Below are 143,686 nucleotides of genomic sequence, written 5' to 3' on the forward strand. Positions count from 1 at the left end.
TCCTTACGCCCCGACGTACATCATCGTTGTCTGGCTGGAATGCTACACTTGTAATCGTTCTCTGGATCCAGGTAACCCTCCTGCATCAGTCACAGCGCCAGGCTGGCTTAACGGGGCCCAGGTCACTGGACGAGGCGGCTCGCCTGAGGCTCTCTGTCCAGGGACGTCGGAGGAAGCAGGGACCTTAGTGCCGAGATGAGGGGCCTTCAGGCGGGAGCTGACGCCCACATGTGCCGTTCCAGCTCCCCAACATGCAGCAAGATTGGCCGGGCCTTTCCTCACACGAAGAAGGACAGGCTGGAGGCAGGTCTGTCCGCTCAGACCTCCAGTCTGTCCCTGACCAGCTTCCTGCTTCTGTGTCCTTCGCCCCCAGGGCTGGGGACCAGCTGGTGTCTTGCTAGGGCCCCGGGGCACCCACGTGGCCAGCCCTCCCCAGGCACACCCCTTGCTGCTGCCCCACCCCTGTGTCTCCCGGGCATCTGACCAAACAGCCTGCTCTCTGCGGTTGGAGGTTTATCCTAAGTGTATTCCTCAACTATCATTTCAGGGGAAACCAAAAAGAAAAGAAGATAAATACCCATGTTCATCTGGCCGTCTTAAACCAAAGCCACACCGTTCATTTCTCTAAACTGTATTATCGGTATAAAAATAATTATCTTGGGGCGCCTGGGTGGCTCAGTCGGTTGGGCGGCCGACTTCAGCTCAGATCATGATCTTGCAGTCAGTGAGTTCGAACCCCGCATCGGGCTCTGTGCTGACAGCTCGGAGCCTGGAGCCTGCTTCAGATTCTGTGTCTCTTCCTCTCTCTGCTCCTCCCCTGCTTGCTCTCTGTCTCTCTGTCTCTCTCTCTCTCAAAAATAATAAACATTAAAGAAAATTAAAAAAAATAATTCTCTCTTCTCATATTCTCTCGTTCTCTCGAGATAGATAGAGACAGAGATGTAGATATGTAGATCATTCTGTCTGTCCAGCAGGGAAGAGTGCATATAATTGAATTCACTGTTGATAAGAAAGCTATCTTATCCCCTTTCATATCATTTTCAGTTTACATGAGAAGCAACTGGCACACTTATTTGAAAAATACAGAGTTCTGGGCTGCACACAGACCCTGACTCAGCGGTTCTGGGAAGGCCTGAAAATCTGCATTTTAAACCTCTGCCAATTCATCTGACACTAACGTTTCACAGGGCACATTTTGCAAAATAAGCTCCAATGTTTTGCGCAGAAGATAATAAATACAGGTTAACTGTTTCACATTTAAAAATACCATTCTTTGTTCCTATTTACAAACAAGAGAATAGAATGTAATTAGTTGAAGCAGAAAAGTAGCTCTTCGAAAGGTGTAAGATTGTAGAAATATCTCCCAGACAGCCAGGGTCAGACGCTAAGCTGCGCATCAAGCCGTCTTGAGGCTCTTGAAAAGGTTGCACTGCCTGCAGCCACTTGGCATCCGGGAGGCTGGGCCTGGGTGCCACCCCCGGTGGGTCATGTGGGGTCTCACTGACACACAGGAGACAGAGGGAGGCGTTGTAAGATGCCTCACAACTGCAAGCAGTGAATGTCTGCCACAGGATCTAAAATTACCCCAGTGACGTTTTCCTCACTTTGCAGAGATCATGAGGCACTTCACGCTATTGACACGTGTTCAAAATGGTTATCGCAATCGCTGCTTTCTTACAAGGCACCTGGTTCTCCGGTAGATTCCATCCATATTCACAGCCAGAATGTATCATCAAACAGCCGGCCACTGGCCATAATATTACATGTGTACTGGGAAATCTAAGGAAAAAAAATCACCCCAGTAAATTATAGTAACTATTTGTTGCTGAGGTATGGCAAGAGGTATCTGTTTCCCAGCAAGACTGGCCATCCCTTCAGTGGGACTGAAGGAAATAAAGCTGAACACTTTGGGGGCGCCTGGGTGGCTCAGTCAGTTAAGCATCCAACTTGGGCTCAGGTCATGATCTCACGGTCTGTGGGTTCGAGCCCCGTGTGGGGCTCTGTGGTGACAGCTCAGAGCCTGGAGCCTGCTTCGAAATCTGTGTCTCCCTCTCTCTCTGCCCCTCCCCTGCCCGTGCTCGTGCACTCTCTCTCTCTCAAAAATAAGTAAACATTAAAAAGAATTTAAAGCTGAACACTTTGGGGTGGTTAGAACTTTAATAAAAACGTAAAGAATTTTTAAAAATATCTTTTTAGAGGGGATGTCTGGGTGGCTCAGTTGGTTAAGCATCTGACTCTTGATCTCAGCTCAGGGCATGATATCAGGGTCATGAGTTCAAGCCCTGGGTTAGGCTTGGTGCTGGGCGTGAAGCCTACTTAAAAAAAATTAAAATATCTTTTTAGAGGCATATTTACTTTCATGTTTGCAATAATATTAGGTCTTTAATAACTATGAGCATTGGATTAAAAGTATCATGGGGTGACTGGTGGCCTCTGGTTGGTTATGCCTCTGACTGTTGATTTCAACTCAGGTCATGATCTCATGGTCATGAGATCAAGCCCCTCGTCAGGCCCTGTGCTGAGTGTGGAGCCTGCTTGGGATTCTCTCTCTCCCTCTCTCTCTGCCCCTTCCCTGATTTCTCTCTCTCTCAAGAAAAATAATATATGATAAAAACAGAGAGGTAGACCATAAGAGGCTCTTTTTTTAATTTATTTTTTTAATGTTTATTCTTTTCTGAGAGAGAGAGAGAGCGCACAAGCAAGGGAAGAGCAGAGACAGAGAAAGAGAGGGAGACACAGAATCCGAGGCAGGCTCCAGGTCCTGAGCTGTCAGCACAGAGCCCATTGCAGGGCTCAAACTCACAAACCGCAAGATAGTGACCTGAGCTGAAGTTGGATGCTTGACCGATTAAGCCACTCAGGCGCCCCCATAAGAGACTCTTAAATACAGAAAACAAACTGAGGGCTGCTGGAGGGGAGGAGGCTGGGGGATGGGCTGGATGGGTGATGGGCATTAGGAGGGCACTTGTTGGGATGAGCACTGGGTGTTATATGTAAGTGATGGATCACTACATTCTACTCCCGAAACCAATACTACACTATATGTTAACTAACTAGAATTTAAATAAATTTTAAAAAGGAATACACACACACATAAAAAGTACACAAGCCATAGCACAGAGACTACCCCCGTCAGTGTGGCCACACAGTGCTGTGGACTCAGGAAGGCAGAGATCTAGTTTAAATACGTGGTACTTAGATACAGTAATGCAACCCGTTCTCTAGATAGAGATGTTACATCACAGGCTCAAGGTTTCCATAGTTGAACTGATATGGATACTGCTGATGTGTACCTAGCAAGTCAAGTCTGAAGACTAACACTGGCAGGTTCTAATCCACTTTAAGGAAAACATTCTCTTCTTTCATCATTTGGGGGAAGAAGGCTGACGTTTCTGTTGAGACCAAACTGCTTTCTGTAACTATTGACTGTCTGAAATAAATTGAGATGTGAAGCAAAGCCTACTAGACCCTTGAACATCATCGTGTTTTTCAAAGGAATCAATTCACTTCGTCAAACCCATGGAATTATATCAAATCAACTATTAGTATAAAGTAATTAATTTAATGCACGTTTCATTTTATTATTTTGAAACTGTTATGGAATTATTTAAAGAGATGTTTTAGCCTCTAGTAGAGGAAAATCTTGTACCTCGAAGACATATTCTTCAATTAAATGGCCAATCTCATTCAACATGGATTTCAATCAGACTCTGAGTGACCGCCTGCCAAGGAAATATACTGATCTCTGGATAAGCAAGAAATTTTCAGGAGAAACCCTTAGGCAAAATAAAGGAGCTGTGTTTTATTTAAAAATGTATAAAGATTCAAGAATCTATACTAGAGACAGCAGCAGAGAGAGCCAGGGACAGAGAGCAAGAGAGCTGTGTCTGCCTCTCAGTTTATATGAAGTGTGTCAAAACAATCGGGGGCTCTCCAAACTATTTCGGAGGCCAAGTGGAACAGGGAGGGGCTCCTGATTTATTCTATATAAACACAAACTGTGTTTTTTTCACAGTGAAGAGCAAAAACAGATACTATATCATACTGTACTTTTAGATGGATATTAGTGGATGTTAGCCATTCATACTGTAAAATAAATGTTTATCTTGAAAAAAAAAAAAGAATCAGGAGGAAAAATGCTAAACAGAGGAATGCCTGGTGATAAAAGCCCAGACTGAAGCCTCCTGGCCAGCAGAAAGACTGAAACTGAATGCTAATTAAAGCTCCATTTAAAGGGAGGATAAATTAACAGAGTGGTTACCATAGCAACGGAGGGAATCTAAGGATCAGTGTACCCGCATAAAAACAGGTAACATTGTGGTTGGTACACTTGGTGAGTGAATTTATCTTGACAGTTCACTGGACAGACTCTCACCTGATCACATATCACTCTGTCTGGGTAAGACCGGGCCACACAGGACCAATGCATTTTTCGCCAATTACATTAAGAAATAAACTAAAATAAAATGGTCAATACGTGTAAGACAGATTAATTTTGTTGGCCACCAATGGGCACTGAGATTTCCCAGGCAACCTCAGCCCAAAGATTCATTCACTTCACTGAACATCAGTGACACCAGTAGGCCCTGGGGACTTGGGTGACCTTGCTCCTGACCAGCCTCCTTCACTTCCCAGACGCTGGGTCTCGGACGGCCCTGCTCAGGCCCCAGCAGTGGCTCAACCAGGGTGGCTTCAGCTATTACCTTTGCCTTAGTGGTCCTGTGGGTGGCACAGCCCCTCCTCTGTCTTTACCCAGGTGGTTCCCCAGGAATGCTGTTAACCACTCAGATACCCAACTCTTGTTTTTGTTTTTGTTTTTGTTTTTTTATAAAATAAGTCTATTTATGTGGTTACCTTTAAAAATTAGCATAAGAAACTATGGAGCCTAGTGGAAGAGGCTCTGGACTACACATCAGAAGCCTGAATCTTGGCTTGATTCTGCTACTTGATAAGCTGTGTGATCTTAAGAGACTTAACCTGTCTAAAGAAACCCTACAAAGGGGACAGCATGAGAAGAGATCAGTAATTTTCAACTTTTATTAAGCAGTGAAACTTCTACATTTTTTTGCTAAATGTAAAATCAGGCAGAAGCCCAATTTGAAAATGAAAGCAGGGTTGTTCTAACTTAAGCGAGGGGGATTGGGGCCCTAATACCAGAAGATGCAGACTTCCCTGGAAATCATGTGGTTCCTTGGGGCACTCGAGACACGGGCACCAGCTGCATGCAGTGCCCTATGATGATCAGTTAACTCAAAACCACGAGTGATAAATGGAGGTTTTCACACAAAGACACGTCAAGCACAAAAACCCTGGTTTCTGTAAAACGGAGGTGCCTCAGTTCTTGATGAAAGACGTAAAAAGACAAGAGTAAGCTGTGATCTGTGTGCGGAATAACCTAGATTCACATCCACAGTAGCAGCCCCCAATCACCCCAATTGATTGGCTGGTAGGTTGGTTCACTGATGCATTAAAGTAATCTCTGGTAAGGCCAAGTTTGAATGAAGGGACCAGGAAGGCCAGTGGAGAGGTGGGGAAGTATTTTTGCGTACACAGGCTGGCCACGGCTGTGCCACCACTCAGACGGCAAGCCCACACCACCACCAAGGTCCTGCTACTTCTCTGCTTCACACATTCCAGGTTTCACTTTTGCCTTAATGGCTTTGCTTGGAGCATAAGAAACATGTGTGTAGCTGATCCACAAGGCCCCACCTCCCTCACGTCTCAGTGTCATTTACTGAAGATGCACAGGAGATGTGTCCTGCGGGTAGAAAACAGCTTCTCTTTGGCCTTCTGATAGGCTCTGCATACTTTCCCCATGTCTGCTCCAGTGGACTGAACATAATCCACCTTATGGTCCCTTCCTTCCAGCCTCTGGTGCCATCCAGCCATCGGGAAGCCCAGTAAGACATCAGACGGAGGAGGAAAATTCGGGTAGGTTACTGTCCCCCTGCTCCCTCCCCTTGAAGTCCCCTCGGGCTGATTTGCCTCTGACCTAAGTTCATACCCTTCTCATTGTTGTCACCCTCAGCCTTTGGGGTGTAGGGGTGGGAGAAGGCCCCGGGTACTGCAACCACCCTGTGATTTCCCTATAGCCTGTCCATAACTTGGTAAATAATCATGTCATCAAACTCTCCCCTCCTTATTCTTTTTTTTAATACTTAAAAAAAAATGTTTATTTGTTTGTTTTTGAGAGAAAGAAAGAGCATGTGCACGTGTGGGAGGAGGGGCAGAGAGAGAGGGAGACACAGAATCCGAAGCAGGCTCCAGGATCCGAGCTGTCAGCACAGAGCTGATACAGGGCTCGAACCCATGAACCCTGAGATCATGACCTGAGCCAAAGTCTGAGCCACCCAGGTACCCCTCCCCTCCTATTCTAATGGTAAATAAGAGAGTAAGTAAATAGCCATCTCTAGCATAGTGCCCCCTAGTGACTGACCAACTGGCCCTCATGAGCATTGCTCTCCAAAACCTTTACCAAATTCTCACCTGCATGTTGCTTTCAGTTCAAAGTCCTCCTGAAGACCGTGGGGCTCCACCAAGCCACTAACCTTTTAGCTTAAAGGGCAAAACTGCCCTGGAAACGTATCCAATACGCACTGGGGGCAGGGGCAGGAAGTGCGAAAGCACACAGTGAGCTCCCAGTCTACAGAGGGAGCTGGCCACATGCTACAGACACTCACCAGTACCCCATATCAGATCTCGCTTGAGACGATTCTCTACCTGAGAACGGGGAGAAAACAAGAAAACACCGTCAGTCTGAGGCAGCCAGCTTGTGGCCATGATGAAATGCCCAAGGGAATGACACCCTTGAGCCACTGACTAAGGCCAGAAGCTGCTAACCTAACATCTGTGGGTGTGGAAGTGGGTGTGTCTGTAATCGTATGTAAACATAGGTGTGGAAGTGTATGCATGTGTGTATATGTGTTTCACATATGTACTTTCACACTGCTTTTGAGTTTTCTATAACTTACTACAAAAATCATTGCTAAATCGTTCACTGTCAACTTTTGGGTCAGCTCGAGCCAGACACGATAGACTCATTGGTGGTTTGATCAGAACGTATGAGTTGCCAACTTTGAAAGTAAAAAGTGGAGGCCTGGACGCCGAAGTGGGGAGGAGAGGGACAGGGTGGAAGGTCGGGTGTGATCTGTACCGAATGTAAGATCAAGGCGCACGTGTTGTGGAATTTCCAGTGGCACCAACGGAAGAGAAAAGACAAAGAAACACTACGTTTGCCTTGAACAGAAGGGAGGAGAGTTGGTGAGGATCTCTTGCACACCTAGAAATCAACAGACAATGTTTAACATGGTCTAATGTCCTGAAAACAAGGTAAATTGGTGCTTCTAACCTTTCATGTGAATGAGATGTTACTAAAACACAGACTCAGACTCTCTAGGTGGGTGGGGTTGGGAGGTTTCCCAGAGGATGCCAAGCTGGTCCAGGACTGTGAGGAAGCAAGGTCCCGACTGGCGTCAGCAGCAGCCGCAGGAGAGGGGTCTCAAGAACTGAACAGCCTCTAAGTCACATGCGGAACGTAAACTGAATCAGGGTATGTGTGTGTTGGCTTAGGTCTCTTTGAGTCTCGTTGATTTGACCTGACTGATACAAGTCAACAGTTTTTGCAAAGGACAGCGTATACATAGACAATGTGTGCATAATGTGGACGGGGTCTCTCCTCCAGAGAGGATGTTACAGAAAATGATGGTGATGATGATGATGGTACGGGTGCATGATTCTCGAGCAACAGAAAGGAGGTACAGTAGACGTTTACATATTTTTCCCAAACCCCTTACCCTCACTGTCCTAGTCAAGTCTAGCTAGAGTCTGCTTGTGGTGAGGAGGCTCGAAAATGCAGAATTCCACAGCAGTGAACACAACATCCTTGTTCATCTGCAAATATCACAATGTTCTTATACAGCTTATTATAGCTTAAATACTAGCTTTTAAATAACTACTACTGAAATGTCAAGACATTATCAAAATAATTCTAAAGCGTCCACAAGTGTTTTAAAAATCCATTTCTACAGTGACATAAATTTAAATTTACCAAAAAAAATGAACAGTGATTTTCCTTATGAAGTGTTTATTTGCTTTAAAAATTAACCACAGATTCTTTAAATGACAAACATCCTCAGCATAGTTAAGATTCAAGTCAACTTAAATTTCACCCATATTCTCAGGAATATACATTAGCAATTACAAGCATATTCTCAGGGTCAGCCCCACAAAAACACTTTATAAAAAATTGAACCAGACATTCAGATGGAATTTCTGCAGATGCCAAACATTTGGAAGCATCTGAGTGATTGACTCCATTTTTCACTTTTCATCTAAATGTTTTTGCCTTTTGCAGAGTAGATATTACCATAGCATATATCAGTTTCTCAAAATTAAATGCATTTTAAAAGATGGAGGGAATTATAATCGCCAAAACCTACATGTGGGACTGTTCTTTGACAAAGCTGCTAACGTAAAGGTTCAAATAAAAGTCAAAACTGTAAAGAGCTCTTTTACTTCTTGTACATGCAGATTATACTAGAAAACAGCGGGACCCAGGCAAGGCTTTGGGATTGGCTTATTTTGTACCCACTGTATTCCATCAGTCTGATTTCAGTGTGCTGACAATGAAACAGCGGTAACAGCAGTCATGAGGTCTGAGACCTGCCCACTACTTCAGCATCTATTTGCTAGTTTTAGCAAAAGAGATCCCTTGAAACTGTGTACTGCTAACACTCCAACTAGAAATGCCTTTCAAATGACAGCAATCGAGCCCAGGAGTGGCTGTGTCAACCTAGATCTTCATTGGATCGGCTATATCTTCAGGAACATTATGGTTATTGATAACATTTGATAACATTTGGTGAGGGCCCCATCTGAAGAAAGTCAGATATCAAAGATTCTAAATAATGACAATTACATTTACTTTCTGCTATATATACATTCAGCTTTTATTTTATAATATAAATGAGATATAATATCAATTATTAAAATGTGCAAGGTTTTGATCTTAGTAAAGTCATAGCAATTTGAAGACCCGAAAATAAAGTGCCCTTTTTAAAGATGGGATCTCTTGTCAAACTCAAATGTTCCCACTCTGTGGGGAGAAAATAATCACCCAATGCCATCTGCCAAAATCCTGTTGTACAAGATAGTGTTTACATTTTTCCTAGAACACTATTAGAATAGGCCCTTCTTACCCTACTCTGTTTAATGGGCGCTTTTATAAACAGGTACTAACAGTGACGTGTGAAATGACAACAGTATAATACATTGCGTTGCATACATAGCAGCAAGAGTCATTATCACAGCATTCGGCTTCTCAGTAAAACTTACCAAGAAAGTCAGGACGCCAGTGAAAGCGCATTACGCCCAACTCATGAACCAGGCGTCCACTAAGGATGGGGGTGGGAAACCTGTTGGCCTTTCGACCCTTTGGATCTTAAAGCCTTCGAAAAGGATCCATCACAGGCACTGTAAGTACCATCTGACTGAGGTCGTTTGTTCATACAGAGGAGAACAGGGTCTTTTCTGAACACCCGAACGCGAGCTGAGTGGGGCCACAGCACACCAGTTACCAAGATTTTGGATCCACGTGATGGCAGAAGTTCCAAGAACTTAGGAAGACCTCTCTGTCTTCACTCCCCTCTGACACCCGGGTGTTGGAAATGTGCCACGTATGCCTGCCGGTCCCCTTCCCATCCGCACTGCCCTCCGCCCTGGGCTCACCGAGAGGCAGCAGCACCCACACGTTTGTCACCCCGATGACATGGAGTCTTAGAAGACATGGATTCTCCCTCTACAGCCTGCACATCTAGGAATGCAAACCAGCGGCAGCTGAATGTGTGAGCGAATCGAGGGTTCTCAGCACCCTCCTTGGCGGAGAATAGAGCTGCTTCTGTTTGACGTCCATTGAAACTCGGAGTTCTGTCAGAAACAGAGCTTCCCCTGTGTCTGAGGGCTGCTGAGTGTCCTGAATCCACTTTGCCTACTGGATCGCACGGCGACAGTGGCAAAAACAGTCAAATGTTTCCGTGATCGTCAGAGGTTCTTACGAGTTCACATCCCTAACCAGCCATACATATATCACTTCACCCAGAAGCAGGTTGTGTTCTGCCTCACATTCCAGCAGTAACCCCCCCCCCCACTGGTGTGAGCCCTCACATGCTGCTCGGAGCCCTCACACTGGTGTAACCCCCTTCACTGGTGGGAGCCCTCACACTGGTGAGAATCCACACTCACTGGTGTGAATCCTTACCAGTGCTATGAGATCTCACTACTCTGATCGCCAGGTCTGTGGAAAAGCATATTTTTCTTACTCACACCGATTCCAACCTACCTGTTGTGATAGAACGTGCTTGCTGAGGGGCACTTGGCTGGATGCTGACCAGGGGAGCACAGGTCTGGGTGACACGGGCCATCCCCAGCCTTGGCCTCCAGGCCTTAAATAATTTTAATTTAATTTAATTTAATCTAATCTAATTTAATTTAATTTAAATAACCTTCCCCCCAGGCCAGCTGCAGAGGACCCATGGGGACCTCCAGGCTCTTAGAAAGGGCAGAGCCTGAGCGACAGCACAAATAGACCCCTCCCCACCACTAACTTAAGGGAAATTAAGTTTTATTTCATGAAGCCAGTAAAATGTATGAATTGGTTGATAGAGTAGTTTTCTCACCCCCAAACAACTACGACTTGCTTTGAGAATACCTTTGGAATACAGCTCTTTTATGGCACTTTGAGAGTGCCTACATGACAGCAGTCATTACATATGTCACTTTTGATCAGGATATTAGGTGCACAGAGAAAAAATACATGGAATGTGGGTACATTGGTGTGTTCCTCGGCATATATGACTCCATTTTGGTCATATATTCCCAGAGGCCATTTGGTCATGAATTTGAGATGGGCTGTTACCAAATAGGATGCTCTGTTTTCCCATGCTGGTGTAGGGTGTGGACATTTAAATGCACTCCTGTCGTTGCCACCAGAAGGTGTGATATTGGAGCCTCAAATGGCAGGTAAGTGTCACTAAGCTTTAACACCTCTTCTCTAGCTGGCTTTCGTGACTAAACCAGCTCCAGGAACAGTCAAGGCCGTGCTCCCTTAAAGCCTCCCCACTAATAGTCTCTTCCTCTTGGCCATGGGACAAGAAAACTGAGCAAGAGTAAGCCAGTCAAGTTATAGAGCACCCCAAGCCTTCATACAAGACCTTTGGCTCATCTCTTGTGGACTTGTACTGCAGTGTGGCTTTGCAGACGCAAAAACGTGCATCGGAAAATGAAAGGGGGGGGGTGTGCTTCCTCTAGGTACGAGGGAAAGAATTTAGTAGAGGGCTGAATTGCATTCACCCAGAATAAATTGCTAGAGAGCACGCACACACCATAACTGACTAGAGATGACACTGGTTACACTTGCACCAGGAGGATAGGTCCTGTTAGAGATCTTGTCTTCCGAAATGCTTCATATGCTTTCTAGCACATTCCTAGCACACTAATAATGTATTCTATAGCAGCAATAATAGAACACATGACAGTTAAGCATTAAGTTACATTTCTTTATAGCACATAACGTTAGCCTTTATTAAAGATAATTGTTTTTCTATCTAATAAGATCTTAGATTGTTAAATGATCAACATAATAGTTCAATTCATGTAATAGTTCATTTAAAAACATGTGGTTAATATATATCTATTTTATCAGTTTTGAAGGCAGTTAACAGTCATCTCAAATAAATTTTATACCTTTTCAGGAAGAGAGAAAAGTCATTGTGTTGAAACATTGGAGCTTTTTACTGTTTATAAACTGAAAATGTAACTTGCCCCTCTCACAACATAGATCTACAATAAAAGTAGGTTAAACACAACTCTTCCCTCTCTTGTTAGTTTTCTTTCTACGATACAACATACTTTTGTCAAAAAGGAAACAAAACTAAATCAAACGTAGCAAGAGTTACTTTGCCAATGATGCTTAGAATACAGCGTTGCTGTCTTGTCTTTTGGCTCCTTCATGATGGAAAGTTGTTCACCTGCTGAAGTAGGGAATTAAATTATTTAATATGAATATATCACCTATTCTTGCACAGAAGCAAATGATAAAACTCATAGTGAATATTTCAGTGAATTGTCTTTAACTCTTTGTAGGAACACTGAATTTTTTGTTTTCAGACTATTTTTGGTAACAGTCATAGAATTTTACAGCTTCAGACTTCAGAGACCATCCAGTCCAACCACTTCATTTTACAGGAAAGAAGTAGAGAGACTAAGCCGTTTTTCAAATACAACTTCATATTTTCTTCTTTTTTTTTTTTGTAATTTTGATGTTTTTATTTTATTGTTGAGAGAGGAAGTGGATGTGCACAAGTGAGGGAGGGGCAGAGGTGGGGTACAGAGGATCTGAAGCAGGTTCTGTGCTGACCTCAGAGAGCCCGAAGTGGGGCTCAAACTCAGGAACCAGGAGATCATAACCTGAGCTCAACCAACTGAGCCACCCAGGAACCTCACAGCTTAGCATTTTCGTGTAAATCAGTTTACATGTATTTTGCCTTAAACAGCACAATTAATTTAGCCAATCGGAATGTGTTAACAATGGCTATAATACCCATAATTCTGGTGAGTGAACTCCAAGGAGTTCTTACTGACAATACCAATAAAATTGAACAGTTCAGTAGACCTTATAAATCAGTGCACTTTTTTATTAAGTTGAGAAAGTCTGTAGAAGTGATTTATACAAAATCAGTGGTTCCTGGAGTCATTTCAGCACAGAGCTTTGCAGAAATGAATGAATTAAAACATGATTGTCTGATTCTTAATTGCCAGATCTCATGAAACTAAACACCAGCCAGGCACCAGTTCTCCTGCTGTGGTTTATGCACGTAAGTATCTACTGAGATGGGCTGAAGTGTTGGTGCATACGGTTGGGCAGTAGAATTGAGTCATTCAGGAAATCCATTTGTCCCATTGCAAACCACAAAGAAAAAAGGATAATATTAATTGCTAGCAAGGCCTCCTTGGTTGGATGGTCGGTTGGGGAGGGGGAAATAATCCCAACAGGAATTATTGAGAAAAATATTAATTTTAAAAATTAATTTTAAAATTATTTTTTATTTCTAGAAGTGTAGTCGACATATAATATTAGTTTCAGGTGATTTAACAATGATTTAACAATCATTTAAATTTAAACAGTGATTTAACAATGACATACATTAGAAAATGTTCACCTTGATAAGTGTAGCCACCATCACAATATAAAATCATTACAATATGATTGGCGGCATTTCCTGTGCTGTACCCTTTCATCCCCAGGACTTATTTATTTTATAACAGGAACTTGTACCTTTTAATTCTCTTCATTGATTTCACCTGATTTTGTAAAATAGTATTTAGAAGGAAAGAAGCTGTATAAATTTAAAATAATATGTGACTGAGCTAATTTCTTGGTTTTTTTACCACAGCAATTTTTTTTTTTTTTCCAAAAGCAGTTTTACACCAAATTATTTTACAACAGAGGCTTCACGCGCTCCTGCTGTTAGGCGGGTCTGGGCTCCTGCACCCCGGGCCAGTGCTGAGTGCCCACAGAGGGAATTTTTGTCACTAGGCGGCGCTCCTGCAAGAGTCACCCCCACTCCAAGGGAAAGGCAACAGGGAAACAAAATCCCATTTCATCTGCCTAAGAACTGTTTGGTATGAGTTCTCTCTCTCTCTCTCTCCTCTCTCTCTCTCTCTCTCTCTCGTATATCTTAAAAGAAACGTTCACATTTTAGTCACAGTGCTTGCCAAAAAAACAACACCCTATTTCCTTTTAAAGAGAGAATATAAACACATCCCCCCAAGAGATGCGGGGGGGGGGGTGGGGGTGGGGTTTAAATGATCACATTTTAGTATCTTCTGCGTCTATTCTATTTACCCGGGGCTCACTTGTGTTCCGGAGGAAACAGAACTAGTGAAGGGAGACAGAGACAGAGACAGAGACAGACGGAGAGACAGAGACAGAGACACACGGAGACAGAGACAGGGAGATAGTGACACAGAGACACACAGAGTGACAGAGACAGACAGAGAGCCAGAGAGAGCAGAGACACGGAGAGACATGGACACAGAGACAGAGAGACGTGCCCGGAGACCCGGACGCAGGCAGAGTTTTGGGGGGCCCGCCCCGCGACCCCCCAGGCCGGCCAGGGGTCCGCCCCCGGTGCCCCTCCGCCCCCCCTCCCCCCGCCCCGCGGCATCTGTGCGCAGCGTCCCAGGGCGCGGCCCCGCGGGTGGTGGGGGCCCTTAATCCCTGTGCGCCCTGCCTTCGGGTTCGTGCAGAGAACACCTTCCCGGTCGCATCGCCGACTTGGAGGGCGTCCAGCTCTTGCCCAGAAAGCGCCAATAAAATGGGAAAGCGCGCAATTGATTGATAATACATTTTACAAGAAAAATATTACATTGTTGAAGCCTCCCCAAAGCGCCTGCCTGTCCCCAAAGAACCCGAACTTTCGGAAGGACCTGGCCTGGGTGGGGGGGACGGTGCCCCGGGGGCTCCTGCGGGCGTACGCGAGGGAGGGGGCGCGCGGCGCGGTCCCCCGAGGGAGGGTCCCGGCAGGTGCGAGGCGGGGAGGGGGCCCCGCGCGTCCCGCCAGGTGCACCCCGAGGTTCCTTGCCCCCGGGGCTGCCCCGCCTGGGACGGCGCAGGCCTGCGGGGTCCCGAGAGTGGAGCCCCCAAAGAGGGCAGACGCTAATCGACTTATTAAATGTGAGGCGATCAGGCAGCTCGTGTTTTAAGCCCAAGATCCACATTTAGACAAAAACAGAGCCGAGTTCCTGGTAAAGGCGTTTCTTCTCATCCTGTGACAAGTGACAGGAACGGAGGGGAACAGACTGGGGAGGGAGGGGGGCCGAGGGGCGGAGGAGGGGCGAGGGAGGGGCGGGGGAGAGGGGAGAGGCGGGGAGGGAGTGCAGGGTGGAGGGAGAGGGGAGGAGAGGGGCCTGGGGGGGGGCCCGGACGGGGTGGGGAGACAGGAGGGGGCGGCAGGGAGGAGGGGGGGCGGGAGGGAGGGGGGTATCTGACGAAGATCCGCACGGGGGTTCGAACACTCGAGCAGCTTCTAATTAAAGACCCTCGCGGAGCCCTCGGGGACCCGCCTGACGTCGGCGCGGGGATAAGAGGCGGCGGGTCCAGCTCCCGGGGCGGCCGAGCCACCGCGTCTGCGCCCCGCGCGTCTGTGCGCTCCGCCCGCCAGGTCTGCGCGGGGCATGGAGTAGCGGGGCGCGGGGACACGCGCGGGGACAGACGCGGGGACAGGCGCGGGGACAGACGCCGGGACAGTCGCGGGGACAGACGCGGGGACAGGTAATCCGGCCGTGCTCCGACGCGCAGGTGGACTCCCGGGCGGCGCCGGCAGGTGTGGGCCGGGGGTTTCCCGAACCCGACCCTGCGGGCGGCTGGAGTGGGGGTCCCTGGACGGGGACTCCTCGTCGGGGTTCGGGGACGTCCGGCCGGGAGGAGGGGGCGACGCCACACAAAGGCGCCGCTGGGAACTCGGGCGCGGCCCCCACTCGCCGGAGGGCGCGGCGCTGCCCCAGCGGGAGGACCCCAGTCCACGGGCCGAGTCCTCCCAGGATCACCCCTCACTCCCTGCGGGCCGGGGTCCTCCCGGGGTCCTCCGGTCTCCCGTGGGCCGGGCCCTCCCGGGGTCCCCCCGTCTCCCGTGGGCCGAACCCTCCCGGGGTCCCCCTCGATCCCCTCGGGCCAGGCCCTCCTGGGGTCCCCCCGTCTCCCGTGGGCCGAACCCTCCCGAGGTCCCACTCGCTCCCCGCGAGCCGGGCCTTGCCGGGGTCCCTTCGTCTCCTCGTGGGCCGAGCCCTCCCGGGGTCCCCCTTGCTCCCTGCGGGCCGAGCCCTCCCGGGTCTATCCTCTCCCCCCCCGCCGCCCCCCCCCCGGTCTCCCCACGGTCTCAGAGGTTAAGAAAGTTGGCCAATGTCTCCCGCAGCCAAGTGCGAGCGGAGGTGCTATTTCTCCCGAAAGTTGGGACGGCGGGGGCAGGACCCGGGGCGGGGGCGGCGCCCCGAGTCTCAGCTCCCGGCATCTCCGCGCCGGGGCCTCCGCGGGTCCCGGGGACATCGCGTCCCAGCCGCCGCCGCGGGCTCCCATCCGCTCGGGGTCCCGGGGGGGGCCGCAGCCTCGGGCTCTGCCTGCCCCCCCAAACCCCCGCCGACTTTCTTTCCCGCCCCCGCCCCCCACGCCCTGCCCCTGCAGCGCGCGGATCTCCCTGTGGCCGAGCGAGCGAGCGCACGATGCGCGGGCCGGGACGCCCCCTGCTCCTGGGGCTGCTGCTGGTGCTGGGGGCGGCGGGGCCCGGGGTCGCTGCGCCCCGGGAGGCGGCCGACGGACAGACCCTGCTGCGGCTCATCGCGGAGATCCTGCAGGAGCTCCGGAAGGGCCAGGCGAGCGAGGCCAAGAGGCTGCAGCTCGCGGGCCGCAGGGAGGCCTCGGACTCCGCGCTGGACCCTGAGGAGCAGCGAGTGGGTGAGTGCGCTCCCGGGGTGTGCGCGGGGCCCGGAGGGCCCGGGGGTCCGGGGCGGGGCCCGGGGGGATCCGGGGCGGGGTCTGGGGGGGTCCCGGGAGCCCCGGGTGGGGGTGGGGACCTTCCGCACGTGTGCGGGTCCACCGCGTCTCCGGAGACACTGAGTCGTGTTTGCTGGGAAATACGGTCCTGGAGAAAACGTGTATTTTAACAGGATAAACCCATTTCTGTTGTTTGGGGGAAAACAACTAGACAATGTGTTTTCGTAAAGAGAAGCAAACGGGACTTGGGTGACCGACAGCCCTGCTCCGCTCCAGGCGCGGGACCTGTTGCCCAGGTCGGAGCTTGGCACAGAACTGTCATGTGTCACTTCGCAAATGGAAATACTTTCAGCAGAGCGCTTTCAACTGAGGCAGAAGTGCTGCGGAGCGGCCCCCCCGCACCCCCGCCAGAGGCACAGCCTTCCCAGAGTGCCTGCCCCCTGGGAAATTTCCAAAGAAAGCTTGCGAGCTTTTAATGCTTTCATGACACAATTAGGTCAAGTGTGATAAGGTCAGTTTGATAGAGGCTGACGTTCAGACCAAGTGGGCAGGGTCCGCAGGGAACGTTTCCCCCGACCAGGAGTATCTGTGAGAAAACAAAGTGCAACCACACGCCCTCCTAGCAAAAGTTACCACCCAGAGCGGACGAGTGAAAAAGCAGAAACCAAGCCTGGAATCAGAAAGAGTGTCAATGGGGCACTGCCTGTTCCCCGGGTGAAAACTGACAGCTGTCTTTCCCCCGGAACTTTACCTTTTATCTTATAAACGGAGTAAATGGCTATTTCCATGCATGTACATCAGCCTTGGCAACAGGTGGTTTTGAAAGCATTTAGTCCTTTTCCTAACTAGATACCTAGAAAAAGAGAAGTTTCATGACATTGTTTTTGGTTGCTGTTTGAAGGACTGGGTTTTCGTTTTAGAACTTTGAGAGCTCATGGGATTTGATTCCCAAGCTCTCCAGAATGAGAATGTCTAAAGCGATTTGCTGCGGGAAACTAACCGCCACCCACACACATTTCTTCACCCTGTAACTTTGCGGTCACTGTCTTTTCCATCAGGGCAGAGATCAGACAAATAATATTGAAGCTTTGTGAACAGTTAATAGTTTATCTGGAGAAAAAACATGTCCCTGATTACAAGTCTTCACACAGCAATCAAGGGGGCTCTGATCAGCTTTATCTAGTGCAGGGTAACCTGCACTTTCCAGCAACTTTCCTCAACTTTCGCTTAGGTCACGTGACAAAAATGCTTCTCTCAAGCGATGCAATAATTACCTCCTTTCCCTTCAAACAGAAATCGTCCCTCGAGATCTGAGAATGAAGGACAAGTTCCTAAAACATCTCACAGGTAAGTGTCCTCACCCCTCCCCTGTGCCCCATCCCTGGCGCCCTGCGAGCCTCATGACATGCTTCTCCTTCCATGTTCCAGGTCCTCTTTATTTCAGTCCAAAGTGCAGCAAACACTTTCACAGACTGTACCACAACACCAGAGACTGCACCGTCCCTGCATGTAAGTGACAGCATCCGGACGGCTTTGGGAAAACCAGCACATGTAGATACGATTCTCATGTCCTTCTGTCTATACAGTCCCCTCCTTCTAAATCTCCTGTGTGCGAATATATTTCCCCCTCTTAACTGTGGAGTTAGGGCGAGCAGACCATAGAAGAAGGTAACTGCGTTCTGTAGCAGCTAGTGCCAAATGGAAAATTATTTACATTCGCTGGAATTAATCACCTCTTGGAACCGGCTGAGCTCTTCCATTCACATTCTTGTTTTGTATATGAACTCTGGCATGATGTCTGTGTTTGTGTCTACTCAGTATGACAAACGAGCTCTAAGAACGAGTTGCTCAGATGACTAGGGTGTAGTTCTGTGCCCTGGGGCATGAAGAATCTGTGTGGGGCCCCCTACCCTGACCAGAGACTTCCTTGTTTCCGTTAGGGATTATAACCTCATTATCTAAGGAAGGACTTCATCGCTGTTTCAAACTTCTGCTCTTCTGGCCGGCCTCTCGCTAACCCACAAATGCAGAGTTCGCGCCTCAATCTAGTGCTCAGCCATAGCTTTCTGATCATTCGTCTGTAACAAAATGTATTCTATTTCTCCAAAAGTGGCTGCTAGTGCTCCTCACAAAACATAGAGTGATGACAAGTGACTTAGGAGCTAGTGACATCTTCGTTTGTAGGGACTGCACCTTGATTTCATGTAAGGCTCACAGGAGGGAAGTGTGCACACCAGGTGTCTTACTGGCTGCTTTCGGAGACTGTCCGACCAGACTTTCCTGCCCTGCCTTCAAAAGACAAAATGTAAACACATAAGCCACTTTACAGGCAGTGGAAGTTTTTTTCTGCTTAGGCAGCGAAGTTTGCCCCAACAACAGAGCTGCCAGTGTGGAGGTCCCCGTCTAGGCACGCGTGACGCGGCCAGTAAGGCCAGGAGCATCACCTGATGCGGGAGGCTCCCTGTTGAGGCGGCGGGTGACGCCGTGGGCCTCACGGGCTCAGCCGAGGCAAGCAGCACGCGGGCACGCAGCTCTGACTTACCTTTCCAGCCCTGTCTCAGCCCACCCATCGTCCAGGCCATTTGCAGCTGGCACGTGTTCTTTTCCCAGTTCTTTCCTCTGAAACGGCATCACCTTCTGTTTGAGAGTAGTTTAGTATTCCAGGGACCAGAAAACCTTCTCGTTTTTATTGTTTAAATGTGTGTATATTTTTATATTAAATCCCATCTTAAAATCACAGGGTCACAGGTTCTAAATTTGCAGATGGCCTCTGGGGCGGTCACTCCTGATCTTTCTTTCATTTATGGACGCACAAGCAGACGACCTGCTTCAGTTGCTTGCGCCCTGACACAGAGACGCCACCGCTTGACCTGAGGACACAGTGTGTGTCCACACCCACTGCCTCCTTTGGCTCAGAGCAACTCATCCGTTCTGCGAGGTGGCCGTCAGGGTTCGTCACAGCTCCTCTGGGAGGCGGGGGCGGGAGGCACGAAGCCCACAGACGCGTGCACTGGGCGAGCGGCTGCTTGTGCCGATGTGACTTGCACCTCTCTCTGCCCACACAGAGCTGGAGAAATGAATCCTGGGAGGTCAGGACTGAAAGGAACCAGAGCCGTCTTACTCAAAGTGTGGTCCCGGGAGGGGGGGGGCTCTTTGGAAGAGCAGAACATGAAGTTTCTCCAGACTGCACCCTCATAGGACCCCCAGATTATTTTAGGGTTGGAGAACATGTGGGTTGGTGGGAGGCGGGGGTGGTGGTCAACCTCATGGCCTCTAGATGTGCTGCAAACGGGAGCCCTTACCTTGAGCGCACACAACACTGCGTGCACGTGTGCTGTATTTGGGAGCACTGCATCGGAGACGACTTGGTGTGCGGGGGAAGAGGAAAAAAATGCCAGGAACCCAGATGCCCCAGCCTCCAGCTGTTAGACCTTTCTTTTTTTCCCCCTTTGAGCACAAACTATCGTGTCCTCTAAATATTTAAGAGCCGTATTTTTAGGGGTAGGTTAACCGCTTGTCCAACACGTTGTGTAAATTCATTGTTGTCAATTTACTTGTTTATCAGAATTTCAGTTAAGAGTATGAATTCCTCCATTTCTAAGTAGGATTTTGAGACTCTTGAGAATTTATAAACTGCTGTAGCTTTTCCACAGAACTTCAAGCTGAGGAAAGCCCTTTACGGCCATGGTCACTAAACCTCACTTGGTCCTTCTGAGGTAGCACCTATGGAATAATTTAATAGGAAATTAAGTGAGATATTATGGAAAATAAGCCTGTACTCAGAAATTAGCTCACTGCTTCCTTCTGTTATCCAGCCCAGGTCTTTCTGCTTTGTTACTTGAGTTTTGACCCACTGTCTTTAAGTAAGAGGGTTTTGTGTATGATGAACCCAGGTGGGGACCCAGCCTGCACATGCCCTGGAAGGAAGCTGCACAAAACCAAAGCCATTTTGAGGAGCTTGGGAGCCACCGCAGGAAGAAAATGGGCAGAAGACTCTGCATCTGGCCTCCCACACGGCTTCCCGTTCCATTCATCTCCTGCCCTGTGATGCTAAAGCCCCTGAAATACCATAAAAGATGAAATCAATGACTTAGAGCCCATGATTTCACATGACAGTCTCCGTATCACTTCCAGGGAATTCAAAATATTTAAAGAAATGGCTTTAGCAGCTGATATTCTTGTTAAAAAAAATGCTCTAAGGGTTGCTGACGTAACTGACAAGGGTCTGTGATTTATTTTCACTACAGACTATAAAAGATGTGCCAGGCTTCTTACCCGGCTGGCTGTCAGTCCTATGTGCTTGGAGGGATAAGGTAAGCCGACCACAGAGTCACTGGCACACACACCAAGGACCGGAGTCCGGTTTGCGATGTGAGAAATTCATGGGTGTTTAGAAACACCCCCCCTTTGGCCTAAGTAGCCTTACTTTGAGTCCAGTGACACTCAGAATATCTCCAAATAATGGCCATCAGTGTAAGGTACCCCGGCCACCTGCACACAGTACCCCAGGCAGCTGTTGCAAATTTTTCCCGTGAGGGCTCAGTTGGCAGAGTGTTAACTGGAAACAAAACCCATTAGTGGACTAGTTTCAGCACGTTAGTGCATAAAACAGGAGGCACATCTAAAATCATGCCTGTTCACTTTTCGGCTTTCACTCATTCACTTACACTCATAAATGAGTGTATGACTAACCATATCCATGCAACTTTTATAGACATTATCTGGCAAATGTTTGAGTTGGAGTCTATCATCATGCCAGTTAGCTTATAAGGAATAGCCAAGAATAACTATTCTCTTCATATGTTTCTTTCATAGGCTCCAACGGTAAAAATATAAATGCACATCAAGACCTTATGAACTAAATTTTTTACCTTGGCCTCTTGAGGGCTGATGTGCGACCTGTAGCACCAGCGGTCAGCCACACAGATGGCTGAAAGGGCTTATTTTCCTGATGCAAATATCGTGGGTTTCAGTCGCAGAATCTTACATTCACCGTGTGTCTTGTGGGTGCTGGGCATTTCAGAAGCCAAGTCTACCCGCACCAGACATGCTTCTGGTCCTCACATGGCTGTTCCCAGACAATTTATCTGCTGTCCAGAAGCATTAATAAAAAGGGGGTAGGATACTGTGTTTGTCCAGGGTTACCCTCATTTGTCTTGTGTGAGGGGAGAGAAGTCCTGATGCTCGCTGTGGAAAAGCCGGTGGTGATAAGTTAACGTCCAGACAGTGCGGAGTGGCTGAGCCAAACCTGGGAGCCGGGACTGGCCAGGCAGGCACAGTCAGCCCTGTCCCCAGCACCACGTTGTCCCTGCCAAACACCCACGGTAATGAGAGGAGCAACATGGGGGTTGGGTGGAGCATGGGGTTGATCGGGGGATTACGAGGCCACGTTTTGTGCTGGTTCACTGACACTTGTGTGGCACTTTGCACTTGGGGAGAAGGAAAAGCATGGTTTTGAATGCCAGAGCTGAGAAATGTCATGCCCTAACTTGACCTCAGCTTCACTTCCGTCTGAGTCCTATCTGGTTTCTTCCACTGCCCACAAGGCACACAGAAAAGGCTTCTTTTTAAAGCAGTGGATGGACTCTCCTGTCTCTGCAGGTGATATGCTCGGGAAGAGGATGTTGTTGTTCGTATTAGGCCTTGCTTCATAGTGAGACCACCAGTGTTTGCAGAGATGAGCCAGGCACGTCCTTGGAAAACAACTTCCATTCACTTAGGGGTAGGGAGACCAAATGCCCTGTGGCCGTCTAATCAGAAACATGCTCCCGGTCTCTACACCCATTAACTGTGCCCCCCCACAGTTGGTTGCTCCTAGAGGGGCAGCAGGGTGTCCTTACTAGAGCAAGAATGACTGTCGCGACCTAGGGAATGACGTGGGTGTGGAACTAGAACCGAGCGTGGTTCGACCCCTGCATCAGTCCCGGGATGGGCATGTCAGGGCTTTGGATACTCATGGCAACACCGAAAAGGGAGGGAGTCCTGGCGGGAGGAGATGTGGTCTCGGGAAAGGTGCTGATAGTTGATGCACTTCCCCACCCTGACCCACCGAGTCAGGGTCTGGCTGGATGGTGGGACAAGGGAGACGAGGATGGTGTGTGCCCACAGGTGTGATGCCCAAAGGCCACTGCGCCCACTGTCACACTTGTCACGGCTGTAACTGTGTTCATTTTGGTCAAGAAATGGGTAAAGTTGGAAAAACACAGACATTTCTGCTAACTATAATTTCCTAATATTTTTTAAAGATTAATTTCTGATAAATTCCAGAAGTTTTAAACTGCAAGAACAACGTTGGTCACAACAACGTAGACAGGCAGGGCCCTGCGGGTTGGGCGAGGACATCAGTGAGACACAGGAGGGCACTCACAGGACACACACTCCTGGTCAACACAGCTGCTCTGGTGTGGAGGAAGCGGGGCTCAAACACCTGTCTTCTGCTGCTGGCAGCTGCACGGGATGGACACGGCTGCAGAACAGGGTTCCTCGTCCGGCTCCAGACCGAAGCCTTGTCTTCTCCAAGGCTGAGCCTGGAAGTAGCCAGTGTGTACGGGGTCCGAGCACAGGGACTCTTCACGTTTGTGAGCTGAGCACAAACCCCCTTGCCTCCTTCTTTCTGAAGCTCATTAACTAACTGATCCCCTCCAGCCAAAGGGAAACCACACGCTCCCAGCCACTCTCCCTCATAGTCAGAGACCCACTCGAGACCCTCCCACACACACTTCATCACCTGGTGCTGCAGCTCAGGGAAGCTAGAACCCTGAGCTCTGGAGTGTTTCCAAAGAAATGTAGTTCTGAGCAACAAGGACCTAGTTCAGTCTACAAAATGCAGCCTACTTTCAGTAACCCTGAAGCTTACCATTATTTTTTAAATTAACGAATGATACACCAGTGGTTCGGGTATACTGCATGGAGTGCTAGAATAAAGAGTTTATTCTTGGTTATCGGTTTTGCAAATGCTCATGAAGATGGAAGCGTGAAGGCCAATCGACCATGTCTCAGGACTGCCACCAACTGTCAATCGGTGTGGTGGCCCCAGTTACCGAGCACTTGACAACACACACATCAGGAGTAAGGACTGTCTTCAGACTTTAACAAGCGTTTGGTCGTATTTAGGGAGGTTTTCACCCCTTAGCACAGTAAGCATGTAACAACTGTAGGACCCGGTTATTTTCCACAATAAATGGACTATGCTTTTTGGAACAGCGAAATATACATACATGCAGCCCTTGATCCCTTGTGTTTATAAACACATTATGTTACATAATTCAACATCTAGGTCTTCTAGAAGCGCTAAATGTGGATGGTTATATATGAAACCAAATGTTTTTCAGCCGTGAGCAGAGGGCAGAGGGACGGCAGCCCATGAACCATGAGAAGTGCCTTGGGAACCAACAGGGGACAGAACCTACTACCTTCACGAACACATCCCCTTGTGAACAAGAGATTTATTTTTGCAGACAGACTCTTCCATAATTCCTTTAACTTGAGTTGTGTATGTCGACACTGTTGGCAGATACGTATTCAGCAAATCAGCGTACCTGACGTTAATACTGGCCACTTGTGATTCTGGAGAAAAAGAAGGAAGGATCCACGTTTGATGAGCAGGGCTACAAAGTGACAGAAAAAGCAATTTCCTTTTCCTAATTAGGTGAAATCTCAAAGAATATTTCTTTAGAAACATAAACAGAATCCGAAACTATATTTTCATACAGCATATGGTATGATTTAATATTTTTATTACTTTTACAATTAAATTCCCAGAGTATTATTTGGAATTGCATGAAAACCCACAAAAAAACGTGTCACGTTTTGGAGACAGTGGAGTGTAAATCTGTGAACATACCAGGCTCATTTCATTTGTCCTTTGTACAATAAATGTAAGATAGTATCCAGATATTGTGCAATATGTAAATACTGTAAATGCTGAACCAAGTAATAAACAGTGTTTATTATAATGAAGTCTTAAAAGTGACTCTTCACCTCTGACGAGTTCACTGGTGGGAATTCATGATTTACAGACCTATGAAGAGATTGCAACACTGGCAAGAATGTCATGGAATACAAAAGCCATGAATACATGAAGTGGGAAGGCTATGGATTCTTGGAAGGGACAATTAAATTGACTTTTTTTTAAGGAGATGCTACTATGGAACCGTGGCACGTCTTAAGATAGAGCCTGATATGGTGATGAGTATTTAATAAATATTTAAATAAGAATGCATTTCCCGCGTGACATGGTAATCATGAAAACACTAAGAGGTAAGACTTCCAAGTGGCTCTAGATTTTTACAGGTGATCTATTTTGAACGAATGATTGCATCCAATTTAACACAACTGAAATCAGCAGGAGTTTCTCTGTTCACATGACTTCTCGCCTGGATACAGCCATAAGGACAAAGTAGACGTGAGTTGTGGGATGTGTCTGAGGTTCATATTTAAGATACGTATTCAAACGGTAAAGAAACAAACTATACGGATTCATTCATGATCACGAAGGCACAGAGTATGAAATTACTTTGAGATTATTCAGCAACTACTGACTGATGAGGGCAGAGTATAACCCTGAAGTGCTCTTTCTTATTCCTATTTTCTAATGGTGGTGAATTACTTGATCTTTCCATCTCAGTTCTTTACTTTTTAGGGTATCATCACCAATTTCTCAATACATTTAACCTTGAGAGGTTCCTACTTGTCTGAGGAAGTTTTCAGGTAGGACTCTCTTCGGGTGACTCCACAGGGAGGCGGACACACGTCCTGCCAGGGTGGTGGGAGAGGCGGCTTGCACATCCTCCAGGTGGGAGGAGACTCCAGGACTAAATGCCCCCCGCTCCGCCCCCGGCCCCTCAGGGCACCCTGATGGGGCACCTGTTCCTCTACACTCATTCTACTGCTGAGCAGTGATCCACTCAGACTTTGGGTGAAGACCGATTGGTGAGTGGTGTTTCTCCCAGGACTCCGGACCACCAGCTATGAGTCAGGGTGGAGGCCGGCCGTAGAGCAAGCTGTCATCCATCTAGCCATGCCACCCAGGAGGGCTCCAAGGAGCAGACGGTCTCACTCCGCAGGTGGTGGGGTCAGGCAAGGACATTTATGGCTGCAGGGGCCTCCTATTTCTTTCACAAACACTTTATCATAGGTGGAAGCAATATACTTATTTTTGTCATTTTACTTCCTAACACTGAAGATAAACACGCATAGATAGCATCACAGACCATCTGAAAGGGACAATAAAAGCACTGTTTTCTAATTCTTCACTTATCAATAAAAAAGCAGGCAGACTTCTATCTTAGTTGTATTTTTATAATCTCCCCAGTTTATTTTGAAAACAATCTTTTCTGCCACAAATCCATATGAATTTTAGATTAGTTACCTCAAAGTGCACAGAAGTTACCTGTATTTGTCTATAAATCAAACAACAAAGAAAGAATACTTAATGTATCAATATTTAAGCATTCCAACATAAAAGAACTTTTCCCAACTTTTTAATAATTTTTTCCCCACCTAAGCTCATCTACATTTGACATTTGGGTCACATAGCATTTAAAAGCAAAACCAGCACACAGTGTCTTTCCTTCTGGATGGAATTAAATTTCCAGAGGTAAAATGGTTCAAATGGAAAGAAGCTGACTTCCCTGTGAAATAAACCGGACAGACAGACAGACAAAAACTAGCAAGCATTAAAGGTTCTAGAGATGGACACCTAACTCTCTTTCCCACTTTCTACATCAACGGCGTGCACTGTGAGCTGGGGTGAGCTCCCACGGAAGGCCCGCTGGGCTGGTTGGGGGCCCTGGCGAGAAGGGGTCACGAGACAGCGGAGGGCATCGTCCCCGTCGGTGGTCCACAAACTCAGGGAGGAAGAGGCGGAGCTCGTGTGCCCACACGGCCCGAAGGCGATGCTGGAGGTCTCTGTGCTCTGGGGGTCATGTCCCACGATTTTTGTAACCGGGGCAAAGTGGGAGTTCAACTCGTCAGGAACGCTTCGTGTACCCCACAAACTGGATGAAACATTTCTATTTATTTGCCAAATACAGTAACTGATTTCCATCTACGAGCATTTAAGAAACAGGGTCAACCGAAGAAGCAGCTGCGGCCTCACTGTGGCTCCTGTGGGGCTCGCCGGGGGCCGGGGGCACGGGTGCGACATCAGCAGGCCTTCTCCAGGAAAGCTCTGCAGCACCTCACACACTGCTGGTAGACGGTCTCAAAGTCGGACTCGTTCCCCTGGAAGCACAGGGGGAAGAAGAAGTGAAAGCCGCATGACAAAACGCCCTTAGGAGAGTCTCATCTGGTGCGGCACACGGCCGGGCAGGGCAGGGTGTGCACAGGGGCTCATCTGTGTGCCACCGCCACACAGCAGCGTCACAACGGAAGGAGAGGTGTACTTACATAATAGGGGTCTTCAATAATAAGCTGTTTCTGTGGATCATAGCTCCCAAGGAGTTCAATTTTAGCTCTGCAGTTTTTAATTTGATTACTCTTTCTATTCAAGTCTCTGTAAAATTGAAACATGAACTTAGTTTTCTGATCTACGGTTTCAAGTTAAACAGGGACATCTGCTAGGGTTTTATGAAACGTCCGTATCAAACCCCAGCAAGAGTGACCTGATTTAGAAAGGAAACCAAACCCTCGGTCGACCCGAGTGACCCTCCGTATGCCAGGGTTTCTGACTCAGGCGAGAGGGTTTGCAACAGCAGCACATTCTCACGAACACTTTGACGCACGATGTGCGCTGCGAGCCGGGCAATACCCTGTGAAACACATGTTGGAACGATTAAATCAAAAAGCTCCTACTTCAGAGGCTAAACAAGGGTGGCAGAACGGACCTCAAAGAGCCACGTGAACCAAGTGCCCAAGGGCCGCAGATCCCACCTCAGGTGTCCCGACACATGCACCGGGTCTCCCTGTCTAGCCCCTGCTCCTGCGTTTACCCCTCCAGCCTCTGCCCAAGCTGCAGACACAGCTCTCCTGCCACCGCCTCCTCCGCTCCCACCGCGGCAAGAACAGCGGCGACTTTCCAGGCTGCATCTTGATCGTTCCTCCGTTTAGTCAGCAACCCCCACTGAGCACCTAGGATGAGTCAGACCCCGTGCTAGCGAGGGGGAGGCAGACCCCTACAGCAAGCGAGCGAGCTGGCCTGAAGCGTGGGCTCCGCCAGCTCCGCCCCTGCACTGGGTGCCCACCGACCCCCGGGACTGTGCCAGGAGACAGACCGCAGGAAGTTTCGGCCGGACGCCGCTGATACGGTCAGTACTGTGTCAGGTGAGAAAAATGAGAACAAATCGCCGAAAAACAAAAATAGAAACCATGTATCTCAGTGATGTTCCTGATTCATGGAGACAACAGTAAGGCTGTGAATCCTATCTGTCCGCCACATGTGGCATACCTGTGAATTCGCACGGACTTAAGGCAGCAGGTCCCCGAGGCCACACTGAGGCCACGTCCCAGCCCTCCCCTGTGCTGGCGAGTGCTGACGGCAGCAGGCGGGCTGCAGTCTTGGCTCTCAGCGTTATTAACACCTAGTCAGTAAAGCTGGCTGTGTGACGAGGGACGCAGTGCCCTGGGCTTACAACTGGGAGTTCTTCATACTCTCTTGGCTCATCTAACCTGCAGTGGCTTCAAATTTCTAATGTGCATTGTATTCACTTATTTTGGGCATGACCACATTGTATCATGTTGTTTGTTAGGTGTAATTCTGTGTTAGCACACGCAGCCCACACTAGGCCCTGCGTCCCGGGGGCAGGCGGCATGAACGTTTTCTCCTCAGCGTTCCCCAGCACCTGGCACTGTGCCAGGCGCACACATCTCAAGAAACACCGAATTCCTTGCTGCCCAAATGCATGCATGTCCCCTGGGGTTCAACAGACACGTAAGGAGATGGGGCACCGTGGAGACTGCGGCTCACGTGAGACCCACAACAGGCTCTGCTGAGCGAAGCTGAGCTCAAACCCCCCCAGCTCGGCCTGCGCCAGCTGTGAACCCGGGACCCACCCTCTCGGTGCCTCTCCGATTCGGCACGGAACGACGATGTGCAGGGCCCACAACGCACCACATCAGTTGGCCACTGTTACCTAATACCCCAGCCTGTCTGCTTCTGCTTTTCAATCAGTTAAGGCAATCAACAATTTAAACAGAGTGAAAAGTTTCCTCGTTGCTGAGTTTCCTCAGTCTTCCTTGCTGCAGGATGGGGGACAGCAGGTATGGGGAGGTTAAGAGGAGAAACACAGTGAAACACCCGTGGCCCAGGAATCACTACAGCGGTGACAGCTTTAGCTTTACCCCACCCTCTGGCAAAACCAGCAATGCCTGATGCGGACCAGGCTGTCCCTTATCTGAGGGCGCGTCTCTTGGTAAACACTCCGGGGAGACAATTCTCAGTTACCTTCTGGTCTCTTACTATTGTAAACAGGTAATTGTATATATTGTGACCATCACTTCTATGAAAACTTTACTAAAAAAGTCACTTTAGACAAATTATCTGACCTATTATTAAATCGACAGTTGAACAAAAATACCCTTAAAACATGAGATTACCTTAGATTGCTTTCATCCATACAAAGTATATAATCAAACGTGGCAAAGTCTTCCTTGGTAACCTAAAATTAAACAAGAAGTCAAAAAACAGTGTTTATAACAATCAAGTCTAGAGGATCCAAAGCAATACAAAAAAATTTTGCTGTGTTTGAATTTGGTACCCAATTAAGTTAAATAATTTAGGGTACTTTAAAGTTAGAGTTAACCTATTTTGTAATATTGTATCGCAAAGAAATTTTATACTATTAAGTTCCCTGGAATAATAGTAACATAGTATAATATGTAAACAAAGTTTATACTTCATCTGCGATTTCTTAGTGACAAAGTATAATTCACTTCGCATATTAAAATGTCCTACGTCCAACCCCCCTCAGTGTTTTACTCTATTTTTCCTTGTGCAGGAACGTAATATCCTAGGCCCCAGTGACAAACACCAAACTACAGAGATGGATGGCTGTCCCTGTGGGGCCCTGTGCAGGGCAGGTAACACGCCAGAGGAGATATAAACCAGGCCAGGCCAGGCAGAGAGTTCTGGGGGAGGGAGGAAGATATACGTTAAGTAACGTGTTCAGAGAAGAGTCCCTAAGAAGGAAATCTGTGAGTAACAGTATGTAGGACTCGGCTCTCCCGTGAGAACCCATGATCTGAGCGAGACACAAGAAAGGATGCCACTCGGTACTTTTACTGATACCTGAAAACTTACAAGTTTTCCAACATCACACTCTATCAACGGAAGCCCACTGCGATGTAAATGGGAAAATTATTTTAAGATTTTTAACTATTATAAATAATGATGCAATAAGAAAGAAAGGAACATAAACAGGTCACAAAATGAAGGTGAGAATAATTTCTAAGAATGTAATTTCTCAATAATAATCTTCCTCTCTAAAAAAATCCTCTAAAATACAGGAGTACCAGGAAACTCAAAAAGAAGACATCAAAACCCTGGTTAAACAGAGCAATGATGCTATTTAACAGCCAGTGTAGCGAACGAATAATAAATATGCTCCTTATTCTGTTAAAAATGTAACTTTTGGCTGTTAGTATGCACTTGATTAGTTTCTGATACAGTGTGTTACTCAAGTGCTGAGGACTACAAGTTGTAAACATTCCCAAGGTACTATGTTATTTCAAGTTCTATTAGAACAAATACTACACGCTATTTTCACAAAACAGTTTTATGAGAAATTTAATTTAGGATCAAATATTAACATTATTTTTAATTTTAGAATTATTCCAAGTGTAGATAAGACAGTCTTAGAACTGACATCTACCTATAAAATGCATACATGTTTAGATATTAAAATACTTGAGAAAGAATAAGAATAGCTATAATTAATATCTTATAAAAAGCCATTTGGGGCGCCTGGGTGGCTTGATCGGTTGAGCGTCCGACTTCGGCTCAGGTCATGGTCTCTCGGTCCGTGAGTTCGAGCCCCGCGTCGGGCTTTGTGCTGACAGCTCAGAGCCTGGAGCCTGTTTCAGATTCTGTGTCTCCTTCTCTCTCTGCCCTCCCCTGTTCATGCTCTGTCTCTGTCTCAAAAATAAATAAACGTTAAAAAAAAAATTAAAAAAAAAAAAGCCATTTGTGTGCTCCCGTGACGAGGTTTTGAGAGGCCAGAACCCCAAAAGGAGTCCCCGCCATGGGTTATGCGTGGCAATATTTACCACTGAATATTAAATATTTAATACCACTATTAAAAAATGAAAATGGTGAAGAGTGGCCCTATTCTGTATTTCTGCAAATCTCTGTAATGTCTGCTTCCTGGAGGACAGACAGGTTCTCCTCTGCGTGTCTGTTACCTGATGTGCAACGTGCTAAGTGCGAGTGCACAGTGACCCCAGCCTCACACAACATAAAGGGAGTATTTTCACGGCCACTATAGATAACTGTGGATGCTCTGTGATACTAAAACTCAGTAGTGATAGTTTCTTAAAGGTTACTTGCAATATAGAACATGGAAACATATCAGCAAATTTTTATTACTTTGTTCAAATCTACTGGTCAGTCTGACACCTTGAATGGACTCCTTAGCATGTCCATTTTTTTTTAAGTTTACTTATTTATTTTGAGAGAGACAGAGCACGAGTAGGGGAGGGGAAGAGAGAGAGGGGGACAGAGAATCTGAAGCAGGCTCCGCACTGTCAATGTGGAGCCCGATATGGGGCTCGAACTCACAAACCGTGAGATGGTGACCGGAACAGAAATCAAGAGACAGACACTTAAGCGCCTCAGCCACCCAGGCGCCCCTACGCATGTACCATTTTGACCTCATGGACACTTTGAGAATTTGAGGGCAGGGATTCTCAAAGAGGGGGGCAGATGGCAATGTCTGTGGACATCCTGATTGTTATGATGGAGAGGAAAGGGGTGCTCCAGTATCTAGTGGGCAGAGACCAAGGACGCTGCTGAACATCCCAGACCACAGCCGTCAGTACCGCCAAGGTGGAGAGCACACTCTAGATGCGGAGAAGCCTGGGCAAAGGGCCACTGCTGGAAAAGAGAAGCTCCAAGGACCAGGGAGCAGAGAAAAACTGGACAGAAGGGCCGACGACACAAAGACCCCAGAGAGCAGCGAACCTGACGCTCAGAAGCTTTCTTCTCAAACCATTTGCCACATTCTTAAACGACTCATGGCAAAAAGCTAAGAAGCCCCAGGGGGAGGCTGCAGCTACTCAGGGAGGTGGCAGCTGCCAAAGAGGGGCCCTCGGTGTACTCCTGGAAGGTTCCACAGAGGAGGGGACCAGTCCCTCACAGCCCAGGCCTCACAGGGGGGACCAGTCTACCACAGTCCAGGCCTCACAGTCCAGGCCTCACAGGGGGACCGGTCCGTCACAGCACAAACCTCACAGAGCCACGACCAGCCTGTGAGAAGGGTAGAAAACGGAGAAGATGACCTAAGAAACTTATGTTCAAAATACACGTAAGCTGAATCTCTGAAGAGAAAGCCGAGAAGAAAATGTAAAAAGAAAGTAACGAGAATTTTCCAAAACTAACAGAAACCACCACGAGGCAAATTCAAGAAGCATACTTTGGCTTACCATGGTAAAAGTGCTGGAAACAAAGAATCCATAAGGAAAAACCTAAAGACAGCAGAGGAAAATAGAGCAATTTCAAAAAACAGACACAACTGATTCGACGAATCCAGCCAAACCATTAAAGCAGAAACACTATCAATATTTGACCAACTTAGGAGAGCAGAGAAGGAAGGCACACCGCCTGGCCCGTCTCAGGAGGCTACACAACCGGGACGTGTGTGCTGCTGGGTGTGCCCCCACCCAGGCCTTCCCCAGCAGAACCCTGTAGGTGCTCACCGTGGCATCGCCGACCTAGAAACGCCGCGAGCGCCCGTCCGCGGTGGGACGGACACGACCGCGGCACGACTGCGAACGGCCCCGAAGCGAGAGCAGGGGACGACCGGAGAACCTCCCAGAGAGGAAGGTCCCCAGAAAGGGCACACGCTACAGGTCCCACGGCCACAGGCATAAAAGGTGGCAAGAATCTGAGCGGTGACCTCTGCAGTGGGGGGAGCGGCCCAGGCCCCGAGGACCACGGACGGCCACGCGCGGTCAGGGCTCTGCTGAGAAAAATGTCTAACAAACCAAACGTTTGTCTAAGAAACCAGACTAACCAGATGTGCGTTCACACACTCAAAAACAAACGAAGCACCCTAAATACATTTATTAAACCCAGGTGGAAAATATTGGGAAAACTAAAATTTTAAGCAATGTGACAGAATAGTTCTCACACAGATAGTGACAACCGCTAAAAGAAAGCCTGTAAACAATCACAAGATGCTAAAAGGTAACAAAGACCTGAGGGGATGCTAATTTGCAAAGCAAATCTTACCGGTGTTACCAACCAGAAAAAAAAAAATCCTTGAGAAAACTTTCTTAAAAGCACCAGGGAAAAATAAAAAAGCAAAACAAACAAACAAACAACAGATGATGTGTGAATATTATGCCTAAAACCAGCAATTACAATTCTCCTTTCAAAATTTAAAGTTTCTAGCTTTGTTTTTTAAGACATGTGTATTTAAATTCTTCATTTGTACCCCAAATTACATACTCGTATACAAAAAATAATCCAGTCTTAAAAAAAGAAAACATGAAAGTGTGACGGCCCATAATTATGAAGGACTTCGAAATCAGCAGGTTCTGTCAACCCTGGAGATTAGAAGGACATGTGGTACAAAAAATGTTTTCCTGGGGCGCCTGGGTGGTTCAGTCGGTTGAGCATCCAACTTCGGCTCAGGTCACGATCTCGCAGTTGACGAGTTTGAGCCCCAGGTAGGGCTCTGTGCTGATGGCTGGGAGCCTGCTTCAGATTCTGTGTCTCCCTCTCTCTCTCTGCCCCTCCCCTGTCATGCTCTCTCTCTGTCTCAAAAATAAATGAAAAACATTAAAAAAAAATGTTTCCTGTCCAATGAAAATTCCATTTAAGAAAACGTCAGGCCCTTAAGGAAGTTAACAACTTAAATAGTAAACTGTTAAATACACAGTCAGCTAAAAGCCAGAAATGAGCAGTTCACAGATTCCAGAGTAAACTTATCTAAGCCAAAATAACGTGCATACCCCTGGCTTCTGAGACATCACTAATGCACCAGAAGTGTTTCTACGGCACTTTTGCGAATTTTCTGGCTCACACCTCTGTATGTTTTTATTAAAACAGACAAATAAGCCAATGATCAAATTCCTGTTCTACCACTTTGAAGCTGGGTGACCTTTGATAAGTATTTTCTCTCCAGAACTCAGTTTCTTTATCTGCAAAATGGGTTTACCAAAGACTCCCTTCCCTAACAAGGTAATGGAGAGGACAAAAATTGAGATGATGAAAATTAAAAATACAATGCTGTATGGCAAAGCAATTTGAAAAGCTTTAAGTAAAGACGTGATTTAGTATAACAATGATTAAAGAGTCTTTGTCCTGTCTTATACAAGGTTCTCCTTCAAACGCGAAGACTAAATTATGGCTCTCACACTGCCAGCCATACTTCTAAATACATATGTTTGACAAGTGATTTTCAAAACATTCAGTGGCTTCTCATTTTAAAGGCTGTGGACACAGCCTGTACATTTTGTTAGGTTGGACACAAAAAGAAGTTAGAAGATTTAGTCAGATGTTTTAAAAATCCAATGAATTCTCCATAAAATAATCATAGTGATAAAGTAGCTTCTCCACGTAACAATGTATGAAGCATTTTGTACCAGAAATGAAGCAGATCTCTTTAGCAACTAGTCCTTGTGGTTGTGGAAGGTTCCAGAGCACACACCTGCAGCAGCCTGCTAGCGAGGGAGCACCACGAGCCTGCCCTGAGCCCTGACGGCTCACTGATGCTGTGGCATGGAACCCTCACAGTCTCCCCTGTGGTTATGCAAGAGTTCAGAACTGTGCAGCTCAGCTAGCCGCTTACCAGTTCCAGGGGACTACCCAAATAAGTTAACACGTAAACTCCACTTCCTCTGTCACACTGGCCGTATTTCAAATGTACCCACAGCCTTTACTGGCTTCCACACCGTCTGAACGGACACAGGAGGGTTTACTGCCCAGCACTCCAGACTCTGAACCCAGGAGTCCAACCGCTGGGATCAGCACCACCCCACATTTCTAAGACACTTCACAGTAGAAAATACATTGTTGTATATGTTCTAGTACTTTATTCTAGCAACAAACTTGGAATGTAACCAGACTAGTCACCAGGAAGATCTCAGAAAATAAAAAGGAGATTCTAACTCCAGCCCTTAGGGAGGGCTCTCTCCAGTATCAATTGCGTGATGATACGTGTATTTTACTAAGTAAATTCCAAGATCACGCACATCTTTCAGAACTGTGGAGTCAGCAGCGAAACAAGAAGGACACACTGTGGCTACTTAAACGGGCCTCAAATAACTGCTCATTCACACGCCAGTGTGGTTAAGCCTCTCACAACTTCGCAAGTCACGGGACACCAGTAATAGAAATTAAATGAGAGCTCTGCTACCTGTCGTGCTTTATGGGCTGTGCTAATGCCATGATTTCTGAGGCAGCTCACAGCTCTTGGATCTGGTGACCGGCCCACGTTCCAGTCAGAAACAGCGCCGCTGTCAATGACCCACTGCAACACAGAACACACATGTGCACTTTCAAGTTCCGATACGGTACCTGCCGGGCAACGTGAGTCATGGGAATACCATGCTTCCTCATGCAGTTCTGCCCTCGATAGTCAGGAGGGTTCCCTATTTCATATGTGGATGTCGCTGCACTGTCTATCCTCCACTGCAGGAGAAAAAAAGAATTTTTTTCACAATTTTCTGCCCCAAAGGCATTCGGGTTGGCCTCTTTAAGACAGAGAATGGTACTTACGTTATCTGAAAGATTTTGCTCAGTTACAAGCTTTCTGAAAACTGCTTCTGCAATGGGTGATCGGCAGATGTTACCTTGAAAAGAGGGAGCGCAGAAAGTGGGCATCAGGTCTGATGCAAGGGCAGATGCTGGATCCCCGCAAGCACTTCACCCCGACACCCAGCAACGGCACCGCCCCCAGGAGAGACTGCTGAATGGCAGGACCTCTGGGGAACAGCCGGTCACTGTCCATCTGTCCAGGTGCTCAAAGTACAAATAGCCAAGATGTCAGAAAAACAATTACTGCCCAAATCATCGTTTTCCAGGTTGCTATCAGTAGCCCAGAGGTGAGTCGTGAAACCAATGAAGTGGGTTGCAAGGAGCCGACTTTAAAATGAAATACAGTAGCGTTAAAGGTACGGATATCCAAGTATATCGCACATAAGGAGGGATCCTGTTTCATAAGATACACAAACAAATGGATTCAGCCATAACGGTAGTTCAGCACAAGACTTCACTGCGCGGCCTGTGGCAGGGCCTGCCCCAGGGCCACGGAGCCGGCCGGCTGAAGCAAGGCCGCTGCCCTCCGGGCCAGCAAGTCTGCTCGGAACTTCCGACATCGGCTGCAAGCTCAGGGACCCCCAGGGCCACCCTCGCTTCAGAGCAGCCAGCTACAGACTCAGGGTCCCCACAAGTGCAATAATTCTCTAGAAGAACACGAAAAACTCAGGAAAATGCTAGACTTGGGATTATAGGTTTAGAACAAAAAGATTCAAGGCAGAACCAGCCAGAGTTAGAAAGCAGAAGGCAGATTCTGGAGGAGTTTCACACGTGAAGCTTTCTGGTCCTCGGGCACGTGTCACTTTCTCGTCATCCGTGTGGGACAATACCCAGGGCACTAGGGTTTACTCACCAGAGCTCCAGTGCCAAGGGCTCACTGAGTGTCATTAAGTAGTCGTGACTGATGAAACTATGGGCCTGAAGCTGAACTCATTCTCTGGCCGCCCCCCACAAGTGCTCACACCCCCAATCAGACTCCCCCTCTCAGTATAAACTGCACAGGGACCTCCTGGAGTAGCAAAACACTATTACCGTAGGGAATTCCAAGAGGTTGTACATTACCACCCAGGACCCGGGACAAAGGCCAGGGAGGGCCTAATTCCTTACTACACTGGGGGAAAAGATAAAAGACATAAAATCTACTCTCAAAATACTTGTACATGTGCCAAGCAATGTGTTACAGAAAACTCAGAGTTAGCTATAGCAAAAACAAGAAAACAAATGTGGACAGACAAGCAGTATACCACAGAAGCACAGGAAATTAAACATTCTAAAAGCATAAACAAGATAGTAAGAAATTTCTTACCAGGAAAAAAAAAAAAAAAAAAAAGGAAGATTGGAAGGGAGGAGAAAGACCTTTCTGGGCATTTAAGTTAAGGGTTGTATGAATAAGAGAGCAGTGAATGTGTGCTGGAGGGCCTGGTTACAAGGACCTTAACTGGGCCCGGGAGGTGGGCCCAGCAGGTCCAGTGGGAAGGAATGTCCAACAAACATACTCTGCACGTGTCCCACACAGGAGCCCAGTGCTGTGCAGGGCCTAAGGACAAAGGCTCTTCTCACAGTCAGGCAGACACTCAGCCCACAGAGGCCAGCACGAAAACACTAGGACTAGACAGGAACTGAGTTAACGAAACACACACCACTTGACGCATATTAGAATCTTGCGGTTTGTGTTAAGCATGTAGAATTGGATCTTGTAGAGTGTTGTGAAACACAACTAATTCCCCATTACATGAAACCGACACTGACTTTACTACAATCTTCTTCAGTTTCCACATTAGTCTTCAATCTAGTAACGTACTTATATTTTTCCCCATAAAGATTGTGGTTTCCACAGCAGTGAAAAAAATCTGTCAACCACTCAACCATGAAGGGGAAGACAGGAATTGATCCCCAATGTCCTCTGTAAGCTAGTTTGTACTGTGAAGTTTTTCCTTTACACATTCTGAATTTTGTATAGTTTTTAAAACAAGTATCATCCCCACTACGTTAATTATTGTAAGGCTCTGATAGATGTGTAATTGTTTTACCTGTCCCCATGTACCCTGGGAATACTTCTAAAGAGCAACCACTCAATTCAATTTAAGACAACCCTTGTTATTTTGAAACTCTAGAACAGATGCTTACAATCTCACATCTAAAGACATAATTAAGACTAGTCTCACCCCTTTACAAATAATTATTAAACAGCTTAGTTTCCCCACAGGACAAAACCTAGGGTTATTTACTGCCTTAAAGTTAAGGCATATTCACCCAAAATTACTTTTTTTCCCCAGAGAGTTCTATTTACAGCAAGGTATGAATAAGTATAGATGGGCAAAAATTACTACTACAAAAATTAGAAGTCATACTACTTATAAAATCAGCAGAATCCTGCTTCCTTGTAACTTGCTCTCTTTATTTCAAAAGTTGATACCACCAATTATTTAAAAACAGAGCTCATGAGTAAAACACAGTAATGCAGGTTTCATCTATGGAAAAGTTCTAAAAACTTAAAATGTCACCTTCAGATTTCTTTGGAAAAAAGATCTGTGAAGTCTCAAGTTTTGTTGGTTTTTTTTTTTTTTCCAAATTAGGCAGATAATTCATACTTGTACTGCACACCTTTATTTCAAGGACTGAGACTCACAAAAGAAAAAAATGAAATTCTCCAAGGGTAGGGGCTGTGTCTCTTACCTTGAGCCACACCCCCCACAGTGTACAGCACAAATGAAGTATCAATAAATGTCAATTAATTGTTTGAAAGAGGTAATCTGGCACCACTAATGTTATCATTTGCAACCACACTGGCTGTGGCACAAACACCAGTGCCTTCGACAGTAAGGCACCATCTCTACCGCACAAAACACGGAACGTTCAACCATCTTTCCAAACTAAGCGCTGCAGTTCTTTCTTGCCATTAGCTTTACCAGTGAAAACATCTGACAGTTCTCTCTACACTTCAGTGTGAAAAGAGCCTTACAATTAAATGCTTTGAAGGAATACATTTTTTACATTTCAAAAACACACCATTCTTATTGCTCTAAGTACAGGCCATCATGGGAAAAGGCCTTCATCAGGCCCTCAAGTCTGCCCAGAACTTGACCCCTCCCCCGCCCCCACCCGTGAGGCCCTCTCTGGTCCAGCACACGCCCCTCTGCACCCCTGGCCTCACCCCTCTCCAGTGTAATCTCAACACAGCAGCTGAACACTTCTTTCCAAGTGTCCCTCTGCTCAATGGCTTAATCCTCCAGTGGCCTGTGTCCTTCAGAGTAAGCCCACGTCCTCACAGGCCTCACCAGATCTGTCCTGTGTAGGCCCTAAAACAGCATCTAAAAACTAGGATTCATTGCTCATCACCTTTATTATGTATGGCTCCCGGAGCCAAGAATAATTTTTACCTTTTTAAACAGTTAAAAAAACTCAAAAGTAGAATACCTTGTGACATGAGAAAATTACATGGAATTCAAATTGCAGTGTCCATAAAGTTATACTGGAACACAGCCAAATGTTATTGCTTATGTATTTTCTAGGTCTGCTTGTCAAAAGTACCAAATATTTACTTTCTGGCTCTTCACATAAGGGGTTCACAGACTCCTGCCCCCGAGCACTCATTTTATGTAAGGAATTCGCTTTCCTATGCATCCAGAATGGTTCTAGTTATGTATTCATGGAGGCATTCAAATTACCTTCAAGAGCCTTCAGGTACAGAGGAAGGTCTGGCTGAAAAGGCTCCTGGGTCTCCAGGCCAGTGTTTCCCTGCCAATATGAACGGGACCAGCACTCTCACCGCAAAACTGTCCACCCACTTTCTCCTGGGCCCAGGACACTTTTCCAAAGATCCAAGGCTTGTGTTCTCACCTCTTCCAAGTCTTTGCCCAAATGTCACCTTATAGATGAGGCCATCCCTGACCCAGGCTTGCAGAGTGGACCGGGCAGGTGAGCGGGGTCATGGCAGAGAAAGGACCTCGCTTGGAGAGTGGGCTGGGCACGGGAGGGGACCCAGCTAGGAGAGCGGGCCCAGCAGGTGCGCGGCGCGGAGAAACAGCCCCGGGGCGCTCCATCCCACCCTCCCCGCCCTCCTCCCGATCGCCGTCCCTGGCCCAGCGACGCAGCCCAAACGGCACGAGACCCACCCCGACCCTTCGGGAAAGCCAGAATGAGGCTAGATCCCGTCGGCTCACCCAGACACACGAACAGCACAGACTTGGACACCGGCTCGGCCATCTTCCCGCGCTCACACCCAGGCGCCCACTGAGCGCGTAGGGACTTCTCCTGCGCAACGCAGGCGCACCTCGAGCGTCCCGCCCTCCGCGCCTGCGCAGTACTGCCTCCCTGGGCAAGGGTCCGGGCCGTGCGCCTGCGCAGTACGGAGGCGGAGGGCGGAGCGTCACTGGAGGACGGAAGAGGTTCCGCGGCGAGGGGGCGGTGTGGGGGCGGGGTCCGGGGGGGAGGTCAGGAGGCGGAGGAGGGGCCTCAGGGAGGAGGACGGGCTTTGAGCGGAGGGGCGGAGGGGGGGGGCGGGGCCGTGAGTCACCTGGAAGGGGGAGGGTCCCAGTGGGGGCTGATTGAGGTCCCGGGCTCTGCGCACGGATCATCTCGGGGTGGGGGAGGGCGCCCGGGGCGCATGGTGAGGGTGCGCGGACGACTGACCGATGCTAGAGGGGTCCTGAGCGGGTGCCCGAGGGTCTGCGGAGTGTAAGGGTCCCCGCGGGGCGGGTCAGGCCTCTCCCTCCTTGGCTTCAGGTGAACGACCCCCCAAACCTGGGCTCCCTCCCCAGACCTGGCTCCACCGCCCCAGACCTGCCCCCCCTAGACCTGGGCCTCCCCTCAGACCTGGGCCTGCCCCCAGACCTGCCCACCCCCAGACTTGGGCCCCCCCAGACCTGGGCCGCGCGGCCCAAACGCGAGGCCCGCGATCAGGGGTTGAGCGGAGTCCGCTCGGGACCAGGGAGCACTCCCCGGGCCCCCGAGACACCTGCCTCGCCCTGACCCCCAGTGCTCAGGTCACACACAACCGTCTGCCTGGCGACAGGGCCGTGGGCTGGGGGGGCCCAACTGTAAGAGACTGGACGCCTTAGAAGCCGCCCTGGGAGGGACGCGGTGAAGTCAGAAATCCCGTGACCGCGCCGTGCTTTCGTCGGGGGTGTATGTGGCGGGTGCTTCGTCCTGGCAAAAGTGGAGTGTTCACCTGCCCCTTACCTGTGTCAGGTGTGCACCTGGCCAGGCGGTCCCCGCCCCGGGAGGCGGGGCCGAGCCAAGGGCGCTCTTCCTCTTCCTGGGGAGGTGTCGGCCGCTCGAGGGGCGCCGGAGGACCAGGCTCTGGGGTCACAAGTGAGTACAGGTGTGGGTGACGCCGCCGAGCCGCACCTAGAGTCGGGACCACCCCACCTCTCCCCTTTAGAAAGTTTGGCTACAGAGGGTCAAAGGTTGGGGAAGAGGGCGGGAGAAAGGAGGGCGTCCGGGGATTTTGCTGTTGCGTATTATCAACAGGTCATTCCGCAAACTGTCAAAAATTAACCAATTCTGTAGACTCGTCCACAGGTGTTTCCGTACACAGAAAAGCTCTTGCTAAGTTTTAATTTTAGCTACTGTAATTCATTTTATGTTATTTGGAATTATCTAATGTTTGAAAAGCACTTATTACTCTTTTTCGTCCCAATTTGTTTCAATAAGTGACTCTCTAGAGCCGTGCGGTGCTGTGGGTGTGAGGTGAGCTTGACTGGTGGGGGCAGGAAGTCAGCAGGGCGCCCTGGGTCCCCTGTGAGGTTCCAGGCCCTGCATGTGACCACTTGGCCCTCCCTGCATCAGCCAAGCCAAGCCGTTTGGGGCACCTCCTGTGGTAAGGGGATCTCTGAGCAGAGAGTCGGGTGGATAGCTCCCTAGCTCTGGGGGCACCGGATGCCTGCGGGGCTCCCTGCCGCGGTGGGCTTTCCTATTTAAACAAGTGTGACTGTGCTCTGAACGGGTAGGTGACCACAGGGAAATGACATGTACCTGCTGGCCTGAAACATACCTGTTTCACTTCAACAAATGTTTCAGTGTTGTCACTGCTGCCAGAAGGGCTGAGTTGGAAAGAATGACACAGACCTGGGCCCCTTGCCCCCAGGGAGTAATCTGATGGGCCCAGACAGTTCTACTGGTAGGAGAGAAGGTTTTCAGGTTTTGTTCTGCTTACAGAACATGCGCGTCCTGCATTCTTGTTCTCAGGAATGTTTTTATTGAGATGTGGGAGATGCCTAGTTAATAATAAGTTAGAAGATATGTATTACATGCACAATGGAGAAATCACAGGTCTCCGGGTGCCCTTTCCTTCCTTGTGTGGGCCTGCTCTTGGAACACCTGTGGAGTGCCTTACTTCTGAGGTGTCTGCAAATTACTATGTTGAAGGTTAGAATAATCAAATAAGTTATAGCTTCCATCCTGTTGATCTTGTTTAAATTAAGGAGAATTGGTTGTTGGTTTACTAACGTCCTATTTATTTTTTTAAGTTTATTTATTTTGAGAGAGAGTGTGTGTGTATGTGCACCAGTGGAGGAGGGGCAGAGAGAGAGAGGGAGAGAGAGAATCCCAAGCAGGACCCGAACCACCTGATGCTGGGCTCAAACTCATGAACCATGAGATCATGACTTGAGCAGAAACCAAGAGCTGGAGGCTTAGCCGACCTAGCCACCCAGGCGCCCTTACCGACATTCTAATTAAACAAAAGTTTCTGTAAAATGAGAAAATACTAACCTCATCTTTTGTAAGATTAAAAAATAATAATCTTTCCTCATCAAGAATGATGTGATGCTTTTATTCCACTTAGGAAGCATTTACTCTCAGGAGAGCTCTCACTCTTTGGAAATAGGATGCGGGGCTTCAAAAGGAAAGCTGGTATGGGTCCAAGGGAAATGGGGCTGGCTGTGTTGCTGGAATGACTGCTGGTCACAGAAGGCCTTCTGCATATTGCCTTGTTTGACATCGTCGTATGCAACTTAAAACCTAAGCACGCTGAATTTTCTATTTTGGGAAGAGTCCATTTTTTTTCACCAAATGATCAGACCAGAGTGGCATGTGTAGTCCTGCTCTGGATGAGGATCACTTTTTAGTTTGAGAAAAGATAAAAGTGAGTGTACATCAAGGGTTTCCTAAAGCTGAAGGTTAAGTGCTCACCGCTCCCTACCCTTTGTCTCCCATCTGCAGCCTGTGGTTGGGGAGGAGAAAGGAAGCTTAGGGTACACTAATGTTCGGGGTTCAAATGCTCAATTTGGTTTAAAGTTTGGACTGCAAGGCTGCTGATGTGAGCAGAGAGACCGGTTTTGATTTCTGGAACTGACAAGTTTTGTCCCTTGAGTCAAAGGAAGAAATTAAACCAAGGCCACATAAAGATAAGAATCAGTTGAAGAAACAATGACCGGCCTTAGTTGTCTGGCGGTGGCTTTCAAGACCACAGTGTTCTAACAAAGCTTCCAAGCTCAGGTCATTATGTCAAAGCCCTTTAAAAAATTACTTGGTTGCGTGAAGGTTTGTTTTTTGTTTTTTTTTGTTTTTTTTTTGTTTTTTTTTTTTGGCAAAGATTTAATCAATTTATTCTATATATTTCCTTTGCAGCTTTCTACTTACTTTGATTTTGGTTGGGGTTTTATCAATTCAGTGAATTAACCTTTATTTCATGTTAGTTATAAGGCTTAATAATTTGGTTAATATCTAATTAATGGACATTTGGAAAACCATTTCTAAACTTGTAAACTTTTCCTATAGGTACCTCTTTCATAGTCCAGAGTCCATTGGAGAAAATATTTTAGTGGATGCTGGCTGATATGAAGGAAAGTTGGGAAACCCTGGTCCTGAGTCCAGAGCGGGGGTGGAAATGCTTGAAAGTGGTCAGTTTCTAAGTTACTCTAAGCAGGGGTCTCAGGATTCTGTTTTGCAGGGATCCAGCCCCTAGTTTATGGCCCATGATCAATATGGAAATTATTTCCACAGCTTAAGCTTGTTTCAAGCTTTTGAAGTTTCCAAAGTAAACCTTTTCTCCCCAGTATCTTAGAAACTCTTAATTAAAAAAAAAATTATCTTAGTATAGACATTTTCAAATATTTTAATCACTTTTTTTTAAAGCTTATTTATTTAGAAAGAGCATGTGCACAGGAGGGGCAGAGAGAGAAACAGAGACAGAGACAGAGAGAGGGAGAGAGAAGATCCCAAGCAGACGCTGTGCTGTCAGTGTGGAGGCCGACTCGGGGCTTGAACCCATGAACTGTGAGGTTGTCACCTGAGCTGAAATCAAGAGTCAGACGTTTAACCAACAAGCCACCCAGGTGCCCCTTAATCACTTTTCCAAGAACATTTTAATCTAAATTTCTTAGCTTGAGGTGTGGCAGCCAGTCACTCTTAGGAGGAAACTCAAATATTCATGGAGAGTTTGCTTTGGCTTGGGATTCAGGAGACAAGACTTTTGTGCATGTCCAGTCGAAAGGCTTCTTTAGCAACGAATGACCTGTATCGTTATACCTTTAGTGGTATAATAAGGCCAACATTCTGACCAGACCATGCTCTCTCTATACCTTATGGCACAGCAGAGGAAAAGTGGGTGAGCCATGAGTTGATGCTGAGGACAGGAACTAAGATTTATATCTAAGTTGTTATTTGTTGGCTCTGACAGAGAAATTCACTATATTTAACTATGACTAAGCAATATGATTTTATCAGCAATTTAATAGGATCTGTGCTATTAAAACAAATTAACCATTGTCTTCCATAGTTCAGCCAAACACGAAGGCATCCTGACCAAGACCAGGCCTGTCAACCCCTGGTTCACGGCTACGAGGGCTCACAGACCACACTGCATCTGAATTCCCAAGTCTGATAGCCCCCTTCCCGTGTTTACAAAAAAGGCTGCGACCTTTGCCCACAGCAGGATGTTTGCAATAGCAGCTCTCAACTGTGGAATTTGCTTATTTGACTGGTTTAATTCTGCTTGCTTGATAGGGTTCACAGCAGAAAGTCTTCTGGGGGTAAGATTTATGTACTATTTACTATGTTTTAGTTGCATGTGTCAGAAAATCTGATCCAAATTGGCCTTAGCAGAAAAGGAAAACATACTGGTCCAAGTGACTGAACAGTCCAGAGCTGCTGTGGCTTTAGCTGTTGCCCAGTCCTAGGCTCCAGCAGGGCCAGCAGAGCCCAGATTCTATCTGCAACTCTGGTCAAGTGCCCTTCTGTGTGGCTTTGCTCTCAGGCTCTCCCCTTGTGGTGATAAAATGTTGTAGCAGGTCCACATGGAAGCGCCTGGGAGAGGGGAGTTGTGCAGCTACGCACGAGCACTTGGTGAGATGCAGATAGCAGATCAGCTTTGGTTTGAAGCTCTGATGTGGCAGGAGATTTGTTCTGACTTTCAGACTTGGGTCACCTGCTCAGTGCAGGATCAGTGAAACAGACAAACCGTGACGGTTCTGAAATAAGACACATAGATGTTCAGCAGCAGAAGGAACACATTTCTGCCATAGGTTACCGATCGATTTCAGTAAGTTGTATGGAGAATCGAGACATATGAACAAGGCACTGTAGGGTGCAGAGGTCAGTGACATATGCTGCTTCTGCCCTGGAAGGATTGTAGTTTAGTGGTGGAAAAATGAAAAGGTGAGAACATGAAGTGGGAAGAAAACCAGTTGGGTGGGCGTAAGCCTCAAATCACAAACTCGAGCGCCGAAATGGGAACATGTATCACGAGCCTTCATTTTCTACCAGGCGTGGCTATCTTCGTTCTCTCTGGTGGCAGTCACGTTTTAGAGTGGCCCCAGGTCTGGGCTACCACTGCCCATTCATTTAGCTTTTGGTGTTCAGTTACTACTAATCCTGAAGACGCTGCTACGCTGGCCCTTGCTGCATTCGAAAGGCTCTGACAGTCCAGTCTGCTGGAGCATTGCCCAGTTTCCTCCTAGGAGCAGAACTGCCCGCCCACGCCTTCTGGGTCAGCAGGACCTTGGTGCGGGAGCCACATCGGCCCTGCGCATGCACGGAGCTGGGGCACTCTGCCCACTGGTCTCGTGGCGTCAGCCCTCCTTGGGTTTCCTTCTCTTTTCTCATCCCCCCGTTCTTTAGAGGACCTGGAGAGGACGGACCTGGAGAGGACTGCTTTAGGGTGCTACACCATCAACCTGTCCCTTGCTTCCCTCTGGCCCCCTCTCTCATAAGGTCTGGGAAATGCCACAGAGGTTGAGAGGCAGGGAAATTTTGCTATTACTGAGCACATTTTCCTCTAAACCCATTGATTTTGTATGCAAGTGAACTGTGTCTAGTCCTCACAGGGATTTGACCTTCAGTTCCCAAAAGCCACACAAATACTTTATCATTTAACACATATTTATTGGGCACTTAGCTATATGTCGTTGTGGCATGTGCTGGAGATATTACAGTTAATAAAATAAAATGGTCAATGTGCTTACCCCATGGGGCTCACATTGTAGTGAAGGGTATGTACAAGAAAGATCAGATAGATAGGTGGGTGTGTAGGTAGGTAGGCAGACAGACAGACAAACAGATGGTAGATACAGACAGATAGACATAATTGATTGACAGATAAATAGAATAGATATGGTTGCAGACAGATATATACGGTTAACAGACAAAGCAGTGATATGGGCCATGGTGCAGACTAAATATGATGGGAAAACTTTGAGGGGTGTAAGCAGTGGGGGACTGCTATCTTAGCTATTACTTAGACGGAACATTTTTTTTTGCAGAAATTACCATAGGGGCTCAAGACTAGGAACAGAGAAAGCAACCAGGAGACTTTGAATAGACACAAGAATTTATATTCTTTGGGCCAGGCTGCTGGTAGGGAGGAGTGAGATATAATCAGATCTTGAGCATATGTTGAGGTTTATATTCTGATAGGGTGTGCCAATGGATTGGTGTGGCTGTGAGAGTGACAGAGAAGTCACAGTTAGGCCAGGTTTTGAGTGTGAGCTCCCGGAGAGATAAAGCCTGCCTGGAGAGAAGGCTCAGGGAGAAGGTGAGGAGAAGGGAGGGCATCACAGGCAGCTTTGTATAATTTGAACTGCTTACTTGACACTTCATGCCAAGATGGAGAAAGTAATTGATATCGTGAGTCTGGAATTTAGGGGAAGGTTAAAGAGTAGATAAAACCTGGAGATTGTCAGAGATAAGTGGTGCTTACAGTTACAGGACCTGAGATCTGAGTGTAAATGGAAAAGGATGGGGCCAGGGGGACAAGAGGGTCTTGGCGTCAGGGGATCAAGGCAGCGCTAACAGCCTTGGTGGCTGCTGAGTCCTTGTGAGGCCACCGAACCAGATGTGGGGGCAGGTGTGTTCCTGTGCTCTTCAGCTCATGGACTGGCTTGTGTGAGCCACAGTGGAGAGGCTCTGCCTGCCACCTCAGGAAGGGACAGTCCCTCCAGGACAGCAGGAGATAGGAGGCTACCCTGCTGATCCAGAGCAAGCACTGTAACCCTGCTCAAATGGCATGCCCACAAGATCAGCCTGGTGACGGGTTAGTCATTCGAAGGGGTATGCAGAATGGTTTCACTTAGAAGCAGCGTTTTAAACTTGGTCTTGAAGAATGAGTTGTATTTCAAGAGGTCAGAGGTTGGCACTGTTTTTCCTTAAGGGGCCAGATAGCACATGTTATTAGGCTTTGTGGGCCAAGAAACAAAATTGAGGACATATGTAGACACTCATATAAGAGAGAAAACAAACTACCACAATTTTTTAATTGATTAAAACAGAAATAGAATAATTGAGAAGTTGGTTTTTTTTTTTTTTTTTTGTAATACAAATCTTGTGATGAGACAAATGTGATTCTCTTTATGGGAGAACATTTTGCTACTTGAGATTCGAAGTTAGTGTTACTTATCATGAAAATAAATCACAAATGTTCAACTGTTATGCTGACTATGATGCAATTTTACCTGTAACATCTTTGAAAATGTGTTTTCACACATAATATTATTATTGTGTTTTAATTTTTTCAGCCTTTAAAAATGTAAACACTGGCAGTGCCTGGGTGGCCTGGTCGGTTAAATGTCCGACTCCTGATTTCAGCTCAGGTCATGATCTCACAGTTGAGAGGTGGAGCCCTGTGTCTGGCCCCTTACTGGGCCTTGAACCTGCTCAAGATTCTCTCTCCCGCTCTCTCTGTCCTTACCCAACTTGTGCTCACACATGCGTGGGTGCTGTCTCTCTCTTTCTCTCTCTCTCTCTCTCTCTCTCTCTCTCTCTCTCACACACACACACACACACACACACACACAATATTAAAAATGTAAACACTGTTCTTAACTCCTAGGCCATAGGTGAACAGGTGGTGGCTGGACTTGGCCCAGGGCCATGGCTTGCCAACCCCTGTGGGGTCCCTCATCAATTTACTGCCCCTTACCTCCCAGGGTGTCCTTCAGTGTGGGCTCTGGGATCCTTAACAGAGCTCCTTAAAGTATTACTCCTTTAAAGCGGGCACAGTGATGAGCTTCCTCAGTACAGGGTGCAGGAGGAATGTGACAGGAGGGACAGGCAGGCGTCAGCCATGTGCCAAGAGGACCCGGGTGGATCCTACCCGCCCTCCCACCGGCCCAGGAGAGGACCCCTCTAGGACCAGGAAGCCTGGGCCTGGCCAGATACTCCCCCCTTGGCCCCTCCACTCAGAAACCAGATCTCCTCAGCTCTTTCTGGCAGCCAGACTTCCACGGCTGGCCCGTGCCACCAGCTGCTGACTGCTTGTACCCCAGAGGGTGGCCCAGCAGCCCCTGAACAGGCCCAGCCTGGGGGAACATGGCCCCTCTGCCACCTGCAGGCACCACATCCTCTCCAAAGAGGTGCGCACCTCTTCCAAACTGGTCCTTAGTGAGGGCTGTCTCAGCCTAGGGTGCCATCCAGAATGGATAATTCTCACAGCCGACCTCCCTCTCAACCAGCTCTGCGCATTCCACCTCCTGCTTGGACCCAGGCTCTGCACCCGCTCTAGGTGAGCAGGGCGGGGGTGTTATAGCTGTGAAAGACAGCAGAGCTAGGCAAGTGACGGAAGCACAGGATAGGACCCTAGCACCTTGAATTGTTCCAAGATGTACACTGATGGGTGTTGTCGGCATAGAGAAGATAGATCTTTTTTGTTTGAGAAAGAACGTGCATGCTCTCGAGTGGGGGATAGGGGATGAGAGAGAGATCCTAAGCCCAGCTTGGGGGGTTGATCTCAGGACCATGAGAGCATGACCTGAGCTGGTCAAGAGTTGGACGCCCTAAGCGACTGAGCCACTCAGGTGCCCCGAGAAGAGGCATCTTTTTAAAGGTTTTAACATTTCATGAAAAAGCAAAACACTGCTTTGCTTTTTTTAGAAGGACTTGCAAATAGTGTATTATAAATACTATTTAATCAAAGAAGTAAGAATGTTAACATATAGTATGGTATTTGATAGCATTTTTACCCATGTTTCCACCTCTCCGAACTACCTAAGTGATTAGAATATACGTATATAAAACAAGTCAAATCTAGTCCTAAGTTAGAAAATGAAAATTACAAATACTTCTCCCCCATCTTTCTTCTTCAAAATTTAGAATTAATTTTTAAAATGTAATAATTGGGTAATATTAGCTGCAATAAAAAGCCTCCATATCTCAATTACCTAACACAGTAAGAGCTACTTCCCCAGCACGTAATAGTCTAGTGTGGATATTCCAGGTGGCGGACAGCTTTCCCCAGGCGGTGACCCAGCTGGTGACCCAGGGGACCCAGGGGACCCATCCTTCCCCTCTGTGGCTGTGCCATCAAAGTCCTCTTCAGCCAGCCAGTGATGGGAAAGAGAGGGTGGAGAAAGCAATACGTCTCAGCTGTCGTGGCATAGAAGTGACACACGTCACCTTCTCTGGGCACCTGCCTCTCGGGGACAGTGCTCCCTGTAACACAGGAAGCACACATGTGCGTGGGCAACCAGCTGTCCAGACACAAAACCAATAAAGCCAAACCCTCTGTATGCAATTCATTCAACCCATGAAGAGTAAGGTTGTGAGGCCTCATCTTAGATACCAGCAGAAATTAGGAACTCAAATACTTTGTCTAGTTATAATGCAAATTACAGTCAATGCATGTACCTTATGAACAGAGGAAGTTGTATTAGTCAATTTCGTAGTTATACTCCTGTTTGCTGACTCACATACCTTCTTAGCAACCAAAATGGAAATGAAGTCACTCCTATCTCAGTATATGCTCACCAATCATGGCTTTTAAAAGCTATCAATTGCATCAATACTGTACTGGAAATTTGGAAAGTTGGAAATGCCCTTTTCTTGATCACTGTGGAATAAATATCAAAAAACAATCGTATGTCATTATTGTGTCGCCTGAAGTCATGGCTTATAGAACCACCTCCATAACATGTACTTTAAAGGGCCAAATGTTGGGGTGCCTGGGTGGCTCAGTTGGTTAAGCATCTGACTGTGGCTTAGGTCATGCTCTTGTGGTTTGTGAGATTGAGCCCTGCATTGGTCTCTGCACTGACAGCATGAAGCCTGCTTGGGATTCTCTCTCCCTTTCTCTCTGCACCCCCTCTGTCTCAAAATAAATTAAAAAAACATTTAAAAAATAAAATCAATAAATGAATAATTAAAAAATATTAGGTTCTTCATATTCTATACCAATATAACTTTGAGATGGGTCAAATATTTAGTATAAAATATAAGCTGTGCCTGTATCGTTCTTTTTTTTAAATTAAAGCCTTTAGTCACAATAGTAGTTAAAAAGATGATAACAGTAGAAAGCCCAGAGACATGTTCCCATATAAATAAAAACAAATGCTGAAAAATAATAATTGTTTTAAAAAGCAAGCAGAGATACAGATTTGCGGCGTGAGCACAATTATAGACTAAAGAATATGATGCCAGAAAAACAGGCAAAGAATATGAACAGAAAATGTGCAAAACAGGACATGTAAACAAACTAAAGAAAAATTCACTGGCATTCAGATGAATTCAAATGAAATTTGTCACCCTGTTTTTCTGACGTATGGCCTTTGCCTTTACCAGTGTCCCCCATGACAGTGGACGTTTTTTATGGTAATACCCAGTGATCTAAACCTGGGTGGTATTTTTCAGAGGCAATTTATAAAGTAATATAAGCTAACGAATTATGGGTTGTTTTTATTCATCGATTCCCAACCCCTAAGACTCTACCCTAAGATAACTGTCATCCAACAGTAGTATCTCTGAAAGCTAAAAATGGAAATAATCTACATATTTGGCAATAGGAATCAATTGAAGCATACACTGAAATGCAGACAGTAGTATTGGGGGATATTAACAGCAGGGGTGGCTTTCCCCCCAACATTTGCATATGTATACTTTTTCCATTATGTTTACAATGTGTTTATGCCATAATTTCTGATCATATAAAAATATAGAAGTTTTTTGTCATACTTGGTTGGGCCTTTTGTACTATGAATTTGAAAAGTAATTCTCCCATAATTTCTGGTTCTCTTATCTGGTTTGATTTCTGGCATTTCAAACTGTTGATGAATTTGGAGTTTATCCCCATGTAGCATGAAGCTGTGGATGAATTTTCATTGCTTCCCCTCCCCCCCGCCCCGGCAAAAGATCACTATTTATTGTGTAACACAGCTTTTCTACATTGATTTAATATGTTATCTTTATCATCAAGGTATTTTATATATTTGGGTCAATTTCTGAATTTTCTATTTTGTAAAATTGATTTTTCTGCCTATATTTGCATCTACTATCAAGTAAATTATTGACACTTTATTTTATTTTTAATTAATTTATTTTTTTTAATTTTTTTTTTAACGTTTATTTATTTTTGAGACAGAGAGAGACAGAGCATGAACGGGGAAGGGGCAGAGAAAGAGGGAGACACAGAATCGGAAGCAGGCTCCAGGCTCTGAGCCATCAGCCCAGAGCCTGACGCCGGGCTCGAACTCACGGACCGCGAGATTGTGACCTGAGCTGAAGTCGGACGCTTAACCGACTGAGCCACCCAGGCGCCCCTATTTTTAATTTATTTTTAACGTTTGTTTATTTTTGAGAGAGAGAGGCAGAGTGCGAGTGGGGGAGGGACAGAGAGAGAGAGGGAGACACAGAATCCGAAGCAGGTTCCAGGCTCTGAGCTGTCCGCATAGAGCCCGATGTGGGGATTGAACTCACGAACTGTGAGATCATGACCTGAGCCAAAGTCGGACGCCCAACTGACTGAGCCACCAGGTGCCCCAAAGCTTTATGATATGTTGTGGCTTTGGCAGAGCTTGTCCCCTCATTATTCTTCTTTTAAATACTTTCCCTATACTTTCTTGCTTATTTTTCCATATGAAATCGAGCATTTCATTTAATTAAAGATACTTGTAAAACTTAAAAGAGAAGATGAATTTGATTTCATTAAGACAAAAAGTAGAAAAACATAAGAAAATTCCAAAGACAAGTGCCAAACAGCGAATCAATATTTGTAACTCATGTTCCAGAAAAAGGTTAATTCCTTTACTTTATAAATGAATAAGAAACAGAGAAATACCCCCCAACAGGACACTATGGAGAAGACTTGATGGAAATGGAAAGATGTGTAACATCACTCATCACAAAAGAACAAATTAAAGTACACTAAGAGCTTCATGCCAGAGAGAGTGGTGCTGGCACTGCCACTGACTGTAAACCCTAGAAATTAGGCAAACACGCCGAGTGTCTGCTTTCACATATTGGGTGATGGGCGAGTGTGCCCAAGGTCCCAGAGAGGAGGGGAACCCCGCGATTGCCCCTTTTCCTGTACTTTCTGTTCTCTTGCTGAATGGAGGAGACAACGGAGTTTGGGGAAGCCATGCATCTGAACTGGCAAGGCAGCCTCACAGAGGGGAGTGGGCCCGAGAGATATGCTGGAGGACCCATGAACCCTTGGCGAGTCCCAAACCCTACGTTTACGTGTAAAACTTTCAAGATGGCGCCAAGAACAGCTACCAGGAAGCTGTGAGGTGAACTGTTTTCAGTTCAGTGAGGGTTGTGGGATAACAGTTCTCACCGTCTGCTCATTAAGCCCTGAGCACACTGGGGAGCGAGCCCAAAGAATCACACCACACTTGGAGGGCTCACATCAAAACGACTGTACACGCACTGAAGCAAAACACAGAAGCAGGCCTTGGAAAGATTGATATGCAGGTCAGTCCCTGCATGGCCTACTGCTAAGGGCATCAACTCTGTTTAAGGAAGACAACAAAATCCAGACATTCAATGTGGTGATATTCACAATATCTAGCAACCATCAAATTTTACCAGAAATAGAAAACAGGAAAATCTAACCCATAGCAAGAGAAAAATCTGTCAAAAACAGATCTGGAAAGGCCAGAGATGATGCAATTATCAGATAAGGATAAAAAAAGTACCTTTTAAAATATGCTCAAGTATTTAAAGAACAACATAAACATAATGAGAACAGAAATGGAAAGAATAAAAACAACCAAATGGAACTTTCAGAGCTGAAAACAATCTCTGAAATGAAAATTTCATCCGATGGCCTGAATAGCAGACTTTACATTGAAGCCTCTTGGCTTCTTTGGCTCTTCTGATTCCTTTCCCTGTGATAAAGAGATGGTCTATCCCCACATACTTCAGGTCTGGGAGGATTATCTGCACACTTGTTGGAACAAGTACATGCTTGCTTGCATGAGTTTATGAACACCCAGGCAAGCCTGACAGGTAGAATGCTGTACAAACACATTGGAGTAACCACTCAGTTCCTGAGTCTCTTAGGATTTTCCTAATAAGGACAATCTATACAGACAGTTCAACATTTTTGACAAAAGTATCCAGATACAGTAAAGTTCATATTTTTTATTTTGGACAGTTGCAATAAATTATATATTTTTTATTATGCGCAGTTATAAATTACATCTTTTGTTAATTCTTTAAATTTTAATATTTTTAAATTAGCATTGGGGTAAATTAAGAATTACACAGAGAAGGTATATAATTGAGAGATTGGACCATATTTTGTTTAAGATCCTTTAGAATCCCATGATTTTATAATTTCTGGGATTTTGAGAGTTTAGGGTTTCCCAATCTCAGAATGAATTTAATTTATCAGGAAAATAGAGATGAGACAATAATTTCAGGATTTCCAATTCATTTTATTTGTCTGGAAGGATACAATTTATTAATGCTCAATTGTGCATGAGAAAAAATGAAATTATAATAATTTTCTAACTTGTATGTACTAGATTTTTTCATTAAAATCTCTTTTTTTAATCTTTCAGTGAATAATCCCATACCTTCCAATCTGAAATCGGAAGCAAAAAAGGCGGCTAAAATTCTAAGAGAATTCACAGAAATAACTTCCAGAAATGGACCTGATAAGATCATTCCTGGTAAATAAAATATATACCATTCATTTCTAAAGTTGTTTTGTTGTTTAAGTTACTTGGTGTACTTCCTGACCCCAGGCAGTGGACCCCCTAAGAGCAGCAAGCCCACAGAGTAGTGTTTCCCTCCTTCTCTGGGGGACCCCCACACCTCCCTTTGCCTTCTGCCTTTGTGGAGGCGGCCTCTCCTGCCTCCCCTTCATGGTGTCCACTTTGGTTTTCCCCCAGCTCTCCTGTTCTTGTCCTCAGTTTCTGAGGCCTTGTAAGTTTATCCTGCAAACTCACTAGCTAATCTCATAAATAAATTTTAATTTTGGGTTTTCTCTTTCTAGATAAGATATTTACATTTTATAGGGGTTTAACAAGACATTAATCAATAATTCCCAACACAGCTACATATCATATTCCTTGGCTCATTAAAATACAGTGCTTAAAGTTCCTGCAAACCTGCTGAATCAGACCCTGGGAGCGGTGTGGCAGGAATGCGCATTTTTAACAATGCTTCCCATGTGATTCTAATGCGAGGCTGACCACATAAGACCTGAGTCTAGAGATGACCTTTTGGGAGCCACTACCTGTCCATTGCCACTAGCACTTATCTCTACAGGGTGTTTCGTGGACTACTCGTCTTTGCCACAAGGCAAAGAAGGTCCACATGCCGACTACCTTGGGCAGTGCTGCAGACTAATTTCCCTCTTAACCACCACGACTCTGATCCAGGATGACAAAGACTACTTGATTTTTTTTAACTACTTTAACTTCTTAAGTCAGATGTTTAAAGTTATTTAGCAGAATTTTAAATATTAAAAACTTTTAAATTTGTTATAATAATAATAATAATAATAATAATTATTATTATTGTTATTTTGGCCCAGCCACCACTTCCATCATAGGAAAACAGTGCTTCTTGGAGCCTGGCTACTCAAAGTGCCGCTGGACATCACCTGGGGGCGCGTTAGAACCGCAGGACCTCAAGGTCCCACTTAGACCTAGTGAGTCAGAATCTGCATTTTTTACAAGATCTCCAGTGATCTATATGTACACACAGGTTTGAGAAGGACTACTTTAGGACTTGAAGAAAATTCAATCAGAAAAACTGAATTTTCAGTAGCAGTATTCTGAAGCAGGAGATAGAAGACATTTCTTTTTTTTTTTTTTTTCAACGCTTTTTTTTTTTTTTTTTTTAATTTATTTTTGGGACAGAGAGAGACAGAGCATGAACGGGGGAGGGGCAGAGAGAGAGGGAGACACAGAATCGGAAACAGGCTCCAGGCTCCGAGCCATCAGCGCAGAGCCTGACGCGGGGCTCAAACTCACGGACCGCGAGATCGTGACCTGGCTGAAGTCGGACGCTTAACCGACTGCGCCACCCAGGCGCCCCTAGAAGACATTTCTTGATATATATCAGCATCTGCCTATGTGGCCCGCTAGCCCGATTTATGGAAAAACTGGATTTCCTAACACAGAAACATCTGAGTATGGATTACCTCTCATGGATTTTGTGCAGTAAAATTCCATCATGACTTTCTTCTGCCTGCAAAGACCACCTGACTCCCTTTCAGTGAGTTTAGCTGGGAAAGTGAAAACCAGTTTACGTGGCAGCCTGGGTAAGAGCTGACTCTCAGGTGTGCAGGCTGTGTGTGGTGGGGAGGAGAGGGCCCCAGGGGCTGCCAGAGAGCCAAGCCTCTCCTTTCCTAGAGCCTTCCCTAGGATGGGGGGGGGGGGGCATTATGTTTAAATTAACACTAGGGTGATCTATTATATAGTGGAGGATAAAATCTACAAAAAACAATTTAAAACAAAGCATCTAGACTGTAGACCTTAGCGGTACGAGGTCACACTCGGGTGTGAGGGGCCTGAGATCCGTACAAGGACATTTAGAGGGTGAATCTGTACTCAGTGCATCTCTGCCATCCATGAAAAGCTACTTGGCAAATCAGTTAGGCATTACTGGTATTTTAGTGTTCCTGAATTTGGGTAGAAAATCTATAAAAACAAACCTGATACTTAAAATATGTTCATCTGCTTTTGCTCTATCTAAATAGAGGCAATCCTGACCATACACACATTGAGAGTGGAGTCGAGGTGTGGACAAAGATGTTCTACCAAAGTGGGGTTGTAAAAATAAACCTATGTGATATACAATACAGCTTTCAACCGCATTACAATATACTTATAACGTTTTGAAATACAAAAAGGAGGCACTGGATGCCTGGGATGAGCACTGGGTGTTGTATGTAACTGATGAATAACTAAATTCTCCTCCTGAAACCAATATTGCTCTGTTAAAAAAAAAAAAAAGGACATTGGGGTCCAAGGGTAATTTCAAATGTTGAGGCTTCCCTTGTTATTTGAAGGATATGCTGTTTTGTGAATAAATCCACAGAAAAGGGAGGCACAGTGTTTACTAGGCACATATATTTTTTTTTAATTTTTTTTTTCAACGTTTTTTATTTATTTTTGGGACAGAGAGAGACAAAGCATGAACGGGGGAGGGGCAGAGAGAGAGGGAGACACAGAATCGGAAACAGGCTCATCAGCCTAGGCACATATATTAATAACTCATTTTATGTGATGAACTTCCCTGAAATGTGAATAAACCAGTGGTTTCTAAATTGAGTTATATTCTCAGTACACTAGTAGTTATGTGTTACTCGAATACTCAAATAGATCATTTTACAAAGTTAAAAGTCTTTTAAAGTGGCAAAATCACTTGGTTTTTCTGTGTTTGAATCCAGATTTTCATATTAGTAAAAGGTGAACTAACTGTATGGATTTCAGATCAAAGTTCCACAGCTTGCAGCAAGTTTCTCCTTAGTACTTAGTACAGTATGGATCTTTATATTATGAGTTATGTTCTCAACTAATTGAAATCTCCAAATTATTTGTCCTGCTGGTAGATGTCACTGAAAAATCTCATCTGTATATCTCATTTATCACAGCGGTTGCCGGATGGTTGAGCACTTGTGACGTTAGGTGTAACATTGGAAACATACAAGGAAGGAGGTGGGGCAGGGAGGCCCAGGTGCACGTGCTGCGTAACCGAGTGTTTTTCAGCTCACATGTCCCACTGAGGCTCATACTGAGAGCCCTGGGTCCTGCCAAGGAGACTGCTGTGTGTACTGAATCTGCTCAACCCCTGAACATCTATCCAGGAAAGTCCATTAAAAATGCTCACCTGCTCGTTATCTTTAATTTTGCAGCCCACGTAATTGCTAAAGCCAAGGGCCTTGCGATATTGTCTGTGATAAAGGCTGGATTTCTAGTAACTGCTAGAGGAGGCAGCGGGGTCGTGCTGGCGCGTCTTCCCGATGGAAGTAAGTTGATTGTTTTCGCTTTGAACACAACTCACAGGAGCGTGGTAGGTTTCTTCATCCTTCTTTGTTCAGCCCTTGGCTAAGAATCAGAAACAACCAAGTTCTCTTCTCAAGCACTACCCACGTTTTCACGGGTAGACTTCCCAGCAGTACAACCAGCCCAAGTAGAAGCACATTCAAAGGCACTTCCCTTCTGTGGGCTCAAAGTCTGTGAGATGTTCCCACAGTGGTGACAGGTAGCTCTCTGTGAAGGTGGAGATCTGTCAACCTCTGGGGTCTCAGAATCTCAGGAGGACTTTTCTGCTGTTCTTATTTCCCCTGTATTTCTCACTTCTGAGTCCAGATGCTCAGTCCACAGAGGGTAATTTAAATTTTTTTCTTAACGTTTATTTTTGAGACAGAGAATGAACGGGGGAGGGTCAGAGAGAGAGCGGGAGACACAGAATCTGAAACAGGCTCCAGGCTCTGAGCTGTCAGCACAGAGCCCGACACGGGGCTTGAACTCACGAACCACGAGATCATGACCTGAGCTGAAGTCGGACGCTTAACCGACTGAGCCACCCAGGCGCCCCTCACAGATCGTAATTTAAAAGCTGCCCAAATGAAATAGCAGATTCCCTGGGGCACCTGGGTGGCTCAGTCAGCTGAGTGTCTGACTTCAGCTCAGGTCATGATCTCACAGCTCTTGAGTTCGAGCCCCATGTCAGGCTCTGTGCTGTCAGCTCGGAGCCTGGAGCCTGCTTCCGATTCTGTGTCTCCCTCTCTCTGCCCCTCCCCTTCTCATGCTCTCTCTCCCTCTCTCTCAAAAATAAATAACATTAAAAAACAAAACAAAAACAAAAGAGAAGCAGCAAATTCCCCAGATCCTGGCCAGATGGGCAGTCTTCAAACAGCGACAGCTCCTAACATAGGAAATGGAAAACAACTTTGGGGTTATATGACGCTAATTTCTGTAATACAAACTCCCCTAAGCTTGGGTAGATTAGTTCTAAATATATTCAAGCAATATCCTGTTACCTAGAACACAAATCAGGTTAGGAAACTAATAAGCATCTGCAGAAAGGACTTTATCTAGGCTCTCCCACCCTCCCCCCATCAGATTAATTTTCTCCCTAATTCAAATGGAATTATTGTACTAAGTTTTAAAATGTAAGGAAATTTATCTTGTTAAAATCTTAATAATCTTGAACAGATAGCCTATTTCTTGTGCTACTATGCAAAAAAAGACCAGTTTTTGCCCTCAGAGATTTACAATAGAAACGGTTTATTATTGTGTTACCCTTAGAAGTGATTATAATAAACTTTTTTGAATCCTTTCGCTCTGTTATATCTATGATAGAACTCTAACTAAAAACTAGAATTACAGCTCAATTATTTTGTAAAACGTTATACAAATGTTGATAGTTAAAATTAGATATGTTTAGTAGGTGAGGATTCAGTAGTTTGGTGTTATGCACGTTTGTAGAGAAAGATCAGGGGGCATGAATTTGTGAGTCTGTGGGACTCAATATCTAATACCTTTCAAATATTTTTAACTTAAAGTTATACAGGCTTATTAAAGAACATTTTAAAACACAGGGGGAAATACCAAAGTCTCATTATTTTAAAAGAAATGCTATTTGTTCACATTTTAGCATTTTCCTTCCCATATGTGTGTGCCAAGCAGTTTTAATGTTAGAGTAACGTTTGCTTCTTTGTGTTTGTTAGAGTGGTCTGCACCGTCAGCCATCGGCATAGCTGGGCTTGGTGGAGGGTTTGAAATAGGAATTGAGGTAAGTGTGTGAAAACACAACTGCGACTTACTACGTGAAGCTTGAGAGAGTATCTACTGTTCTCATTTCACCATCGATGGAATATATTTTATTCCATGTATTTCCCTTTCTGGATGAATCCCCGCTGATAACATTCTAATGTTTACCGGTATCTTTCATCAAGAGTGGCATTTTGCTGGGTCCATCTTTAGCATGTCTGGGGAGCAGGAATGTCTCAAAGCGGATGAACTATACTTGGCCACTTGTGACTTGCTCATTGCAAAGCTGCTAACCTCTGCAGCGGGTTGTCGAACAAGCCAGAGCTTAGATCCTGGGCTTACCTGGCTTAATACAGTGTATCTTCATGGGTGGCAAAATCCAGTTGTGTTATATCTTCAGATTGCTTCAGATGCTTGGAGTAAAGACTGCCTTTGCATGGTTTCATGTTGTGACTTGGTTCCTGATGACCATGGCCTCTCAGGCAGGCCCTGAGCACACCTGTTTGCAGAGGTCTGTTACTTAGAGATTACCTTCTGCATGATGCTAATCTTTCATCCATTGCGGTATTGCTAAGTCATGGGCAAATTGAATCTCCTAATATTCTCAAATCACTTTCTTCTCAAGTTCTGGTCAGTTTTGTCCTAAGCCATCTTTTTATGCATTTTCTCTGTGGCCACAGTTTTAAATTCCCTTGGCCTCATTAGACACGGGCCTTTCCACCACTCTTATTTCACCTTTATGTGACCTTCTTTACTCCCTGTTCCATTAATCTGTATTATAAAAAGAGATATATATTTTAGCTTTCCCTATCGTAACTGCCTTTTTGTTGGATATTCAACCAGACCAAAGCCATACAAAGCATCGCCCTGTGTGGGCAGTACATTTTCATCCCTGCCTGCACCTCCTTGCCGACAGGCGGTGCTCTCTGCATGGATGATGCTCAGCTGGTGGTGTGAGTGCCCCCCCTCCCCCCCCCGCCTCGTCACCCCTCTCCCTCCACTGGAAGCTGGGTGGTGCTCTGGGCCTCAAACAGCATTTGTTTCCAAGCTGATGAGAGATGAAGTAAGGGTGACTGCAGGAAGTTTAGCATATGAAAAACTGAAAATGTGAAAATGGGACTCCCCGTGATGGCTCCTTGGAATATCCAGTTTTGGGCATGTTAACAGCCTTGAAAACAAGTGTAGTAACGTGTAATCCTATCATTAGCACGTGAAATAGAAAGATTCAGAGTCAACATTTTATAGAGATATACTCGATTATCTTCCAAAGACAGTGTGGGGTAGTGGTTGGGCTGTAAGAGCAGAGACTGTACCAGACCCGGGAGCACCTGCAGCCCTGTGCACTGAGCGGCCCTCTTCTCCCAGGATCTGCGATTTTTTACTTGTAAAATAGAGTCAACAGTAGCCTTCCCTCTTGGCTTATTAAGTGAGTGCATTTAGAATGGCATAAACTATTATAATTTTTATTGTGAATGTCCTCTTTACCTTTGCAATACTTACTTGTGCTTGTGATTTATAGAAACTTTTGATCTTACCCTCATGGCATATAGAAGAAATTAACCCTGGACTTTCATTTAACTAGCATACATGGAGGAAAATCATTAGCTTTTTAAAATGCCTATTTCAAGTAGAGATTAGAGGAATTGCCTAGGGGTTAGAAAGACTGGCTTTATACTTCTTAAACACAACCTGACTTTGCCTCCCTGAGGCCCACAGATGTGTCCCAGAGGGTAATCATAATGTGCAAGCAGTCAGTTCCTTTTCAACGTTGGCAAGAAGTCTTGTGCTTCTCCACAGAGCATTCTCAGACTTTATCATGAGCGCGAGTTTTCTGCTGCTGCTCTCACAGAGCTCTCCAGCCCACTTCGAGTGAGCGAGGAAGCAGAGGTTCCCTTGATACAGCAGCTCTTGTGAAGCAGGACCGTTCTTGTCAGCAGCGGCCCTGGCTTCCAGTAAAAAGGCAGCAGACCTGTGGCCAATGGCGAGCCAGATAGACACCCTCAGTTATGGAGAGAAATTAGTCCCCAACCACCTAGGGCTGATTCAGGTTCCTCTTCTGGCATTCTTCTTTCCAGCAGCAGGTTCCCAACTTGACAGAATGTTCCACACAGGTGTTACCCTGTTGGTTTTCTTATCTGGACCTTAATGTAGATTGTGAGTACCTTGAGGGCATAGATGTTCTCTCTTCATGCCTAGTCCTCAGATTGGCCAAGTATTGAGCACAAAGTAGAAACCCAGAGTGAGTCTCAATTTCTTTATCTTAAGTTTTCAAGGACACAGAGAGCACTCACATAATCAATTTATGCTAGTAAATATTTGTTGAATAATGTAATTATCTGCCATTCCATTTTAGAATGGACGAACAATAGCAGTTAAGATTTTTGTAAAACTTTTGCATATATTCTTATGGAATCAGTTCCATCCCATAGCCATGGAGAACGGTTATCACTGCTCTCATTTCGCACATGAAAGAACTGGGTGATGTGAGTTCCCCAGTAGGAGGTAGCCAGACAGTGACAGACTGGCCATTCAAATGGAGGGTTCTGGCCCTGAAACCACTCAGCAGGCTGTTTGTGGCATTGGGTGCAGTGTTTCTTAGCGGTCCTGGTGTTCAAGCCTCTGTCCATAGGTAGAAGGACTATGTGTTCTTGGTTCCATGGATAATCAGGTGAGAAGTCAGCCCTGGGTCTCATCACTTGTAGTACCCTGTCTGTTCCTGACTGTGACTTCTGTCTACATAATTTCCCATGGATTTTAGGCCAGGTAGGCAGGGCACACGTGAGTATATTCAATATACGGAGACATTAAGCATCTTGCCTAAGATCACACAGCTAGGGTATGGTTGTCCTTGGTTGGGTTCACTAGATATAGAGCCTGAGACAGGGCTTGGGGTACATGTGATTTCTTGAGCAAATGTTCTCAGGGCTGAAACCGTAAGGGACTAAGGAAGCAGGACAGAGAAAGGGTAGAGTTGGAGCAAGGGATGATCCCAGGTAAACTCAACCTGGTCTGACAACAGCAGAAGGCAAACCACATAACAGCCTTGCTAAGCCTCGAGGCAAGCGGGGTGGCGTCTGGGCACCACCACTCTTTCCGTCCGCGGGCAGCAGGTGGTGTGCCTCTGGTACAGGGCTGAGGGAGCCAACGGCACCAACCACAGCAGGGGGAGCCAGAGCAGATCTCTTGCATCCAGGACACTCTGTGATCTCTCAGCCCACCACGCTGCCTCCTGTAGGCGATAACATCTTTAGTACATGTGAAATATGAATGTGATCTGCAGGAACTTTAGATTTATGCTCTGTTTTGGAATCCAGACCAGGTTAAGGTTCTGAAGGTATATGAAGTTAGGGACTAGGTCATCTTCTGACAGGATCTGGTGGCCTTCCTTAGCTCAGACATTAGTTAACACTAAGATTATAGTACTGATTCAAGTATGTAAACTACAGAGAATTTCCAATGTTTTATAATTCACACACAATTCATTAAAAACAAAAACGATCTGAAAGTCAATGGTCTAAGGAAAGATAATGCAAAGACTTGGTTTAAAGACTATTAGTATTTTCTTTTCAGGACAGTCGTAACAAAGCCCAAAGCTCTGAAAACACCCATATATGGATCACTCAACTGTGTGTTATAGCAAAGGCCAGAGTTCACCATGGGCCAACTCTGATCAGTCTTGCTTTCACCCAATAGTGTGATTTGAGAGAAATGATTTAGCTTTTCCAGAGAGAGTTTGGATGAGCTCTTTTACTTTAATAATGAGGAGGGTGTCCAGGTGTAAGCTAAGGAAAAATTACTGTTAGAGGCTAGGCTCAACTTCTGAGCCCACTAAAGTCAATGTGCAGAGAAGGGCCCAGTGGTGTAAGGGGTGGAAGGTGTCTTGGCATGCAGAATGTCAACACTCGGTTTGAATGTTGAGGCTGAGGGCTGTGTCCCAGAGGGCTTTGTCCCCTGAGGGCTGTGTCCCCAGAGAGCTGTGTCCCCTGAGGGCTGTGTCCCCCCCCACCCCCAGAGCTATGTTCCTGGAGGGCTGTGTCCCCCCCAGGGCTGTGTCCCCTCAGGGCTGTGTCCCCCCCAGGGCTGTGTCCCCCCAGGGCTGTGTCCCCAGAGGGCTGTGTCCCCCAGAGGGCTCTGTCCCCCAGGGGGCTGTTCTCCCAGAGGGCTTTGTCCCTGGAAGGCTGTGTCCCCCAAGGGCTGTGTCCCCTGAGGGCTCTCTGTATTTCTGGGCTCTCATGGGGCTTGCATACAGCTCCGGCAAACTTGAAAACCAAATGCCGTCCTTGTAGGCATGTCTTGAGCTGTCTCACGTTCTAATTTTTGCCCTTAGAGAACTAACTCTGTAGGAGGCACTAACTGATGGTTAACTAGTTTCCTTCTGGCATTTCGAATTCTGAGGCCAAAAAGAAAGCGGACGTGCAGTTTACTGGTGGTAGGCATGTGGCCTTGCCAGGGATTTCAGGGTGCAAACGTCATTGAGAACCCTTGACCTTCTGCCCTCACTGTTAGCTGTGTGGTCTTTGTTTGGCTTTCTTGATGTGTTTAGTTTAAAAGAGGACTTTCGATCTTTCTGTTCTACCTATGTTTGATGTGTTCTGGCTATCACTGTGACAGTCCTCTTAACCTTACTAGACCTTTGTCGTCACCTGCATTACCAGCTTGTCGGGTGGACCGGGGAGGTTTGTATGGAGCCCCACAGCACATGGTCAGGGGTGTCTGCCACACTGACCTGTGCAAATGTCCCTTGTGTGAATCCTCAGCTCAAAACAACAATGACCCTTCCTTCATATGCTTTCATTGTCTACATTGAAATTCTTGCTGCATTATATGGTGTATATTTGAGTTCTAATCAACATATATTTTAAATGATATTTAGACAATTATTCTTAAATGAATGGGCTTTTTTTATTTTCAGGTATCAGATTTGGTAATAATTTTGAATTATGACAGAGCAGTAGAAGCTTTTGCAAAAGGTGGTAACCTGACACTTGGAGGGAATTTTACTGTGGCAGTTGGGCCCCTGGGAAGGTGAGTACTGCAACATAGTTTCTGAACAGCTGTTGGAGAGTAATGGCTTAAAAACTATACAGTTTTGCATTAGGAGGAACTTTGAATTGAAATGAAACTGATTCATGATTTACATATGTCCCAGAGGGTTTGAGGCTCTTTAGAAGTAAGAAATAGAAAACATAGGCAGTGTGATAAAATGAGAAAATTTAAAACTAGAACACACAAAAGGAAACTAAATATTTCAGAAATGAAGGCCATCGTATCTACTGGAATTGAACATAAAATGTACCTTTCAGCTTTGAAGGAGCCAGGTCAAATTGAATTAACTGATAAAAGACAGTATTGATCAAGAAAGAAAACAAAACTTGTCTTCAAACTAGTGAAAACTTAAAATGAAAGTGTCTCACTGGCGTGATGTTTACAGTATATATGCTGCATTTTCCCTCTCGGTTAACAAACAACTATTCTGGGGTCAACTGAGCAATTTAGAAATTCTGAAAGCTCAGACTGTTTACAAAAGCTAACACAGTACAATCCTCTGAAAACGTTTCTAAATTCCATGAAAATAGTCAGTGTAAAAAGAACCCACAGTCTTTAGGACTCTTGAAATGTACGTTGCTGTTTTAAGAAAGGAAGACAAGGTTGGTAATTATCAGCTTTCCATGAATTGGGTACAAGGCGGTCCTCTGTATTACCACATCATTTTTTAATGGTTTTAAATAACAAGTCCTTCCCCTGCCCTGTCCTTGCTCTAGACCACTCTAAACACATCTAGCTCAGGCCAATAGGAAGTAATGAATGAAAACAAGTGGCCTGAGATTAGAACGATGTCACTCTTTGGAGGGAGAAGTGCAGTGCTGTTCAGATAGTCGTCTTTAGGATCGATCCTCTTGCGAGTCTGGTTCTCTCCTGCAAAACCTTGTATTTCACAGGAATTTGGAAGGAAATGTTGCCCTACGGAGCTCCGCTGCCGTCTTCACGTACTGCAAATCTAGAGGACTCTTTGCTGGCGTATCTCTAGAAGGCAGTTGTTTGATTGAAAGGAAAGAAACTAATCGAAAGTAAGTGCAAGCCAAATAATTTTAATTTGAGGAAAGTGTGATGAGAAAAATAGTACGTCATAGATTCACATAGTTCTTTGGAGTTTACAGAGTAATTTCGTATATTCTTTTTTTAAGAACATATTTTAAGAATATGCAACATTTGACTCTAACTATTTCTTTATTTAAAGATTCAATATAAAGCAATATGTACTTAGACAAAATCTAGAAAATACACACAAAAAATTATAAGGAAGGAAAAAAATCCCATTCTACCCCTTTGAGATTAACACTGCTCAGTTTGCTTTATTGCCCGACAATGTTTTCCTAAGCATAACTTCCCTTGTTTTGCCACATATGATTGTAATCATAATAGATAGAATTGTAAATCCTTTTTTCCATCCAGCATTGCAAGAATCGTAAGTGTAAGTTAATGGCTACATAATATTGTATTAGTTGGCTGTATCATATTCAGTATATTTTTCAAACATCTGTAAAAGTACCTAAGTTACAACTTGTAGGTCAATCAAAATATTCCTCATTATGAGAGGCTGTCTATTATGATTCTCTGCCTTTGTTGTTTTTCCATAAAACGGAGATCAATTTTGATTTTTAAAAAACGGATTTAGAAGTATTTTGACAGGTGGAGAAGAACTTGTACTTTAAACTGGCATCTGGCTAAGTTTTCCCCAAACTGCTTCTCTACATCACCACTAAAACATGTCTGGCTTCTCAGAGGAAGATAAAAGGTTGACTGACAAGAGAAACTTCCTTCAGAACATGGCAGGCAGAGATCCCACTAGCTGGGAGCTTGGCAGTAGCCGACAGTGCTGTGTGGTTACAGCAGAGGAACCCCTGCCCCCCAACCTCATCTGCCTGCTTTCCAGGGAAAATCTGCACAAAATTTACTGTTCACTCAAGAGTTTGTTAGCACACTGGGGCACCTGGCTGGCTCAGTTGAACAGCCAACTTTGGCTCAGGTCATGATCTCATGGTCCGTGGGTTCGAGCCCCGCGCTGGGCTCTGTGCTGACAGCTCAGAGCCTGGAGTCTGCTTTGGATTCTGTGTCTCCCTCTCTCTCTCTGTCCCTTCCCCACTTGCACTCTGTCTCTCTCTGTCTCTCAAGAAATAAACATTAAACAAAATTTTTAAAGAGTTAATAAGCACATGTGACAATATTCAGTGTAAGCCACAGAAACTGGAAAATAGGAGGAGTGGGGAAAAATAAGGATTTGCAGAGCTCTGTGTCTTATAAAGTCAAGAGAGATGTTTCTACTTCTCGTTTTTGAAGGATTCTTTTAGAAACTTCTGATTTCAGGCCTTCAGAAGACTTTCTCACTAAAGTTCACGTAAATCTGGATAAACTAAACAAACATACTTCTTAATTAATTGCAGGGCTTGTAAGGCAAATCTTTATATAGTTTTGATGCAAATAAACAGTTTTAAAGGAATTACAAAGCCGTATTTGTTGGCCCCATTTTTGTAAGAAACTTACAAAATAAAAGCCTGTAAAAATGAATATGCTTGTAGGTATATTTGCAGAAGCGTAGATGTATTTGCATACATGTGTTTATATAGATGTGTTTGTATATGTGATTTGATTTTTATATTATTGGAGAAAGAGTATGTGTATCAGACTATTTATGGTGATTGGCTCTACAGATGATCTTGGGGGAGTGAATTTAGAGGCTTAACGGGTTATAGCTTGTAGTTAGTGTTGGAAAAATAGTATATATGAAGTATTAGATGTGAGTTTATCCCTACACACAGGTATGTGTCCTACTTTTAGCTCTAGGAAAGCTCTATGTCTATAAATGTTCTTAATTTGATATTCCTTATTAGGTTTTATTGTCAAGACATCCGAGCTTATGACATTTTATTTGGAGACATGCCGCGGCCTGCTCAAGCGGAAGATCTCTATGAGATTCTCGATTCCTTTACTGAAAAGTATGAAAATGAAGGACAGCGAATCAACGCAAGAAAAGCAGCAAAGCAACAGAGGAAGCCTGCTGTAATGCGTGGTTTTTTTGTGTGTCTCTTAGCAGTCACAGGAAATAGCATATTCTGCCCTTGAAATCAGGTTCCTGATAACCGACTCCACTTCCCTTATACTGTCATTTGCGTAAAGTCCTTGTGAAAATGGCATACACCTGTGATGTGTCACCTGTACAAACCTCGAGGAGAAACATAGGTTGTTTTCCATACTTGCATCTCTGAGGAGAGGACTTTGTACCAGTAGCCGTGCTAACGGTAGCTGCTGACACACAGGTCTCAGGCCTCCGAGCATCGATCGTGCGCACCAAGTTCCACGACACCCTTCGGAGTCGCTTGATCCCCATCACAGGGCACGAAAGCCGCCACAGCAAGCCTACGTTGTCACGGCCTCCCAGGGGCTGCCGAGCCAGTCACCAGGTGGCTGTGCCCGCGTAGGTTGTCAGCGGTGCCTGGATGAGGCGAGGTACAGAAGGGCACCCACTGTCAACCCCTGCATGTGGCGTCCGTTTCAACTGAGCGTGGCCCGAAGCACACTACCTGTGCTCGCGTAGGGTGCTTCGTTAATAAGTGCATGGGGGAAAATAGGCCACATACATTCTCCAGAAGAGAAAAGCCTCACATGCTCCATGATAATAAAGTATTTTAAAATTATGTGCATTTTTTTGTCCCTCCCAGGCTAAAGAATTACCTCCGAAACCATTGTCAAGACCACAGCAGTCATCTGCACAAGTCCCGCTGAACTCTGGCTCCCAAAGTAAATATTTTTGTCGTAATTCAAATATGATTATAATTAACAGTTGTTAAACTTTAGTATCAAATAGAACTAAAATGTGTTGAAGAGAAAAATAAATGCTCAGACTCCTCTAAATACAAAGGTATTCTCATGACTGTAACTTGTGAAAGCTTCTTCTCATTCAGAAGAGGCTTTCTCTAATTTACAAAGATTTATCTTTAAAAATTTTCTCATTTATTTTGTCATTTCTTCCAAAGACTGCTATCCTGCTGATTTGAAATAGGAACAAAATAAGCCATTTTTCTTGTATACTCATAGATTTATATTCTGAATATTGATCTAAGCCATATATTCTTAGGAGCTCAGGATTTCCTAAGGCTGGTTTTAAACTAGACTAAATGTTTAAAGCACCAGGCTCTGGCCTCCATCCCTCTTTCCATTCATCGTTTGTATGACAGTCACTCTTGGAATTCTGCTCTATGGGCACAGAGGGTAACAGTACCTAGCAATATGGTAAAGGAGGTGATGTTTCATATAATGATCCACTATTATTCAAGAGCATTGTGCAGTGGCTTTTGTGAGTACAAAGATGAATCTACCTTACATCCTGTCCGTGAAGAACTTTCAGTCTGGTACAGGAGGTGTCACATGGGGAGAAGTAACTGCCATCACCGGAAGGAAGCATGTGATAAGGTCTGGGAGGAGGAGTACAAGTGTCAAAGGCTCTAGAGGGCAGGAGGATGGCCCCTCCTTCAGGCTCTGTATCCACCGCCCCTTCACCTGCGGACCCACACGCAGTCTCCGCCCTCATGCTGGCTCCTGGCTGTGCCGTTAGCTTGCCTACACGTCCCCTCCCTGGAAGACACTCAGGAACCAAACCTGTCCTTTATTACCCACTCTTACTGTGTGACCTGGCTGTTCCTTTGTCTCCTGGGATGCCGTATTCTTCTTTCAATAGGGATGGTCTATTTCTGATTCATGTTCAGGTGATTAATTTGTGTACACTCACATTTCCAGTGAGTAACAAGATGTGGGCACTGGAATCTATTTTTATTTTAAAGCTGAGTGATTGCATAAAATTTGACCTCTGTAGTTATGTCTTAAAATACATGATGTTTCTGAAGTTTCCTCACTAGGAAAATACATGTCTGTAAGATGCATGTGTAAAAATCTTATGAGGGCACCTAGGTGGCTCCGTCAGTTAAGCCTCTGACTTGATTTCTGCCCAGGTCACGATCTTGCAGTTCTTGGGCGCAAGCCCTGCGTCAGGCTCTGCACTGACAGCATGGAGCCTGCTTGGGATTCTGTCTCCTCTGTCTCTGCCCCTCCCCTGTTCTCTCTTGCTCTCTCTCTCTCTCTCAAAAATAAATAACTAAACATTAAAAAAATTAAATCTCAGGGCACCTACCTGGGTGGCTCAGTCAGTTAAACATCTGACTCTTGGTTGTGGCTCAGGTCATGATCTCACAATTGGTGAGTTCAAGCCCTGCATCAGGCTCTGCACTGACAGCGTGGAGCCTGCTTGGGATTCTCTCTCCTTCTCTCTGCCCCTCCCCTGCTCATGCTGTCTCTCACTCAAAAACAAATAAATATTTTTTTTAATAAAATTAAATCTGACCTATAAAAAATAAGTTTTTTATTAAAAAACAGAATCTTAATTCTTAATTACACATCTTCACATATATAATTTTATATAAATGCATAACAGATGGTTTTTGATGCATTATTTTCTTTTTCTTTTATGAGTTGCTGCCTTTCCTTCATTTCACCTCCTAACTCACATGGTGCCCTCTCCCATACTCATTTCAGGAAATCTATGTTGACAACATGCGGTATAGACATCTGTATTTCTCTCCACATATATCTTTCTTTGATAGTCCTACTCACAGGCACATGTATAAGAACATATATACACATGGAAAGAATATTTTGTCTCGTAAAAATGCTGCCATATTATACATGTTTTACTCTATCTTGCTTGTGGGTTTTATTTATTTTGCTGAAAAACACCTCATGGAAACATCTGAATCAACTGGTGCAGCTCTAATTAATTCTTTTTAATGGCCTTTTAATATTCCATGGGGCAAAAAACATATTTATTCAGCTGCTCTCCTACTGATAGGTATTAACATTATTTCAGTTTTTTTCCCATGCCAACCATCTCCACAATTTACATCTTTGTAAATTTGTGTGTCTACATATTGGTACTTTCATTTATTTCTTTATTTATTTTTGGAGATAATTACCAGGAATGGATATAGTAAGTCAAAGGACATATTTTTTAAATTTCAACAGATTAGGTAGATTGTTTTTTAAGTTTTTACTACTACAGAGTCTCATCAGCCATTGCCCACTGTATACACTTCCCAGCATGCACTCTCCCCACTGTATACACTTCCCAGCATGCACTCTCCCCACTGTATACAGTGCCCACCACATATACATATACTGCCCACCATAAGCACTCTCCCACTTGTAGCTCTCTGCATCATATATGTTCCTCACCACTGTTAGTGTTAGAGTATTTGCATGTGTTAGGGTTGGTTATATCTCCTTTTTATTTGGATTGTGTTGCCCCTGTCAGTTAGTGACTTAAAGATTTCTTGATAGAATTGCTGGAGTTTTGTCTTTTATCTTTTCTGAAAACTTTCTTCATTTCATTGGTCGATTTTTTTCTATTGGAGTATTTGTTGCCTTTTCCATTTGTAGAAGCACTTTGTACATTGAGGACTTTGTCATTCGGGCTACAGTTTTTTTTTCTACATGAATCATTTGTCTGTTGGTCTTGTTTTTCATGCAGACTTAGTCCCCCCTTATCCGTGAGGGCTAAGTTCCATGATCCCCGTGGATGCCTGCAACCATGGATAGTACTGAACCTCATATAAACTATGTTTTTTTCCTATACATACATACCTGTGATCAAGTTTACTTTATAAATTAGGCACAGTAAGAGATTAGCAATAGTAAAATAGAAAAATTACAACGACGTGCTATAATAAAGGTCCTATGAATGTGGTTTCTCTGTCTCTTAAAATATCTTGTACTTTTCTCCCCCTTCTTGTGATGATGGGAGGTGATGAGATGCCCACATGAGATGCAGTGAGGTGATTGACACAGTTGTGAGGTGGCATTAGGCTTCTTCTGACCTTCCGACAGTAAATCAGAAGGAGGATGAGCCACTTCTGGGCTGTGGTTAACCGCAGGCAATTGTGAAACAGGAAAACTGTGGATAAGGGGGTCTGCAGTATGCAATGTGCAATTCCAAAAAATAATGCTATGAACTTAGAGTAATTCTATGACTTGGGATATTAATCACAATAACATATAAATTAACTAATTTGGCATGTTTATGATAATCTTTCCATTTTATGCTTTCCATTTGCTGAGGCATTTTTCTGTCATTCCTAAGATTTCATAGTGTCTGTGCCTTTCTTGTTAAATTTATTCCTAAGTACTTTATAATTTTGGTTTGCTGGGTGAATGGAATGTACTTTCCCATTTCTATTTTGGAGTGCTTATTTTTATGTTGAGAAAGTCCTAATTTGCATGTATTTTGTCCTATATCTGATCACTACCCAAAATCTCTTATTTCTAGTCAGTTTTCAAAATTAGATTCTTTTGGAATATTTATACCCTCTTCCCCGTGCTGCCGATGTTTATTTCTATATTCTTATGTCATAAGCTTCTTAGGCCGCAGCCTACATATTGTACTTGTATCCTCAGGGTACCCGACACTGCCTAGGGTATGAGAGCAACAGTGTGAGAGATACACTGTCCGGCTCGAGACATGTTCCTTCCGAAAGCCATTTCTGTTCACAATGGGACGTACAGGCCATCCTCCCGTGGCCTTCCTGAGTGTTTTTGTTCCACACCTGAGTAAGAAAAGTAACCCCTAAGTCATCCAAATCATACCGTGCTACATTGTCTCCAAAATGTAAGAATGGTGATGTAATCTGAAATATAGATACTGACGTAGTTAGTGAGTGACTGAGGAGTAGCAAGTCGAGTCGTTTGGACAGTGGTTCTTGTTTCTCTGCTTTCCACAAAACTGAAGAGGGACGATGGGATTGTCGTGTTAGCTTATGTAACAACAGTAATTAGTATTATCACTATATATTGCTTATTTTAAGAATCACGTAGCTATCTATCACCAAAACAGAAAGTTATAGAAGTATCTTATTATCTTATAAATATTTTATTATTATGTTTTAATTACAGATAACCATGTGATTTTTTTGACCTCTCTCTCAGAAGGAACATCAAATAATTCTGTTACATTGCTGTAAAATGTATCCTTCTAGCCCTCTCTAGTTTTTATAAGAACCAGCCTTCATAGCACCTATACATTTAAAAAGGAATATTAAAATACAACTTGACGTTGAACCTCTGTCATTCTAGAAATAAGAAATAGTCATCCTGCTTAATGAGCTAAAGTCTCATCCATCTATCGAGCTGTGTTTCAAATAAAAATTTACTTTCCTGTTTAGTAAGTTAACAAATTTATAATATATTTAAGATTTTGGTCAATTGTGTACCAGTAATGATTACAATAATAACTCGATCTGTAAGAAATTATTTAACAGTCTTGTGCTTACTTAAAATAAAATTAAAAAATAAATTTCTGTACAAATTTTTTGTTGTAGAAACTGTTACATAAAATATAATATTAATATATTAGTATAAAATCTTTGGGACAGGGTGCCTGGGTGTCTCAGTCGGTTAAGCATCCGACTTCAGCTCAGGTCATGGTCTCGCAGTTTGAGTTCGAGCCCTGCGTCGGGCTCTGTGCTGACAGCATGGAGCCTGCTTCCGATTCTGTGTCTCCCTCTCTCTCTGCCCCTCCCATGCTCATGCTCTGTCTCTCTCTTGCCTCTCAATAGTAAATAAATGTTAAAAAAAAAAAAAGTTAAAATCTGTGGGACAAAGGGAATGGAAATATGACTAAAAGGTTAAAATGAGCATTACATAATTTCTGACTATCTGCAAAAGCTTGGTGCTTTTTTCACCGAATTCTTAATTTTGGCTCAGGTCATGATCTCACGCTTTGTGAGATCGAGCTCCACGTTGGGCTCTGTGCTGACAGTACAGAGCTTGCTTAGGACTCTCTCTCTTCCTCTCTCTCTGCCCCTCCCCCACTCATGCTTGCTCTCTCTCTGTCTCAAATTTTTAAAAAAACTTTGTTTTTTAAACTCACGATGGTGAGTACATATACAGTATTAATGATGTGTATTTTTACTGTGATATTTATATTCTGTTATCCCAAAAAGGAGAGATGTAATTATTTAATTTAAATAATTGATATTGAAATATGCTACAAAGCATGCCCTTTAGAACTTTTAGGCTTATATTGAGTAATTTTAGGTGTTAATTTAAAAATATACAAGTGAATACATGCTGCTTAAAAATTATTTGAGGAGTCAAGCAAACAAGAATGTTTAAAATCACTGGTTTGGGGATTACAAACTTTTTTGAATTCAGGTATTTTATGATTGCTCTGGAAAACAGATGTGTGTGCATTTTCCATGAACATACATGTCCAAGGTCGTGAGTTGTAGTGCTTCTGATCATGTGCATATCACGTATTTACTCCCTGCCTATGCTCAGTGTATTTCCTGGGTTTATTCAGGCTCCTCTTGATTTAAAGGGTGATAAAATAATGAGAGTTCTATCACTGAGCAATTTAAAGTATTTGCTTTGTTGTGCTCGCTTCAGCAGCACATATACTAAAGTATTTGCTTTGCAAGGGCAAGATTAGGCATTCTTGGCTATTTTATATATGCTAATATTTTATGTTATTTATCTTTTTTAATATATGTGAATAAGTTTTCTAATTTTTTTTTTTTTTGCAGGTAATGGAAACAAATATAAGCTGTACCCTGAACTTTCCAGCTATCAGGAGAGAGTTGGTAAATAAAATACCTACATGTTAAAAATTACTCATATTGATCTTATAATCACAAACTTTCTAATTAATCTGGCAGGTTATAAAAATCTCTAGGAAGGCGTACATCACTTCTTTGACTTACAGGATATGCACGTTATTCTGAAAAGTCCCTCATTTAAAAAATGCTGTGGCTTTGCTCGCTTACTTGCTTGTCATCTGAGATTAGCAGCGTGGTGGGGAACCCAGGGGGACAGTCACCTGGTGTGACGCACCTGGCTCAGGAGGGAGCTGGCTCCAGGGCCCACGGGCTGGTCGGAGGCTGAACTACAGGATCTTGTAGAACCTTGTCAGGAAAGAAAGACAAAGTTTGCTCGTTGTGAGTTACAGCTTCGTCATCATCACATTTGCTCTGGGTTTTAGCCCCATGAATATTTTTATGTTTTTAAGGATTTTTAACATTTTTCATGTTCAGATATTTTGCCATTATTGGGAGCTACTTCATAAAACTCATTAGGATTTGCTGTGATAAAAATAGTCCCTCAACCTGTCTTACTTTAATCTTTAGAAAATGTTCTTTGAAAGAAGTAAGCAATTATTTAGAAATGTGAACGGGACACACAGTGAAGGCAGAGGTTAACCAGCTGTAAAATAGCCTATTTTTCACATCATCTTGTATCACTGGAATCACAGAACCATATACTCCTGGGTAAGCAAACTACCTGGGCATTATCTGTGTGGTGGAAACAGATTGGCGAGGTAACTAAGTACCCATTTAACAAAAAATTATGAAGATATTTCAAAAATGTCTCTTAAGCAGAGTTCCTGAACAGAAGTCAACCTTTTCCTGCTAGATTAGATTTTCTGACTTTCCTCTTTCTTCCAGCCTGGTTTCAGTTGTTTGGAGCCCAGTTCTGGCCATCCTTTCCCAGGTAATTCCCTTCAGGGAGTGGATGCAGAGGCCTGTGTTCAGAGCCAGTCTGATGGCCTGGGCTTGACTTTGGGAGAGTGCTGTGCTGTGGTCTCAGGCATAGTGAAAAAACCCTGACAGGTTTTAAAAAATGTATTTTGTTCTTGAAAATGTGATTTACAGCCATGGTAGAGATAACTGAGAGTGTTAAATGTGACCTTTGGACACATCCTTCGGAAGCAAAAGGGGTCAACATATAAATGTTTATGCCCAAGTAGCATAAACATCTAAGACTTTATATTGTGGTCTTTTACTTTTAAAGACTGTTAGAATTAGACCCATACTTAGGTATCCTGCAATTAAAGGGGTTCTTACATTTGAGGTCAACAGACAAGCTGAGTTGCTTGGGGAGGGGGGCCCAGCAGGGACGCTGAGGGACAAGGGATGACAGACGCTGTAGACTTAGCAAGGGGTGCTTAGTAAGGTGACAGTGGGGACTGCAGCCCTTTCCTAGATTTCTCTAGAGCTCACGCCCATAGCCCAGGTGCCTAGAGAATGTTAGAAATACCCCCCAAAAGGCACGGAGGGAAGTGTCAAGTTATAAGAAACAAAACCCTGAGTGGGCTCTGGAAGGTGACTCAGACTTGAATTCAATACTTTCATCACTAGCTGTGTGATCCAAGGATAACGTTACCGGCCCGTGGTTGGTTGGTTGGTGGGATTTTGTTTTTATATTTGAATGTAGGATGAGTTAAGGTGTATAAACAGTGGGCACTAGGTTAGTATTAATTTATTTTGTCCTTTCTCCAAATAAAAGTTTTTGAAGAAAAAAAAAATGAAAGGGAAGGCTTAAAGTCTATTTTTAAAATAAAACTTACTTCACATTATTGTGTGTTTAAAAAACAGCCGTGAAACCAGTTAAACTCTTGCCAAGGACCTTCTCACATCCTGGCAGAGCATTCCTGGAGAGAAAAGTCACAATGCACAGGCCTGAGCTGAGGTTCAAGCCCATTCACCAGGACACCCAGGCCCCCTCTTAGCCTGTCCCATGCCCACCGACAAGCTGTAGTTCTGCATGGGCTGCTGGGCATAGCAGTAGTTTCCAAGCTGCACGTACTTCTGTTTCGCACCCTTTGGAGGCTCCGGCTACGTGCCGCTTGGGCCTGACACGGAGACAACCGGGAAGGTCCACAGTCTCTGCAACAGGCTGTGTCCTTCGACGTCAGTATCCATTGCCTGCCTCCTATCCGCCCAGTAGTTTGCAGTGACAATCTGGGCACACCCATTGCAGCGGCCACCCTGTGCTGCGTGGATGGCCAGGAGCGCCCCGGAACTAAGTCTCTGGATGCCAGTAGCACCCCCCCGAGTCGTGACAACCACAAATGTCCAGACATTACCTTTTGAGAACTGCATGTCTGGTGACCTCACCTAGTGGCCTCATCTGCCTCACTCACCACTGACTCTGACTCTTCTCCAGAGACCATGGTCCCCAAAGTGACAGACCCCACACCTGGCCTGAGGCGATGTGGGTGTGAGAGTTAAATCAGCCATGCAATTCCTCACTACATTAAATGTGTCACAAAACCAAAGATGTGTTCTCCTACTTCTGCCTGCCTTGAAATGGACCTTCCAAAGGCTGAGATTCCTCTCCTGAATTATGTCTGGGGCCAGATGTATTTATTGGCTGCATATGGGTTACATTATGCAGACTTCCATCAGAAAGCCACTGGGAGTAACTAGTGAAGTCCTGTAGACCCAGTCTTGCTAATTAGGAGCCTCAGGGCAGCTGCCAATCACTCAAGCTGATTGTAATCTGTTTCCTGTTAAGGGTAGTCCTGATTTGGGAGAGAAAAATAAGCTGTATTTGAATTAAACTTGAATTATGATGAAAATGACTAATTGTTTCAAAGAGCCTCCATATTTTTTAAACACGGGAATATAAAACTTGAAGGCATATAACTCAGAAGAAAATGCATCCGTGAATTCCAGATATTTTAGCAATTGGTGGGGTCTGTTTCCAAGGTCCCCAGAGGGCTCTCCCTTCCTGGAAGGACATACCTCCTTTCAGAGAAAAGGCTCGCCTATTTTTAAAATAAATTATTTTGTGGGCATTAAAATTTTCCTCATGGAAATTATCCCTAATATATCAGTAAAGAAGAACTTTAAGTCATGTTGATTGAAGAAAAAACTAACAGGTTACAGCATTGAATGGCCTGTGGACAGTCACCTCCAGGGAGCGCCTGCCTCCCCCCCGCCCGCCATCTTGGCCCAGCCTCTGTTTGCATGTGCAGGAATTTCCCAGCAACTGCTTGAACTGCCGACTCTCCTAGGGCACACCGTGTCTGCCTATCCGGGGCACATTCTTCTCTAGATGTGCCAGCAATCTCAATGTACAAGCCTCCTCAAACCCCACAGCCCGGCCTTGTTCTCCGCTGCATCTCAGAACCACCTGCCTTGCCCTTCTCCACCTGTTCCACCACCACTTTTTCTTTAGTTCATTTGGAAACTGCAGTCCAGAGGAAAGTGGACAACACCTGAGTGAGAGGGCAGGGACTGAACTAAGTCCGCCGTCCTCTTTTCATTTAGTTCATAATATCTTTCTTCCTCTAAGTATTCATCATGAAATATTTTCCTAAGACTGGTAAAAACCAGTTCTGTTATCAGTGATTACCCAGGACCATCATCCAACATTCTTATCATTTGGAGAGTCCTGATAACTCAGTGATGCAGAAAAATATGCCAATTCTCCCTGAAAATTTGCCTAACAAAAGTAAAATGCCCTGATAAATCCAAGTTCAGTCTGTTGAAAACAATTTAATACTTTCGTGGCTGCTGAGTACCTTGGGGTATGATGTCAATGGTGCTTATGAGTAGCTGGGGACAGACTTCTGGGATTCAGATCTCAGCTCCCTGGACAAGTTGCCTAACACCTTCCACCTCAGTTTCATGTTCTGCAAGGTGGGGATGACGGTGGCTGCCTCGCTGGAGATGAGGCCTAGAGGGGCACGTGTCTTGTGCTGTTACAGTGCCCGACTCTGTGAACAGGAGGCCGCTCGTATGATATACTCAGGGCTGTTGCCTGTTACCACTGTGATCCTCTTTTAATGCATTTCTACTTTTTGTACCTCGTGCCACAAACACACACCTGTATGGCTGCTAAGATGGCTATGACTTCCAGAACATTCCTGACGTTTCCTAGCACTCTTTTTGCTTGCTTCTTTGTATTATCAGATGTGTCTGACAAGGAGAAAGGAGGAATTACTTGAGGGTTTTCATTCATTGTTTGCTTAATAGAGGTTGAGCTTTATGTATGGAGGTGATAAATGTAATTATTGATAAGAAACTGATTTTCAGAATGATTTTTTTCTCCAACGTTAACCTACATTCCACTAATCTAATGATGAAGAGGCCTGACACAAGGACTTGCTGTGTGTCCCACATCCATGCAGCCTCTCAGTCACTTGTCACTTGTCACATAGGCGGTAATGACCAATGTGTGTTGGCTGCCGCACGCACTGGCTTTGAGGATATGCAGGTAAAACATCACCATTTTACTCTTCTGTGACATACTTTTAACTTCTTCCTTAAAGTGGACAGACGAAAAGTTAATACAGTAAGAACCTACAAATATGCAGAACATGTCTGTATTATAGAGAGAACTAATGCCAGTAATATCTGTAATGTAATTATATTAGTTGTTATTAGGGTTATTTCTCTGGGAGAACTCGAAGAACCGCATGCCACATGCTTTACAGGAAGAAGTGTGGCCCCATCTTGCGTGAGCTACAAATTCAGTGTTTCAGTCAATGTGGCTTAATTAAAGTGCTGATTACTTTTATTTCTTACTGACAGGCCAAATTGGGTTTATTTTTTATTGTAATAGTATAGGCTGAAATAAGGAACTGGTTTGTAGAATTCGGTTATGTATGTTTTCAGTGTATCTGCACTAAGATGCACTTAACAAGCATCTAATTGCCTAATAAGTGCACAAAATACGCGAAATAGAAATATAACAATTCCAAGGAGATGATTACACAGAAAGTATGTTTCTTTTTATTTCTTATGATGCTCTACAGTTTCTAATATTTAATGTCTTTTCCTCATATTAACTCCTCAATTCTCAGGGTATTTTTTCCTAATACAAAAGATTCTACACATTGTGTCGAAGCTCTTGTGCGTGTGCAGACACACTTCTTGCTGTGCTGGTTTGAGTTTATCTCTGTTTTGAGAAAAAGGATATAGTAAACACAGAAATGAAAACAGCCGTGAAGCCTATGGGGAAATGTGCTGAATCGGCAAAATTTGCATGTCAGCTGGAACCCTCAAAACCAAGGCTACACAGCATGATTTTTCTTTTTAACATTTTATTTTATTTTATTTTCATCATGATAAGTCTAATCTCGACCCCTTTTTTCCCCCATCCCTCTACCCACATCTGCTCTGGTGACTGTCAGTTTGTTCTGTATAGTTAAGAGTCTATTTCTTGGTTCTCCCTCCCTCTCTCTCTCTCTTTTTTCTTTCTTTGCACATTTGTTTTGTTTCTTAAATTCCACATATGAGTGAGATCATATGGTATTTGTCTTTCTCTGACTTATTTCGCTTAGTATTATACTCTCTAGCTCTGTCCTGGAGTATGGTTTTCCAGTCAAATCATGAGCATAGATGTCTAACAGCTACAGTTCAAGGAAGCCATAATGGTTGCTCTGTTAAAAAGGGGGAAATGTGGGGCATCTGGGTGGCTCTTTTGCTTGAGTATCTGACTCTTGATTTTGCCTCAGGTCATGATCCCAGGGTTGTGGGATTGAACCCTGCTTGAGATTCTCTCTCTCTTTCTTCCTCTCCCTCTCCCTCTCCCTCTGTCCCTATCTGCAGCAGCACCCCCCCCCCCATAAAATAAAAAAAAAATAAATAAAAGGGGGAAAATGTAAATACAGTTGACCTTTGAAAAATGGAGGGTCGGGGGTTAGGTGCACCAAAGCCCATATAGTTGAAAATCCACATAAAACTTTTGACTTCCCCAAAACTTAACTATTAATAGCCTATCATCGGCCAGAAGCCTTGCCAAAAGCATAAGTAGTAGATTAACACATATTTTGTATGTTATAAGTATCATATGTTGTATTCTTATAATAAACTAAGCTAGATAAAAGAAAATGTTATTAAGAAAGCAAGGAAAATACATTTACAGGGTCATGCTGTTTATCAAAAAATCCACATGTCTGTGCACCTGTGCAGTTCAAACCCGTGTTATTCCACAGTCGGCTCGTAGTATTACCTTACAGGTTATTCAAAATGCAAACAATTATAACCACAGATATTTGCTAAATACATAGTTAACTATATAATAACATACAGTTTGACTTGTGTGGATTTAGGAAATGTTATTACCAAACATTTGCTCTTTTCAAAGAAGGAAATCATACAGACCACATGCTGTGAATTCTGCCAGAACATCAAGTCCTAAAAAAAAGTTAACTTATATCTTAGATACACACTCTTCTCAGGGTTTCCCATTAAAAATGTGAATAATTTAAATAATTTTGTTTGTTTGTTTGTTTTAGGCAATTTGAATCAACCCATAGAAGTGACAGCACTATATTCTTTTGAAGGACAACAGCCAGGGGATTTGAATTTTCAAGCTGGAGACAGAATCACGGTTATATCAAAAACAGATTCTCATTTTGATTGGTGGGAAGGGAAGCTCCGAGGTCAAACTGGCATTTTTCCAGCCAACTATGTTACCATGAATTAAAGTTTATATTGTTTTCTTCTTTGAGAATTACAAAACATTTATTTCCACACTGATAGGATTTACTATCCAGTTAAGCAATGTTTAATATATACTTTAAAAATACTTCTCTTTATTCCATAAACTTTTATCCAGTATATAAAAAATTTTTTCTATCAATAAGTGGTTAACTTACGTATCTTTAAATACTTTGTACTAATTTTATAATACACTATTTAATAGTTAATATCATCCATTCATCAAGGTCACAGCCCTTTTGTGTTAATTATCAAACATCAATAAACATATGAGCGGCTATGTATACGGTAATTGCCATTATAATTTGAGAATCTTAAAGGTCGGAGCATGAATACCAGTTCATGTTATTTCTATTTGCAAAGTGACCAGAGAAGAAGAAATTAGCTTAACGAGGGTATTAAGTAATCCTTCTAGTTGTAGATATGAACTAGATATATGAATCCTGAAAAATGATCTTTATCTCTTCAAAAATTGCATATATGTGTATTGAAAGCAGAAACCTCCTATTGCAAAGAAGTTCAGCCATTCTGCATTCCACAAAGATGACATTAACTTTTCTTCTGTGCGAGGTTATGTTTGTGCATTTCTGGAAGAAGAATCAACTTATGGTGACATGGCCCAGTTGTTCCTAAATAAATGTTTTTTAAATGATAAGTTAATGACTTGATTTTGGTTTCTTTACTTTCTCTGTGTAAAGTTAGAGGCCCTGACGTTTGCCTGAAGGTTAAATAAAACCCACCAGTGTGATTGGCTGCCTAACTTGTTTTCTTTTTGGCTTTACTAATATATACTTAACAAACACAATTATAAAATATTTAAAGGCTACAATGTGATGATACGTATACATACATATACACTAGGGAAGGGTTACCAATGAGTTAATTGACACACCCGTCATTTCACAAGTTTTTTTGTTGTTGTTTTGTTTCCTTCTTTGTTTGGTTTGGTGAGAACACTGAAGTTGTACTCTCTTAGTAAATCCCGATTATACTGTATTATACTGTATTATCAAGCATGGTCGACATGCTGTACGTTAGATCCCTGGAACTTATTCCTCCCATAGCTGGGAGTTTGTATGCTTTACCAATATCTCCTAATTTTCCCCATCTCCCAGCCCCTGGTAGCCACCTCTCTACTCTCTGTTTCTATGAGTTTGGCTTTTTTAGATTTCCATACAAGTGAGATCATGCGGTATTTGTCTTTTTCTGACTGATTTATTTCACTTAGTATAGTGCCCTCAAGGTCCATCCATAATTTCGCAAATTCCAGGATTTTGTTCTATATGTGTGTCTCACATTTTCTTTATCCTTTCAGCCATTAATAGACACTTAAGGTTTTCTATATATAATAACATGTCATCTGTAAACAGTGACAATTGTGTTTGCCCTTTCTAATGTGGCTGCCTTTTTATTCATTCCATAACTGGAAGCCTGTATTTCTCACTCCCCTTCATGTCCCTTTATTTCTTTTTCTTTCCTAATTACACTTCTAGGACTTCCTATACTATGTTGAACAGAAGTGGCAAGAGTGAGGATCCTTGTTTGTTCCTCATCCTAGAGGAAAAGCGTTTGGATTTTCACTGTTGAGTATGATGATAGCTGTTGCTGGTTATATGTGTGCATATTGTCTAATCTCCACATAGTTTTGAATTTTCCAAGTTTTTTTTCTTGTGATTTCTTGTGACTGTATTCAGAAAAGATTGCTTGATATAATTTCAGTCTTTTGAAATTAGGATTTGCTTCGTGGCCTGACGTGTGATCTGTCCTGCAGAATGTTGCATGCCCACGTGAGCACAATGTGTATCCTGCTGCTGTAGGATGGAATGTTCTGCATGTGTCTGTGGGTCCACCCGGTCTGACGTGTAGCCTGGGTCCAGGGTTTCCTCACCGATTTTCTGTCTAGATAATCCACCCACTGTTGGAAGTGGGGGATTGAAGTCTCCACCACCACCACCCATCCGGACTATATTGCTGTCTATTTCTCCCTTTAAGTCTGTCAATGTCTGCTTTATACAAAACCTTTTTAAAAATTTTTTTGTTTATTTTTGAGAGAGTGAGAGAGGCAAAGCTTGAGCAGCGGAGGGGCAGAGAGAGAGAGAGAGGGAGACACAGAATCTGAAGCAGGTTCCAGGCTCTGAGCTATCAGCACAGAGCCACACTCAGGGCTTGAACCCACAGACTGCGAGATCATGACCTGAGCTGAAGTTGGCCACTTAACCGACTGAGCCACCCAGGCGCCCCTACATTTATTCATTTTTGAGAGACAGAGAGAGATAGAGTGTGAACAGGGGAGGGGCAGAGAGAGAGGGAGACATGAATCTGAAGCAGGCTCCAGGCTCCGAGTTGTCAGCACAGAGCCCAACGCGGGGCTCGAATTCACAGACAGTGAGATCATGACCTGAGCTGAAGTCGGACGTTCAACTGACTGAGCCACCCAGGCACCCCACTTATGTGCGTTTTTTAAAGTCCGTTCAGTCACCTTATGTCTTTTGATTGATGAATTTAGTCTATTCACATTTGAAATAATGTTTTAATGTTATGGATGTACTATTACCATTTTGTTCATCATTTTGGGACTGTTTTGTAGTTCTTTTGTTTCTTTCTCTTCTTTTGCCCTCCCCTTTAAGATGATGGTTTTCTTTGGGGCTCCTGGGTGGCTCAGTCGGTTGAGTGTCTGACTCTTGGTTTCGGCTCAGGTCATGATCTTACGTTTCTTGAGTTCAAGCCCCATATTGGGCTCTACCACTGATAGTGTGGAGCTTTCTTGGGATTCTCTCTCTCCCTCTCTCTGCACCTACCCCCCTGGCGCTGTCTCTGTCTCTCAAAATAAATAAACTTATAAAAAAAAGATGATGGTTTTCTTCATGGGTAGTATGTTTGGGTCCTTTCTCTTTGCCTTTGTGCATTTACTATAGGTTCTGCTTGTGGTTTACCTCAAGGCTTACACACAACTTCTTAGCGTCACAACCATCCATTGCAAGCTGATAACAAATTAACTCTGAATGCATATAGAAGCTTTTTTACAACCCCCCCATTTTGTTTTTGATGTCACAATTTACATCTTTTTACATCGCATATCCATGAAAAATTATTGTATTTATAGTTATTAATACTTTTGTCCTTTAATGCTTATACTAGAGTTCTGTGACTTTCCCCACCACTATTGCAATATTAGAATATTCTGAATTTAACTATATATTTACCTTTACCAGTGAGTTGTATTCTTTCATATGTTTTCCTGTTATTAATTAGTGCCCTTTAATTTCACGTTGAGGAACTCCCTTAAAAATTTTTTTTAACCTTTTATTTAATTTTGAGACAGGGAGAGACAGAGCATGAACAGGGGAGGGTCAGAGAGAGGGAGACACAGAATCTGAAACAGGCTCCAGGCTCTGAGTGGTCAGCACAGAGCCCGATGCGGGGCTCGAACTCACGGACCACGAGATCATGACCCGAGCCGAAGTCGGCCGCTCAACCGACTGAGCCACCCGGGCGCCCCATGAAGAACTCCCTTTAATATTTCCTTTTAGGCTGTTTAAATGCTGATTAATTCCTTCAGCTTTTGTCTTTCTGGAAAGCTCTTTCTCTCTCCTTCAGTTCTGAAGGACAACTTTGCCAGATGCTATATTCTAGGTTAGCAGATTTTTTTTTCCTGTCAGCACCTTGAATATACCACTCTGAAAATGCCCTTCTGGCCTACAACATTTCCGGTAGAAAATTCACTGATAATCAGGGGTTTTCCTTCTATCTAACAGTTTGCTTTTCTCTTACTACTTTTAAGATTCTGTCCTTGCATTTAATTTCTGGCAATTTAATCAGAAAGTGTCTCAGTGTGGGACTCTAGATGCGTCGCCTTTGGAACTCTGTGTACGTGTTTCTTTCTTCAGGTGAGGGAAGTTTTCAGCCGCCATTGTTTGAATAAGCATTCTGTCCCTTTTCTTCTCTCTTCTTCCTGGAACCCTCTAATTCATCCATTGGCCTAGTTGATGGTGTCCCATAGATCCTTAATCTGTCTTCACTCTTTTTCATTCTTTTTCTTTTTCTTCTTCTGATTGGAAATTCTGTCGCCCTGCTCTCGAATTTGCTGATTCTTACTTCTGCTTTATCTAGTCTGCTATGAAACTCCTCTATTGAATTTCTCAGTTTGATTACTGTATTCTTTGATGAGGAGAACAAAGGCAAAAGAAATGTAAGTAAAATGAAAGTTCCTTACAATTTGCAGCCCTCATATGTCTTAACTGACTGAGCCACCTAGGTGCCCCAATATTACACTATATGTTAACTAACTAGAGTTTAAATAAAAACTTGAAACTACAACAACAACAAAAAAAGATAAGGTGCAGAATTTCAGCACTTTGACACTATAGGAGAAAACTAAATGGAAAACTTGGAATTGAAAAATAAACCAAGAAGACAATAGTAGAATTAATAGTAATTTTGACACAGCAAAAAGAGAATCACTCTTCTGAAGGTCAGAAACAAATATTCGTCAAAAGCACAGGAGAGACCTGTCTGTGTGCTCATGTCCTGCAGCACACCAACTGGATGACAAGAATTGAGGGTTTAAATGTGACGGGACTGGCGATACTTCTCACCGCTTTCTTTGCAGGTTTTCACAGCTGGTTTTTGTTGTTCATTGTTTATTTCCACATGCAAGCTTTACCGTCAATTTGACTGTCTTCAGAAAAAAAAAAAAGACGTGACATATTGTTTTAGTGGCATTGTGTTAAATTCTTACATCGACATGGGGAAAATTGGTACCCTTATGATGCTCAGTTGCCCGAAGTGAGGGCAGAGGATGCCTCTCCATTCGTTCCAGGCTAATGTGGTTATTTTAGGGACGTTTCAAAGTGCTCTCATATGTAACTTGCAAATCTCTTGTTAATTTTACATCCTGGCCTCGATCATCACTGTGGATATTTAAATTTGTCACCTACCTACCTTAGTTACAGCACCTGCACTGCTCCTGCAAAGAGCCCTGACGGGGAGACCGAGTCTTGTCTAGCTGTCTGCTTCCAGTGCCCAGCACAGCACTCTGTTGTTGAATGAGCTTCTGTTTCTCACTGAGTAGAAAACAGAGAGAAAGCAGAGAGAATGGGAGTGTGCCAAGGTTTCCATGCTCTTACAAAGACCTAGAATCTAAAACACATTCTTCTGATTCTATAGTCTACATTCGATAGAATTAAATCAAACTCCTCCAAGTCTGAACATGTTTTACATTTTAGACTTCACTAAAAGTCAACTTTTGTAAAAAGATACACATTTTTCTCATCCAAAATTCTCATGAGCATTTTTTAGATTTTACCCACAATTTGGAAACTTTACCAAGGGCTTCCATTAGTATTAAAAATACTTGGGGTGCCTGGGCAGCTCAGTCGGTTAAGCAACCGACTCTTGATCTCAGCTCAGGTCTTGACCTCAGGGTTGTGAGTTTGAGCCCCACACAGGGTGTGGAACCTACTAAAAAAAACTTCGAAGACAACCCACAACAACCTAGAGACACCTTGCGAATTTTTCTTTGCCATCTGTGGTACAAAACATACGTTCCCCACATGCTCACTCTTACATTTCAGCATTCCCAATTTCCTACTTATTTGATCACTAAAACAATCTAAGTTCCCATTCAGCTGGTTAGGACATTTGAGAGTCAGCACTGCATGCTGTCCGTCAGAACTGCAGACATTTACAAAGATTGTAATACATCTTGGCGACTACCTCCTAAATGTTTCCAGTATCAACAGGCCAATTCTTTTTGTAGAACCGACTTAATTTTGTTTAAATGTGGTTTGCCTCACTGCTTCTAGGAAAGTTAAAATGAGGCCATAGGATTTCCTGAAAACATCTCCAACAAAGCGACAGACTCACATAAGCGATCGGGTGGGAGAGAGACAGCAGGCAGGTTCAAATGAGGACCCAGATGTTCTACCCTCTGCTCTGCACGAGAGCTCCAGTCAGTGACGTGTTTTCCACCCAAAAGTCAGATCACTCTGCCTAAAACCAGGCACGTTTTATATCTGACTGTCATGGAATTTACTAGATGGCTACCCTTCCCAAGAGTTTGAAGCGTGAATATTGGCCTTAGTTCAGGTCCCTCACTTCCTTTGACATGGTTCCTTGGGCAGATAGTGGACTCTGGGGAGTTAGCCCACCACATATAGGGTTTGGCAAATTACTCACTATGACAGTTTGGAAATTCATTCTGCCTCTCCTGAAAATACCTGTTTTTCAGGATTGTATGGCGTTGCTCGTGAGCAAAGAGGCCAAGTGACTGGCACTTTGTGTGTATTCAATGAGTATTAATTTCCTATTCTTCCCTGGAACACTGGACATTTCACTCAGCTACTATGGGTGCACACTGTTTTCCATGCAAAGGCAATACACAGATTTTTTAAAGTTAAATAATCCTCACGTTGTATAATGAAAAGTCTTGCACTCGCAGCCCTTGGGTGCCTCAATTGGTTCAGCATCTGACTCTTGATGCTCTCCTAGTTCGTGAGTTTGAGCCCCGCATCAGGCTCTGTCCTGACAGTGCAGAGGCTGCTTGGGATTCTCTCTTTCCCTTCTCACTCTGACCCTACCCTGCTTGCTCTCTATCTCAAAATAAATAAATAAACTTAAAAAAAAAAACAGAAAAAAAAAAACCTTGCACTTACCAACAGAAGGTAGTGCCTTAATAAAAGCAACTCGTACCTTCCAGAACCTCCCCTGCAATCAGATTTGCCCTAATGTAATGATAAAAATGTAATGCAGTCTGCAATATCTCCTACTTAGATATAACAACTCATTTCCTGCCCCCCCCCCAAAAAAAAATAAAAATAAACAAATTTTACAGGCTACAAAGAAAATCCAGCCCATTCCTTAAAATAAAATGAGATAGTAACAAATGTACCACACTGATGCAAGGTTTTAAAAGCAGGGAAAGTTGGGGTGCAACTGCGTGGCTCAGTCGGTTAAGCATCTGACTTCAGCTCAGATCATGATCTCACAGTTCGTGGGATCGAACCCTGTGTCAGGCTCTGTGCTGACAACTCTGTGTCTCCCTCTCTCTCTGCCCCTCCTCTTCTCATGCTCTGTGTCTCTCTCTCTCAAAAATAAACATTAAAATTTTTTTTTAAAAAGTAAGAAAAGCTGGTGGGAGAGATGAAGGGGGATTTGGAAACTATTAGCTTAAATTTTTCTGTAAGCCTAAAACTGCTTAAAAATAAAGTGTTAGTTAAAAAAATAAAATGAAATCAAGCCATTTGATCTTATTATTTAAACTACTTCTAAATAAAATTTTAATAGTTGAAGAAAAACATAATTTCCATTTTTATAGGGCAGTATTAGCCCATGTGTTCAAGATCAAGCATCACCATATTTATGTCATGTAATTTAAACTGTTCAGGAAAAGCACAAGTTACAGACTGACGTTCTCCGGTGCCTCCCAGAGGTGCCTATAATCGCTTCCGGGAGAGAGCCAGGATCTTTCTCATCTTTTTCATGAGCAAGAGCTCCTAAAGGGCACACAAACAAAAGCATATATTTTGGAAGGATGTCCAATTCCATGTGGGGTTGGATCATGGAACTTCTGAGTCTCAGTAAATTGTTATCATAGCCACCTCGCCAGGCTTGGGGAGGGCTAAAAGAGCTGACAAACATGAACAGTCTGGACACCTCCAACAAGAGCGGAAGGAGGAAAGAATTGGAAGTGCTGCTCCTTCCTCCTGGGCCTCTGTCCATCCAAACCCATGCACATGGCGTCTCCCTGGGTCACCACTTCTAAGGTCCAACCTGTACAGCTTTACAACCAATGCAATGTTGGGTCCGAGGTAGGGAAAAAGTGTTTGAAACACTTTGAAAGACTATTTCCCACAAGCACAGAGAAGATGAAAATGGTGATGAGTGTCTGGTTTTTAGTCACACGCATAAAGAATTTTCAACTGGAGGTTACCAGTGAAACCATCTATCAGCCAACTGATCACTACACGGGTTGGGGAGAAATGCACTCAGCAAACAGAGTGGTGATTTTGGTCATTTCTGTGAAGATGGGTGGTCCAGTCTTCTTCCTAAATGATACAGTGGGTGCCTGTCCTGTGGAGATTCTTCTAGAACAAGAGAGGGACTGGTAGTTACGACTGTAAGCTTTAGGGGCACCTGGGTGGCTCAGTCGGTTGTGGGATCAAGCCCGTGTTGGGCTCCCCACTCAGTGCAGAGCCTGTTTAAGATTTTCTCTCTTTTTCTGTCTCTCTCCCTCTGCCCTTCTCTCCTGTGCTCATGCTCCCTCCCCCCACCCCACCCCCCCAAAAAAAGAAAGAAAAAGCAAGTTCTGGACCCAGGCTCCAAGACTGTGTGACTTTGAAGATTTTACTCAGTTTCCTCATCACTGATGATCACATAAAACACTTAGAACAGTGCCCAGCAAGTTAAGAGCTCATGGATATTAGTTCAAAGAATATTAGCAATTACTAGTCTATTTCTTTGCCACCAGAAGAATTCCCAACGCACTGGCTTAACCAACTTTTTCAACCATTCACTTGTACTGATCGTTCAGAGAAATTATATCAAACAGGGAAGAAGCAATTTTACTCTGTTCCAAAGCGTGTTGCCATATGTATGCAGGAGGTGGCTCAGCTTCCACAGATGCAGGCAGGGCTGTTTCCTCTCTGGTCACAACACCTCCTCAGGATACAATTCTGCAAGCCTGAGTCCTCCCAGGCTCTCTCCTTCAGGCTCCTCCCCGGACCTGTGTCCGCAGCTGCACCTGCCCAGAGACTCTGGTTGGTTACAGCTGCAAGAGGAGAGGGCTCTCATGGTGAACAGGGTGGTCGGGTTTTCTCCGCTCTTTGGCAGTTTCCCTCATCAACGAGTCAAATGGAAACAAATCCCAAGAAGGACTCGCTTTGTTTGCGGAAAAACTTTTCTGAGCACTTCTGTAACTTGGTATCTCGAGTCCTGGGGATACTGGAGTGAATGGAGTTATCCCAGCGGATAGCGGAAGCATAGTTCCTAGGAGATAAAAGATGGACAACTACAACCATTTTAGATAGTAATAAATGCTACAAAGAAAAAACTGAGTTCTGGGATGGGGCAAGAGTGCTATTCAGGGGGTCCAGAGGTCTCTGTGAGGTGAAGATACTCAAGTGAGAAACAGAGAGGGAAGAGAGGTTGGTACTGGAGAGGTGCACACGAAAGGTCTCCTGAGCTGAAGCACCAGCGGACACCAAGCCCCCGAGCAGGATGAGGACGGGGAGCAGACTGCCCCGTGTGACCGTCACACAGGGCGGCTCGGGATGGGAGCGTGTTACAGAAAGAGCGCTGACCACAGGGTGTGGGCTGGTCCCACCCTCCTGCCTTCTCATCAGAGGAAAGCCTGGGAGGATTTTAAGCAAGGTGTAAAATGACCCAACGTAATGTTCAAATAGAGTATTTTGGCTATTACGTGGAAAAAAAAGTGCAAGAGGGCAGATGTGTGGCCGAGAGGCTGGAAGGAGGAGAGAGCTGGTTTCCCAGGGGCTCGGAGGAGGAGATCCTGCCCCACTGGCTGTGGGCCGAACAGCCCACAGGGAGGTGGGAGGAGGGAGGAGGTAGGATGTCCTCTGGGCTTGGCCCTGGCTGCTGCCTGACCCTTCCAGATGGGAAGGCCTGGTGAGGGACAGGGGCAGAGCCAGGACACCCCCCCACCCCTCCTCTTTACATCTGGGATGTGAGGACAGGAGCCTCCAATGAGGTGGGAAAAACTGGAGGCTAGGGGTAGATTTGGGGGATAACTGCTGTGTAGGTTGTGAGCACCGACAAGAAAATAGGCCAGGAGAGCACTTGATACGCCCTGGAGGAGAGCTTACAGGACAGGGAGTGGAGATCAAGAGGGAGAGGTCAGAGGACAAGGGTGTTTCTGGACCAGAGGGGATGGCTCAGTGGGGTGAAGGCGTTTCTCAGACGAGGAGAAAGATTCCAAGCGCAGGCTCCAAAGCCCTTAGCAGGGTGAGGGGGCTGGTGTGCTGGTGGGTGGGTGGGTTTGCTGAGGAGGGGCCCTGAGGGGGCAGGTGCCTGCGAACAAACACCGCAGAATCAGGCCCCCAGCCTGAGCCCGGTCCCTGCCAGGCGTCGGCTGTGCGTCGGGGCCACCCAGGTGGGCAGGTGCCCACCAGCAGGAGCGGCCGAGCAGTCCTCACCTGTGAAAATGAGGGAGAATAAGCGACAATTTGGAAAACATCACAATACTGAATTTTAAAAATCAGAGTACGAAGCAGTGACAGTACGATTCCACTTTCCTTGAAGAAAGCACGTGTGACAGAAAAAGATCCGCTGAGGGCTTTGACCCGGACCGTTCGTTGCCCTGTGTCGGCTGGAAGTCGATATTATATTAACAGAGGAGTTATTTAAACACAGAAATCTGACCAGCTGCCCACGACCACGTGTGGGGCCGGGCCTCCGGTCCCTACGAGCGGGCATGGTGATGGGGACGCGACCTCACCAGCCCCGGAGCTGCAGGGGCGGCTGGGTGTCCCCAGTGTGTGACCTGCGGGGCCGGGTCTGCGAGGTCTCGGGTTGGTAAGGACGCAGCCACCGGCCGCCCTTCCGGCCTCCCTGACCACCCAGACGGACGCCCCTTGGAAAAGCTGCGGGCGCCCGGGTCCTAGCCCCCAGAGCAGGCCCCAGGCCGCAGGCCCAGTCCCGATCCCTCCCCTCCGCCAGGCCCCGACCCCTGGCGTGGAGGACGGAGGCCCCGGGCCTGGCTGTCCCTGAGGGCGGCACCTGTCCCCTCCAGAGCCAGCAGCCCCTCTCCCCGCACCCCTACCTGTGCGGGGCGGCACCTGTCCTGCACCTGCCGCTGAGCCCCGTCCCAGCAGAGCTGCTTCCCAGGCTCGGGGAGCACCACGGCCCGTCCCCGGCAGGAGCAGGAGGCCAGATGCGCAGGCGTTGCAGGGTGGGGGGTGGAGGGTGGGGGGCTCTCCTCGGTCCTGTGTCAGGACCAAGGGCCCAGCGTCTTGGAAAAGGCTCCAAATTTGCGGCTGGGAAGAGCTGCTGCAGGGTGGGCAGGGGCGGGTTCCGAACAGGGGTCCGTGAGACAGAAGGTTCCGAACTCGCGTCGGTGAGGAAGGAGGTTCAAGCACTGTCGTTCTGCCCGGCGGTCTGGGGTCTATGCCGTGTGAGGCGCAGACAGGACGCGCAGCTCAGTCAAGCCTCAGAGGCCACGCCCCACACCGGGTTTTGGGGGAAAGGCGCTGTCCTCCTTCAGAACCCACCTCCCGCCTCCTCTTCCAGAGTTTTCTCCTGTCTCAGTCCTTCTTTGGCAGATTTTCTTTGCCTCCGTGCTCTTTCTGACCGCACAGGCCTGCCCTGTGACGCTCGTGTCATTGCACACCCAGCACACTCTTGCAAAGAAACGCCTTCTGAAGTGGTGAAAATGCGTGCTTAAATAATTTTGCGGGGCGCCTGGTGGCTCAGTCGGTTGAGTGTCCGACTTTGGCTCAGGCCGTGATCTCGAGGTTCATGGGTTCCAGCCCTGAGTCGGGCTCTGTGCTGACAGCTCAGAGCCTGGAGCCTGCTTCGAATTCTCTGTCTCCCTCTCTCTGCCCCTCCCCTGCTCAATGCTCTCTCTCTCTCTCTCTCTCTCTCTCTCTCTCTCTCAAAAATAAACACTAAAAAATTAAAAATAAACGAAAATAATTTTACCACTGCAAGTAACAGCAAATAACAGAAGACATGGGAATATTGGATTCAATGTATCAGAATTTCTTTTTCTTGAATGACAAGAAGTGGGGGTAGGAAATCCAGAGAGGGCGGGCATGTCACTGATGGCATCAGAAACCCTGGAGCATTCTCTCTGGCTGCACGCGCAGAGCTTACTGTCACGGGGCATTCACGCATTCATCCCTCCATCATCAACACACATGCACTTAGTAACCACCACGTGTCAAGCACTGTTTTGGGTCCCTGGGGCTACAAAGTGGACAAAGAAATTTCTTCATGGAGCTTCACTCTTCCCAGGAAAGATATACAATAAATGAACATAAAAATATTCAAATAATGTTTAAAATGGAAACTATAATATAAATAAATAAATACAAATATAAAATAAACAAATATAAAACGTACATACAATAAACAAATGTAAAACTACAACCACAGTATATCAACTTCTGACAAGGGCTGTGGAGCAGCGGTGAGGCCACGAGGCACAGCCCGTGGAGGGCGTCTGGCCCCTGGACACACTGTTCACATAAACGCAAGTTTCTCCCAAGTTTTCTCCTGGGTTTTGTCGTCTCTCCTCTGCCCTTTCTGACCCTCTTCCCCGGCAACCGCTCATCTGCTCTCTGTCACCACGGAAAACTTTCACATTTTCTATAATTTTAATAAACAGACTCATTAGTATGAGCTCTGTTGGATCTGGCCTCTAGAGTCAGCATAATTTCTTTCCAGATTCACCCACCAGTAGCTCCTGCTGTTTCACTGCGAGCGCTGCGTGTGCCCTGCTGTGCGGTTGCCCCGAAACTCTTACCCTTTTGCCATAAACATGCTTTCCTAGTTTTTGGCTGTAACAGAACCAAACAAACGGTGCCATAGACATTTTTGTACAGGTGCTTTGCATGGGCATGTCCATTATTTCTCTTGAGTCGGTGGGCAGGGACAGAGGTGGCCACAGGGCAGCTGGTGAGGCCCCCGCACCTCGCAGGTCACAGTTTCCACCACCCAGAGGCTTGCGGTTTGGTGCCACGTACTTTTAACTTCATTGCTTCCGCTCCCATTGTTTCCCTAGTGACCCATCAAGCCGACCATCTTGCATGTGTTTGTCTGCCGTTCATTTATCTGCTTCAGTGAATTTTCCAACTCAGTTTCCCCCATTTTTATTTTGGCTTGCCTATTGTTATTGAGTTCTGCGACATCTTTCTATGTTTTGGATAAAATCAGGTATAACATTTTCAATTATTTTCTCTCAGTCTGTGGCTTACGCTTTCGTTCTCTTCACAGTGTATTTCAGAGAGCAGATGTTTTAATTTTTATGATATGTCCACTTCATCAATTTTTCTTTTGTGAATCTGAGAAGTCTTTGCCTAACCTCAGCCTCAGAGAGTTTCTCTGATGCTTTCTTGCAGCATTTTATAGTTTGGATTTTACGTTTAGGTCGATGATCCATTTGCGAACATTTTTGTGCATAGCGAGAATGGAAGGGGCAAAATTCTTGTGGCTTTTTTGTTTGCTTGTTTGTTTTCTGTGTTGATTCTTTTCCTTGTGTTACAGTAGGAACTCACTGGGCTCCCTAGACCCAAGGGCTGCCTTTCCAACAGCTCTGAAGATCTTCTGAGCAAACTCCCTGCGTGCATTCCCTGTCTCCCTGTCTCTTCCCCTTGAGCTCGCAGTAAATGCCACCTCCTTGCTTGACCATACTTCTTACACTCCTTCATTTTTCCATCCTTGGTCTCATCAGACTGTAGTTTGAATAATTTATTCAGTCATATCCTTCTGTTTCCGATTCATCTTCAGTTGTGGCCAATCTGCTGCTTAATGCACTATCAAGTTTTAAATTTTAACTCTCACAGTTTTTATTTATTGAAGTTTTACTGGCTTGATTTCCAAATGTGCTTCCTTTCTTTCTTATCTCATCCTTGCTTCTGCTTTATTTGTGTGACCATGATTATTGTATATCTTAATGTCTGATGACCCCTATGCCCGAAGTCCTTGCAAGTCTGGGTCTTTGCTTTGTTCAATTCCTTGCTGTTTCTTATTTGTAATGCCTTGTGTCTGTGCTGCTTTTGTGTTTTTTTTTTTTTTCAATAGGAAATGGATCAAATTCCTGGCAATTGTATTTATGTCTTGGCTTCAAGTGGCAGACCTCCAGAGAGAATTTGTTTCTGCTAATGGCCTGGGGGCTTTCATGGCCCAGAAGTACTTCCCACTAATCGGCCCCATTGAGGAGTTTGGACCACACAGGTACCACAAGCCTACACCCCACGCCTGTCCGTGTGACCAAAGTGCCCTTTCTCTTCTGTGTACAGACCTAATTTCCCATTTATCCTTACAGGGAATGCAGAACTTCACGGAGTTTCGAGTAATTCGGGGTCTCCTGCAAGCCTCCTGCCCCACAGGCCTGGCTGTGTCTCCCGTGTTTTGCTCACTGTTCACCGCTCACACTGGAGTCTGACTTGGGCCCGGGTGGCCCGCGTGGCCCACCCAGGAAGATCCCTCACCCTGTACTCTTCCTTTGTGCCCCGTCACCATTGCCTCCACAGCACTCCTGCTTCTCCTCTATTTTCTGGTTGACGAGGTCACCAAGAGTTTGAAGCTTGACTTACTGTTGGAAATGGAGTCTTTTAAAATGTTTTTCATTTGTTTTCATCTTTAAGTTTCCTGAGGTGCCTCACCGTGATGCTGCCTCTGGGTTTGTTACCATTTTGGAGGTGAACTTATTTTTCCTCTGCTTATTTTCTGATTTCTGTACCCATTCATGCTTCATCTTCTCTGGTATCTCACCATCTCTTACTTAAGATTTCACTTTTCTGCTTCATGACTACCTTTTACTATAGCAATTATTTCCTTGATTTTTGTGATTGATAAAATGTTTAGTTGCAATACCAACCTATCAGAAACAATTTTGGATATTACTTAGTTTTGCAGTTTCCTCCCTCCGTCCCCCCTTCCTTCCTTCCTTCTCTCCTTCCTTCTTTCCTTCCTTCCCTCCTTCCTTCTTTCTTTCCTTCCTTCTCTCCTTCCTTCCTTCCTTCCTTCCTTCCTTCCTTCCCTCCTTCTCTCCTTCCTTCCTTCCTTCTCTCCTTCCTTCCTTCCTTCTCTCCTTCCTTCCTTCTTTCCTTCCTTCTCTCCTTCCTTCCTTCCTTCCTTCCTTCCTTCCTTCCCTCCTTCTCTCCTTCCTTCCTTCCTTCTCTCCTTCCTTCCTTCTCTCCTTCCTTCCTTCTCTGCTTCCTTCCTTCCTTCCTTCTCTCCTTCCTTCCTTCCTTCTCTCCTTCCTTCCTTCCTTCTCTCCTTCCTTCCTTCCTTCCTTCCTTCCCTCCTTCTCTCCTTCCTTCCTTCCTTCTCTCCTTCCTTCCTTCTCTCCTTCCTTCTTTCTTTCCTTCCTTCTCTCCTTCCTTCCTTCCTTCCTTCCCTCCTTCTCTCCTTCCTTCCTTCCTTCTCTCCTTCCTTCCTTCTTTCCTTCCTTCTCTCCTTCCTTCCTTCCTTCCTTCTCTCCTTCCTTCCTTCCTTCCTTCCTTCCTTCATCCCTCCCTTCCTTCCTTCTTTGTTATGGTTTTCCATTTTCTTCTATGTTCCTAATCACTGAACGAGTGGGATGGCATAGGCCAGTGTTCTCGAGAGTTTCCTGTGAGGTGAAAGGAGCTGTTCCTTACGTGGTTTGTACTCTGCAGAGACTCACTCTTTTTTCTGTCACAGAAAGACACTGCTTTCTGCATATGTGGTTGGTCTCTGACCCCTTGTGCACACCCATCATTTCTGCCATGTGAAATGAGCTGGTAAAGGGTTCGGTGCTCAGCAAGCCTCCCCAGTGGCCCCTGTCTAACTTTCACTCCTCACCATCAAGAAGTGGGTCTGGTGGTTCCTCCACACCTGCCTCCAAGTTCTCTCTCCTCACTGTGGCTTCTCCCCACAGAGCTGTGTCTGACCTCAGTTCTGTCTGACATTCCCTAGAATTCATATGGAGACTGAAGATTACACCTGCCCCCTTGTTTGTTGAAAATGGAGTTTTCATCAGGTTTTAAAAATGCATTGCCCTTGTGGCTTTTCAGTGATCTCCCAGGGAGAGGGGGAATCCTCACTTATTCAGTTACCTTCAATTTGGAAGTCTGGACTGACATGTTCAAATGTTAAGGTGGCAGTATTTTCATTTGAAATAGAACAAATATACAAATGTTGCATCAAACACATTGTTTCATAAATTGTATTGGTTAGGATAAGGCAAAAGGTAGTCTTTTTGTAAAAATCTATGTTGTGCAGACTCTACAAAATATAGACATGAGCGCTTACAAATATAAATATTTCAAAACTTCAGTAACTAAATTTTGGGTAGTAGGAATAAAACCAAATAAAAAACTGTATTATTTAAGTTTCATTTCCACGCACACCCTGAGATATGTATCATGATGTGAAGGACAAATTCTGGATGTGAGTAGTTTTCATCACAGATACTGTTTCACAATTATAAAAATCCACTAACTTTTGGATACACAGAGATGTCCTTGCCACTGGAAGTAGGCTGGATATTTAAAATGAGAGTAAACGTAAGAGTTTACCAATTATGGTAAGAGCAGAGGACTACATTATCAGCTTTATAGAAAGTCACATAAAATGTTTCAAATTTGGACTTCATAAATATTTTCTCAAACCAGGTGGCAGTAGTGAGTGAAAAATAGGTCTTTCCTGCTCTCTTTCTGGACTTTGTGAAATAGGTGAATACAGCAAGAGAACAATCCATTGCTCTAGAAGGCTTTTAGAGATAGAAGTATTTTTTTAAAATACTTTCTTGATTTTGATTATAAACTAATGAGAATTTAATAACGAGAAGAGGTAAAATAATTGTGATTTTTCAAACACATGAGTTGGTATTTGGAGAATGACATAACATCAAAACCAAAAAAATTAAATTCTCTTCTGAAATGATTGACGTTTGAGAAATAGTACTTAGGAGATCTAGACACCCACTTTTAAGAAAATACGGCAAATATCTGTGATTCATGTGATTCTTAAAGCTAGCATTACAGGAGAAAGATGCTGTTAGTGTGACAGAGTGTTTACAGAGATTCCACAAAAAATGGATTGTATAGATTGCATAGATCAATCTGGAAGTCAGGTTCAGTGTTTGATGGATCTTTTCTAGGCCACAAAACAATGCTACATACAGTCAGTAAAACATTGTTGATTTAATTTCACTTAAGTTAAATTTGGGAGGCTTATAAAATAAACACAATCTGAGAAGTGCAATGCTACCTTGTAATATAAATACTACGGAAAATTAGAATAACAATTGGCCTTCCTAGGCCTATGTCTACTCAAAATTTTCATTAGCATGTTGGGTTTCACTATAAATGTCTTGATTATCATATTCTTAGATTAAGCAAATGTGGCAGGGATCACAAATATTTAAAGTGACATTTCAGTCTTCAAATGTCTTTCCAAACTAGAGGACAAGGCCAAACCTATTATGATTTAATTCAACCAGGGGAAAAATAAGCCAGAATTTTCTCCCCTCCCCACAGCCCACTCCCCAGATTGAATAAATTGCAGCAGCAAAGGGATAGTTTAAAAAAGCAAACATGGTGGTTTAGGAATTTCCAAACCCTCAGGTCACAGTCAGTCGTCAGTGAAATATCTATTTTAGGCAAAGGAAAGAAAACGGTTTTGTGTTGGGTGGGGATTAGCAAAAGGGCAGAGTAAGACGCTCAGCATAATTTTCTCTCCAAAAAGCAATGAAGACGCTTGACAGGATGATCACAAGCGACCATTTCTGAACTCTGAAAATTAACCAAAAGCATAAGACAAACTGAGGAGAATTTATTCAAGGAAAACCACTGAACCTTGGTAAAAGCAGAGGATTTCTGTGTTTGCATGTAGTGATGCCCTTGCCACCCCTCCCCCCCAGCCCGAGCCTCCCCCCCCGCCTCTCCCCCCCGACCTGCACCACTGGAGCCCACAGAAAAACCTGGAGTCCAGAGCCACACTGAAAACAGTCTGAGAAGGTTGCACCCCAGCTGCCTGAGGCTAGGACAATGGTGGGAACAACAGACAAGTCCCGCCCGCCAAAGGGAGATCTTTGGGCTGACACAGGACTTGATAAGCCCCACGCGTTCCTGCAGAGCTGAAAGTCTGTGTGTATCCACCCCCACAAAGTGCACTTCTCTCCTCTTGTGCAAGCCCGTCCCTTCTGTCTCTGCAGGAGCTGGGAACGAGGGTGTTTACATGACCAAAGAGACAGACCACATGGATTAAAGTGTCTGTGGTGACTTAGGTATTTCTGGGGTGCAACCAGGGAAAGGGGGGATGGGTCCAACTTGGGACGGTCTGGAGTTAGACTCTGTGCCCGAGTCTAGTCCCTGCTCAGAGTATTTTCAGAACTGCCTCCGCATCACACAAGACCCCAGAGGGACAGCAGAGGTGCCAACACTCACTTCTCCAGAGCGGTTTGCACCACATTCCCCAGAGGTCTTTGGAAAGCCACCATGCAAATAAAACCTCACTTTAAACAGTACCAAAGAACATGAACGTGACGTAAAATGAGCAGAAAGCCACACAGTGCATTCACTGTCTTACGAGAGAATGGTGTATGTGAGCCGAAGGGTTGGGAAGAGAAGGAGTTGGCTGGAGGGTGCAAAGGTAACAGAGAAATTTTTAAAATAGAATACAACACGAGTACTACATTCTAGTTGGTAAATTTGCTGTTTGGTGGTGTTGGATAGCTATTAAGAAACGACTTTATGTGCATACGGAGGTTGAACAAGCAGGAAAATACACTGCGAATATGAGAGTCATGATTCTCATCCTTAGAAAAAGAAGTTACAAGTACAGGCCAGGGTACAACAAGAGTAAACCCAAGTCTTGGATTAAAATCAGAGGCATCAATATGAATTCATGGCTTTTAAATATGCATAGGGACAGTTAAATGCAGGAATGTGTGTACCATGGGTTAGTCAGTCCACACACCTGATTACAAGGGGGAAAATATAACCTTAGTGTAGAGAAACCCAGCACATGGTACATTAGCTAACACCCTCAATGATAAGATATTGAGGGACAGTGTCCATAGGCACCCTCTTCTCATGAAAGATGTGGAGACACTGAGGGACGGTTAACAGGGAGAGACCAGGGTGGTGCGGCAACTAGAGGCCATGTGGGACCTGCACCTGGGTCTTGGAACAGTGATGACAACCACAGAAAAATATGAAATCCATATAAAGTCTGTAATTCACTTACTAGTTTAGATAAGTGTACTACGGTCACATAACATACTAACATGAGAGGAATGTTGGATATACGGGATATCTATGTATTATTTTTGTAAATTTCCTAGAAGCCTAAAACTATTTCAAAGTAAAAAACACAAAATTGCATTAGAATTTTTTTCCTACAGTTTTTTTTAAAGGTTTGCATGTTTAAGAACTGCTTGAATATGCCTTTCGGGCCTGAGTCTCTGTCATTCTTAGGGGTCATGGCTAAATGCTGTACTTGGCTGGGTCGCTGTTGTGTTTGGCTTTTCTGTATGTTTTATATGCACATTTACATTACTTCATAATTGTGTTTTTATTATCATAACAGTGAAAACAAAGCTGCCTCTCTTCAGATATACATTCTGCGGGCACGTCAAGCCAAGGATGGAAGGTGGAGACAGCAGACTTTGCTGGAGGCAAGGGGCCCTTCTCTCTGGGTTTCGCAAGGGCCACCTGAAGGTTATATGCAGCCCTTAGGCTGTTGGCTCATCAAATATTAGACAATATTTCTGGGAAATCTACCTAGACTTTGACATAAGTTTGAAGGAAAAGGAAGTCGGTCTTGAGTGATTTCTTTCTTTTCTTGACCTGGTCCAAGCCATGCTGTGAACACACTGTTCCTTGCTCAGGGGATCCTGCCGGTCCAAATCTCCAGACTTCATCTGGAGTCACATACGAGAAGTCACATATGAGAAGCTGGCATTCCTCGCTGGTCAAGGCCCACACTCATGTAAGTTCTGTGGGGCCAGTGTACATGCTGATAGGCTGATCTCTTCGTCGGAGGCCTCAAAACTTCCTGTTGGTCATAGAGTAAGTCAATGGACTTGTGTCATGAAGAAAGTGGATTAAATAACCCAGGTGAAACAACAAACGAAAGTTTAAAACTCCTGTGATTATATTAGCTAAAAATACAATGTTTTACCTTAACATGCAAAAATGTCTACACTTTCACATAAATCAAAAGTATGACGCGTGTTTTGGGCTCCGTGGCTTACCAGGCACTTTTAAAACCGTTCCCTTCCTTAGCGCTTACAGCTGAACGAGTGCAGTGCTGTTGTGCGACTCCTGGTGGTGAGGAAGCCGTGTTCACACACCGCCTGACCTCACGCCACCAGCCAGTGCACAGCCAGAGCTGCAGGACAGGCCGCTGTGCTGTCCAGAGCCACGCGGGGGCGCAGAGAAGGGTCAGCGGGGACACCCGGGACCTGCTCTTCTCAGCAGGGATTATCAGCCATATCCCGCCAGGGGCCGGGTTACCAGATCCCTTCCGGGGCCTGCGTTTCAAGTGACTGGAGTCTATGCATGTACACTGTAAGTCAACATGACATACTGTCATCAGACAAATCCCACATCTGGAGCGTGAGTGCTGGGTTGCATGCCGGCCCCGCCACCTGCCAGCTCCAAGATTCATCTAGACGACTGGCCATCTTTGAATCCGGTTTCTCATCCGCAAAGTAGGTACAAGATGAGATAATGAACATAAAAAAATCCCACTGAGTGCTGGGCACACAGGAAATGCTCAAAAGCATTGCTGAAGTATTATTACTATTGCCCTTGTCACAGAAAATGTCCAGCTTGCGCTGGTGATCACCTTTGCCCAACATGCTTCAACACAGCAGGTTGTTCGACTCCAGTCACCAGTGGACACAGAGTGTTGTATTCAGCTTTTCTGCCTTCCAGCATCCCGGAACATGGGAGGGGGACCCCCTGGAACGTCACACAGAGTTGGCATTTCAGGAAACCGTGCAGCCAGCATTCTAACTGCAGCTCCCGTCACACGTTTAATGAGGACAGGCCACGAGCTCAGTCCTTGGAGGGCCTCACTCTAACTTAGCTAACCTCTAATGCGCACTGCATTTTCCGTGCCGGCTTCCGCCTCGCGTCTCCCACCAGACAGCAGTTGCTCCCTGCGGGGACGGAAGCTGTGTCGCGCTGTTCTCTAAGCTCAACGTACCAGCTGATGAGCAGTAGTGAATGCCAGTTAGTAACTGGGTGTTGGGTAAGTTTTGTAGTTCCCATGTGAAGATTTTACACCTACATTATGTATTAAGATCCCTTCCTCTGAAAATTTAATACAGGAATCTGTTATGTGAAATGCAGATTCGATCATCCATCGTTCAGTCGACATGTGCTTATTGAACATCTACTGTATTCCAGACAGCATTCGAGGCAGAGAATAGAGGAGACGAGCATTCCTGCCAGTGTGTGTTGGTGTGAGGGTTACTGAGGAAATGACTGGAAGCCGTATCTCTGGTGCAAAACAGAAGTTGCTTGCTTTCCTGTAATTTACCAAGGCCTAGAAAAATAGACAAGAAGGCGTTAGGGGCAATATTTGGTGGAACTACCTCTTGGTGATGCCATACCATGAAATAAAAGTGAAACTCATCTTTTTTTAATCACTTAGGTCTTAGCTTCCATGAAAGACCCTCTCCTTGCTGCCCTGGACACCTGGAGGGCAGGCGTTTCCCACAGCCAAAGCGCAAACCTGCTAGATGGCGGGCTTCCTTATGTCTGTCTCTCTCCCAGGACGGGGCTCCTGGTGCCAAGGCTATGCCCATTCTCCACTCTCTCCTCAGTGCACAAGTCAGGTCAGCAACCAGCCCAACTGAACTGAACCGACTGGGCAGCTTGCTCACATCCTTGCAAAAAAGTCAACAACCAACTTAATGAAGGCTGAAAAAGACATTAACATATGGAGCATCTTTGAGCCCCTCAAAGACAACCAACAGGCTGGCAAGGCTCAATTTTACTTGGTGTTTTGGATTTTTACTTCCCTAACTATTCTAAACTGATATTGCTTTATTCCCAGAATAAGCACATGCAGAGAAAGAATCCCTTCCTCTACAGACTCAGCTGCTCTGCAATGTACCCGTCCATGCAAACACAGCCTCCATCTGAACTGATTTTCCTAATTACATGCAAGTAATCTAAACAAAAAAGCAAAGAATGTGGGAAAGGATAACGTTGAAAATAAACTTTAAACGGTAGGAATGCAGGGGACCCTGAGAATGGTGGGAGGAGTGAGTGTAACATCTCCGTTTTAACGTACTAACCTGGTAGGGCCCAGGCAACAGGGAGTTTATGCTGCAGACATGAAATTAAGGATGCAGCAAAGCAATGAGATAAACTGATTTTATTCTAACATAGTTAATGAATTTTCTTTTTTATTTATTTTTTAAATTTTTCCCTAATGTTTGGTTATTTTTGAGAAACAGAGAGACAGAGCACAAGTGGGGGAGGGGCAGAGAGAGAGGGAGACACAGAATCCAAAACAGGCTCCAGGCTCTGAGCTGTTAGCACAGAGCCCGACGCCGGGCTCGAACTCACAGACCGTGAGGTCATGACCTGAGCTGAAGTCGGACGCTCAATCGACTGAGCCACCAGGAGCCCCGTTAATGAATTTTAGAGTATGTGAACTTAGAAAAATAGAGCTATGTTGGCTGTACATGTAATAACATTTAACTTTTGCAAAACCTAAAGTTCAGGGTTGTATTTCTTCCATTCTGATAGTGTTATTTTGTTCACAGCCATACTAACATTTTACCTTTCAGTATTGAGAAACTGAGATATTCCTCAGCCATTAGAATTTTTTTTTTTTTTTTTTTTTTTTTTTATTTTTGGGACAGAGAGAGACAGAGCATGAACGGGGGAGGGGCAGAGAGAGAGGGAGACACAGAATCGGAAACAGGCTCCAGGCTCCGAGCCATCAGCCCAGAGCCTGACGCGGGGCTCGAACTCACGGACCGCGAGATCGTGACCTGGCTGAAGTCGGACGCTTAACCGACTGCGCCACCCAGGCGCCCCACTCAGCCATTAGAATTTTGATTATAGCAGCAAAATAACAGCACGCAAGGGTGCCTGTGATACACTGTTCAGGTGAAGTCGAGGACCCACACCCTATGTGCACTGCGGCCAAAGCTGAGTAAGCTGTGTGCATCTTCAGAAACTGGAAGGAACGTGGAGGTGGAAATATTTCGTATGTTAGGGTGCTGAGGTTGTGCAATGAGACTTTTTTTGGTCTAACATTTTATATCACGTCTTATTTTCTTAGTAACGCTAAGAACTAGTATAAGAATTCAAGTACAAATTAACTTTTTCCCAAAGAGTAAATATAAACTTAACCATGGTATCGCTTCTTCTTGCTTTGTTCTGGCTTACCTTTGCCAAACTAGCTGCAATTTCTCTCTTAGCACCTCCAAGGAGATTATAATTATACTGTAAATCCTGAAAAAGAGACCTTCTCATGAAATTGTACTGGTGACCCCTTAGAAACAAGGTCAGTGCATTACAGTGTGGACGGGTTAGTGTTACGTAAGTCCTACAACAAAGTTAACTTAGAAGTCCGCACATCAGTCCACACACCAAGAGAATAACTTTCCTGGAGCACGTGTTAACAGATAACCTTTTATTTTAAATCTTTAAAAGCAGTTGTCTTTCACCCCGTAGAAGTAACAGCAAATGTCACGGGAGTTGTTTGCCTCTCCCTGGTTTTGTATGATGGACTGAAAAAGGAACTCTTGCCTGGACCCTCTTCCGAAACTAGCAACGCCCACTGCCCGGGCCAGACCTGCGGCTGCAGCACTTAGGTGGTGCCCAATGGACCAGGTTCTTCATTTTCAACAATACTTGAAGGGTTTCTTAAATACGGGACTTTTACAAGTTTAGTTGGAAAAGATTGAGTTCATGATATATGCCTGCAGGCACAAACCACATAATTCTAGGAACAAAGTGATTAAAATCCCTAACTTCTGCTTCCTAGGAGATTATGATGGTTTCACTAAGGTGCCTGTGTTCTGCTAAATGAAATACATTTTCAGTTTAGACCCTGAGAAGCAGCCACTGAAGAAGATGCCCTCTCCACCCACCTCCTCAGTGAGCACAGCTGACTACGCAGAGGTCACACGCCTGCCAGGTGGGTTACGGACGGGTCATGGGCCAATTCTACTGTGGTTGGTGACAAGGGATTTGAAATAAGAACCAACGAAACCGTAGCACAGAGAAGTCCACAGAAGTCAGACTTTGGGCCCAGAAAGAAATCTACCCTGGACAAGTTATTTCTCTGCTGCTGACCATGTTGCCTTTGCTGCAGCCCAAGCTCCCGGAAAAGAGCAAAGATAAGGCACCTGCCTCGTATCCCAAGGAAGAGCTGCCTGGTCGGACTCCTTCCCCACATTCTCACGGGAGGCTCAGCCCTTGTTCACCCACGACAAGGACAAACGCACATCCCCCAGGTCCTGGTTCTTTGTCCCATGAACATTAGGCTGAACTGCTTTCTCTCCGCTGACCTGCAGACCCAGTGCTTGTTGAACCAGACTTTGCCTGAGATTCTCCCTTCCCCCAGGCCCTGACCTTCCGCCCTCCTTTGAGTGTGGGAAGAGGAACAACGCCCCGGCCACTTCCCTGGGGAATGGTGACCTCGAGACACAATACCCTCTGACCAACGCTCCCCCCCCCCCCCCAACGGATCATCCGTGGCCCGCCCAGCTATTCCCAGCCTGTTCCTTCCTCCTCAGGGCGGAGGAGCCCTCCTGTGCCTGACCCGAGATGTTCAAAGTCTCCGGTCCAGAGGACCTTCCCTCTTGCTGTAAAGTCTCCTCTTTGTGAAGTAAGCTTCTCAAAGCCCGTCCTTACCTGCGTTGGGGTTTGTTTTATTTTTGTTTTGTACATTTGTGACATTCTGTTTGACTAAATTGGTTGACAATCACACAAATTCCTTAACCACAATGAGGAATGAATGCATGATGGAGGCTCACTGTCTATAAGGCGGCAGGTATGTGGACCGGGGACCCTCCCGCACAGAACTCACAAAGACGCTGGAAACAAATAAAGCCAACAAATCATTTGAAAATGTGTGGATGATCAGGGCGCCTGGGGGCTCAGTCGGCTGAGCGTCCGACTTTGGCTCAGGTCATGATCTCGTGGTTTGTGAGTTTGAGCCCCGCATCGGGCTCTGTGCTGACAGCTTGGAGCCTGGAGCCTGCTTCTGATTCTGTGTCTCCCTCTCTCTCTGTTCCTCTCTCTCTCTCTCTCAAAAATAAATATTAATTTTTTTTATGGCTTAGCATATGGAAATACTGTGAGCCTTGGAAGTCTGATCTGCAAGAACAGGTAAGTCTCAACTGGCTAAAGGGGAGTGTTAAATCTTGGTGCCCGGAAGTATGGATTTCATTATAGAGGCAGGAGGTGGAAATAGTTTTTGTAAATTCAGGCCCTCGAAAGGTGACGACTGTAGCACTTAGAAAGGAGACCAGCCTTGCTGAAGTGCACACCTGTCTCTGGTGGAGGGAAGCAGGCTGAAAGAGAAGAAATCCCACAATACTTCACCCTGTGGTTTTAGTTCACTCGCCTCTGTGGCCCCCAAGCCCCAGTTCTAAAGGGCAAGCCTGGGACCAAGCACAGCAAACACATGTCCTCTTTGGGACAAAGGGCTGTAAATATGGCCTGGGTTTAGTGTCACTTGGGCCAAGGTCCAGAGCTTCAGGACTTTACACGATTCTTGGCAGAATGGTTGGGGAGTGGCGGTCGTGGAAGGGCGATGGGGCAGAGGCTGCAGTGGAAACCCCAACTCCCAGTGGATGGATCCCTGAAGGCAAGGGTGAGGGAGGGGGAAGGACCCAAGCAGCAGGAAGAAGGGGCACATTTGCTTCAATATGGGACTTGGAGAGCAGCCCTCTCTGGGAAGTGCCGGGTGCCCATTAGCAAGGGGATCTCGAGGGGAGAGCTGGGTCTGCAAATCAAAGGCCAGGAAGACACTTGCACTGACCCGAAGTAAAGTCCAGAAGAAGAGAGAGAGGCAGGTCCTGGGGAAGGCTCTGTGCTGGACTGAGCACAGGACCGCGGTGTGAGTGGTCAGCCGAGGAGGGAAAAGCCAGGAAGATTTGGTGAAATGAAATCTAGGAGAGAAAAATAGTCAAAATGAGAGCACCAGTGGTGTGACCAGCTGCCACCGGGGTGTCAAATAAAGCAAAGACAGAGGGGAGGTCACTGGCGTGGAAGTCGTTGAGAGTCTTGCCAACTGCTGTCCCAAGGGTGAGTTGAGGGCAGGGTGAGGGATCCCACAGGGGAAGCAGGGAAAAGCCAGCTCTGAAGGTGACGAAGGGAAGTCAAAAGCAGTGGACACGGAAGCGGGAGGCCTTTCTGCAGGGGTCGAGACTGCCGGGCGGGGGGCACAATCGAGGGATGGGGGCCCTGGGGGGCGGCTCGTCTGGACAGTCCGGCTGCTGCCCCGGGAGGCAAGATGTGCAGGTGTGGAGCGTGCGAGGCGGGGGCTGTCCTCGCTACCCGACTTCTGTTCTCTCAAAAAAGAATCAGCACCATGTCTGGTGAGATGTGGGGGCTGAGAAAGAAGGGCAGTGGTTGGTGGCTGTGGAGACTGGACGGCAGTTTTAGGGAAGTGGACGCAGCTGCCAGTGGCAGTCTGAGACTGAGTCCCCAGTGGGTGGCGGGGGAGGCCCCCAGGGTGAGGGGCCTGGCAGGGCAGTGAGGCTGGGGTCCCTGCATCCGGGAGCGCCAGTCCTGAGCCAACAGGAAGCGTCTAGGTGATTAATGTGGAGCTCTGAGGTGTGCAGTGTAGTCACGTGACCTGATCCAGTTAGGAGGTGAAGTTTGGTGAGTGGCTATTTGCTAAGCCCCCCTGCAGCCCCCCTGCTGGGGCCAGCTTCTGCTCAGAGAACCTTAGAGGTATGCAAAGAGCAAGTGTGGGTGAGGTGCCAGGCCTGCTGTGGGGCTGGAGACAAGCCAGCCTCCAAAGCTCAGGGGAGAGGAGGGAAGGGGTTAGAGAAGAGCTGCTGAGAGAGACAGAGAGGCCCCACGTTTCTCTCACCCAGCACGAGGGTGGTTCAAGTCCTCAAGCCCTGAATGGGCATTAGTTTCTAAAAGCTAATAACCATCTCGATATCCCCTGGCTAAATATAGGGATGTGAACCCCGAGAAATAATCTAGAGGGAGAGTGAAATGTAATAAAAGGTACTCATTTCAGTATGAATTCTCATACTACGACCTACGTCCAGTGATGGCAGTGAGTGTAAGAGAATTGCGCAAAGTCACTCTTTGCAACGTTGAGCAATCATCCCAACAAAGTGCTAACATTGTGGGAACACATCATACCACCTATACGGAGTATTGAGTGAAGGCTTGCCCTGTCAGAGTATTTTCTCTAAGTAACGATTAAGGTGAGGTAAACATGATCTATACGTATGAACAAGGACCGGATCGGGCATGGAGATACAACCAAATGTTTGGGGCAGAGAGAAGGTCGGCCAAAAGAGGAATTTTGAGTTTGGTTCTTTTTCACATTATCGTTTCGGCATTAGATGTTGTCTCTAGTTGGTTAAAGGTGCACATAATCAGCAGGGTGTCACAGCCGTGCTGTCCCGTGAATATCTACACAGGCATGTGTGTGTCTGTGTCTACACTGCACGGGCTTCTCCCTTTGAAAACCGATCGTTGTGAATCCATTGAGACACGAGTGCCAGGCTCCTGACCCTCGAGGAGCTGCTCTTCTGTCCATCTTCAGTCTCTGAACCGACAGAGAGAGAGTCACCGTCTATGCTGCCCTGTCTTTTGTTCCTGCTGTGCACCCAGAGCCAATCAAAATACCCACAGGGTCCCAGCGAAGAACTAATTTCTACTGATTCTGTTATTCGTTAAACATAGGTTATGAGCTAGTAAGTGAAAATACATTTTAAGTCTTGGTGATTTTTTCAAACCAACCTTCTCCTCGGGCTCATGGTATGTTATTAGTTATGGGAAAATGTCTATATGGGCCACAGAAGGGCCAAGACTGTGTAAAATTGGAAGGTTAAAAATACTTTCTAAAATAGTCCTCTCTTTCTTTGCCTCCCCCAAAGCTAGAAAATTTTAGAAGTCAGATGTTTTCTGAAGGGAAATAATGTCCCTGGGAGCACTGTTTATAATTCCGAGTAGCAGAGCTGAGCCTCTGTGGCCTATTTATAGTCACTCTGAGCTCTGGGTGGAGGACGGTGTCCTGAAAGGGGCTTCTGGAGGCAGCCAGGAAGGTGTGAGCCTCCAGGCCTTGGGAGGTATGGTGAAGGCTTTAAACGTTTTGCAGAGGCAGAAAACGCTGGTGTGTCGATGTGTTGCCGTGGAACACAGTCTGGGGGGTGAGGGGCAGAGAGATCTGCCTGTGATATGGTCAAGGAAGTGAAGGTCACAGTGGCTTTCCAGGGCCAAAGAGCAGCCAGTCCCAAGGAGCAGTCTCAGTCCCTGTTACTGAGAAACAGAGTGTTCAGGCCGGTTGGTGAAGGCTACATGAGAGCCAGACTACAGTATGAAGACCCCGGGGTCCTAGAAGTTGAGGACATGCACCCCCCTCCACCCCGGGGGGCTCTCTCTCCAGAAAGACCACCGGGTGTCCACAGCGAACACCAGAGCTGTCCACTCTCCTGCACCGCTGGGCTGGCGAGAACAGTGCAGCCAGTTCAGGAAGTTGTACCCCCATTTCTCAAAGTGAAACGTACCAACCTAATGACCAACAGTTGACCCCTAGATATCTCCCTGGGAAGATGGAAGACTGTCATCTGATACTAGGTAGGGTATGCCTGCGAGCACAAAAATACTTATCTCAGCTTTGTTCACATTGGCCCCAATTTGGAAACAACCCCGGGGGGGGGGGGGTTCTTGGATGGACACACTGTGTCATACATACATCTGATGGTAATGATGGTGTGTGGGAGAATGTTACCACCAGGACACCCTCCCTGGTCTGAATACCAGATCTGTAACAATTTGGTTAGAATGGAAACATTGCTAACAGTGTTCAAATAGCCTGAGGCCCTTGGTGTGGGACAAGCCCAGATACAGGATTCAGAGAGGCTGGCCAAGAAGCAGCGAGGCAGCAAGGAGGCCTCGGGAAAGACTCTTGATGGTTTTGAACACCAGGTTTCTTCACAGGTGTGTGAAGTACCTGTGTACTTTTGTATGAAGTACCCAAAAAACGTAGGTATGTAATTGATACTCAATAAATACCTCTGCTTTCCTTCTTAGTTCTCTTGCTGAGAAAGCAGTGCCACGTTTCCTTTGTTTATTCCCTACCAATGACTGCAACAGTTACATTCTCTCCAACTTAATTCTCTGGATAAGGGAGCTGGTCCTTCCAGCCTGTGGCCCTGCTTCCAGAGAGGCTCACAGGGCTGGGTGCTCTCTGTATCGGCTCAAGGAGCTTGGTTCTGGTTGTCGCAGACGGTTAGGGATGGGGTTTTGAGGGGAGGGAGATAGAAGCAGGTGCGAATAGAGGAGAGAAACTGGCTGCCACCTGGCCATACAGAAAGTGACAGCAAATCTCCAGGTTGTGGGGAGGATGTCAGAGGACCCTTGGTCCCACCGCTGGCCTTCGACCTGCCATTGCGAAGGTTCTGCTGGTCTGGGAGATTATGCCCCATGATGAAGTAAGCACATGCACTCTTTAAAAGCTTTACATTTTATTTTGAATTGTGATTGAACCACACGATGTGAAATTTACCACCTCAAACTTTTGTAAGTGTGCCATTGAGGGTGCTAAGTACACCTCCGCTGTTCTGCAACACATCCTAGAGTTTCGTCTTACAAAACTGAAACCCAGCGTCCACCAAACACTAAGCTGCCCTCTCCTCCCCAGCCCTGGGCAATCACCTTTCTGCTCTGGGTTTCTGTGACGTTTGACTCCCTGACACTCCTCATCTGAATGGGATCACCAGCATTTGTCCTTTTGTGACGGGCTTATTTTACTTCGCAGACCATCCTTGAAGTTTATCAACGTTGTACCATGTGTCAGAACTTCCTTCTTCGTGTTTAAGCTGAACAATAGTCCGTTGTATGTTCAGACTGCGTCTTCTTTATCTATTCCTCTGTCAGTGGACCTTGAACTTGCTTTCGCCTCTTGGCTATTGTGACTTCGGCCACAGTGAACGCATGGGAGTGCAGTGTCTTGGGGCTCCTGCTTTGCGTTCTTTTGGGTATAAACCTGGAAGTGGGATGCTGGGTCGTGTGGTGTTTCTCTTTTTAATGACCTGAGGAACCTGCGTACTGTTTTCCACAGTGGCCGGGGTAATTTACAATCCCACCAGCAGTGTAAATGGTTCTGATTTCTCCACATCTTTGCCACCACTTGTTCTTTTCTATTCTTCTGATCGTCATTACCCTAAAGAGTAGGAAATGACCTCTCGATGTGGGTTTTGGTTGCGTTTCTCTAATGATTCGTGATGTTGAGCACACTTCCCTGTAGTTATTGGCCACTGTGTATCTTCTTTGGAGAAATGTCTATTTGAGTCCTGTGCTTATATTTAACCAGGTTATTTGTCTTGTTGTTGTTGCTGCTGAAGCACAGTACTTTTGAAGACCATTAAAACCCATTTACCTTAGATGCATATGCCTACAGTCTGTCATCTGGTATTCACGAGTACACACGCGTGTAAAAAGAGAGAGAGGAACCTCATGTTGCGGTTTCGTTTAATTCAGTGTTTTTCAACCTCAGCACTGCTGACATTTTGAACTGAGTAATTCTCTGTCATGCAAGCTGTGCACTGCAGCACGTCTGTCCTCTGCCTGCTGGAGGCCGCGTCGTGACAAGTGTGTCTGCGGACCCTGGCACCGGCTCGGGAGTGAGGGCAGTGCACCCTGGCCGGGAGTCACTGACCCAGTCACACGAGGAGCCAATGGCCCTGTGGTAGGGGCCGTGTCACTGCGATCGCTCCTCTGGACGTTGCCTAGCACGATAGAGACTTTCTTAGGCCAGCGACGCCCCACTCAGAGGGGAGGCTTCGTGCGAGAAAGTCAGAAGCAAGGCAGTACCAGGGATGCTTTTGAAGGTTGTCCGTTGGCTACACTTTGGGTACAAATGGTTCGGAAGGAAAATTCTGATACTGTGGAGGAATTTAAGCTTTGTTTTTACCTAAAAAATCTTATCAGCAAATGGTTTGGAGCCAACGGGGAGATACAATTTGTTCGTAGAACAGCCGGTTTAGTATTATTTCCATTACATTTGACATGTGTACTGTATTCTAAGATTATAAAAATAAAATCTCTCTCTAGACTACCTATAAATATTCTTAGAAAAAATAAACTCTGTATGTAATTGCTCTTGAATTTTGGCACACACAAATACTCCCTAAAACTGAAAACACAAACGCTTTTTAAAATTTTTCCCTGGTGCCCACTTTAACAAATTAAGTCTATTGTTTACCAGAAAACTTTTTAACACAAATGCCATGTCTTCTTACTTGCCTTAATTATTAAAGCAAATACCAGACGAGCCATTCTCACTTGGCCTCCAAGATACTGCAGTATTATTATCGTGTATTCTATAGCACATACATGTTGTGCAGTGTGTAGCATACACACATGACTCTATTACTTTCATAGGTAGACTTGGAAATATGCAATAGTATTAACGAAAAAATAGTGTTTCTTCCAAGGCTTTATAGGAAGTAACAAGGGATTGAGATTACATTGTGTATTAGTATTTTATACGTTGCTTTTTTAGATTTTTGGTAATTCCCCATTTTTTCCCACTTTGAAATCATTTCTCATAGTTACACATATGGATTATTTCCAGGCTTTGCTGTTTGGTGCATCAAGGTAACGTACAACTGTGGGTTTATGATTTTCTTGTGGCACCCCACTCGGCCAGAGAAAATGCTGAAATACTAAGTCAGAGGTTATATTTTGAAACTTCTGATAAGTATTAACCAACCATTTAACAAAGTCATACAAATGTGTTCAACATCAGCAGACACATATGTATTTCCAGTAAGATAGGTTTTCAAAAAAATGACAGAGGAATGCTGCTAATAGAATTATGTGGGGGTGGATATAAAGGTGGGTATATTTTTGTTCATAAAAATGACTCCGACAAACAAAGTAGTTGAAATAGCCAATATCCATGTGTTCCTCAGAGACTTTTTAGATTTTCCGACAGAAAGCTAATAATTTATTCATAAAATAACACTAATGTTTTTGTCTTGTACAATTTTTCTTATTCATGCAAGTGAGATTTTTTCTTAGTAGCTATTATTACTGTAGACTAGAAAATAGGGCAATGTTTTCAAAATCTTGTTATCTTTGGTATGTTGGTTACAGAATTCCATATGCTGTAACATATTCTTATCTAATCAAAAATAAAAGCTCACTTGTTTTTTTAATGTAATTTATTTAAATTTTTTTAAGTAGGCTTTATGCCCAGTGTAGAGCCCAGCGTGGGGCTTGAACCCATGACCCTGAGATCAAAACCTCAGCCTAGATCAAGAGTTGGACATTTAACTGACTGAACCACCCAGATACCCCTCTTGAAATTTTTTTAAATTAAAAACGATTATTGAGGTATAGTTGACATAGCATTATATTAGTTCCAGTGGACAGTTTAATGATTTGATATTTGTAAACATTGCAAAAGATCTTCACAGTACATCTAGTTATTTATTACCTTACATAATCACAAAAATTTTTGTTTTCTTGTGACTTATATTGTTTTTGTATTTAGTTTATTCACATAACTTTGTTAATCTTCATTTTTATAATTTCTAACTGGTCTCTTTTTTAAAACATTTTTTAATGTTTTTATTATTTATTTTTGAGAGAGAGACAGAGCACGAGAAGGGGAGGGGCAGAGAGAGAAGGAGACACAGAATCCCAAGCAGGCTCCAGGCTCTGAGCTGTCAGCACGGAGCCCGTCATGGGGCTCAAAGCCACTAACCATGAGATCATGACCTGAGCGGAAGTCGGACGCTTAACTGACTGAGCCACTCAGGCACCACTTAAGCTGGTCTTTTCTTATTGACCTCATTGGTGATTTTTTATTGTGATGGAATTGAAATAACTCTGAGAACAGTGTAAGGAGCTCTCACCCACCTCTCACCCTTTTACATCAGTTGCTTGCATTTTCTCCTTTTGTTTATTATTTCAGTAACTTTATATATTTTCATATATGTGCTTATTATTGTTTCTGAACTTTTGAGAGTAAGTTGAAGATATTGGGTCACTTCATACCTACATACTTTGGTGGATATTTTTTAAAAGTGAGAACTCAGAGTGGAGGACTATATTTGTTACCTAATGCTATATAATGGATTACTCCAAAGCTTTGTGGACTAAAACAACAAACATTTCTGTGCTTTAGGAATCCAGGGACGACATAGCTGGCTGCTTCTGCCCCCAACGCTTGTGCAAATCTGCAGTAGTCTCATCAGGCAGGGATGTGGTCTCATCTGAAGGCTTGGCTGTGGTCTGCTTTCATGCTCACTCTGAGGTTGCTGGCCAGGTCTGCTTCCACTGGGGCTGCTGGATTGAGGGCCTTGGTGTCTTTGGCTTTTGGATATTGCCAGTGGCCCCTCTCGGCGTCTTGACCTACTGGCATCTCCAGAGGTTGGCTCACAGCATGATGTCTGGCCTTCATCAGAGCAAGCAAGAGAACAGGAGAGCCAAGCAATGTGGAACCCGGAACCCTGCTGCAGCCTCAGCTTGGAAGGAGCCTGCCCTCACTCGTGCACATTCTGCTTATTAGAAGCACGGCACTGGGTTTAGCCCACTCTAATGAGAGTTTGCACAAAGGCATGAATACCAGGACCCGGGATCACCGGGGGGCCATCTCAGCGGCTGCCTGCCACAGGAAACATTCAGTCAGTTCCGACCACCGATCTCCAGTGAGCTTCTAATAAAGCTTAATAATTGCCCTTGAGAGCTGAAGGCTACCACACACCCAAGTCAGCTTGACCGTGTGTGCTTATATTACAAAAAGCAACAAAACAAAACCCAGTAATACTTTCAAGTATCTACGATAGAAACATGTTTCTACTGGTTAGTTATTTGACTGGAGTATTAGTTCTTCTTTAGAATAGTTTGCATTCAGCTTCCTGGAGCCTCCAGAACACAAAGCACATGCATACCAGTGTCTCTTCCAGAAACAAGAACAGTGAGGCAGTGATAAATAAGAAATAGTGAAGTAATTTGCACATTTTCTTTGAAAGATGTAACATCCTGTTTGTTTTCCTGTCAAGGAAATTCTTGTTAGAGAATTCTTGAGTAAGACCCGGTGGGCTGTTCCTGTACCTGAATTGCTCTTAGGCGAGTGAAGGAAAGGAGGAATGTTTACCCATGACCGCCCTGCAGGGTTGCAGGTGTGCACAGAGGACCACACGGAGACAGAATTACAGAGGTCACAGGCATGGGTTCGGCATGCTGGGCCCCTCTGGACCTGACTCCCGCTTGCTCCTGCCACCATGCCTCTCCTCACGCACTCCTGGCACGCTGCTGTAGGGAACTATGTGTGGCTCTCAAGTTCTAGTATTTTCTGCCTTAGCCCTTACTAGCCCAGCACCCAGTTTTGAATGAATCAATGTATTGATTCTTCTTTTTGGCTCAAACATTGTTCTAGGCATCTCACCAGGCAACACATTTAATCCATGCATTGGCCCTAACAGGTAATAGTGTTATTTTCTGTTACCTAGAAGAGACTGAACTTTGGGAAAGTATGTCCAAGCTCTGGAACTGAGTGTGGGCGGAAGGGGGCTGTGATTCTTCCCGTTCAGGTCCAGCTGTTTCCTGATGGACCTGCTCTGTTTTGAGCTCTTAATAAGCCAAGGGCACTGAGAGAGCACAGACCGTTGGCAAGTTTCTTCTTTGAATCTAGATCATCTTTTTGTAACTTTTATTGCAAGAGAAATATCTGAGGCCTTTGTCAGATCGAAATGTTGATGTTAAAGGTGTGTCTGTTTTTCTGGAATACACTGCATTTAGGAATTTATGACTCAGTAATGAAAACTTCATCTGGCATAGCCCGAGGCGTTTGAGCTCCCAGACCAAGAAAGATTTGTTTTCCCACAGCTGACACAACCTGGCTTGATCATGGTTTAGAGGAACGCAACACCCCAAAAAAGGACCCTAGCATTTTGGAGAATTTCGTTTACATGACACTAACCCCCAAATGACCTTAAATTCTAAATAAAAGTTCCAAGGGCAATTTGTATAAGAAGCTTGTTTAAAAAAAATAAATTATATGACAGGTTTATTATATATATTACAAACTAGACTTGTGAGCATTTTACTCAACATTTTAAAATCTTTAATTAAGACATTGCAGTACATAAAGCTTACATAACAAAATCTACCAAAAATCTTTAAAATCCAAACATGTTTCTGAAAGAAAGCATGGTGCCACGTAAGTTTACACGCTGAGGCTGTCAGGGCGGTTACCCTGTGCTGGGATGCGTGATACTCTCTTTCATTGTCTCATTGTTTTGCTTACACAACAGTCGCCGCTCACAGGAACTTTCAAAGTGCCATGTCCTGTGGCGTTTGGCAAGTGAGGTCTGTTTAACAGAAGGTGTCAATAAAGCCAAGGTCATGATATCCAAAAATAACCAACACTGCATATTTTAGTTAGTGTTTTCTATGCCCTTTGCTTGAATCCACCCTCCTGGGGTCTCGAGTCTGGCAAACAGCACCCCCCTTTTTCCAAAAGAAGAAATAAGCAGCCTGAGGCAGGCAACTGGCTGCTGTTCACGAGGATCAGAAGAGGAAGAGCAGAGAGCCTGTCATGCTGTTCGTTCGTTCATTCGTTCGTTCGTTCGTTACACAAGTTGGGGAGTGCTGAGTGCGCCAGAGCATTGCACCTGAAATCATTGGCATTAACAACCCAACAGGCCCTAGGTTGCGAGGGTTGTCTGCTGACATTGAATGTTCTTTCTTGGGAGTCTCAGAATTTCACCTTGTTTTGTTTCTAGACATTTCCAAACAGATCATTTGAAAGATCAAGGAAGTTTGTATTCATTGGGAATGAAAAGCCTGATGCACTTAGGCAAAGCTGGGTGTCAGAGCACAGCTTTTGTGACCATCCCTGGTAGCCTCACTGGGCCGCACGGAGGAGAAACTGCCCCGTGACCCCAGAGGGCCTGGACCGGCCTGTGCGCTGAGCCCCCCGCTGACCTTCTGCAGCTCCTGGCCAGGCGCAGGAAGAGTGGAGCCCCAGCCACCTGCTGGGGTGGAGACAAGGCAGGGCTGCTTCCACGGCCGCGCCGAAGGCACTGCTCGGTCTCCAGTGGAGTGTCTGTCTTCTGAGCAGAGGCTTCAGCTGGGGAGGGAGCACAGAGCAGCGTAAACCCCGGTGGGGCTGCACCGACAGGGGTGAACGGCAGGCCTTCCGCTGGGTCTGCTTTCCAGTTGTAGCCATTTCTTTAACTGTTGCCTCAATATATGCAGCAGTTGGTACTTGGGGCTTCTGAAAGTTACTCTCCAGGCACCGTGTCCATCCATCTACTGTGTACATTTTCTTTCTCTCTCTGTCCTAGAGGCTGCAAGCAGAAATGGAAATGAAGTCAGGTCTGAGGGGTCACAGGTTTCCCTTGGTTCCCTGGCAAGGGATGGGACTCAGCAAGCTCACGGCCCTAGTAATGGGATTCAGCTCTAGACGGAAGAACAGGGGGGCGGGACGCAATCATCGTCTTGCCAAGGGCACACCCCCAGCCGCTCAAGTGCCTTGTTTGACCCTTTTTTGCATGGCTCACTGTGTGTGTGTGCACATGTGTGCGGGTATGCGTGTACATGCACGTATTCACACGTGTGCACACACAGGTGTGTACCTGTGTGTTCGTGTGCACACACGAGCATGCATATTTGTGTGTGCCTTGCACAAGTGTGCACACGTGTGTCTGTGCTTGCACGTGTCCACATGTGTGGGTGCGTGCATATGCACATGTCTCTGCGTGTGTATGCGTGTGATGTGTGCGTGTAAGTGTGCCGCATTTGGTGATTTGGTCTCCAGAAATCTGACAAGAGTTTGTCTTTTCTTTTCTATATTTTTATGTGGGTATGCATGTTTTAATTTCTTAACACGGACATTTTGCAGTTATCTGGGTCACTCCTTCCAGGGAGGGTTTAATTGCTTCACATCTGGAATATCTCAAGTTCGTCCTTCTTGGATTCAGTGTCGTGAGGGCTCTTCCCCAGGGTCTGTTCAAGTGTCTGGGGCCAGCATGATGCTCTCCAGTCACGTGGCTTCAGGCGAGTTCCGGCTCAGTGAACTTAAGCTCCTGTGCTTCAGGCTTTTTCTCTTACCTCTGTTTGCACTTCGTTCCCCCTACTGCCTTCCCACCACCTCTGTATCGCGGTGCCCCGAGATTCCATTTGGCTCATTTCTTTTGGGCGATGGAAATCAAGGGCATGGGGTCGGTCAGCCAGAGCTCTGGTGCCGTCTCCATTGATTATTTGCCAAGTTAAAGCTGTGTTCCCGCAAGCAGCTTCCTTTATGTGGTCTTGGATTTCTCAACAGTTAAATTTTTACATATATTAATAACTGTAATTACAGAGTGGTTTAAAGTTCAAACAAGACACCCTGTATCAGCCCATTTTGTAAACATTAAAGCTCAGATCCTGCTATTATCTGGTTATAAAACCCTCCACTCCTTGACTTCCTTGGTTGCTGCATGAGATATCGCATTAATTCCATCCTTTCTATTTTTTAAAAAAGTCATTATGTTGAACATGTGACATTGGTCACATTTGACTATTTTTACCTATGAGAGTGGCAATTTCATACAATTTAAAAACATATCAAAGTGATACATTGGCTGAAACTCTAAACAGAGCCAGTAGATGAACAATAGCCCATGAACGCTATTTGTGTCGCATTTTGCTAGGGGCTTAATTACTTGAGAATAATCACACCTGCTGGTTTGTGTTCATGTCTTTTTCACCAGGAGGTAGTTTCCCTTAAAAGTCTGGTGATTCTTCATTTTCTGTTCACACTTAACAGTGTCCCATCAGAGGGGCACCTAGGTGGCTCAGTTGGTTGGGCGTCCAACTTCGGCTCAGGTCATGACCTCGTGGTCTGTGAGTTCGAGCCCCGCTTCGGGCTCTATGCTGATAGCTTGGAGCCTGGAGCCTGCTTCGGATTCTGTGTCTCCCTCTCTCTCTGCTCCAACCCCACTCATGCTCTGTCTCTCTCTCAAAAATAAATAAATGCTAAAAAACAAAAACAAACAAACAAAAAAACCACAGTGTCCCATCAGAAAGGTGAATGGAATCTTTGTAGTGACAAAGTAAGGCTTGTTCTGGGGTTTCTTTGGGGTAATTTGACAGGGAGTCAATCTTTACGCTGGAGATTTCCTGAACACTGGAAAGTGGGGTCTTTGGTCTAAACTATGTCCTTTTCTGGAAGAAAAAGCTCCTCCCCTCGCTGGATAGCAGGTGCTCGCTTGCTGGTGTTTTAAATGCCGTCTATGTTCTCCTCTGTGCTAGGGTCCTGGAATCTCACTGCCTGGGCTTCTGTGCCTCGTCTCCACTGGTCTCTGACATCTACAGACTGTGGCTTCCTTTATTTGGTCGTTCTGTTCTATACACTGATGGTTTCTTGAGAGGGAAGGGTGACTGACATATGTGAGCACTGGTCTGTCATTAACTCGGAAGGCTTTTTCTTCTAATAGCAAAGCTTGAAGAAAAGGGTTAAAAATATTCAGTGACTCAACTTTCTGTGGCAATATGAACATCTTAAGGCACTAATTTACTGAGTTTCCTGAAAGTGATGATAAGGGAATAATTAATTATTTAATCTCTGCTTTGTTTTAAACATATCATGCAGGTTTGTGTGGTATTTAACACTCAAAAAGTGCAGATCACATTTTGATGTTTTCTTTGAAGGAGCCACTTAACTACTTTTCAATGCCATAAAGTGCCACCGAATCTTTATTTGAGAAAAAAAAATGGACTCTTTTTCTCTATACAAATGAAGATATTGTACTTTGAAAAAAGCTATTTGGGAATTCTTATATCTTTCTTGGTTTTCTTGAAGTTTTTGGATAAGAGAAAATGACCAGATACTTACCATATCGTTCCTATTTAACGTCTCGCTGGGGCAGGAAAGTGATGGAGCTCTGTTAGCGGGAAACAGGAGAGAGGGTAACTCTCACTGCTGCCCTTACACAGAGGAGGAAAGTGAGCTTTGGAAATATCTTTCAGTGGCTAAATTGAAACCAGAACCTAATCTTCTATTTAATAATTTAATATTCTTTCTCTCATACCATGTGGTAACTCTGCATACTGTATGGTGTGCCAGTGGCTCTGAGGGCTCTGGACGGCCACCGCCCACAGGGGCTGGCAGACGGGTGTGCACTGTGATTTCACTGCACTCCTGCCTGGGCCTGGGTCCTTCCCCTGCAGTCTCCAGGAGCCCCCTGGTGGCCGAGATCCCAGCGCAAAGGCAGGTACTCAAGGTTCCCAGTAGGACCCCTCCTCTTCGTCAGACTCACTCACCTCCAACAAACTGGCTCCCAGAGAAAGGTAATATTTGGATATTTGAGAGGCTGGATGCCTCTCTCATCACCGGAGTCAGTGGTTTTCAACATGTGTTGAGGGAACTTGAAGAAGCTTCATAAACTATTAATTTTATATTTAAATTCTGTCTAAATAGTTTAACCACTATGTCCTCCATTCTGAGGCATAGTTTTTCATGTTTCCATATTTCTGAAGTCAGGACACATCTTACAACTGATGCTCTGCACTTACTATGATGTGGTCTCTTATTGTTCTGAAAAACCTAAGTTTATCGGTGATGAAGTTTCAGTTAATAGGGTCTCGGAATCAAGAACATCCAGGTTGTAATCATTAGCCATTCCACAATGTTTAAATGCAAGAGGATTATATATTTTTGTGTAAATTAAATCGTATCTAGCAGAAGGTCCCACATATCAAGATGTGGGAGATCCCGGTTCACAGCGGTTCCTCGATTCTGTGAGAGCACTGGACGTGTGTGTGACCTTCAAGCCGGCAGGATCCACTTCTGCCAGCCCTCCTGACATTGTCCTCTTTCTTGTGCTATGCCTGTCCGGCGGTGCCTCTTTGGTTGGGTGCTGCCCCTGGTCTTGTGGGAGGGATATTCCTTGCAAGACTCCACAGCAGTCAGATGCTGGCCCCGCAGCCACGCGAACCCATCTGGGAAATGGCATTTGACAAGGGCTTAGACTGCGGGGAGTCTTGATACGAACTCCCCTCTCCTGACAAACTCCACCTCAAGACCTTCCTTTGGCTTTCCCAGTAGACGGTCCAGCTTAATGCTTTAGATTATTCTGGGTCTTCCCAGGAAGGACCTTGGTGAGAGTCATACAAGCAAATTGCTTTTTCCCACATAACTCTCCCCAAATCTGTTTGTGTGTGTGTGTGTGTGTGTGTGTGACAGAGAGAGAGAGAGAGAGAGAGAGAGAGAGCGCCCCAATCTACAGAAATATATCTTGGCCTTTAGGAAATGGGGTGGAGAATGGGAAAGGAGATGTTTTATTCTTTCCTGTGCAAATCACACACACAGATTGTGAATTAGTAATTTCTCTAATAATTCAGTCTGTAACACTAGGCATTTAAAATTGTAATAGCTTTAAAATTTGTGTGTTTTGAGATTTAGCATCAATGAAATCATCAAATGTTGTCAATTAAACCCTTATATTTCTGCAGGCCATGGAATATATTTCCTCACCATCTCTATGTACATATTTGCTGCTGAATAGGAATTGTAGACAATTTTTATTTTGACTACAATCCCCTGGCAAATACCAATCACTTTACTGTTTCCATAGTTTAGGCTTTTCAAGAATCTCACGTAGTTGGAGTTATATAGTATGTGGCCTTCTCAGATTGTCTTGTTTTACTTAGGAATATACATTTGCAGATACTCCACATCTTTTTGTGAATCGGTAACATGTTTTATAACTGAGAGATGTCCAGTTGCATGGATGTACCACACTTTGTGTATCCATTCAACTATTGATGACAATTTCATTGCTTCTGTTCAGAGATTATGAATAAAGCTCCTCTAAACATTTGTCTGTAGGTTTTGTGTGGACATAACTTTTTAACTCAATTGGTTAAATATGAGCACAATGACTGAATTGTACGATAAAACTATTCTAGCTTTGTGAGAAGCCACCAACTGTCTTCATGGTGGTTGCACCACATTGTGTCCCCACCTGCGATGAGGAGAGTTCCTGCTGGGCCACGCCCTCACCAGCACCTGCTGTTGTCAGCATTCTGGACTTTGGTCATTCTAACAGTGTGTAGTGCTATCTCATTGCTGTCTGAATTTGTATTTCCCTGGTGACAGCTGATGTTGATTATCTTTTCACAAACTCATTTTTCATCTGCACACTTTTGCGTATCTTGCAGATTTCTGTTCAGGTTTCTGCCCACTTAAAATTGGGTTGTTTGTTTAGTTATTGTTGTTTTAAGGGTTCTTTGTATATAGATACAGATCCTTTCTTAGATATGTTTTGCAAATATTTTCTCCCATTCCATGGCTTGTCTTTTCATTCTCTTAATAGTATTCTCAAGTCAGAAGTTTTTAATTTTATTTTTATATTTAAGTAAATCATAAAATTTTAAATTTTGGAAAAGTCTCCAATATTAGAACTCTGAACTATAAAACTTTAATTTTCATTCTAAAGTGTGTGGGCCTTTATTCTATTTATTTATCAAGAACTATAAGACATTTCATTTGGGGGTCTTCATACAGTGGGAGATGTGACATTGACATCAGGATATTAGGTACTATCACAAATGTCACACAGACTTTTTTTTCACCACTAAACAAATATCAGTGAAATGTAACTGGAACTTAATCCAGAACTTGTTTAAGGTTACCATGACAAACTTCTGTTTTGCTGCACAAGGTTTCCTAAAGCAATTTCACGGGGGAGAGCCACTGCCTGTTAAGGCGGTTCATGGCCTCTGTTAAGTCTAACTATTGGGAAGTTTTCCTTGTGTGGTGGCATTGAAGCTGGACGCCCTGTGACAGGCATCCGTGCTTCCATAATATGACCATGTGACCTTTCTACATGACCACACTTTAAGTCTCTGGGTGGCTACATGCTTCTGCAAGAAAAGTGTCATTTTTATGCTCCTGATAAGTTGAATATTCCACTGCAGTATTAAGTTCCATTCCAGTGTGGAAATGTGTTGAAATCAGATTTAAACCACGGAGCTTAAAGTTTAACTTGTTGATGTGTAGCTATTTCCAGATTTTGACTGCAGTGTTAAAAACCACCAGTCATATTTTGGGGGAATATTATATTAGAAATGAATCTTTGTTTTGAAACTGATAAAAAAATGGAAAGGAAAATTTCACCATCCTGTCTAAATATTCCAGTGGAGGGAGGATTCCTCACAGCATGTGAGGAAACAGTCTCTTCCAAACTTTCTCAGCATTAAAAAAAAGTTTAGTGTCCTTGCAAAAAGTAAGCTTTGATCTACTTCTTTGACTAGTCAAAGGCTATAACTAATATATCCCAGGACAGCATTGTGAACAACACCTACCCTACCTCCATGAAATCCTATTTGTTAAAGATTTTGAAAAGCCAAAGTATAAAGGAAACATATCAGATTTAGTGGCCAGGGGGGTTTCCTTTCATTAAAATCCCACTGTTGCAAGGCAGTAAATTATGTACCATTATTGCTTTAGTTTAAAATAAGCTGTTTTTTTCTCTGTGCAGTTTTGTGATTTTTAGAACATGGATTTCATGGGGGCGACTGGTTGGCTCAGTCGGTTGAGCATCCGACTTCGGCTCAAGTCATGATCTCACAGTTTGTGAGTTTGAGCTCCGCGTCGGGCTCTGTGCCGACAGCTCAGAGTCTGGAGCCTGTTTCAGATTCTGTGTCTCCCTCTCTGTCTGCTCCTCCCCTGCTTGCGCTCTGCTTCTGTCTCTCAAAAATGAATAAATGTTAAAAAAATTAAAAATAATAACGTGGATTTCATGGTCATTAGTGTCAAGTTACAAGCTCAGTGGAACAGGAAAGAAAATGACAAATATGGTGTACAACTACCAGCAAGTGAGACTCATGCCTGCAAGATGTGAGAAGCAAGCCAGCCCAAACAGGGTGTGGGAGAGCAGGAAAAAGGACCAGTGGCTTGTGATATTTCGGCCTTGAGGGTATTACACGTGTCAGTACTTCTATCTTCGCAGACCTCATCACGGCCTCGTGGACTGGAGCTCCTGGCACACCCTCACGGGACAATTGGGGAGATGGTCACGAAACTGAAGGATCAAGGTTAAGGGAGCCAGCACGGAGCACACTCACATCTCAAGGAGGGTTCCTGCCCACCCACGGACACTTCTTGTCCTGTCTAAAAGGTGGTGTGCAGCTAGGCACTTCTTTGAAAGAGTGACTCTATGATTAGCAAACTATAGCTCTATGTCAACATAATTACATTTCATTCTGGGGAAATGCCCATTGTAAATTAAGATGGACTTTATACACATATACTAATTTGGTGGGTATTTGATATTCAGAATCGCTTTGGCCGTTTAAATTAATTAGACGTGTGTGCTGACTTGAAAATAGATGATCTAGGGGCGCCTGGGTGGCTCAGTCGGTTAAGCTGCTGACTTCGGCTCAGGTCATGATCTCGCGGTCCGTGAGTTCGAGCCCTGCATCAGGCTCTGTGCTGATTCTGTCTCGGATTCTGTGTCTCCTTCTCTCTGACCCTCTCCCATTCATGCTCTGTCTCTCTCTGTCTCAAAAATAAATAAATGTTAAAAAAAAACTAAAAAAAAGAAAATAGATGATCTATAATAGACTCAGTCGTTCTTGTTTGTAGTATTATCCCTGCTCACGTTCACATGTGTGTGTGTTCTCTCTCTGTCTCTCAAAATAAAAAAAAATACGCATTAAAAGAAACAACAAGAAGAACACACGCCACTCTGAGAAAGTCTGAAACAGAATCACTGATGCTCCAACACCCACTCCGTCTAGGCCTGCCCCATACACTTGTTTAGTCATTCCGACTTCAACACACAGCACACGCTTCCACTTGCTCAGGGGGGAAACTGGTAAGTTGTCACCGTCCCTCCTTTCTGCATCTTCCATATCTAGTCTACAAGAAAGTCCTTTGTCTCCTCATCTGAAGACTAACCTGAATATGATCTCACTGTCCACGCAACAGCCACCGCCCCTTGTCATCTGGACTATTGCAACTGTTTCCAAACAGGTCCTTGCCTTTCCTTGTATATAAGGTCTATTCTCCCTCAAAACGCCCACTCCGCCTAAGCACTTTCCCCAGACCTTTACATGGCTGCCCCCTGCATCATTCATATTTTGCCTCAGGTATGCTTCCTAAAACAAAACTCCTGACTGACTCTAGATTAAATAACACGAGAATACCATCACTCCATTTCCCCACATCACTCATTGCCCCATTGCTTTGTTTTATTTCATACAGAATGATCACAAAATCCTTATCTACTTGGACATTATTTCTTATGCTCTACTTATCATCTGCTTCAATTTAAAAATTTCCTGCATTCTCTTGAACATAAATTTTATGCTGAGGGAAGCATTCCCTAATACTTACTTTAGGCTGAACCATGAGAACTACTCTGCCCAAGGCTGATTTCCTGCCAGCTGGCCTCCTGCAAAGCCTCACGATGATAGCCAAGTATTCAAGAGCAGGTAGGGGGATTGTTTGGCGAGTCAGGTCACATCAAATAAGCCACCACTACAAGGCCGGGTCCTCATGCCCTGACCACAACAAGAGAGGGGCCACTGCTCTCTTAATCCTGCAGCTTCGGGAGCTGGGCCCCTTCCTGGATTTCACTGCTACTCCCTGTGCTGCACACCTGCGCACGGGCTGCCGCTGTGAGGTGGTGAATTTCCCCCAGAGCCCTGGATGCACCTGTTAGCTTGACAAGGTCTGCACTTCCGTTGAGATGCAGTATCACATGACGATTTTGTAGCCACTCTACGACCATACTAAATTATTTTTATTTGTTTGGTTGTTTTCACCCCGAAGTTCCCCATTAGGAATCCTTCTCTATTCTTAGTGACCATAGGAGTAAATGGGAAATAGTAGGTCTGTGATGAGTATTTGTGAAATAAAAAAAGGATGAGAGACAAAGTATGGGGAGAGAACATTGTTACGGCTTTTGCCTTTTCATTTTCCTTTGTGTATAAATAAGAGAAAATGAAACTATGTAAAACAGTACTTGAAAATTATTATATATACTTTTTAATATACAAACTTTTTCTAACATATTATTGAGTAAAGAAAGTATATTCAAGCATATTCAGCTATATCTGCAGTATAAATGCATTAGGGTAAAGTGCGACATCTATCATCTATCTATCTATCATTTATCTATCGATTATCTATCATCTATCTATAATCTATCTATAATCAATTTATCTATTATCTATCTATCTATCTATATCTAATATCTATCCTTTATCTACACACACATGCACACACATCTGTAAGAGTGTTACCCCAATCTAATAGGGGTGTTTTTGAATGGTGAGATTTTAGGTGAGCTTTTCTTTCTTTGTATTTGATTGAAATTGTTTGGCCTTTTGCAATAATATGCAAAATGTCATTTAAAAAGAAAAGTTATTTCCAAGTTGTTCCTCTGGTATGGCAGAGAAAACTTCAAACAGACTAAACATCCTGTAGAAACCTCAAATTCTGAACATAATACGTAAGCCAACTACTTGAAAGCTCAGAATAATTAAAAATGCCTGCAGAGTTTCAGAGCAGCAAAATATATCAGAGGTTATTGGCACCAGGTAAGTTTCCCATTTTTCTGGTTTGATCTAAGGAAAGGCCATGAACATAGTATGGTGCAGAGTGCCTAAAATTTCATTAGAAATCTCATTGTCCTTCTGGCCTGAGGAAGGTCTCAGGCTAGAAACAGCCACTGGGAAGTGAAGGTGAATCCAGGAGAAAATAAAGTTAGAGAGGCAGGCCCTGGTTTGGTGATAACCTCAGCCCAAGTCTCTGGTTTGCATGTGTGGGAAGTTCAGTGCAGGTAGGTCTAAGAAACTAAATTGATGCTCGAGTCACTGTCCACTGCAGTTGAGAACAAGTTTGTAATTTGAGTCAAATCAACTTGTTAACCTGCTAAATTAAGAAAAAAAAAACCCAACACTGTTTGGATTATAACAGAATCTAATCTCCCCAGCATAATATTCCAATGCCCAGGATACGCACCAAAATTACTCAAAATAGAAGGAGCATGGAAAATGAATCCATTATCAAAGAAAAAAGATAACCCAGAAGAGGTCAATATCAAGCTGATGAAGAGATTGGAAGGATAGGGACTGTGAAGTCGTTACTCTATACTCAGTGAGGCAAAGGAAATTAAACTCATGACAAATGAAAAATATGAAATCTCAGTAGAGAAACAGAAAATATAAACAAAAACCAAGTGGAAATTTTATAATCAAATATACAATACATGAAAGAAAAAATTCACTGGATGTATGTACTAAAGTAGCAGAATGAAAATGATAGATTAGAGTCAGATAACTTGAAGACACACAAATAGAAATTATCCAATATGAAGAAGAAATAAAGGGAAAAAATGATAAAAATGTGACTAGATGGTGGACAGTAACAAACATAAAATTCCTGTTTGAAGTTTCAGAATGACAGAAAAGAGAATGAACAACAATATTCAAACAAATAATTGGAAACTTCTCAAATTTGGTGAAAGACAAATTCACAGATTCAAGAATTTCAGCAAACCACAACTGAGATAAATACAAAGACATTACTAGGCATATCATAAGAAACTGCTGAAAATCAAAGATAAAGAGAAAACTACCAGAGAAAAATAGCACATTATGTACACATAACAGTGGTTCAGAATAACTATGGACTGTTCATCAGAAACTAGCTAGGCTAGAAGACAATGGAATAGCATGTTTAAGGTTCTAAAAGAAAGAAAAGTCCATCTGTAATTCTATATTCAACGAAAATATCCTTTAAGAATGAAGAATTAGGAATAAGATATATTTTGATAAAAGTACACTAAGAATTCATTGTCAACCAATCCAAATTACAATAAAATAGAATTTTCTTAGAATTCCCAAAGTAAACCATGATCTCTCATGCCACTTAAGATTTATTCATTTATTAAATAGTCATGGAATCCTTCTTATGGGCCAGGCAGTGTGCTAAGTTCTGGAGATAAATGTCTTTCTCTTTGCTAATTACATTGGCCTCCTGACAAACATCTATTCATCTCTTAGGTTTCAGCTCGAGCAGTGCTTTCTTGCTGAACCCTTTACGGATTACCTTTTAACAGCTAGAATGAAACTAATCAGTAGACTTCTTGTTTCCTGCCAGGATTTCCAATCAGGTTGGTAGAGCCATGCAATTAAATAAGAATGGAGGCCAAGTATCACATTTAAGGAAAGCCTTCAACGTGAAAGACAAAGGCCAAATAAAAAAGAAACAGAAAAGGTTCACCACCCAGAGCTCACAGTGCTGCTGTAGCCCCTGCGCCCACTCCACACAGACATGGCAAAAACGTCCAGCCCTACTGAGACTGAGGAGTCTCTGATTACTGTTTTCTAGAAGTGTGCTGGAAAGGAGGGCAACAATCCCACACGCAACAACAGCGCTCCTGTCAGAAATTAGCCCACGGAACCAGTCCAAGGAGGGATGCAGAGATTCAGCACAGTGAAGCGAGGCTTGAATCAACATTCTTGCAAGAGCAGGTGTCTGAGGGACAGGCGCACTCAGGGCACTTACAGAAGATGATTTATCTCCCAGAATGCAAGTCCCTCCCCCGGTTCCTCATTGTTGATACTGCAGAGGGTACAGTCTTACCTGGACGTCGCCTGTGCCGATGTAAGGCAACAAGTAGTCTGCTTGGAACAAGTGTACATTCCCTGAGGTGATGCAGAGCCTTTCGGTCCCTCCTCCCTCTGTTCTTTGGCGCGTGCTCATTGTGAAGCCTGTGCAAATATGTCCATGAAAAGGAGAGGGGAAGAAGAACCAGAAAGTGAAGTGTCTAAAGGTTTGGGATATTGCGGCGGTTGTGGGGGGTTCATACATATTTCCAATAGGTTGTAAACTTATTGTTAATTAGAAAGCACAGATTTTACTTGTTATTTCTGAAGATGAATCATCTCCCTTACTTCTTACAATCCTAATCTCCATGAATACAGAACTGGCTGTCTTCACAAAGAACCATAAGGACCCTGGTGTCCTTGACCACGTAATGAAGAAACTGGACCTCAGTTCTGAGGGCGGCTAGATTTCCAAGAATTTCTTGATCTTATTGGCAGCTTGGCCATAGCTTGCCATGACTCCTTTACAACGTCTACCCCTATCCGGAAGTAAATCTGAGGGGAACTCTTGGGTCTGGCCTCCAGAAAGAGAGAGAGAGAAAAAAAGAAAGGCCTCCCCTTTCCTTCAAAACAGTCTCCCAGTCATCATCTCTTCTTCACATCATACACATACCCTGAGCCCAGAGCGTCCATTGCCTCACGCAGGCCAGATCTTGCTGGTAATAAATAAAGCGCACGCGCACTCACACACACACACACACACACACACACACGAAATAACAAAGAAAACACAATAGTTAGGAGGAAAAAATTGAAAGGAAAATGTTCTGTAACATTCTAAGAGATTGGAATGCATATTCCCTCACTGAAACAATAATAGAATGTTTTCTGTTTTGTTTTGTTTTTTTAAGAAACAAAGGGAAAAGGGCACAAGACATTTTGATACAATATCTGTTTTTTTTTTTTTAAATACAGAGGCTAAAAAAACCCACGAGAGTATAATATTAGATTCTCTTGTACAATAGAGTGACCCAACTCCTCCGTACATCTGGTGCTCATCACAGCAAGTGTATTTCCCACTGTATGCTAACTAACTGGAATTTAAATAGAAACTTTTAAAAATAAACATAAGAAAAATTTTCAAAAAGTAGGAACCCAGACACAAAGAAATGGGCAATGTGAGCATTGGATAAGGATAAGGGAATTAAATAATTTGCCAAGAATATCCAGTAATGGCAACTAGAATAGAGATAATAGGTAATAAAATAACCAAAGAAATAAAGAAATATAATCTCTCAGAATGAACAATTTCAAAATTGGCATGTCTTAGTATCCTGTGTAATGAATGAAAAGGGCAACACCAGGGTGTTATCACCAACTATCAGAATATCTGGCAAAATAAAATCGCCCTAAAAGTTCAAAGAGAGAAAGAAAAGAAAAGGGGAACAAAACGTCATGTACAAACACAGGAGAGTCATCCAAATGACAAAAAAAAAAAAAAAAAAAAAAAAAAAAAAAAAATCTCAATAGTAACGTTAGAATCCAGAAGTTAGTTCAGAGTTTTAGGAGAAAGTCATTTTCAACCTAGGTTAATTACCCACATCATACTAAATTTCTAGTCAAGTGAGAAGTAAGAATAAACCCAGTTTTAAATATGTAGGGTTTTCTTAGAACGCTACTGAATTTTTTATTTCAGCGACAGTTGGAGTGAGCCACAAAAAAAGCAAGATGAGATACAGCACACAAGTGTCCAGTGCCAGAAGGAGGGGGAGGAGGCTCTCGGTACCATCACCTGGGGAGCAAAAAGTCAAAGTCGTTGCTGGAACTTGCCAGCTATATTTGGGAGGCTTTTAAGGTAGGAAATAGACATATACCTTGAAGAACTGGTTTTGAACATTAAGAAATATTTTGATGGGCAAATAGATCAGTTGGAGCATTTCTGAAAGAAACTGTAGTTTAATAGAAAAGTTAGGCAATGAAAATTAAGAAAGTATTTAAGAAAAACAGTGTTATGAGAAAGTAAATGTAATCACATTACATTTGGCTTAGCAGTCAATGAGTAGTATAATAAAAAAGTATAATTAATAGTCATAGTAATATAAACACATGTTATTGGTGCCACAAAATGGTAACTTAACAATCTTGAGAAGACATAAAGAGAACAGGAGAGAGGAACATCTCTCTGCCAGAACAAAAAGACGATAGGTAATATTTTATAATGATAAATCAAGAAGGAGTACTCCAAGCATAGTATTTAAAAAGTAGGGGGAAAAAGCCAGAATATAATAGTAAAAATGAGGAAAGTGGTTGCCTCTCGAATGGGGGTTGGAACGTGCATGTAAAGGTGGTTCAAAGGACTCCTATATATCATAATAAACCCTGTGGTTCTCTTTGATGGTTTACTGTGGACATGTAATATTTTGACTGGAAAAGATCTTTTCCTTTGGAAGAATTGTTTGTGATGGGTGAAGTACCCTTTGAAAAGTCAGATAAAGGAGTTCGGAACTATAATCTTCATTTAGCTCCAAGATAATCTTTATTTGTTGAATATTTGGAGTTAAAAATATAATAAAGTATACACTGGTCATATCCTAATTCACAAAAAAATAATTTTTAAAATTTAGTGAAGAAACACAATTTACACAAATTAACTCAAGTGGATCAAAGACCCAAATTTAAGACCTAAAGTATAAAATCTTGAGACAAAAATGGAGTGAAAGCTTCATGACATTGGATTTGGCTGTGATTTCTTAGACACCAAAGGCATAGGCAACAAAAGAAAAATAGCCAAATTGAACTTTATGAAAATTAAAAGAAATTGTATATTAAGGGGCGCCTGAGTGGCTTGGTCCCTTGATTGTCCAACTCTTTTATTTCGGCTCAGGTCATGATCTCAGGGTCCTGGAATTGAGCCCTGCATTGGGCTCTGTGTTGAGTGTGGAGCCTGATTAAGATTGTCTCTCTTTCCCTCTGCCCCTCTCTCCCACTCTCTCTCTCTCTCACAAAGAAAAAAAGAAAAAAGAAAAAGGAAATTGTGCATCAATAAAACTATCAACAGTAAAAAATCAACCCACGGAATGGAAGAATATATTTGTGAATCATATATCCGATAAGGGATTGATATTTAGAACATATTCTAAAAATTCCTAAAACTCATCAACATAAGAAAACTTGATTAAAAAATGGTCAGATGACTTGAAAAGATATTTCTTTATAGAAGATATGCAGATGGTCAACAGACACATTAAACAGTAGCCAACATCACTCGTCATCAGGGAAATGCAAATCCAAGCTGCAGTGAGCTAACACGTCACACATAAGATGGCTACAGTTAAAACCAACAACACCAACAGAAAACGAAACAAGTGATGACAATGTGCAGAAATTGGAACTGGAGAAATCGTACACTGTTGGTGGAAATGTAAAATCACTCAGCTGCGTTTGGTGGCCCCTCAAAAACAATAAATATGGAATTAGCACTCGATCCAGCAATTCCACTTCTGGGTGTAAACCCAAAATAATTGAAACCAGAGTCTCAAAGTGATGTTTGTGCGGCCACGTTCACAGCAGCGTTAAAATCGCTAACATGGGGAAGCAGCCTAGGTGTCCAGCGGCAGATGCGTGGATAAACAAAACATGCTACATACATATGATGGAATATCCTTCAGTCATCGAAAGGACAAAATTTGATGCCTGCTCCAACATAGATGTACTTTGAGGATGTTACCCTCAGTGAAATAAGCCAGTCACAAGAAGACAAATATGTATGATTTTGCACTATGAGGTACCTAGAACGATTAAATTCATAGAGATAGAAAAGTAGAACAGTGGTTGCCGGGGGATGGCAGAGGGAAAGAACAGTGAGTTATTGCCTATCAGGGACAGAGTTTCCGTTTTGTAAGATGAGAACAGTTCTGGAGATGGATATAGTTATTCTCGGAAAGAACAGACATGAGAGGTTTAGAGCTAATGTACACTGTATAGGATTACTCCCACTGCTATTGATTTAGAATTCCTGTGAAGATTAAATTCAGAAATAAGATTGATGGCGATGTTCCATTTGTTGAAATGTCTGCTTTTTTAGGCTGTGGCTGGGCTTACAAAAACTCTTGTTTTCTATTTAAGTCTGTAATATCTATGTTATTACTTAAAAATTTGAAGTTCAGTAGCCAAGAAGCAATTATTTCTTCTTATACTCTTTATAGTTAATAGTTACACAATATAGCAACTCAGGAGTAACCCTTAGCTTGGATTTCACAGCTAAGATAACACATGCTATGTGCTAACCTGTTCTTCGTGTCTTACAGATATTATCTCATTTTGTCCTCATTGTAACCCGTTTACTTGTTATTCTTCCTTTACAGATGAAGGTGGGCTTATAGTATTCCAAGTAATTTAGCATTGAGCAGAAGAGCTGGAGTTTAAACCCAGTTTAGATAGTTTAAACTAGGCTAAAACCTGACCTTGAACTCCATATTCTCCACGTCAATTCTCATCTTTCGAACCCAGGGCTTTGAGGTGCTGACTTGACCAAGGTGTGATATTAGCAAAGCGCCAACCATGTGCAGAGGCTGCGAGAACTTTCCATGTGCTGAATGGAGGGAACTGGAGACGCTGATTTAAATGGCATGCCAAATCCCCGTCATCAGCAAGAGCTGGAGCTGGCATGTGGAGGCCAGAGACGTGGTGCTGGAGCTGGCACACATGGCCGCAGGCTCACCTGCATTCAGACTGGCATACTTATATCTTGTGGGCTTTGGTCCAAAATACACTTGAGTGAGAATTCACCTGGGTAAGACGGAGCCATGATCTTGCACTTTTTTACACTTAAATGGTAGGACCAAGGTCATCTCAAATTAATCGACAGACTTTCCGTGTGTGCGAGGTAATGTGCACTGTGTGGGGCAAGGACGCGTTGTCATTTACATGTCTGTCCCCAGAATTTAGTGTGCTCCTTATTAGTATTAGTTCACGAAAACCAGCTAAAGAGAATTAAAACAAATAGTTCACCATTACATATTCACAAAAGAAAAAGGTTTCCAAGACAAAAAAGTCAACTAAAAATTGATCTAGAAGGAAAAGGTGGGTGGCACTTTTCTTCTTCAACCATGACCAGCATTAGATTTGGAGTTCTGTGTTTGCATGCAGGTGGTCTTTCTGTGTCTGGTTCTTACTCTGGGACTCATGGCCTTGACTCCATTGCAGCAATAGCCTTGCTTCTGGGGATCTTTCTGGATATTGGCCTCCATGAAAAGTTCACTCCTGTGTAAGAACCAATAGAAAGTAATTAGCTAGATTGTAAGTTGTATTTTGTGTGGCTATTTAATTGTTATAGCCTATTTCTTCTTCTGTTTGGCCAACTGAAATAATCCTGGTCCACGGAATAAACACCGAAATAATCCCAGTTCATGGAATAAAACACTGAACATTTTAGCAGGTATTGGGTTAGTTTTATGACTTTTCTGATACAGGTTGAACTTCCATTATTTACCTTCCGCACCTGCTTTTATGTAATGTCTGCTTCTCTAATTAATAACCCCTGATGGTTAACTTTACGTGCTAACTTGATGAGGCCAAGAGGCACCCAGTTTAACATTATTCCTGGGTGTGTCTGTGAGGGTGTTTCCGGATGAGATTGGCACTCAAATCTGTGAACTAAGTAAAGCAGAAAGCTCTCTTCAGTGGGTATAATCCAATGTGTTAGGGGCCTGGATAGAAGGGAAAGCAGAGGAAGGAGGAATTTTCCCTTTTGCTTCCTGACCTCCCAGATGTGGCAGGGCAGGGAGTCCCCTTGAACAGGGACCCCCATCTGAAAAGTAATTACCGTCAGCATTTGGCAGGATTTCTTCCAGACTATACTTTGTATTCTATTTTGTCTCATGCTTTTTTGCTTCACCTTATGTTATGAACACTTCCTATACATCAAAAATATTAGCAATATTTATTGGCTAAATCAAATATCATTTAATAAGAACATAATTTATTTAAGCCACTTCTTTATTTGGGGGGAGCCTGTAATAACTTTGCTTCTTCACTTTCTTTTTGCTATATATCTTCATATAAATATGTGTAAGCAAATCTGATCATTTAATTTGGATTGATATTGTGAGGTGGATTTAGTAACCCAAAGAATATAAACATTTTAATAGTTCATATTTATGTTGCTGCTTTGTTTTCAGATGCATCGCACCAGTGGACAGTTCATCATTAAACTGTTGACAGTATTGCTTTCTCATTTTTAAAAACTCATAAATATTATTCTCATTTTTATTAATTTTTTTATAACTAGATATGTTCTATATATCTGCTTAGATTTATAACATTTAAGGATTATTCTTAATTATAAGTACCTGACTTGGAGGTTACTGTCTGGAACATTTAACCTGGAGATACTTCAAGGGAATTATAGCCACTTGTGCCAAGTTGTGTGTCTCCTTCACTTTGGTGTTCATGTGAGTTATCAGCACCATCTAGTAGGGTTTATCTTATCCAGCCTGTCACTGGAGCCACTGTGTGTAACCTGGCTCTCCCAGCCATCTCCGGGGGGAGACTTCCCAGCATTTGGCCAAGTGATGGCCTCGAGAGTTATGGAAACAAGCAGACTTGTAGTATATGATCACAAGTCTCTTCCCTTGTATCAGGTAAGGAGTATAGTTAAATTCTGAATTCATAGATCTCCAAACATTGACTCAGAGGGAAAGTAGCTTGATAGAAGGAGCGAGTGTATTTTTATAGACCCAATAGCAACACCCTGGGCCACCATAAGTCATTGACTTGACATTCATTAATCAAAGAATTCTTTAGGGTGTATGATTTAATCTTTCCAACTGTCAGATCCTGGAGATGATACGGGGTATGGTAAGTTATAGGTATCTTTAGGGCTTTAGAGAGCCCCTAAATTACCATAGAAACAAAATTACTCCTGCTATTGGATTCTAGGTAATTAGAATGATACAGTCATCCCCCTTATCTGAGGGACAATGGTCCTATCTAATACATACAGTGGATTCCTGAAACCATGGCTAGTAGCAAACCTTATGCATATTCTGTTTTCCCTACACATACACATTTATAGTAAAGTTATTATTTATAAATCAGGCACAGTAAGAGATTACCTCCTGAATTACTTTGACCCTATTACAAGTGTGGTAAGATTCCAAGATTTCCAGTATATTCTTTTGTATGAATGAGTTTGTTGGTTGTTGGTGTGAAAAAGACCACGAAGCATTCAACAGCTGGGAGGCAGGACTAATCCCATCGGGTAATTCCTGTTTTCCTCTGGTGTCCGCCGCTCCTCTCAGTTTCCACCTTTCGAACTCCGGGATGGTTGCATGTTGCTGAAGCTGATGTAGAGTGCCTGAGCAGAGGTAACAGGGCCTCAGTTTCCCCAGTTCAAACCTTTTTGGGCCCTTTACGGTTTGTTCTGCAAATCCACTTCCTTCAGCTTCTTGTCTTCTCTCAGCATGCATTATGCAAATCTCTTTGGGAAATTGCAATGACTCTAATAAATCAGTAATTTCCCAAGTAGCATTTTAGTTCCCACCAACATCAGAAAGTCTCTATTCTTCCAAATTTGGCCCATGGCGTGACAGTTCCCAAACATATTAACCATCCTTGTAGGTTTTCACTGTAAGACCAGTGGCTAATTTAGCGGCTTGCATAACAGCTGGGAATTCTGGCCCTTGTGCTGACTTTATGTCGAGGAGTGCATAGCCCCCCTAAAGCCTCATGGAGACTGACTACTGCACTATGTCCTTCTCTTTACCTGTGTTTCTCACAAAAGACCCACCACTGAACACTGTCAAGTCAGCGCTGGGACCAGGAACGTCAGAGGAGCCAGACCAAGGGCTCAGATCTCCCTTCAGGGCTACGAGGGGGTCAGGATCTGGCAATATCACGCTGGGTTCAAAAGGAAGCACCAGGCTGACCGCAGACCTGTTCATAGCTGGTCTGGAGCTGCATGACGAGTGTTGTCTTATGAACATGTCAATTAGAAGTAGCCCCCTGTGGCATGTGTAAGTTAAACATCCCAGGGCTGAAGCCGGAGGCTTTGTGGGCAGAGGGACAGCTGCCTTCAGCCCCTGAGCACCCAACAGAATCTAGTAACACAGAGAAGTGAGCTGTGGTTGTGCACACACCTGCAGCCTGAGAGGGTTAGTGGCTCTCTTGTCCTTGCAGCGGGAGAGAGGTTTACCAGAGTCAGGCACTCCCAACACAGGGGGAACAATTACACATTTCCACCCACTGTTTACTTCACACTCCAGGTATGTTTATCTATCAGCTCCAAAACTACGCAAGGTGTTACATACAACAACTTGTCAAATATTGTTTGTGTTCCTGACCCAAGAGGCAATCCTAGACCCTAGAATGTAGCATGGGGAAGTGAAAATGCTCGGACAATCTGGAAAAGCATCCTAACACCATCTCCTGGCAGCTGCTACCTGGCCTGGGGGAAAGCTTGCCCAAATCATTAGGGCCCCAGTGTTCTTGGTGCAGGACGGGGATAACTTGTACCCCTGCTGTGGGGTTGCCTTGAGGCAACAAAGGTATCAGCACAGAGCACACCCCAAAATGTGTATTAGTTTTTCAACAAGTGGGGGCTGTTGTTAGAGCGGAGTAAGTGAACAGAAGCTAGATTTAACAATTCCACTGAGTCAAGACTGTGACCGTCTTCTGCAGGCACATTTGAAATTTAAATATCACTGGCAACATCATATCAAGAGTTTTCAATAATTTCTGTTGCAAAAGAATGTTTTAAATGTGGGAAACAACCCTCTCACCCAAACACAAAATAAATGAAGCTGTCAAGGATTTCTCGTGCAGTAAGAGTTTGAAGCACTGAATTCATAAACTGCACTATTTTATATGTTTTCTTTTTGTACTTCAGTCTGTCTACTATGGACAAAAATGGAATAGCAATGTTTTAGGAAATCCACTAGATGTAGTTACTGAGTAACCTTGCTATGCAGTGAATATAAAATGATATTTGTCTTTAAGAAAGACAACCCCTGCTGTCGGACTTATTTTTAGCAAAACAGAAGACACAGGAACTTGATGAACTAGAAATAGAACTCTAATGAGTAATGTAGATAATACTCAAATTCTGATTGTATCCAGCTCATATCTAGAAGAAGAGCCTTGTAGAATCAGAGCCATGAAAAGAACAAAACTGTTTTCATCTAACACCACCTAGAAGAGACAAGTTTGCGGGAAAGCACAGAAGGGTGCTGTGGAGTTCAGAATTGCCAGCTCACTATTTCTGACCTTTCAACGTCCAGAGTCAAGCATGCTTTTCGAAGTCCTCTTAGCCATTTTTTTTTAAAATTTAAGTTTATTTATTTATTTTGAGAGAGACAGAGACAGTGTGAGTGGGGAAGGGGCAGAGAGAGAGGGAGAGAGAGAGAGAGAGAGAGAGAGAGAATCCCAAGCAGGCTCCATGCTGTCAGTGCAGAGCCCGATGGGGTCTTGAATTCCTGAAACCGTGAGATCATGACCTGAGCTGAAACGGACAGTTGGACACTTAACCAACTGAGCTACCCAGGCACCCCTCAAAGTCCTCTTAGCCATTTAAATAGATATCCTTTATACTCGTCAGTCAAATAATTCTAGAAATTTTAGGTAGGAAGACTTGTGAGGAAAATCTTTCAACTCTCTCCTTTAACAGAAGGCCAAGGGATTTGCCAAAGTCCTATAATTATTTAGAGACAAAGCTTGGTCTGCAAGCCATGTACAATCTTTCACGCAACTCTTTGGCAGAGGTCTCTCTTCTCATTCTCTAAATTCTAGGCCATTAATGATGTTAACCAAAACTCAGTTAGAGGACTCTTATTTATATAAGAGCAAAGAAGAGAAGGATAAGTAAATACTCTAACTTTCTGCTGAAAGAGACGATCTCTGGGGACTCTGGCACAGTCTCCCTTCAGTTAAGAAATCTCTTTTACACACAGCAAGTCACAGCAACCTGTGCTCATTTGATATTTTCCGGCTCTTGGTTACACTTGGGCACAGGCTGTGTGAGTCGGCCCGGAGTCGAAACTCCTTCCAGAATTGTGTCTTGTTCTCCTGTCTACATCCTATAAGATCCATAGTCTGTCATCTCTCCTGCACCTGACTCTACAATAGGCTCAGGATATGAATGTAAGTAAGACGTGGTCCCTGACCTCACAGGGGTTAGAATTCCATGCACTCAGTGAACAGTTATTGGCTTGAAGTAATTTAATTTCATCTTTGGACATTTTCTCACAAGACAGTAGAGTGGTTGAGAGAGACTTCTCTGGAGTCGGACCTCCTGGGGCTTAAATTCTGGTTCTTCCACTTCCTGTCAGTGCTACTTTGGGCATGTCCTGTATGGTCTCAGCTTCAGGTGTCTAGTAACTTTCAACAGCTTGTGGGCATTTTCCAAGTGCTGTACTTCTGTTTACTCACTTCATCTTTGTGTCAGCTCTTTGAGGTAGGGGGTATTGTTATCCCCACCTTACAGATGAAGAAACTGAGGCTCCAAGGTTTTGAGCAAATAAAAGGGGCAGAATCTGAATGCTCTATGCTTCTAACCGCTGTTACACGGCCTTGAAGTAGAGAGCAGAAAGCAGCAACAGGTGACTGTGGGCACGAAGTGAAATGACTCACAGTAAACGTTCAGTGATACTTGTGCTGAGAGTAATTGTCAGATGTCGATGCTTCTCAGTCACTGGAAATTTCCTACGAAATCCTTCATCCATCCTGCAGGAGGCTTAGATCCTAACAGTTCACCTTGGTTTGGACCATCTTTCTTCAGAATGCTTCCTCTCTGCTCACTGCCTAATCTCGTGGTGTCCTATTTCTGTCATAGTGCTAAATGGCATGGGAAGTTCCCGGACATTCTCCAAAGGGAACTGTCAGAGTTGACACTTGCTAAATGATATATTTCTGCTCAGAACAAAATAAGGGCTGGGCTTCTTACTCACGATGCGTTGCAATCACAAATGTTGCTGGCAGAGGCAGAAGGGGCCTGTGTGCTCACAAAGGCACATTTTTGTGGCTCATTGAAACAGGATATTTCATTTCATACTAAAATTGCCTATTCTCCAAAGAAGCGTCCCACAGACTTTTTCTTTCTTACTGCAGTAAACACCTGTTTTCACACTTCCTTGGCCTGTGGTAAAACTGTTTTGTACTATGAGTGCTCAGGCTTTGATCTGCTGGGATGGCCTTCTCTGAGGCACCTCACTTCACCCACCTATGCTCCAGGTGTCCTGGTCTTGGTGGCCCAGGCAGGCTGTGTCCCTGGTGGCTGTAAGTCCTCCTGATTTCTGGCCACAGTCAACCTTGTGAAACTAAAGGCAAAACAAGGTATTTTCCCCACAGCAATTGTTTTTAAGTTTGTTTTTCAAAAGTGGCAATAGTTACAAAATATTGCTCAGGGCTAGTGCCTAGGTGTCAAACAAATGCCACCAGACCTGTGCCGTTAGAGAACAACTCGCCCTGGAAAGCATTAATGAATGTGGCCAATGTCTTTCTCTGAATTTATTCACTGAAATAATGGTAACTGTGTGAAAGCAGAGCTGATGTGCATCATTAGCTACAACCAAAAGGTACTACTATGTGGCAAGCCCTATGCTAAGCAGCTTTCAGCCCACACCTCATTTGGTCTGAAAAACAACCGGATCTTTCACTTCACCAGTGAGAGCCGAGAGGGTCTCTGGCACTTACCTAGGTCCACACAAGAGAGGCACAGCCGTGCCAGCAAAGCCTGTGTTAACCACCTCTGCCCTGGCAAAGGCAAACATAGAGAACCAACAGAGGTTCTCTATGGTTAATAAAACTGGCAGAGGTATGGAGGGACAATAAAAAAAAACAAAAACAGCCTTATCCCTCCCCCCACCCCCACCCAGGCTGCTGACCATGTAGATTCTTCAGATTGGCTTTCCAAGACTTTTTAAAAACCTGTTTATATGCTTTTCACCTTTGGAGGTTTATATCTCAACATGCGAACACCAGTTCTGATCATGTATTCAACCATCCATTTATTCATTCCTCCATTCATTTCTCAAACTTTTCTTGTGTCCCACGCCAAATGGCGTCCTGGGTGTGGGCATCGCAGACATGAGCGAGCAGTGGACGTCCCCCGTCTGAGCCACCGTTGCCTGGGCCACCTCCTGATTCTGCACATCTTCCCTCCTGCAGCTCCCTACTGGGGTCACCCTGTTGACAGCTCTAGACTCTGGTGGTCTACTTCCTTGACTGTGCTTTCTTCTGCCTTCTACTGGATAACTTTTACTTATTTTATCTCCTTCTTCTCAGCTGGGGGTTCCCTTAGGAAACTGTCCATGACTGCCTCCTCACTCTTACCTCAGTTTACATGTGTACCTTTCTTGGAACCAACCTTCACCACAACACACCCCGAATGAGGCTGTGATTGCCTCCCTGGTTGACTGTCCCCCACTGCAGAGACTGTGTCTTCTTGAGCAGACAGAGCTTGAGAACTTAGTGGAGCTCATGGAATGTAGTGAAAACCAAATACCTGGTTATTGAATGAATGTTTAGGTTCTCATCTGTGTCCCGATTGCTGGCCTTCCTGAAGCTTGCTTGTTCAACTCTAATTTCTGTGACCTATTAAATTTCCCTCCAATCTCTTTTCCCGCACCACTCTACCTCTCTTTCTTTCTCTCTCTCCAACCCTTCCCATCCAAATCCTGACTTTATCACTTACCAGATCTGTGATGTAAGGCAAGTTGCTTCTCTGAGCCTCCTATTCTCACTTATGAGATGGGAACCATAAGAGCACCTAACTCATAAGCATCACTGTCAGGGTGAATGAGGCCAGGCACACGGAACACTCACCAAGTAGCCTAAGGCAGGCACTAGTACATGTGAGCTCCAATTATAAGGCTACTATCTTGGAAGAATCCAAATTAAGAACTATTTGGGGATTCCAGGTGAGGAATGTAGCTCTAGTGAACTACATTTACTTTCTACTGAAAAGCAGTCCTCCAAACTTCAGAAAATGGTCTTCTTCAGAAAACCCAAGCCCATGACTCCAGAGGAATTTGCATGGAGCAAGAGACCCAGAGAAGCCCCTGCTTGTTCAGTCCTGTTACCAAATGAATCTTTGCACCAGTGGGGTGAAGCTGCCATGGCCTGGATCACCTTGCTTCTGCTGGAACGTCTTTTACCCACAGACCTCTCAATGGTGCTGAATATTTTGAAATCTACAAAATACTTTAGGAATAGTATGACCAAATAATTTGTTGTCTAAACCAGGAGACTTTAGAAAGTGAAAGAGGCCACACGGATAATTACACTTAAGACAACAGATATAAATGGGGACTCTCTGGGCAAACCAGCTTGTATGATCTTACCTTCAGCTGCCAGCTTTCTGTCTTGGTGATAAGACGTCATACCTCCTAATGCCCAAGTGATTTCTCCTCAAGTAAACTACACTCAGCTGTTAGATTTTTTTCTCTTATCACTAATCTTCCAGTTTACAAGACACACCAATCAGGATTACCAAATTTAATTATTGGGAATGATAAAGGCGAGATAATGCTTTGCCAACACATTAATTAGCTATTCAATAAGCACAAGCAAAATTTGTTCTAGTCACCAGGTAGCAAGCAAACAGAACTTTGCATGGAAAGTAGTGTCCACTTCCATATAGTGAATGCTCACCACTGCATTCATGGCAGGGATACCTGAGCGCTGATTCAACTCTACCACTTTGTCACTGCAAAATGTTAATATATTTGAAAAATGCTTAAGTTTATTTCCTTATTTTGAGGGAGAGAGGGAGAGAGACCGTGCGTGTGCACACCAGTGGGGGAGGGGCAGAGAGAGAAGGAGAGTCCCAAGCAGTCTCTGTGCTGTCAGCTCAGAGTCTGATGCAGGGCTTGATCTCCCAAACTGTGAGATCATGACCTGAGCCAAAATCAATAGTCAGATGCTTAACCAATGGAGCCACCTAGGCGCTCCTGTATTTGAAATTTTTTGCAGCCTTGGGCACTAGCCTTCAGGGTAGACACAGGCTGTCTGTTGGCCAATGGGGGGAGATGCTGGTCCTAAATTGCAGCAGACCTTGCCGTGTGTCTCCCAGTCTGTCCCAGCAGGGTTCAGAGCTGAGTGACCATGGTGTTTCAGTTTCCTGACTCTAAGTGGCAGGATTGTCCTGTGTTGGTGACTCTCAAACCTGGGTGCTTATTTGACTCTATTGGGGGAGTTTCAAAGAACATGCTGAATCAGAAACCCAGATCTGGAATTTGTTTTTTAAAAAATAAACTCATTGGTAATTAATGATTAGCTTATTTTGGAATCATCAACTAGACAATATCAGAGTTCTGATTCAGTCCTAAAATGTTGGAATTCCTGACAGGACAAGTAAGTAATAGAGAAAATATCAGGATATCTGAGGTAGAAATAGATATTCTTCCCCTTTACAGTATTATAAATAAGTAGAAATTGTTCCCAGAAGCCTGACTTGTACCAGATACTTCAGGACTTAAAATTACCTCTCAGGTTTGAAATAATTCCATGGCAGCAAATTTTAAAGATGGTGGCATCCAGTGGAAAGTATGGGTGAGAAGAGGAGACTTTTGCTGCCCAGTAAGGCTCTACCAAGGTTATGTGAACCATGACAATTCACATCTAAACTATCATATAAACAAAACAGTTTAGGGAAGGTATAGTGAACAGAAGATTGGGATTTCAGATTTTTGGAAATCCTTGTCTGACACTCCAACAATTCCTTAGACACCATGTTCTTACCTTCAGTCTAACAGCAATTAGGTCGTTAGACTGGCTAAGAATGTGTTCAAATACTTTGAGGACTTTGCTGTTGACTACTCTTATGGTAGGAGAAACATGCATATAAAGTAGCTTCTTTGCAAGAAAACCATTAGTTAATACTCAGGAGAAGTTTTCTTGGTTGTGTTAGTTTTAGCAATTTCAAAAGTATGTGAATGACAGAACAATAGAACCCTAGACTAGATTATACCAGGAACATGTGTGTGTGTGTGTGTGTGTGTGTGTGTGAAATACGGAAGCACATGCCGGGAAAGTAGCTCAAAATAGCTCAAAGTAGAATAGTGGATCAGGAAAAGCTAAGTTATTTTTTTTTAAACCTTATACATATTTAATTAAAATGGAATAGGCATAAACCAAAAAGAAAAAAAAATAGGATAAAGAGTCACTACCATTTTGTTTGCTTCCATTGTGCCATGATTTTTTTTAAGTTTATTTAATTTTGAGAGAGAGAGAGAGAGAGAGAGAGAGAGTGCGCATGAGCGGGGGAGGGGCAGAGAGGCAGACAGAGAATCTGAAGTAGGCTCCAGGCTCTGAGCTGTCCACACAGAGACTGACTCAGAGCTCAAACCCATGAGCCATGAGACCTGAGCCAAAGTTGGACACTAACCAACTGAGCCACCCAGGCACCCGTCCTCGACTGTGCCATGATTTTTAAACCTCAGGAATGGTGTGATCCATCAGGCTTTTCATAATGCTTGGTGCCATCCATTTAATAATATAAAATGGATATTGTAGTTGAATAATATATTCAAAGATAAAATTAGGCATGGTTGTAATAGTAACTATAGTCTCAGATGTTGACCATATGTTTGCAGTTTGAGAGTCCTTCAACCCAATGACATTGTACCCACCAACTTCACAGATGCTGTGTTCTGTGAGAAGACCGATTCTGGCTGCCGAACTATCTTTCACTATGGGTGTTATCTTTCCATTTTTATTTTTATTATTTTTTAAATGTTTATTTATTTTTGAGAGACAGAGCACGAGCAGGGGAGGGGCCGAGAGAGAAGGAGATACAGAATCCGAAGCAGGTTCCAGGCTCTGAGCTGTCAGCACAGAGCTTGACATGGAGCTCGAACTCACAAACCCTGAGATAGTGACCCGAACCAAAGTCGGGTGCTTAACAGACTGAGCCACCCAGATGCTCCATCTTTCCATTTTTAAAGATAAAGCCAACATGTCCAGTACTACCTTCACACAAGGTGATTGTCCGTTCAGAGGGCCTGTCCTGGAATCTGTTTGGAGGCCCTGTCCTGGAACATCCTGGACAGTCAGTAATCTTCTCTCAAAGG

At 44.4% G+C, this 143,686-nt stretch overlaps 3 protein-coding genes and 1 pseudogene across 9 annotated transcripts; 2 read left to right on the top strand and 2 right to left on the bottom strand.

Moving 5' to 3' along the window:
* Positions 1 to 15,062: 15,062 nt before the first annotated feature.
* On the top strand, positions 15,063 to 24,497 carry ALKAL2 (ALK and LTK ligand 2). Of its 2 annotated transcripts, none has more exons than XM_049652622.1 (5): positions 15,063 to 15,328; positions 16,235 to 16,504; positions 17,837 to 17,890; positions 17,972 to 18,052; positions 20,437 to 20,784. In XM_049652622.1, the coding sequence occupies exons 2-5, from the start codon at positions 16,273 to 16,275 to the stop codon at positions 20,589 to 20,591; spliced, it is 522 nt and encodes a 173-aa protein (XP_049508579.1). In that variant the 5' UTR covers positions 15,063 to 15,328; positions 16,235 to 16,272; the 3' UTR covers positions 20,592 to 20,784. The 2 variants fall into 2 exon arrangements, with proteins under 2 accessions (XP_049508579.1, XP_049508577.1); XM_049652620.1 differs by lacking the exon at positions 20,437 to 20,784 and adding exons at positions 20,791 to 20,856; positions 23,875 to 24,497 and having other exon boundaries at positions 15,243 to 16,504.
* Positions 24,498 to 25,833: 1,336 nt separating this feature from the next.
* ACP1 (acid phosphatase 1) lies at positions 25,834 to 40,236 on the bottom strand. 5 transcript variants are annotated; one of them, XM_049652624.1, is made up of 8 exons: positions 39,976 to 40,236; positions 39,623 to 39,798; positions 35,421 to 35,494; positions 35,059 to 35,172; positions 32,120 to 32,161; positions 29,078 to 29,139; positions 26,933 to 27,038; positions 25,834 to 26,767 (listed from the first exon to the last, which is right to left on the bottom strand). In XM_049652624.1, exons 1-8 carry the CDS (start codon positions 40,065 to 40,067, stop codon positions 26,690 to 26,692), a joined length of 744 nt encoding a protein of 247 aa, XP_049508581.1. In that variant the 5' UTR covers positions 40,068 to 40,236; the 3' UTR covers positions 25,834 to 26,689. The 5 variants fall into 5 exon arrangements, with proteins under 5 accessions (XP_049508581.1, XP_049508580.1, XP_049508582.1 ...); XM_049652623.1 differs by lacking the exon at positions 35,059 to 35,172 and adding an exon at positions 35,220 to 35,333; XM_049652625.1 differs by lacking the exon at positions 32,120 to 32,161.
* Positions 40,237 to 40,425: 189 nt separating this feature from the next.
* Positions 40,426 to 80,830, top strand: SH3YL1 (SH3 and SYLF domain containing 1). 2 transcript variants are annotated; one of them, XM_049652619.1, is made up of 11 exons: positions 40,426 to 40,772; positions 53,672 to 53,782; positions 56,980 to 57,093; positions 58,801 to 58,865; positions 63,756 to 63,868; positions 64,783 to 64,911; positions 66,733 to 66,901; positions 67,561 to 67,639; positions 73,468 to 73,524; positions 74,386 to 74,431; positions 79,971 to 80,180. In XM_049652619.1, exons 1-11 carry the CDS (start codon positions 40,589 to 40,591, stop codon positions 80,014 to 80,016), a joined length of 1,113 nt encoding a protein of 370 aa, XP_049508576.1. In that variant the 5' UTR covers positions 40,426 to 40,588; the 3' UTR covers positions 80,017 to 80,180. The 2 variants fall into 2 exon arrangements, with proteins under 2 accessions (XP_049508576.1, XP_049508575.1); XM_049652618.1 differs by lacking the exon at positions 74,386 to 74,431 and having other exon boundaries at positions 40,435 to 40,772; positions 79,971 to 80,830.
* Positions 80,831 to 142,972: 62,142 nt separating this feature from the next.
* Positions 142,973 to 143,686, bottom strand: part of LOC125937382 (syntenin-1-like) — a 1,248-nt pseudogene continuing 534 nt past the window's right edge.

The sequence above is a fragment of the Panthera uncia genome (assembly GCF_023721935.1).
Source record: "Panthera uncia isolate 11264 chromosome A3 unlocalized genomic scaffold, Puncia_PCG_1.0 HiC_scaffold_12, whole genome shotgun sequence".
Classification (NCBI taxonomy): Eukaryota; Metazoa; Chordata; class Mammalia; order Carnivora; family Felidae; genus Panthera; species Panthera uncia.

Coding starts and splice junctions, on each gene's coding strand:
- ALKAL2 (XM_049652622.1), top strand. CDS start 16,273: ATGCGCGGGCCGGGACGCCCCCTGCTCCTGGGGCTGCTGCTGGTGCTG. Junction 16,505..17,836: donor CCCTGAGGAGCAGCGAGTGG/GTGAGTGCGCTC, acceptor CCCTTCAAACAG/AAATCGTCCCTCGAGATCTG. Junction 17,891..17,971: donor GTTCCTAAAACATCTCACAG/GTAAGTGTCCTC, acceptor TCCATGTTCCAG/GTCCTCTTTATTTCAGTCCA.
- ACP1 (XM_049652624.1), bottom strand. CDS start 40,067: ATGCGCCCCGGGCGCCCTCCCCCACCCCGAGATGATCCGTGCGCAGAG. Junction 32,162..35,058: donor CAGCCCATAAAGCACGACAG/GTAGCAGAGCTC, acceptor TGCTGTCTTTAG/GTTTTTCCTTATGGATTCTT. Junction 29,140..32,119: donor TTTCCAGCACTTTTACCATG/GTAAGCCAAAGT, acceptor GTTTAATTTTAG/GTTACCAAGGAAGACTTTGC.
- SH3YL1 (XM_049652618.1), top strand. CDS start 40,589: ATGTGGCGGGTGCTTCGTCCTGGCAAAAGTGGAGTGTTCACCTGCCCC. Junction 58,866..63,755: donor GGTTTGAAATAGGAATTGAG/GTAAGTGTGTGA, acceptor TTTTATTTTCAG/GTATCAGATTTGGTAATAAT. Junction 67,640..73,467: donor GCTGAACTCTGGCTCCCAAA/GTAAATATTTTT, acceptor TTTTTTTTGCAG/GTAATGGAAACAAATATAAG.